The 144179-nt window shown below is 32.2% G+C and overlaps 5 protein-coding genes and 1 long non-coding RNA gene across 6 annotated transcripts in view; all 6 read left to right on the top strand.

Annotated features, from left to right (window-relative positions):
• LOC140046106 (uncharacterized) overlaps nucleotides 1-3054 on the top strand; it is a 4916-nt gene extending 1862 nt beyond the window's left edge. Inside the window, exons 5-9 of the mRNA XM_072090634.1 lie at nucleotides 554-694; nucleotides 891-1052; nucleotides 1223-1366; nucleotides 1619-1838; nucleotides 2095-3054. Of these exons, the coding sequence (XP_071946735.1) occupies nucleotides 554-694; nucleotides 891-1052; nucleotides 1223-1366; nucleotides 1619-1838; nucleotides 2095-2179 (752 nt within the window). The 3' untranslated portion in view covers nucleotides 2180-3054. The remainder of the gene's footprint in view (nucleotides 1-553; nucleotides 695-890; nucleotides 1053-1222; nucleotides 1367-1618; nucleotides 1839-2094) is intronic.
• A 23466-nt stretch (nucleotides 3055-26520) lies between these two features.
• LOC140046099 (uncharacterized) lies at nucleotides 26521-33969 on the top strand. The gene is made up of 14 exons (XM_072090626.1): nucleotides 26521-26640; nucleotides 26777-27053; nucleotides 27174-27341; nucleotides 27520-27894; nucleotides 27996-28253; nucleotides 28350-28464; nucleotides 28550-28897; nucleotides 29183-30355; nucleotides 30448-30509; nucleotides 30909-31012; nucleotides 31256-31464; nucleotides 32246-32453; nucleotides 32667-32773; nucleotides 33623-33969. Exons 1-14 carry the CDS (start codon nucleotides 26618-26620, stop codon nucleotides 33694-33696), a joined length of 3501 nt encoding a protein of 1166 aa, XP_071946727.1. The 5' UTR covers nucleotides 26521-26617; the 3' UTR covers nucleotides 33697-33969.
• A 4557-nt stretch (nucleotides 33970-38526) lies between these two features.
• On the top strand, nucleotides 38527-59930 carry LOC140054708 (uncharacterized). Its single transcript, XM_072099789.1, has 29 exons — nucleotides 38527-38615; nucleotides 39144-39389; nucleotides 40380-40542; nucleotides 40830-40957; nucleotides 41423-41671; nucleotides 42323-42373; nucleotides 42748-42987; nucleotides 43103-43279; nucleotides 43549-43608; nucleotides 43953-44221; nucleotides 44823-44909; nucleotides 45267-45623; nucleotides 46137-46210; nucleotides 46462-46525; nucleotides 46651-46905; nucleotides 49945-50195; nucleotides 50720-50996; nucleotides 51223-51387; nucleotides 51578-51952; nucleotides 52060-52320; nucleotides 52550-52664; nucleotides 52769-53110; nucleotides 53409-54920; nucleotides 55030-55088; nucleotides 55528-55634; nucleotides 55874-56082; nucleotides 56383-56593; nucleotides 57272-57390; nucleotides 59013-59930. The coding sequence occupies exons 1-29, from the start codon at nucleotides 38588-38590 to the stop codon at nucleotides 59093-59095; spliced, it is 6534 nt and encodes a 2177-aa protein (XP_071955890.1). The 5' UTR covers nucleotides 38527-38587; the 3' UTR covers nucleotides 59096-59930.
• A 9374-nt stretch (nucleotides 59931-69304) lies between these two features.
• LOC140054699 (von Willebrand factor D and EGF domain-containing protein-like) lies at nucleotides 69305-81385 on the top strand. The gene is made up of 18 exons (XM_072099776.1): nucleotides 69305-69571; nucleotides 71892-71978; nucleotides 72468-72818; nucleotides 73122-73195; nucleotides 73447-73510; nucleotides 73626-73880; nucleotides 74153-74412; nucleotides 74526-74802; nucleotides 75025-75189; nucleotides 75584-75958; nucleotides 76065-76322; nucleotides 76540-76654; nucleotides 76770-77111; nucleotides 77509-79299; nucleotides 79438-79478; nucleotides 79698-79801; nucleotides 80103-80311; nucleotides 80948-81385. Exons 1-18 carry the CDS (start codon nucleotides 69356-69358, stop codon nucleotides 81187-81189), a joined length of 5226 nt encoding a protein of 1741 aa, XP_071955877.1. The 5' UTR covers nucleotides 69305-69355; the 3' UTR covers nucleotides 81190-81385.
• A 36418-nt stretch (nucleotides 81386-117803) lies between these two features.
• On the top strand, nucleotides 117804-118524 carry LOC140054690 (uncharacterized). Its single transcript, XR_011846558.1, has 3 exons — nucleotides 117804-117856; nucleotides 118161-118211; nucleotides 118479-118524. It is a non-coding gene; the product is annotated as an uncharacterized lncRNA (long non-coding RNA).
• A 2870-nt stretch (nucleotides 118525-121394) lies between these two features.
• On the top strand, nucleotides 121395-130266 carry LOC140040550 (uncharacterized). The gene is made up of 14 exons (XM_072086580.1): nucleotides 121395-121449; nucleotides 121570-121620; nucleotides 121871-121941; nucleotides 123453-123834; nucleotides 124122-124247; nucleotides 124404-124763; nucleotides 125473-125523; nucleotides 125772-126929; nucleotides 127069-127115; nucleotides 127267-127370; nucleotides 127792-128018; nucleotides 128484-128694; nucleotides 129271-129377; nucleotides 129569-130266. Exons 1-14 carry the CDS (start codon nucleotides 121395-121397, stop codon nucleotides 129649-129651), a joined length of 3033 nt encoding a protein of 1010 aa, XP_071942681.1. The 3' UTR covers nucleotides 129652-130266.
• The last annotated feature ends 13913 nt before the right edge of the window (nucleotides 130267-144179 follow it).

Here is a 144179-nt window from a genome sequence, read left to right as displayed (position 1 = left end):
TTTAACAACCTAGATACGAGAAATGTCTGTTTGTGCGGATATGGCATCGGTAGCTAATACAATTGAATAAGTTAAAAATAAATTAAAAATGTATAATTAACTATCAATTCCAAATAAATGATTTTCCTTTTGACTTTTTATAATTTGAATGACAATTCTTGTAATGTAAATTCATTTTATAGCACGTTATATGTCATTTTATACATTCTTATATTATTTCATGTTATTTAATTATTGATTTTTTACTAAACAAAATAAATAACTAGATACTATGTTCAATAGAACATAAATCCTGTCATATGCGTGATGTGACCTTTGACCCTATTATTTCAACACTCCATGAACCATACTATTCATCAATAGATTCGGTTTTGATTTTTTTTTCCTTGACCTTTGACATTGCATGATTATGGGAGTGTCCTTCTTGTAATCATATTCAAACTCACCTTATCTTCAGGATTAGATTGTTTTTGCCAAGTTTCAGCTCGATCAGAGCAATTAGAAAAACAAGACTAGGCCTATCTTAGCTTAACTAAAGTATTTTATTTTCTAGTAACAACTGAAGTGAACCATTTGACATCCACCGGATTTACAGATCTGTCTGCAACAGATATTAAAACTAAAGACAATGCTGGGAGCACTTCATTCAAATCAGGTTCAACTAAAACATATAGTGACAGTACACAAGCCATAGGTAAGGATGTTTTCACTGTTAAGTTGTCAAAGATTGACTCAACTTCGTCTGTGTCTAAAAAAAGAAAGTACGACTGGAAAGACTAATGTAGGCCTACCAAATAACGAGCAAACATCTATGGAATATCAGAAAGTTAAGTGAAAGTGAACCGACGCCATCTGATTCGAATAGTGACATAAAGTATTTTATTTTCTAGTAACAACAACTGAAGAGAATCATTTGACATCCACCGAATTTACAGATCTGTTTGCATCAGATATTAAAACTAAAGACAATGCTGGGAGCACTTCATTCAAATCAGGTTCAACAGAAACATATAGTGAATCACCTTTAACCCCTGACAGTACACCAGCCATAGGTAAGATATTGTCGAGGTCAACGTAGGCCTACCGGTGGTAACATTAAATATTCGATAATAATCATAAATGTTAAAGGCAAAATAAAAAAGTGAATGAAAAGAATAACAAATTAAACAGAAACAAACAACAATAATAATAATAATAATAATAATAATATTTTATTTTCTAGTAACAACACCTGAAGTGAACCCTTTGACATCCACCGGAATTACAGATCTGTCTACAACAGATATTACAACTAAAGACAATGCTGGGAGCATTTCATTTATATCTGATTCAACAAAAACATATAGTGACAGTACACAAGCCATAGGTAAGGAGGTTTTCACAGTTAACGTAGGCCTAGCAGTGGTAACATTTAAGCAATCGATAATAAGCATAAATGTTAAAGGAAAAACAAAAAAAGTGAATAAAAAGAATAACAATTTAAACAGAAACAGACAACAATAATAATAATTAAATTCTGTGTAGTACAAAACTTAAAAAGTGGACGAAACAGGTAAACAAACAAAAAATTAAAACAATTATATTATTGTTATTTAGTATTAGTATATTTACATTGTAGAATACATTTCCTCTGAAGTTATGAAATCATCAATTGAACAAGAAAAAGAGATCGTTGGAACTTCTATTCAGATAGAAATCACAAGTATGTCTCTTCATTCAAAAGAAAACATTCCTATTGGGGACGATGATTCTCAATCCAACACTGTGTTCATGGTTATTGGAGTTTGCTTGTTGGCAGTACTGATCATTGCTTTATTTGTCTTAGGACTATATATATGGTATGTATTTAAACTTAATCACAATTGCAAAGAATATTATCTAAAGTTCTACACTATCTATTTATGTGACAAAAAATGTGATATGCCCATGGATATGATGATGTCATATCACTATATTTGGGAGTATCACTACCATATTTGTGCACATCACACTTTTTTCAAACTAGTTTGATAGTGTAGACAGAGCTTAATAGAGTGTATTTGACGAAAAGTTGGTGAAATATTGACAAGTTATTTTGCTTTTTATATTCATAAGGCGCTGTCGATCAGACAAAAATACGGAGGAAAATACCGTTCCTTTTCCGTTGTATTCTACTACTATCAATCCATATATCATCTGATGCTTATGAATCAAAAGACCTTTCATGGAGTAGGCAAGGATCTCAAGAAATGTGTTATTGGCTAATAAAAAAGAAAACATATATTTATTTATCAAACAATTAAAACAAAGGAACACGAAGATTGGCCCCGTAAAAATATAGAGCCTATGTCAAAATAATGTCTATAGGAAAGTCAACTTTATTAATTCATGGTAATATTTGACTTAATTGAACGTTGTGTAAATCATCCATAAAAATGTATTAAAAGATAACGTGCATTTATATATGGTACCAGGCAGTTATTCCAAGTAAAATCCAAATCATTGAATCTATTCAGATAATAGAATTGTTAAACAAATAACACCGGGTGTTGTGTATATTTATATACTCAATATATTTAATCTTGTTTGTACTTTTCTAGTTATTTATAATATACTGTATATAATTGATAAAATTTGTTATTTTAGTGATTCGTTAATGGAGCCAAGAATTAATTGAACATAAAAAAATACACATTTCATTTTTTTTTCTCTGGTGAATTTAAGTACCAGACAAACAAACATAATACTGTATATTTGTTCTAGGCTCGCCCAATATTTAATTATCTTTACTAGACTAAAATGAGTTATTACTACAAGTCTTTGTCAGATTGTTTTCATAAGGCTAGTATATTCTTTTTCGTAACCTTATTATTCATGGGTCTTATAAATACGAGTAATGCACTATTGATGCTGCATGTGTTCGATGAAGTCCTTAATCAAGACAAGGATAATGTAATAATTCTGTTTATAATAGAAACTGGATTATGACATTCTTCTGAGTAATTATTTAGTTTCACTGTTTGTAAATGTGTCGTGAGAAAAATAATAAATCATCTAATATATGTATTTATACTTTTGCCTATATATTTTTTTTCTTTGTGATAATGTTTGTTTTGTTCTAAAGGGTCTTACGATTACAATTACTTGTCTTTGTAAAATCCTTGTAATGTAAATATTTATATTGCTGAATAAATGTGAATGAATGAATAATTATGTTGTGTAAATATTACTTGTAAAAATCAATGATGAAACTCCGGTATACATGAATGTTTAGACGTCTGAGCTGAAAACTCCAGTGGCCGTATTCACCAATCACACTTAAGTGAGATATTTCCCTTAAATCCTAAGGATTTCCCTTAAATCAAGAAAATATTAAGGGTTTCACTTAAGTGGTATTCACAAAGGGTTTTAAGGTTAAGGGAAACCCTTAACTTGGTCTATTTTCCCCTTAACTTTTAAGGGACCTCAGAGGTCCCTTAAAAGTTCCCTTAACTATTCAGTACCTTGGTTGTGCTGACAATTCTGTATGTGCGAGTACTATGCCTACTTGTAGATGGCCCCAGTCTAGGCTAGGTAGAGATGCTAGGCCCCCTGTTGGTCTGCCCACTAACCAGCCTAGGATTCATGTTTGGTTTGAGTAGCATCTAGACCTTTTTTTGCTGATCCCCACCCATACAAATTAGTCTATGCCTATATATTGATTTATTTGTTTTGTTTTGACTGCCATTATCTTTGTGGAAGATGGCTTCCCATTTCGTTGTAATAGAAATTAGCCCCATTCTAGTAGGCTAGGTAGAGGTGCTAGGCCCCCTGTTGGTCTGCCCAGTAACCGGCCTAGGATGCATATGCCTCAATACAGACAGGCTTAGGCCTACACAGAATGTTGGTTTGTTAGTAGCATCTAGGCTAGACCTATTTTTCTTGATCCTCATACAAATTAGTCTAGGTTTAATATTCATTTGTTTTTGTTTTGACTGCCATCGTCTATACATTTTTCTCTTCATTCTCCCCGTCCCCCCAACCCCTTACTCTTTTTTTAAATATGCAAATTAGTTTTAGAGAGGAAAGTGATTGGACCATAGGGGAATTAAATCCTCTGTGATTGGACAATGGGACAACTCATGAATATTTATGATTATTTCTACCCTTACATTAAGTGTTTTCCTTAGGTAAGTAAATCCCTTAACTCATTTGTGAATACCCCTTAAGTGTTTCCCTTTGTTAAGGGAATTCTTAAATTTTAAGGGTAAGTATTTCCCTTAGCCTAAGTGAGATTGGTGAATACGGCCACTGGTTCATAACTCTGCTTTCGCTATTTATCTCATTGGTTAGCCTTTTAATTTGAGTGTAGCTTATGTTTGCTCTTTCGCCTATTCTTACTATGATTCGTGTATGCCTACATGGTGACCGGATAGAAACTATTAACCATGGCAAGAATGAAAACATAAAAACAAATTGAAGGAACATAATATAATGACGTAATTATTCAATGAAGAATACTTTCTCATCCGTAAAATATGTCAACTTTTGTTAGTGATTGCCCGGGTGAAGTTAACGGATTCAATTAAGAATAGCGCGAGTTTGTGAATACAAATTCATTATTAATATAGCAATTGCTCTCCGAGAGTATAAGAATTATACATGGTATTTATTAGCAAAAAGAAAGATCTAATTTCCAAATGCTATACAGGTACTGCTACCAAATTGCGCCATCAAGTTTCAGTTGGAGAAAAAAATGTAAGTAAAGAAATCATCTTAAAAAAAATTTTGCACAGTATTTTTTTCATCAAACGGTTTTTTACATTGCATAAATATGTATAATGTTTACAGCTACAGCATATATTAAACTATTACTAACAACTGGTAGACTGATCACTCTAAATCAAAACACTGAACCTTAAAGACAATTTTGTTTATAATTATATGCATTTAATAGTAAGTTTGAAAGTTCAATTTAAAATCACTTTAGAATAGCTTGTCACGATTTTGTATACAGTATATTGTACTTGTAAGTTTGCAGGTTTCCTACTTTCTAGGAGTTTTATCAGTTAATCTATATTTTTTTCACAACACTTGTAACATGACAAAAGTGATGATTTTGCCATTTTTCTCCTGACTGTTTGTATTGCATGTTAAATTTAACCTATCACAATTTAGAATGTTGTTTATATGGCAATAAATATTATCGTATAATTGACACAAAAAACTATTGAAAAATATTGAGAAATTTAACAAAATGTAATAATTGTTCTTTCAGTTCATTCAATCCACACTTTTGATTTGGCTTTTATATAACATTGTACGGAAAGTAAATTATTATACCAATGTTTGACTCTACAGCTCACTATGTCGGTCGGTTGGTTGGTAAACACTAACTTGAGCACGCGACTGCAGCCATGTATATGGCCTTGTTATAATATAATTTTATATAGGTGACACAGGTCATTCAACTTTGTAACCAGTTTAGAAAAAGTAAAACAAAATAATTATACAACACGACAAACCTTAAAGCAATACATTTTGTTATCTTAATTTTAATGTGGAAAAGACCGATGGGCTAAGCTTTGGTGTACTCTCTACGTGTTGTAGGTTGGAGATGTCAGACATGGATGATTGGGCCCATGATGGCGAACTGAACCTAAATACTTGACATAATCACTAAATAATACTAACCACACTAACTAAACCATATCGTTAACTCGCTAATAATAGGGAGGTTTCGCAACATTACGAATACGATAACGAAAACGGATACGTCATACATTTGTGAAACTTTTGAGCTGATCCCCATTTCATATTCGTAAAGCGTATTCGTGTTGACGAATATCACCAGTCATATTCGTAACTAAAAAACGAGTATAGTTTTTGATCTATTTTGCACATTTTGCATTTGAATCAGGAATTAATTATAATTAATTATAATATAATTATAGATTTATTGAAAGTAATTTACTAAAATGGCAAGTCAATTTTGATAAATAGCAGTTTTTAAAGTCCTCACTCGCTTTGATGTTACGCTAGGCCTAGGCAGCTGCCAAGCACCAAGCAACACGTACCTGCGCTTCGCTCAAATTTACCGCAGTCATATTTTGGACGCGCCTCAATATTTCGTTGCCATGCGAAACAGATTTTTTTTATGGCTTACGAAAACGAATACGTGTGCGTGACGTATCCGTTTTCGTTATCGTATTCGTAAGATTGCGAAACCCCTCTATTGTTGTTCAATCAACGAAAATCGTGTGGTTGAATTGAAGATATCGAGTTCATTTATTATTTCTATGAGAACCTCCTTCATATAATTGAAGACATTTTTCTTTTGGCAAATTACCATATTTTAGACCTTCTGCGTTACGTTATTAATTGTCAGATTTTTCATTATACAGTAAGGCAGTAGACACATACATTTTGTCATTTTCTGCGTAACTATACAGAAGCATAAGTTGTAAATTGTTATTTATCACAGCATCGCGTAATACAGGTAATTCTAATACTTTTATTGTGCATGTATCACCTTCACGATTAGGCCTATGTAATAAGTCATAAACCAAATGCTAATCTAAAAAGTATAATTTAACCATAATAAACATTTTGATAATGCTAAGAATGAATAACTGTTCTATTTTACACAGGTATACTGTATATTTTAATCTTGGCTATGGAAACAATATTTATACGAATATTCATAACTCTGACTCTAGCATCTGCATCCTGTGCGTTGCATCCTAATGTGTTTGTCTTCTTTTTAAGTGTATCAGTTACTATATCTTGTGATCATGAGTGTAAAGACGCCATAGTGTGCCTTATTCCTAAAAGAAAACCCGTTTGAACATGATAAACCCGTTTTTGATATTATCACAAATTGCCAAAGTAGGCCTAACTGAAGAAATTATTTATCATATTTTGTTTAAAAAACATGGGTGCATTAAAAGGATGCTCTAGACCTACATCTCAATATCTGATTGACATGCTCAATTCACTAAAAGAACTTATAAGCCGCATAAAACAAAGCGCCAAATTAGATATGTACCAGACAACTTTTTAAGCCTAAGAAATCATATCCTGTGGTGAACCAGTAAGCTTGTTTTCCAAGCTGCTATCGATGATGTTGTGAAAGATGCTAATTGTGAAAAGTGGAAGTTTGTTGATGATCTGTCACTGGTTGATACTGTACTCTAACTTTTCTTAGTAATTTATATGAATTACTCTTTTGAATGGCACATTAATTTGTACTGCATTTTTATATATTTTTGAATTAAATCGTTTTTATAATGTCTTGATTTGGTTTATGTTTGTGTATAGGGAAAATGTATGCGCATCTCAAACGAGTTCTTTGCAAAACTACCAAACTACAGAAACAGTTACTTGGATTCTACCTCATGTTGGTTCGCATGGAATCGATGCATACTTACGCGATATCGATATACTGTTTATTTTCTATTATTTAAAATAATAATAATGGTTTAAATTAATAATTAGGCCTATTTAAATTTAAAATACATCTATTTACGTCTTTAGTTATACATTGCAATTGAAATTATTTACAGGCATACATACATAAAAGATAATACAAACAAGAAATGAATTTTAATTTTTAATACCAAAAAAATGATTTTGAGTGATTAAATAAATATGTTTTTATTTTTTTTTGGAAATTATTTTTTCATTGAACATTTCATTCATTTAGTTTACCATAAAAAAAATGACTGAATGAGAGGATTTTTGTTTGGGAATGGTTTTTCAAATCATGCTTGTCGTGAAAACAAACTATTAATTTAATGAATTGAAATAGTAAGCAACGTGTCAACTACCTATTGATAATTATTTGTTTCGGCTGAGCCACATACTCAATATTAATTGAGCATTTTTGGGTTTTCTTTGTTTTCTCTCTCTTGTAATTAGTAGTATTACTTTTTGATTGTTCTATGTGATGTAGCACAAGTTATAGATATGTCTACAGACAACGGACGGTTTACAGCACGGAATACTTTTGCTGCGCCGGCTATGTGGTCTCGTCTGGAGGTGCTGTACCATAAACCCATACAAGTTTGAAATGTACTGATTACCATAAGTATCATAAATGGAGGCTTTATAAAAGTTAGACTACATTGTTTTACAATGTATTTTTAAATATTATTTTTTATTTTTATTTTTTAATAAATGCGTATTTTTTTTTTATGATGGTTGGTTTATGTGGCAGCTGCGTCTCTAGTCTTTGCATGTAATCTCAAATAGAAAGGTCATTTTTATCCTACATTAAACAAACTGATAAGGAATAATCAGATAAATCAATAATGTTCGAGACTATAATACTGATTGTAAACAACAAATAAAATAAAACCAATATTGTATTGATAATATTAATTGTTTCGCTTGATTTTTATTTTTAGTTAAAAGTATATATTTTAGATTTTTAAAAAATAGATGAAAATATTAATGCAATAATAAAATGACTTATTATTCTAAGATATTATACGGTATCCTTTAGAAATGTGCACACAGGACAAATAATTAACTAAATCCAAGCTACATTTTGTTCCGACCAGTAGTTCCCTATGATGTATATAACAATATCAATATTCAAATAAGAATAGGCTCTAATATCTCTCTAAACTGTCTGCCTAATACAGGAGACACAAAAATGTGTCCAGAAATATGGGTGTGACCTGAATATGGTTTGGCTGTATAGCATAATAATGTTCGATCTTTTCACGGGAAATTAATAGGGTTTTCCCAATAGATGTTTCTACTATATGTCTTATCACATTTGATATTATATATAATTTCTGTACTTGTTTTTACATTATCAATGTTTTTCGGCTGATTTAGCGTTCCTTTTTAAAATATAGTAAATTTTACAAATCATTGACGAATCACATACTATTTCAATTTCAATATATCTTGAATTTTACAAAACCTTTTAAAATAGATTGATATTGTTATTATTGCCCCAACAAAGGCACCGGGTATCAAAACAAGTTATAGACACCTGCAGTCTTGTACCAAGACAATGAGTCACAACTGCACCGCCACAATGTTTTCTTTCACATCGTCGTATTCTTTGTGCGCTACAAAATCTAACGAAATCTGTAAAGTGTGTGTATGAAATGAATGATAAAATAATGAAATGAAATAAAGGGTTTTAAATTAAAAATGTAAACAAATATAATATGTATGAAATGAATGATTAAAAGGAAGAAACTATTGTAATACTATTCTGACACACTGCCGTGTAAATACATGAAAAGGGGATATGTAGTGATTAGTCACACGTGCAAATATGTATGCTAATTAGAATGATAAATTGAAATGTCTGCATACATCTCAGACTGACTTCAGGTAACTTCCATCATCTGATATTGGTACCTAGTTCGTACCAATGTATCGGGAAGCCGGTCTAATATATGGTATAACGACCTCAGTATTTTAATGTATTGGGATGGGAATTGTGCTGGGAAGGCTTTAAAATATTTTATTCACTTCCGTAAATGTTCTCTAGGAGGTAGAGGAGAGCATAGAGATATATAATATCTTTATGAGGGGAGTAACGGAGTATCGAAATGTACGTGCAATGTTTAAACTTCATTTGTGAGTTTGTAGTGATGGGATATCAACATAACCGATATTTGTCATGGGACGGTTTTAAACTATGATTTCCAAAAATAAGAGAGTGTGGGGTCTGTTTGAGCAGAGAAATACTAAAATGATCGGAATCGTACCGGAAAGGTCTTAAACTACATTCGAAAACTTTTCTGAGACGTGTATACTTGCTTTTTGTGTTTCACAATATTATTGTACTTCAGCGTTATTTGTTAGCTATTTTTATTTTAATAATGACGAATAACATCATTATTATTTCAATGGATCTTGGATTTTACACTCAAGATTTAAATAGTTTATTAATACTCCCCACCAACAAAAACATCTAGATATTAAAAACAAAACAACAAAACACTTCTCTTGTTACCAAGACGATACATTCCACAGGAAATAACTAGACCACCATAATGTTTTCGCTAATATTATATTCATTGTACACTGGTACGTGTACGGGGATTCACCGTATTCTTCTTTAGAGTGTATTAAAGGTAGACAATTGATTATTTCTTATTATTTCACCAATTGCGCATTTACTATTTTGTTTACTAGTGTGCATGATACGAGGCACTTTAAAGTGTCATAATCTGTAAAGTGTTGTACGCATGCGTAGTTTATACATATACATACGCACACACAACTTTTCATCATTTGTATGAGTTGCTTATATTAGACAGTAGCATATGATGACGGAAGTAATAAAAACAAAATGAAACTGTTTATGTTTTCAAAATTTACTTGGATTTTATCACTTGCTATTTGTACAAACGGTACAGTATTTTCAATTTTCATTAATTAAAAAAAAAAAATGTTTAATTTGTCATTGGTGTCTGCCACTCATTTGCAATACTAGGCCTATTTTATATTTCTAAAGTATTTCAAGCTCACCTCACCTCATGATCGGGACTGAGGTGACAGAATTTTAGGATTAATGGACATCGAGGTGCCCGGAAATAGCAATCTTTAAATATCTTCTGATCGGGGGATATAATTGAAACAAATGCCTGGAAAAATGGTACTCTCATAGAACGTTTTATGGGAGTGTGGAATGTTATTAAATGATAATTTTAAGAATACAAACCTCTAGGTGCCCGAAAAAAATGTCTTTGTTAGTATAGAGTATCGATTTTTATTTTAAATCTTAATAAACATTTTGTTTGTTTGTTGTAGGCTAGGTAGGCCTAATCGATTAGTAGTAAGTAGGTCTAGTGTATTGTAATATATTAAACTATAGATTTTCAAGGAAATATACACATGATACGATTGCTTTCTTTTTTATTTGTAAAACTGTATTTAATAATACTAATTACACAGTGGCAATCTGTAAATACTATACGTTTGTTATTTACACGCAAAGTCAACGCAACACGTTGTGTGCTCATTATGATATTTTAAATTCATTTCCACGTCTGTTCAATAACTTGCCTCCAAATATTAAAGATAGTCTAGTTTTTTCCCTGTCATCATTTATAAATTCACTTAAGAAAAACTTGCTTCAAATACCTGTCTAAACTCAATGAAATTTTTATTTTAAACTGTTTTTCTGTATTTAAGTTTATTTCATTTTTACACTTTAGGGGTCGGAGAGTCACTCGATAGTGTTTTTTTTTCACTTTTTGATAATCCCGTCTACCCCCTAACGTGCTCTGTACATTGTGACCTGATGGTTTTTTATTACTTATAAAAAGACGAAATAAATGAAATAAAAGTGTGGTTGAATAAACGAATTCAACTGTTTCAACGCTGACGGACAGCGCATTTTCAATACGCGTTCAAAATCTGCAATAAGTCTGTCCGATGTTGTTGAATTGTTTAAAAAAAAAACCCCAGAAATTCATACCTCTATTGAAACGAGTACCAAGCGTTCTTATATAATTTAGGGGTGCAAATAAAAACTAATGTTAAGAAAAATTATAATTAGGTGCGCGAGAAATTATACTCGGGTAGGATGAGCCGCAATTCCCTACTCTACTTTATATTTCAGTATATATATTTTTGTCACTCGAGCTGCACCACTGCCGCTGGTCCTGGCCATTGTTGGGGTTTAGGCAAGACAATTTTTAGAATTTTAACATTTTATATCCAAGTTCCGGCTTTGAATTATATTGTAAACATAAAGAGATCTAATTTTCATTTAGCAAAAACTTCTAATCACTATAATACCACCAACCACCAAACACCCAGATCTCACTGAACTTCAGCATAATGCACTTAAACACATTAAAAAAAGAGCTTGTAGAATATTGTTAGGTGTTAAATATATCTCATATTTAGATGCTTTGGATGAATGTTATTTATTAACTCTCAAAACTCGGCGAGAAACATTTGTTTCCAATTTGCCAATAAACTCATAAATGAGCCTGTATTCCAGAATTTTGGCAACCTAAAGCCTGTTTTCCTGTCGACGTTAGTCGACGCTATCGTTAACAATATTCGGCGATCTTCTACGTAAACATTGAAATGTTAACGATTTACAGGAAAAGGTACTCGCTATCGTTATCATTTCAACTTGATCGTTTTCAAACGATCGTCGTTGAACTTTCAACGATCAACGTCGATAGCATCGAATAACGTCGACAGGAAAACAGGCTTAAATCAGAGGAAAGGAGTGTTGTAGAAAACATTGCGTAATGCCAACACACTTTCATTCTAAAACACGTACCAAAAGGTTTGCTAACAGTCCGATACCGTATTTGGTTAAGTTCTTAATGCTAATAATATTTAATCATTTCGATTAGTAGGTTGTTGAACACTAATAATACACAATCATTTTTGATAAAAATGTCTTGGTCATTGATAGTAGTAAATGGCAATATGGACCATGTTAAGCATGCTTACAATCCTACCATAAAGTTTATTTCATTTTTACACTTTAGGGGTCGGAGAGTCACTATAGTGTTTCACTTTTTGACTACCCCCTAAAGTGCTCTGTACATTATTACTCTGTATTATTTATAAAAAGACGAAATAAATTTAATTTTAATGTTTTTTCTTGATGTTACGTGTTTTTAAATATTTATTACTATATAATGTACATTGAGTTTGAAGTTTTCTGTAAAATTGTACTCATATTCAACCTTTGGTTGCCTGTATGAATTTATTGATACATATTATAGATAGTAGTATAATTAATTATTTCCTAAATTTGATATGTACTGTATGTTAGCGCCTCTACTCCATGGTTCTTGATATTTATTTTTTATAAACCTCACTTAAGGACAGACAATGTAGAGTATAGTGGAAATAAAAATCTTGCATTTCTAATAACGTTAATAATATATTTTATAGGGAATGAAGACTGCCTTGCAACTGAGGGTGACCCATGTGATACTGACCTTGTGCTTACAGACTGGCATCGTAGCATTCGATATGACACAGAGCCTGGGTTGATAATATCTGATGATTTTATTGTAGATGGCTGGTACAAGCTGAGAAATGAGGGTAATACGAAAGATATTAGAATGCCAACCTCAACACCAGGGTTATTTAAATGTGGAACTTTATTTCCAGTTTGGATTGATGGTTTGTTTAAATTATTTTACTAAGCATAATAATAATTAGGCTTTGATTGTAGGCCTATTTGTTAATACCAGTAAAGCCTGTTTTCCTGTCGACGTTAGTCGACGCTATCGTTAACAATAATCGGCGATCTTCTACGAAGACATTGAAATGTTAACGATTTACAGGAAAAGGTACTCGCTATCGTTATTATTTCAACTTGATCGTTTTCAAACGATCGTCGTTGAACTTTTAACGATTAACGATGATAGCGTCGACTAACGTCGACAGGAAAACAGGCTTAAAGAGCGAGATAATTAAAAATTAAATTATTCTAAATTATTCCATAAAAATACATACCGATTACCGCTGATATTAAATTATGCAATTAAGTTCATTCATGTTTAGTGTGTGCAGAGTAAATGCACACTCAAATACAAATGCTGGTGTAAATGACACAATTTAATTTTGTCGTAATTAGTTTACAAAAGGCTGCTAGTAAATAAAAAAAAAATTATGAACATGTACTATACGTTTCATTAGATAACTCTTGACACTGATGTTGACTAATTGTGAATGACATGCATACACTATGATAACGTACGCAAAAGGAATTGATCACCAAATAAGAAATTACCCACAGTGTTCTCAATTTATATTTTTAGTTAGGAACCCTGACCTGGTTGACCGCGCCATTACATTCATAATTTAGGGATTACAAATACTTCTATACTTTATTAATATTGTACTAATTAGAATTCCTTAACGTTTTTTTTTCTAAATTAAAACCTGAACTAAAAATATCTTCTTTACAAAACAAACTGGTTCCAGTTTTAAGTTTAAGGCCAGAAACACTTTTTTTTTGCCTTTCATCAAATTTATTCAATTTCTCTTATATACTCATACATACAGAAGTTACAGAGCTCGATATCATATTTTTCAATTTTCTGTTCTGTTTGGTTTCTTGGACCGTATCGCATATTGTAAGTTCCACCGATTCAACGGTGCATGGTCAACAAATGTATAAACATAAACCCCACTAAATAGGCATGCATGCAAGGTTAATTGTAAATATCTCAAACAATGAATATATCTTAGTTTTACCTACAGATATTTCGATAGACAAATAGAAGTATTCTATAACGTTTGATTACTTGATTTGATTTTAAAGGTACATATCCAGCACTTGGAGACGATGTAGAAACTGTAACTGGCTGTGTACATGCCTTCGCATCGACGTGTGAATATTCAGTAGATCTTTGCATCAAAGCGTGTTCTGTTGACGGAGAGTTGTATTTTGTTCATTACCTCACAGACACTCCAGGAACCCAAATGAGTTACTGTACAGGTAAACGCCTGCATCAAGTAGAGAAACAAGTTACAAAAAAATAATAATAAAAAGATAATATGTAATCAATGAAACTTAAAGATGTATTATCCCTTGAAACACAAAAAATGAAGGTCAAAATATTCTAAATTTAAATTGGCCATATCAAAGTAATATTAAAGTTATTCACTTTAAGTCGAAAATTTGAGCCAAAACAACAAGTTTACGTAATTAACAGGTAAATTAATTTGATTACATTTCGTCTGGAAAATCGTCGCCAGCGAAAGTAAACAAAGATTTCAAACCACGAGTGTGCATTATGCATGATGTTAATTAGGATTGTTTACAACTCGTCACGGTTGAGAAGGTGTTTTCACAAAGATCGCGAGGAAGTTTAATGATTATGCATACAGAGTAGCCAAACAAGCGCGTTGCATTATGAGATATGTTTTGAACGAAAACTTTGACTGGAAGTCAAAGTTATTTTTTTAACAAAAAAACGTCTATAGTATTTCAGTTCAATGATTTTTTTTTCGTCTAATTTTTGGTGAAAGTTAATAACTTTTATGATACTTCAAAATGACCCACAATACATCTTAAAAAAAGTATAATTGGCTAGGATGTGCCATATACAGCCATTGAGAAACCTGAGGTCAATGCAATTTGACAAGAGAATGACACTTGTATTTATACGTACTAAACAATATAATTATTTGTTAACTAATATACAAAAAAAAAAGTATTTCAATTTAAAAATCTCCTAGAGAAAATATAAGACTATAATTAGGAAGAAATTATATTAGTGAGAGATGGATTTTGATGAAACATTTTAAAGAAACGTAAGAAGAGGCATCTCGAATCTAAAAGAAACACCTACAGTATGTATAATTATTGGAATTAAACCCATTATTAAAAAAAATAATATTATTTCTTCGAAACCTTTAGAGCATGATCCATGTTCTTGCTAGGTTAAAATTATTACTGTTCTACTAAACAAATATATTGTTTTTTGATCAGATTCTCTTTTACCTTGTGAGGCTAACACGACTTCATCAACCGGTTTTCCACCATGTGATAGTAAGTAAATGCCGTCTTTGAATGCATCTGATAGTAAGATCCACTGTGTAATCCATTAGTCGTCGATTATAATTATTATAAAATATTTAAATAACCTTACAAAATGACCATAACTTTATTTTAAACTAAAAATCAGACACATTTCCTACACATAAAGAGGAGCCCATGATAACGTTTAACGCCAAGGCATTCGGCGTGTCAGCAGTCTGCAACATAAACCCAACTGAAGCACCTAATGACATAGAATTCTATGTCCGATGGTACATAGACGATGACATGGTTTATGGTCAACTAAACAAAAACGAAATCAGTGACGAATATGACGTAGACAATTGCGAAGACGGCGAACCTCATCAGTGTATTCTCAGCAGAAGACTTGGATCATATGTGAGTATTGGAGTGGCAGCACACTCGATACATTTTTGGTTATATTTTAATGTTCAAACTTTTGTCCTCTATTATTTACTGTTCTTTAAAGCAGTACCGGATTCTGATTCTTCTGATAATCTTATATAGGAATAGCAACACTGCTATCAATCATTATAACTAGAGGGTGAGCTCACTTCGCTCGCTGCCCCTCTAGGAAGTGTAGACGATGGTTCTCGGAATGATAATGACTCGGGTAAAAAGGTTTTAGGACATTCTGGCCTGGGCGTTTTCGGTCGGTTACCATTATTGAAATGCTTGATATTCGTAAAACTAAACCTATACTCACTAACCTGTTTCAACAGTGTTAAGATGATTAATAGCGTTTTACGTATAGTGTGTATTGTTATAGGGCCCTTATAGTGTGGATGTGGGGAGGCGGAGTTAATTTGAGGGAGGTGCTTATTTGAGGGATACGTTCATTTTTTTTAGTTTTAATAATTTGGTACATTTCAAAAATTAAATCCTATAGATATGAAAGTGGTAAAAAAGAATAACAAATGCTTGGTAAATTGTAGATAACAGTCCGATGAAATCTACTAAGAATAGTGTAATTGTGTTATAAATAAATATAATACAATATTGTGTGTATAAATAACAATGTGGATGAGCGTTTATTAGATGGTAGTTGTTGGGTGTGGTGGGGGGGGGGGGGGGGGGGGGGGTAGGTTTGTTTTGTTGTTGTAGGATGTTTTATTGGAGAGGTGTTACGGGCGTTTACTCAAATAAATACTTTCCTAATTAGTATAATTACTACATTATTCTGCGATACAGTGAGCCGTTTTGGCCTAAGAAGAAAGACGTTTTAGACGGCTTGCAACATGGGAGAAGTATCCCAGGGTCCTAAGGGGACACGGGACACAGATAGCGCACAGTATAAATAAAGTCCTGTCAGCTTCTTACTAAAAAACTCGGATATCGGGGTTTCATTTGATTTCAAAGAAAAGCTCTTATCATCATTTCTCTCGATGTAATTTTATATACTTATTCCCCACAATATACTACTATGTTTTATGAATAAATTTAATTTGATCTTTATCTACTACTATACCTTCACACGCGCGGTCCAAAAATAAACAAAAAACTAAAATGGCTATTGCCACAAACAGCCAACTTAGTTGAAACCAACCATGCAGGAAGTTGCAAGGTGATTGAGACACCTTACCGTGAACCCGGAAATTAATTCTACCGCGGGTAGAGTTAAAAATCTACCGATGAAATCATCAATTTTGTTATAAAAATCTTTATAATATCTTCCTAAGATAGAAATATGGAACAATATCGTAATAGTGGAAACTAATGTTCTCAAATCTACGTTTCGCGGTACATCTGAGATAGATGAGGTAGGTATCCAAGGCATGGATTTGTCCCGAAGTTTTTCCATTGTGCTCACCTATGGCAGAATTAACTATGATTTATAATATATAGATACAATTTACATACTACATAATAATAATTTTCTAAATTAGAGATAAAACTAATTAAAACATAATTATATCATGGAAAGAAAATAACAGTTATCTTTGTTTATGCTCTTTTCATAACAAACTGATTCATTCCAGTTTCATATCTCTTAAAACTGTATCTTTAACTGGTACATTGTTTGGACTCTAGCCTTGTGGTTATCATTCCTAATAATCGTTTTTTCCAACTTGTTTTTTTTTTGTCTTTGCGAAAAAAAGAGGATAGTTAATATTCCCTTAGTTTATAGCCCGGAGGACAATATTAGATTGTTCATACATTTTAAAACAATTCCCTAAATATCTGTTTTTTCTGCAAAACATCCTTTATATTATAAAATACGTTTGTTTGAATAATTTCTGAAACGCTTGATTCTCTATGTAGATTCAATGTGACGTGAGCCTTCGATTCAAGGATCAAGATGCGTTTTCACCCTCTGTAAGGAGTAACACATTCTATGCAGGTTTGACGGTGAGATAATTGTTATTATAGCTTATGATATAGGTCGATGTGATATGTCGAAATGGCATCAAGTGACTATTCCGAGGATCGAAACAATTGTAGTGTCAGGTCTGACGTCACAAAATGGAATATCACCACAACGTGAATTATATTTTTCTCTTTAAACGTTTGCAGTGTTATTACGTCATACGTCCACTTGTACTCAGTCAGAGCAGAAGAAACAAAATTAAAGTTCTCAAATTTGGCAGTGGACGTGTCAATTGAATTGCGCATGCGCCTTTCATAAATATTACGTCATAGGATATTGTTGACATAGTGAACGTATAAATCGAAAAGTGCCTAAAGTATTAAATTTAATACATACGTATTAATTGACAGAGTGTAGATGTAGTGTAGTGTAGATTCAATGTTATTATATTAATCTTACATAGGGCAAGTTTACCCGAGGCATTATTACAGTTTCTGCGAAATATACATGTGCACTTAAAAAAGGTACACGCGAACATATTCTTAGTTTTATGCAACAATCTTATTCAAGACAGTACGGTGTGTTTGTTTGTGCGGAGATACTTCAATAATTACAATACTAGGATTCCACATTATTTAGGAGAGACAGCGCATCCTTAAAATATAGGTAATTGAACATTGTTATATTCTGTTCAAAATTGTTGATAATAATAATTGTTGTATTTTTCAAGATTGAACCAAATAACACAATTGATTTTGTAATCGGTGTAAATGAAATTATTGAATTTCATGTGTCATCAACAATCCCAATTGTTTATGGAACATATTATCAAAACCTTTGCAAAACTACCATAGTACTTAGCTGTACGCCTAAAGAGGAAGTAAAGATAACTGCAGCAACTCAAGGTGATGGTGCGAATGTAGATTCATGTCAAAAATCAATAACCACTGATTCACCAGCAACGTTTATGATCTCAGGAACTAAGGACACTATGATCAATTTCTTGAATAAAGCAAATTACATTACATTTAAGGGTGATAGCACCACGTTTCGCTGGGCTAGTAATATATGGAAAGACAGATTAACGCATTTTCCAACTTTCAAAGTAAGTATATTTTTTTAATTATTAGCAGATAATAAGAATAGAAGAGTTGATCGAATTTCTTTCGCTCCTCATGGAAAGAAACTGTATATTTAACAGACAGCATCAAGGTGTCTTCATTACGTTATATCCAATCCTTTCCTCTAATCTTGAAATTATATTATTCAATCGACTTATCATTGATTCATTTAGGCCACTTTCTGTATCCAGAAATAAATTGTTATCTAGAGAACGATCTGTTGGTTCCTACAGCAAAATGATAAACGACAACGACGACGACGACGACGACGACAACGACAACGACAACGACAACAACAACAACAACAATAACAATAACAATAATAATAACACTATTAATAATAATAATAATAGCAATAATACATATGTTATAACATACTGATTTCATATACATAGGTAAATGCAAAAGCCCCGAAACCGACAGAGTGTTCTGGATGGGGTGATCCTCATTACACAACGTTTGATGGATGGTAGGTTGTTATGGTACATTTATCACATAACGTACCGTATGTATTCCTTATTCATCACCGTCGTTCATCATCATAATCAGGTTTAATACTTCAAAAAATTAGGATTCAAACTCAAGCGAAATCAGACATAAGTCGCATAAGTAGTTTTGTATAGACAGCAACAATAAAAGTACATTTTTTTATTTACGGAAAATGATAGTTGAAACAGTTAATTATATTACTTTGGTGTTTTCTTTTTTTAGGCAAATAAATGCAGGAATTTAAACATTTTGTGTCGTCTATTGGTTAAAAATGGTGTAAATTGTATCTGATTTTAATCAAACCATCATCATGTTTTATACTTAAATTAAAAATGTTCTCATGGGTTGTTTTTAATAAAAAGCACAATAATAAAACAATAGTTAATTAACAAAGGTGCGAAGTTTCATTGAAATACAAAAATTAGAATATCCTTTACTAAGGCGTAAACTTAAACGTCCTGTTTTTTTGTACTTGTCATCTCCTGTTAGTTGACTTTAAAAGCATTTTTCTCAAAACACTCATTGTAACAGCCAAAAATTTAGACTGTGATTATCCCTGGAAGTAAATATGGTATCAAGATATTTTTCAGTATGTTAAATCTTGGAAAATTCCAACTTATGTCTGATTTCGTTTGAGTGTGCCACTTATTTTGTTTTGATTTTTATTTTAAATTTGATTTTTCATTGAGGCTTTCTATTTTTCTTTTTTGTTTATAAAGTAAAAATGCATTCTGAAATGGCAGTTACGATAGGTAAAACCAATAATATATTAATATATAATAATAAAAAAAATTATAATTCATTTAAAATTTTATTTTATTGTCTTACAGGTATTATCACATTTACGCAATTGGTTCCTTTTTATTTTACGAGCATAATACTTTGCCCATTAAGGTAAATATTCCACATAATACTACCACACGTCAATTTCAATTTCTTATCCGAAAGATGACCTAAATATTAAAACAATTACAATATCAATACAACTTATAGATTATATAGTTCAATCAAAATCAAAACATAGAAGACTATTTTAGATAATATATTGCGGCATTTTGCGCCAATGTTAAGTATTTCCCTAAATTGTTCTAGCCCATTGAAAGTGAAAGCTTCTTTTAACTTTTGCATTTTTGTTTGTCTTATCATTGTATTCTGCACAATAAAAAAGGGTGTGGATATTATCTTCAATGACATTAAGGTGTGTGTGTTGGGTGGGGGGAGGGGAGGTGTGTGTTTTCACACCAGACAACAAGTACATCCTCCATAGGTGTCCTGTGGCGAAGCGAATTTGGGTAAATTTACGATAAATGGCACACCTAATTAGCCGGAAATGATGCTCTAATGTATTGCGCAGCAATCAGCAAATCAACGATCGTAATTTTCCGGTTGTAAAAACACAATTAACATAACATTTGTAATGTAGAAAACGCCAGCTAATGTCGAAACAACCGTTAATGTATTAAACCATCCAGCTAATGTAGAAACAGCTTATGTACCGTAATGTAGAACGGTCAACAGCTAATGTACGGAAATTGCTTCACAGCTATTCATGTTACTATCGCCAGCAAATTTGAAAGTGTTATTACTCTATTAGCTATAGACCAACTTTCATATGCACCAATTTGACTTCAGAAATTGGTTTAAGGTGGTCAAACATTCAATTTTGGCTTGGTTACACATTTTGAAAATGTTGCAAAAGGTCAAAAGGTCATGGTGAAAGGTTATAAGACCAAACACCAGTAGGTCGTTAAATCTTTACAAACCACAACGACCACCACAGCAAGGTAATTTTGGTCTCAAATTGATCAGAAGGTATACATTTATATTCAGTCTAATGGGACATTTTAGTCACAAATGACCGGAAATGCTATTTCTGACCTTTGACCCACAACTCAGGGCATATGTATCTTTGTAACTACTGGTCGTAGACACTTTTATTTGGTCTTAAATTGTTCAAAATGTACATTTTGTTATTTGTAACACATTTTTAAAAATGTTACAAAAGTTCAAGGGTCAGGGTCAAAGATTATATGAACAAATATAAATAGGTACTTGTATCTCGGCAACCACTGGTCGTCAATTTTGCTCTCAAAATGTACAGAAGGCATGCATTCATGTTCTGTCTAATGGGGCATTTTAGTAAAAAAATGATCAGAAATGCCATTTCTTACCGTTGACCCACATACCAGGACATCTTCATATCTCTGTAAGTAAGAGGTAAAGTTATTTATATTTGTCCTCAAAGAAATTCGGATTAGGCCCTCCACGGACCCACAGCAGCCAGTAGTGCAGCGCCTATATCAGCACACCGGGAGACGATCCCCTACTCTTTCGAATAATGTACCAAGTTCTTTAACGTGCACTGTTAAGTACACGGGACCAACGGCTTTACATCCCATCCGAAGGATGAGGCAATGAGAGTAAAGCATCTTGCCTAAGGATGCAATTAGTATGGTACAGATAACCTCAAACCCATGCCTATCACATGCTAGTCCGATATTACTATTACACCATCACTCTCCAGTATATACAGCACCCGCCGCGATTTCTAGACGGTCTCCCATCCAGAACGCAACCGGGCCCAACGTTGCTTAACTTCGGTGATCTGACGAGAAACTTAAATTTTGTATCAAAATGTTCTAATTTAATTCTAATATAAAATTTGCTTAAAAGATGACTAGAAATACTATAAATTACTAACGTGATTGTTTCAAACAAAAACATATCTCTACAAAACTTTACAGTAATGTTATGCAATAACTTATGCTTTAAATTGTTTTATTGTGGGATTTAAAACAAATCCTTTACTGTTTGTAATTGTATTTTTGCTTATAATAATGCTAGAAAGTATTGTTAACCCACGCGGACGATCAAACATTTTGATAGAAACGTCTAGTTCAACAGTTCTTTTCAGAATACTTACCGAATTCATAGTAATAAACGCCCGGGCATTTATTGTTCAGACGGGAGTTTAGTTGAATAAATACTCCAATTTAATAATTATATATAATTTATTATTTAATTATTTTAGTGTGAGTGTCGTAGAATAGTATTAAAACCTTATTTTAATGTTATCGACCGATAGACTTGACCCAATTCCAACACGGTTACTAAAAAACTGCATTGACGCTCTACTACCGCATATCACTAAAATCGTCAACATGTCGCTGTCATCAGGTACTGTACCATCTGCATTTAAATTGTCCCTCGTTATGCCACTGTTGAAAAAGCAAAATCTCGACTCCAACGTCCTACAAAATTATAGACCAATAGCAAATCTTCCCTTCCTTTCAAAGTCTTGGAAAGAATTGCAACTGCTCAGATAAAAGCATATATGGATGAACATTTCCTGTTTTCAAAAGTCCAATCAGCCTACCGCCGCTTCCACTCAACTGAAACCGCTTTATTACGTGTTACAAACGATCTACTACTTGCTTTAGACAAAGGTAATGAAGCGGTACTTATTCTACTCGACTACTCCGCAGCATTTGACACTATCAATCATGATTTATTATTTCAACGTCTTCATAAAAGATACGGCATAAGCGGAACCGCATTGAAATGGTTTATTTCATATTTTGAGAATCGTAGACAAGCAATCATTGTGGGTGATTCGATGTCTGATGAGTTCGCTCTACCCTGGGGTGTACCACAGGGATCCGTAAAAGGTCCACTCGATTTCATCTTATACACTGGACCACTCAGCAACATCATTGATTCCCACCCGGAAGTTCGTCATATGATCTATGCAGATGACACTCAACTATATTTAATCATGAAACCTACACATCACTCTGAATCTGTTAACAGCCTTGAATCATGCATTGCAGATGTTCGCTCATGGGCCATTCAAAATAAACTCATGCTCAACGACTCCAAGACTGAAATGATCCATTTTCATTCAAAGTTCCGTGAGGCATCATCATTTCCTTTGGTCCATATCGGAGATACTAGTGTCTCTACCCCCAGCTCAGCCAGAAATCTAGGCGTCCAACTAGACAACAGCCTCGGTTTAAAAGAACACATTCGTAATGTTTGCCGTGGTGCTTCCTTTGGAATTTACCAGATCGGCCAGATTCGTAAGTACCTTGACAAAACATCAACTGAACGTCTTGTTCATGCTTTTGTTTCATCTCGTCTGGACTGTAATAACTCGCTTCTGTACGGCCTACCAACTTCTTATCTGTCTCCTCTTCAACGAATCCAAAATTCCGCCGCAAGACTTATCACTGGCACTAAACGACATGAACATATTTCTCCCGTTTTACGTGACTTACACTGGTTGCCTGTTGATCAGCGCATTCGTTTTAAAATCCTGTTGCTGACATATAAGGCCATCAACGGATGTGCTCCAGCCTACATATGTGACATCATTACTCCGTCAACCAACTCTTCGCTTCGTTCATCCAGCAGACTTCTTCTAAAACCTGGACCCCGTTCCAGAACTCGGTTTTACGGTGATCGTGCTTTCGCTGTCGCAGCCCCAAAACTCTGGAACACTCTACCACTCGAAATACGCTCATCAAAATCTGTTATCACATTTAAAACTAAACTCAAAACTCATCTCTTCAGAGAAGCATAATCGCACGCTACTACTTGCACTGATCTTGGAAAACACAGCGCTTTGAAACCTTTGTCTCTTGCGCTTTATAAATGTTATTTATTATTATTTATTATATGTATAAATCTCTTCATTCTTATATATAATTTGTTTCTCACTGAAATACTTTAAAGATGTCCCCCAAAAACATGAAAAATTAAGATTATTTAAATCAGACTTTGAATATGTTATTTTGTAGTTTTAATGAAGGAAAAAAAATGACAAAATAAATGGTTAAATTCAACCAAAAATCCATTGGCTGGCAGCCAATTTGACCATTTTTGCTCTAAATTACATTTTTCAGCTAAATACATTTTTTTTTCAATCCAATTTTTGATCAAAGTTATGTTACATTAAAATGGAATATTCAACAAAAAATTGTTTAAGAATTATTTTTTCAGGGGGGCAATACAAATATATATATAATTCGGTTTCCTTTTTATGCTTTTGTATCAAAATGTTTTTGTTTTTAGAAAAGTGACACTGTTACAGACTCCGTTTAACGAATCCTCTCCAGGTGCCAGTATAATGATATAAAACAATGACACATCATTATTCTGAGACACTATATGAGACACGATTACTTCATTATTTATATGGCTTCATTCTATCATCTGTTGGTTTGTGACTACAATTTATCAACAATCAACACAGTCTTTTGCATATTTTTGAATGCCAATACATAGTTTCATTACTATACAATATGTCCAGCTTTCCCGAAAACACCATTGTGTACTGTAGTGTGGTGTAGTATGATTTTATCATGATCTATAATATGATTTAAAATACACTTCTTTTATTGTCAATGCATTTAGTACTTAAAAAGTTTCTAGTGGTATTGATAATAAATCTCCAGAAATATATATTGTTTTATTAAGTCTAGGAACAGACATTCCAAAACAATATGCAACAGTGTCATACGGAATGATGACAATGAACAATAAATGCCTGGGGCGTTTATTTGGAATAATAAATACGGTCAGTTACTTCTAGTTTCTAGGACAAGTACTTACATAGATATAAAGATTTCCTGGTATGTAGGTCAAAGGTCATTTTTGACTAAAATGTCCCATTAGACTGAACATAAATGTATACCTTCTGATCAATTGGAGAACAAATTTACCTTGCTGAGACCAGTGGTTGTCGAAATTTAACGACCTATTGGTGTTTGGTCTTATAACCTTTCACTCTGACCTTTGACCTTTCGCCACATTTTCTAAATGTGTAACCAAGCCAAAAATGATTGTTTGACCATCCAATTTATGAAGTCTCTGAACATCAAAGTGCATACGAAAGTTGATCTAGCTACTAGAATATATATACTTTACAAACCTATGTCGAATATCAGAAGCGGTCCCTTATGAGAGAAGGTGGTCACTTACGCGAGGTGGTCGGTTATAAGACGCGGTCCGATTTAAGAAGAGGTGATCACTTACGAGAGGGGTCGATTTTGAGAAATTTGATCGAGAGTGGATAGATCGACTGATGCATTTGCACATGATTTAGACATAGGTTTGTAATATATATCATATTTCACTAGCTGTGAGGAAATTTGCTACATCACTACACAAACTCTACATGTGTTACTACATTAGCAGTGGATTGTTGTACATTAACGGTTGTTTCAACATTAGCTGGCGTTTTCTACATTAGCGGTTGTAACACAGCGTTCACGTTGAGTAGTAACTTGTGTGTTAAAGTCTTTATCAAATGAGTTGCCATTATCTAATTTAATGCACTGTCCTTTGCTAGATGCAGTTTCCCGTAACTGTAACGGCAGATCGTATACTGTATCTAAATTTTCCTCATCAAGTCTGCGATGACTGAGCATGATAGTTTCAAGCATTCGATCATTGTAGTGTAGGCCCTAATATTTAACACCACGTTTTTTTTTCTTTACCAGTTCCAACGACTACTCGATTAAATATAGATTAATGGCCAAAATAAAAATAATAAACTGAAAGCAATGTGGCTACTTTCTTAGGTTCAGACTCGATTGCGTGAGTGTAATGGTGTATCGTGTGCATGTGGAGTTGCCGCTCAAGTTGGCCACACTCATTTGATAGTTGATCGTTGTAATAATGCAGGTAACACTTACACAATATTTAAAGCTACACACGACGGCATAGTAAAAGAGGTGCGGACTCCTGCTAATACGAAAGTGACAACAGCTGAAATATTTAAAGATGGTGAAAGAACTCCGGGGACAGAGCTCAGATATAGTAATAAAGAATTTAAAGTAAGTAAAATAATAGTGTTTATATAATCGTATTTTGCGAAGAATACTAAAACACAGGTTTGTATTATTTATTAATTTATTAAATTATGTAATCTTCATTTGCATCAGTACGGTATTGCTGATTTTTGACAAAATGGTATATCATTTTGTAACACAGATTCTTCTTCCAACGGGATCCGTCATAAAGATTACTGAACACGGACGCCATTATATAAACATATATCTGAACGGATCATGGGATGATTTTGAGAATGTCAAGGGTTTGTGTGGAAACTTTGATAAAAACAAAACAAATGATGGTCACTACGGTCCTGATCCTGATTATGAATGTGGAAACGCAGAATGCGAACCGACTACTCACAGTAGAAAGGTTTCAATGAAATTCCATGATAGTTGGAAGTAAGCTGCTTCATAAATGTCGTTAAGTCCTATATTGTAAAATGTAATACATTCCTAAAGAAAGACACTAGAAAAAATACCATCGTTATTAATTATCAATTAATTAATCATTGTAATTGGTATTTATATCATTTAGAGTTAGTGACACAGAAAACATATTTATGGGGAAGCTATACGATGGCGTGCCGTACCCAATAGAAAGTTACTGCACATGTGGAGCTACTGGTTTTGAATGTGGTTACTGCAATGGACTTAATGCCAAAAACAATAAGCTAGACTGTGATGGTAACCAAAATGGCGGAAACAATGGTGTAGGAAGAAGAAAGAGAGAAGTAGACGAAATAGATCTTGATGATCTGGCTGGAAATTATGAATTTACTGAATTCAACGAGGATCCTGATTTTGTGCCACAAGTATTAACACAAGCATTTTATTATTCATAATGTGTTATTATTTTTTCTTCTTTTGTATTTGTTATTAAATTGATTTAGGCCTACCATAATTAAATTACACTAATAATGTACTACTTTTAGGTTCCAGAATTTTCAACTGACGGCACTGGATTTACTGAAGAGTATACAAGAACACTTTGTACAGAAACATTGTTGAACTCAACAACGTATGAATTATGCTTAAACGCAATAAACAACGGGTCAATCACTATTGATGGCATCATTGATGGATGCATTATTGACGTTTTGGTGATGTTTTGTTATTCTATTTATTAATAGTTTGTTAAAGTTTAATTTTTATAATTTATAAAAATTTAAAACAAAAATAATATAAAAAACAAAGGGCAATGCAACAGTTTATGTAAATGTTTTTCTTTTGTTCACACAATATTTTTATTGACGGTATACAGTTTTGCATTATTTTCAGGTATCAGATGATGAGACTATTGCTAAACAAACAGTAACAGAACTACAACATAGATGTGAATTAGAACTAACAACAAATCCACAATACTGGGAAGTGTCTGAAAATGGAAGTATTGCGCTACCAACAGACATCTTAGGCAAACTCTGTGTGAACGAATGCAACAAAAATGGAGAATGTATAAATAGAACGTGTGAATGCATCGAAGGTTTTGGCGGAAGTGATTGCTCTATCTCACTTGCTGAACCACCAACAGTATTTGCTGTTCTTGGCGATGGTCTTTGTGATGTCCGTAGCAGACCTTGTAGATCGGCTAAAGTGTATGGAGAAAACTTTGATGAAAGAAGAAATATTACTTGTCACATCCAAAACATCAATGTAAGTTCACGCTGTAAACAATGTATAACTAATCAATGGATTAAATATATATAATTGCATAGTACAAGTATGTATTGTAATGGCATGTTTCGACAATTTAGGTGAGTGAAATTGGCGTGACATTGCTTCAAGAAACTTCCACAGTATCAGGAATCTTCAGAACTGATCAAGAAGTAAAATGTCCATTACCGGAACCTGCAGTTCAACCAGGTTCACCTGGAGAAGGTGTTGTAGCGAGTGGTTATCTGATATCAATTAGTAATGATGGTGAATTGAAAAGTGAAGAAATGGCAATATTGATTGTATACGATTCTGTCTGTCAAGCATGCAATGCATCAGAAGGGGAATGTTACTTAAAGGTAAATATGGTATTGTTTTAACATAAATTATTATAATTTCATTATTTAAAAGCAATTTAACTTTCTACTCTATTGGAAATGTGTCATTTTTTCTAGAATAATTCATGCAATATCGATGGTCACTGCTACGCTGCATTTGATGTAAACGAAGAGGATTGTTGTCTCCAATGTTTACCAGATTTGTCTGTAGACAGCTGGTTAACTCGCCAAGGTTAGAAATGTCCACTTTACACCTGCTTCTTGTTTTTAGGTAGTAGTTATCTTATAATGCATTATATTTTTCGAATTTTCCGTAGATGATACAGCGCCAATAATGTACACGTCTAATCCATACCCAGCTATCCATCAAGAGGCAATCACATTTACGTTTGATATACATGATCCAGAAGGCTGTGGGATAACATTTAGTAAACACAATGGAGATAATGATGCAACACTCTCTGAAACCGGAGAGTTTAACTGGACACCTGTAGCGTTAATGTCAAATCATGAATCAGTGTTTGAAATACATATGCAAGACAATTGTGGGTTTTTAGCCACGTTTAATTTCAGCGTTGTTGTTTGCAAATGTGAAAATGGCAAAATTTGTGCTTTTGTAAACGGATCCAGTTTATATAAGTGTGTTACTTCTGAAATGTCGGAAGGTATGTATACAGTAATTATATGTTTGCACTGCAACACACTATTGTTTGATTTAAAACTAATACAGAAAACCAGCAAGTACCAGTATGTCCAGCAGTGTTACTGTCCAATATTAAATTAAGTATTAATAAAGTATTAAAGAAACATTATACCTACAGTCTACTTTATAGCGTTTTTTATGTTATTACATCAACAGTACCTTATATGAATTACAACTTGCCAATGATGTGTACATATTGATTTTCAGCCATGTTGTTGTTGTTTAAATGTTGTACCTTGTTTTCCAGAAACATCTATAACTGAAGGAACGCCCTCGACTTCACTGAGAACCGAGAACACAATTAAGTCAACGGTCAATGTGAACGATCCTGTAGGTACGCCAACACATAAAGTTAGCGAATCATCTTCACCGGCCCCAGCATCAAGTATCACTGAGAGCACATTTGCTGCAACAAATGAAAGAAGTACTAGTTTGACAGATAATCTGCCAACTGATTCCACTGCGTCAAACTCAGCTGTTCATTCGTCAAAACATACAACGATAAATAGTGATGATGAAAACGGCGACGCAACTCAACAAACTACAATTCGAGAGACAAAAAGAACAACTCCGGCCACAACAGATGTGTTGGATGTCTCGATATCAAATACTGATGATAATAAAGGTAAAACAATTGAGCAGACGATACTTTCACAAACAGAAAGTACTAATACGGATACACCAGCTACGTTGAATGTCATGGATTTGAGTAGCAATGATGGAACTGAGAAACCTACAATTTCAGAAACAGAAACGCAAAACACAATAGCCACGTCGACTAGTGATGATGGAAACGGTAAACAAACCGGACAAACTACCATTCAAGAAATAGATACTTCTAAACAACTGTCTATATCCTCAAGATCGATTGGTGGTGACACATCCAAACAGACTACAGTTACAGAAGTAAACATACCAGAGCGTGAAACAACTGCATCGATGGTTATGACCTCTAAATCTAAAACTACGACCTCGAACGTAATGGCGTCACATGATTTCAAAACAGTTGGTAATACTAATACATCTACTGGAACAAAGGCAACAGAAACGTTAACAGCACAGGGAACACAATACTATACATCATCACCAAATCCCTCTAGTTCTAGCAGTCATGTTTTAACTACACAAACTAAGAGCACGTCTGACCATTCTACCAATTCTGTTCGCACTAACTCATACGATGAACCTACAGTCCTTCAAGACGATCGTACTGATTTGCATGGTTTGACGACATTAGGAAGCGATATAGATTTTGTGACTTACATAAGTCAAAGGTCAACTAATGATGACGTTACATCAGAAAAAAATTCATTGATATCCACATCACAGACGGACACTAGTTCTGAGGAGCCACACACCAACAAGCATATTTTTACCGAACCAGTGACTGAAAAAGAGATTAAATTAACAACATTTTCAGGTAAGCATACTATTTAATAAACAATATGTAAAAGTCTTTTTCAGAAATTAATACATGCTTTATTTAAAAACATGTAATTTCGTATCTTACAGACACGTCAGTCGATAATTATATTTACGCCGTATCATTGAAATTAAAAGGTCATGACGTACTGGTAAGCTTTTCTTGAATTTGCCATTTAATGTCACATAATAGTTATTTGTTTGACTAACAATTTTATATAAACAAATATTTACCTGAAAAACTGTAATTTAAATAAAACCTTGTCAAATTTTCGTTGTTGAAAACATTTCTTTTGTCTTTTTTATAGCTTAAATCATAAAATAAAATAAAAAGTTAATCTTAATTTGTTTTATGTTTTGGGGACAATGAATATAATATTTATTGGAATCTAAATACCAAATCAATTATTTATTCTGTAATTTCTGCAAGATTGAATCGTTTTTTTATTTCTTTAGTATAAATAATATTGAATATAAGCCGTTTACACTGTAGAAAATAGTATACTATTCTTATGTTTAAAAATAATTCGTCCTGCATTACAACTTTACAGTGGCTTACAGTGAAAGAAGTATTTCGTATAAGCGTTATGCACGCTATGAACACCTATTGCCTTGTAAATGCAGCTAGTTGCTGCGATTGGACTGAAACCAATACGTAAGTTTTGAAACGATTTAATCAATAAATAAATTAATCAATCAATAAATAAAGTAAAAAAGTACACTATTAAATAAATAAATATTTGGGTAATCTTTTTTCATTGATTTACATTTGTTTTGTCTGTGTGCCCGTTTTTGTTTTCTATATGGTAAAATTAAATAAATTATATTATTATGATGTGAAAGCCATTTAAACAATCCCACAATAAAAACGAATTAACATTTTATTTTCTGTCACCAGAAAAAATACGTTACATGGAGATATTACAACTATCGGACAAATAAAGCTGACTGATGAAAAGATTGCTAATAACCAGATTGACATCGTTATGTCTGTTGGATACAAAGATTATTCCAATACATGTTTCCAAAACAATGGTAAAAGACAAAAGAGGGATTCAACTAACAATAACAAACATTCAATTTCTCGTAGAAATACTGTGGCTAATGGTAAGATTTTAGAAGCAAAAATTAGTATAATATTGTTCATCTACACAATATAGTAATACTGTGTATCGCAATAATGCTCAATATATGAAATTGAATTAAAAGCAACTACAAAATTAAACACAATTGTTTGTTTCATCCATATTTGTCCTATGATAGTACAAGAGAAATCTAGTACCGAGAATTGGGTGCAATTTAATAATTTATTAGTACTTTGTTCAACAAGCGATACCACATCCTACTACTTTATTAGGCAATGTAAAAAGAGAAAATAAAATCACTGTACAATTATTCATTATAAATGGGATAGTTCCGGGGTTTTATTTAAACTTTCGTCAGCGATAAAGCAATAACATTGTTAATAACAATGTTTTTTTTTTTCATTCAACGTCTTTTATTTCAACTTAAACAATAGAAAGTTAACTAACTAACCCTAACCCTCTTATAATGCGCTAAGATTAATGAGACGTTACTACTGTACTATCAATGGCAAAATCTTCACCTGATTATAATAAACTATTGCTTTAGATATGTTATTAATATTCATTATACATACATATTACGTATTGACTATAATTGTTATATAATCTTGTTTGTATTGTTTAAAATAATAATGAAAGAAAAGAAACATTCTGAATTCCAGCGAGGAAGTTTAAATAATAAGTAAAGAGTATTATAAAACACATTTTTGAGAGTAAACAAGCGGAATTTGATTTTAGTCATTCAATGTGATGTGATGGATTCCATTGATTCAATATATAAGTCATTACACATTTTGTTTCAGAATACATTTCCGCTGAAGTTGTAAAATCTGCAATTGAACAAGAAAAAGAGAGCATTGAGGCTGCTATTCAGATGGAAATCATAGATGTTTCCCTGTATTCTGAGAAAGAGCCTGTTGTTGGTAAATCATATACTGTATTCATACTTATTGGAGTTTGTTGTTTCACGGTGATTATTGTTTTCGGATTTGCGTTTGGAGTTTACAAATGGTGTGTATTTACTATTTAAACAATTTTAGTATATAAAATGCAATGTGCTTATGCTTTAGATGTTAGGTTTCTCTGATTGTACTGATTGTTACGGATTCGTGTCAATGTGATCAACTTTGTTTTCCTTTAAGAAATTTAAAAACATATTATTTAATTAGCTATATTTAAAACTTAAGTTTGAAATAATATTATATTATTTTTGTTTGTTACAAGGCTTCATCGACCAAACCAAAACAGCTACATGAGTAGTAAAATCATTTCCATATCATCGTCTCCTTCTCCTACAATATCAACAAATGCATCAAATGCAATTTCATCTGGTAAGTAAAAAACTCCAAGTCAAGAATAAAGAAGTAATGCAATGTAATATTTAGGTACTGTAAAACGTAGAAGGATCGAGGTGGACAGTATTAACCTTAAACAAATGTTAAATCTTAATTTAGATAAAATAGATATATACTTATAAATTTCCTAATATAATCGTTAAATAATTATAATTTATAAAAGGCCTACTTTTACATTTTTTGAAACCCAAAAGTCTTATTTAATTGATTTTGTGTTTGCTGATAGGTACTTAGTTGATTCCAAACGTTTATTATGTAGTAGCTCCGTTCCCTTTTTGGTATGTCTTCCTTCCCTCCCATCAGCTCCTCATTGTGTTTATTGTGTAAATAATAGATAAATAATTAATTAATTGTTTGAGAATAAAAAAAAATTCATTTTGACACGTGCTATATTTAATGGGCTTTTGCAGTACGTTTTGAATGTAGGTTGGGCAAGGAGAGAGATCATTCATACATTGACTTTACATACAAACAAGGCCATATACATGGCTGCAGTCGCGTGCTCAAGTTAGTGTTTACCAATCAACCGGCCGACCGACCAACCGACCGACATAGTGAGCTGTAGAGTCGCGTACCACGCGACTAAAAACAACTCAATGACTATTTTCTTGTAGAGTATAGCATTATCAATGCGTTCAGTTAACTTCTTTTTAGTGTTTTTTCCTTTTTTCTGTATAAAGTTTTTTTGTAATTAAGTTGTTGGATGACCAACAACTTCATTACAAACTGTATACCCTGTTCTCACTCTTCTAATATAATCTGTATTTTATCGATATTCGACGGATGAATAAATTAAACTTATGATGAAATATCTTGTATTTACAGGCTCATTGAATGATATGATGTTCTTGAAAGGAAGTCGAGCGGGAACACCTACTTCTATAAATGCGTGGAACTGAATTAATTGCGATAACATTAAGCAGTTTTTATTATTAACTTTTTGATTTAACGAACATTGTACTCTGAACAGTATGTGTCGTTTACATATCTTTTATATTCCGTCCAAGATAAGTATTCCAAGTATTCAACCAGGGAGGTATAATTTATATTAGATTTATACCTCCATGATTCAACCGTATTATAAGTGTTATACTTTTTTGGAAACAGGTGAAGGTTTTTTTTTATACGTATAAATGTACTGTTTTTGAACAATAAATAGTCGTTCACTAATATTAAGGAAGGGAAGTATTATACTTAACGTGTTAAATAAAAAAAAGCGGGCGGAGGTATTTTTTGTTTGTATAGTTAAAGGATACGGTAGCTCTTGGTTTGAAATGAATATTGTTTATTATAAGACGCCGTATATGTACAATGCTACAGGACTTCTTCGAAATGCTATAAAATAAGAAATCAAACAAGCTTAACTTTAAGTTTCCTGAATTTAAAGATTAAAAAAAAACCAATAAATGTTTTAATTACAAATAGTTACCTGACAAAATTAAACTTATATAATTTTAAAAAATCACAATTTTTATATTGAGATAATTGCTATAAAATAATTACATAAAATATATATTTGTGCTCTGTGAACTGTGTGTGATCGTTTAAAGATCTGTTATAATTAAATGTGTATTCCGTCCAACAGAAAAGGTATTCAACCTTATATTAAGAGTTATATTTTAATGAAATTGGTGAAAGGTTTTTGTTAAATAAAAAAAAACAATTGGTAGAGGTCTTTTTTTTTTAAATTAAGTTAATTTATTTTTTAACATTTATTCTTTATTCGGTTAAGTCAGTAAGATTCTTTTACTTTTTTGTATAAAAACAAATAAAACTTACATAATATGGAAAAAAAACACAATTTATGATATGAATCTATTGTTTTTCAACTTCCAACTGCAAAAACCGAAGTCTTAATTTTGCAATAATTCGATTATTATATATGGTTCATTCCAGGTATTTAAAAATATTAAAAAAATATATGAAAAAATTTATGCTGATCGGTTGAGCGTAAAATAAAAAAGAAACATTTTTCATTACATTACATTCTTCTGTATTGGTTGAACGTAAACATTATGTTATTTGTTTTATACATATATACTTTTATTCAATGTATCCATCGTAAATCACTGACGAATGCTAGGCCGGAAAGCTAGGCCATTAAAAAAAGGCAGTGTTCCTAATTTTGACGCGAGGTAGGACAGTCCCGCACAAGAAGTTTCCGAACGCAATCAATCACATGTCAACAATTCTCAAACTGTTTACATAAAGCTGAACATGCATTAGAGCTCATTAATTATTATCAATAATTAATAACGGAGAATCGATGTACCTAGGAATTATAAAATACAATTTTGGCTGCTCTGTTTTGTAGCATTTGTAGTTTATTAGTATTTTATTTGATGTGCCCCACACAATATTACACTAGTTAAACTGTGGAGACTTTTTATGCATTAAGCAAGATACATGTTTTGGAACCAGATTTGAAGATTTAGTAGTGAAGTAGTACAAGCCTGGCAATACTTTACTTTTTTAACATTATTTATTTGTTTATCCCACAAAAGATTCATCAATAACAACCACTAGATGTTTTCATCGTTTTGCTCTCTTTCTTCACTGACCAGTCTTTGTATCTTTATTTTAAAAAGGCCTTTGATACGGTAAACCATAACATACTATTAAGCAAATTGAGACTTTATGGTTTAAGTAAATATGTTTTAAAGTGGTTCGAGAGCTATCTGTCTGAGCGAAAGCAATTCACAAATGTAAATAATACATTGTCTGACTATACACACATCCAATGTGGAGTGCTCAGGGGTCAATCGTGGGCCCACTTGCTTTCCTCTATGACCTATCAAAAGTTGCAAACAAATGTAAAATAAGTATGTATGCTGACGATACTATAATTTATTGTTCTTCAAAAAATGAAAATGAAATATACCAAAGTATAAATGAAGAAAAAAATAATAAATTGAGTCTAAATGTCTCTAAATCCGAGTTCATGTTGATCGGATCGACAAACCGATTGGCAACCACCAAAGAAAAAAATAGATCAGTTAATATAGATAACGATGTTGTACCACGCGTTCGATATTGCAAACATCTCGGTATCATAATAGACGAACATTTATCATGGAAAAATCAGATTGAATACATTCGAGGTAAAGCTCTAAATGGATTGGGTGTGCTCAGACGATGTAGCTATTATTTTCCACAAAACATATTAAAAAATATTGCAAACTCTATTGTAATACCTTACTTGAGCTATTGTAACATAATTTGGGGAAATATTGGTCAAACTCTAATGAAAAGAACTTCAAACTATCCAAAACAGAACAGCTCGAATCGTGTGTGGTCTAACATGGGACACACCTATAGTAGTGAGGCACTAAGACAAATTAATTGGTCTCCTTTATTTTATCAAGATAGATATGAATGTTGTATGGTTATATATAAGGTTTTGACAGATAATGCCCAACCTTACCTAAATAATGTATTTACATTCAATGATAAAAAATTATAATCTAAGGCACAGTGATACACATCTATTCATCCCGAAGCCAAAAACCGATTTTAAAAAACGAAGTCTGTCTTATCGTGGAGCAATTATATGGAATAGTCTCAATGTTGATACCCTTCCAAATTCAGTTAAGTTGTTTAAAACGTATCTGAAAAATGCATTGTAAAACATAATGGTATGGTAATCTACGATGGTGTACATCCAACTTTTAAAATGGCTAAATACTATGTAAAATGTGTGTTTTATCACTATTATTTTAAGGTAAATGAAATCAAAAAGATTTATTATGTATTACAGTAGAATCCCCATAAATTATACACTTCGATAAGGGTTTCCGTTTACACGGGAAGTACCGGTATGGTGTACTCTAAATAGAGGTGTCAGATGAAGGGGATTCTGCTGTAATTTTGTTTCTTTTCAATTTCAATTTTTTTTGTTTCTCTCGTATTTATATGGTGTTGATTTTTTTTTGTAATACAGTATCACGAACTTGTGTAAAAACTATCAATATTGACTGAACGAGTTGTACTGCACATCAGTCTCGTGTCTAAATAAAGTTTATATATATATATATATATATCATTGCTTTGAAAGACTAGTATTCATATATTAGCGTACTGATACATTAATAGAAATTTAGTTTGTTAAATCGTACAATATCCGGGGGTCGTGAAGCCCAGTCTCCTGGTTCTGTTATCTTTACTACGCATATAGTAACCAAACACTGAAACGATTTTTGGTCAATACATTTGTTCAATACGATTAATACTACATTCAATTTATAGGACGTTCACAACTGAGGATCAACTGAAATATAAAGAAGCTAAACAATGTTATCTCATAACTATTCCCAGTGCTGTATCTCCACATTACTATCTATTTCCGAAGTATCATAGGATTATTCGGTAATACAGCATCTCATTCGTATCACATGTTGTCCCTGTATCATGTAAGGTTAGTTTAAGTGTAAGGTTACTACTAGATACATGTGAATCACACGTGATGTTGTACTACCAAATATTCCTATAATACTTCGGAAAAAAATACATTTACCGAGAATCGGCTACCTTTTTCAAATAAAATATATCACAAATAGTAATACAATTATTGGGCCGATTTTATATAATCTATATCTATAACAGATGTGTTATATGGAGCAAGCAAGTAGGATGACAGCAGGCAGGAGGTGGTTTCAGAATACTTTTAGAGAAGCCATACTCTAATCAGAGTTTGCTTTGACGACGACAATGATACCTATTTATATAAATTGGTCATGACAATCAGGTTCGGGTAGACAGTTAAATGAAAAGAGTTGTCAAACAATATATATTATCTGATAAAAATCCCAGAAAGCAGGACAACTGTTTTCATTTTTCCTCTGACTGTAGGAATGTTTTCTTTATTTACTACTACCATGGTGAAAAGTAACCCAGTCACCGGTTGTTTGTGTTTGTCGCTAGTTCCCATTATCTATATTACAATACCTATTGTGTGTCAAAGTGTTTCGCGTCTCACCGATAACAAACAGGTTTTGCAGTATTTCAATAGTAAATTGTATCACTAGAAAGGGTTAATGCAGGTACTGTACTAGAAAATAACAAACATACTGGACTGAAAAGGGAAATCCCCGTAAAAAAACAGAGTATTAATAGTAAGAATACCTACTTTGATATATATTGATACGGACAAGCTAAAATCGTATTTGCACACTTACAACATTCTTATATTTTTGTTGACGGCTTGTTTATCATTCTACAAACCTATATTTGGCTGTTTTGTATATTTTATTCATTAACAATCTAAAAATGTTAAAGTAACACCAATGCTGATCTCTTATTGTCGTTTTACTTTTAAGATTTACAATGTTTATTTCTGAAAAACATACGTTAAGTTTGCCAAATTATTTAATTTTAGTAGTCATACAGTCTTAAATTAACAAGGCCATATACATGGCTGCAGTCGTGTGCTCAAATTTGAGTTAGCGTTTACCGACCGACCAACCGACCGACATAGTGAGCTGTAGAGTCGCGTTTGCACGCAACTAAATATGGCTAACTTCTGGTTATCGTACGGCACTATTCTATTCTATTTGTATACATATTGCTTCATAATATTTTTCCTTTTTCTATTTCCATCTATACAAATAACTAGACATGGTTTTAAGAGGAATTTCGTTGCCAGGCGACATAAATAAACAGTCAATAATCGTTCACAACTATGGTGCATAAAGTTGAATGAACGAAAACGGGTTCATCCGTCACATTATATTCCTTAATCAACAGGCGTTTGGTCGCAAAATGAATTCCATTCTGTTTTTAAAGATTACATGAATGTTATCAATTGCTGTATATGCAAACGGTACAGTATTTATTTTAGTTATTTAAAAAAATAATGTTAAGACGTAAGTAGAAGGAAATACATTCATGTTCATAACATGGATCTGTATAACTAGTATAACATATTTCCCATTATAATAATAATAACTTTATTTGAACAGACGCTTTTAGAACAGCGGCACACGTTTTATGACGGTGCGTTCATTATGCGATTTTATTTTGCACACATCAAACATTCATGGGATCAGATTTGATGCGTTTTTTTGCGTACCATAACAATCATACACGGAGATGAAGATACGCATAGACATTCACGAAAATAATTTCGCCTACCGAACAAAAAGTTAATGGTACTTCTGTTTGAATTAATATTATTAATATTTCTGTGTCATGCTGAATGTCATTTTATAAAACAATAAGGTAAACAATACTGACTTCAATGGCCACAGACAAAGGATATAATTGGTGGGTTAAACAATTTCATGTAAAACGACTTCATTTGACATATTATAATGTTTAATATTTGATTTAAATTATTATTATTTCACAGAAGATATTATATTTGTGACCAACCTTGGTCTTCCGGGCATATACATTTCAAATATAGATGTCAGCGGAAACACAGCTTTGAATTTTACAATTGCTGTCCAAAATGATCTACTAACTAGACCAGTGGCTTTGGATTTTGATGCCACAACCTCAACATTATATTGGTCTGACGTAGCCACGTCTTCAATTGAATCTTATTCAATTGCTACTAACCAACACACAGTTTTAGTTTCTTTTGAATCTGGAAGTAAGAACAACTTTTAAAATTCATGAATAATGATAGAATACAGTATAAATATAATTTATTTTGTGGCAATACATAATTTATTTTAAGCTAGATGAGCCATTAAAAAAAATATTTATGAGAAAAGAAATTAAAGTAAACATATTTCTTGGTACAACTCTTTCATTTTAAATTCAACGATAGCTTTTTAATAATAAGTTTAGAATATATTTGATCCATAATAGAAGATTCAATGGGTTTTAATAGATTAAAGTGTTGGTTCTATTATAGATGAATATTGTATGATTAGAGCTTTGGTTAAGAACATCCAAAGTATCCCCCTGATTACTTGCTTGATACTTAACAAGCCTACCAGTTTATATGGCCGTTCTTTTTTTCTTTGGAACAAGACTATAAATACTCTATAGACGTTTGGAGGAATCCGGGTACAAAAACGTTTGTTGAATTAAAACGATAACTGTAATAATAATATTTGACTGTGGGTGTTAGAAGTGAAAGATTAGGTGAGAGTCTTTCAATATTCATTAACCAGATTCTTTTACTACATTTACTACATAAATGGTATGTACAACTAAAGAAAACCTTTCTAGTCTTAGGCCAAACTTTTATTTTTCTACAACTTGTATTTATGACCTCTGGTCGTATGTTAACGTACGTGCATGTTTAAAAACAAGGACAACAGCCATAAGTCGCGTGCTAAAACGCATAGTGATACCGGACCGACAGGCAGACCGACAGAACGACAGACCGACCGACATAGTGAACTATAGAGTTTCAGTAAAATTATAAAAATGATCACCTACAATCAACAACTTGCTGCATTCTGTAAAGACCATTACTAATTTTGAAGATTCGAATCATATCCGCTCTTAATCGTCTGTACTATAATGTAAGTAAACCCAGAAACTTTGATGAGGTGCCCAAACACAGCAATTGAATTGCAAGATAGATTGAAAAAAAAAACAAATTTATACAACATTATCATTATTTCAGGTGTGGATGGTTTAGTTGTTGATGGAAATGGAAATAAACTTTATTGGACAAGCACTGCAGAAGACCGAATAGAAGTAATAAATCTGGATGGAACAGACAGAACCATTCTATTTGACTCAGCATTAGTGGAACCACGTGCAATTAAGATAGACACAGAGAATGGGTATGTAAAAAATATTACCTTAAAATAATATCTTTTCATTACTATTTCTTGAGTGAGGAAACGTTTTTTCGCCGTCTTTCATATCTTTATTTAAATCCAAAATTAAGAGTTGTTTGTAATTGGGTCTTGTAGATTTTCTTTTGTCTTGTTTTTTTGTATGTATTCCAATCTGTAAATGGCGGGGCTCCCCACTGTCGATGGCGAATTGAAATTAAAAAAATAAAAATAAGAAATGATGTACAGTTCCTTATCGACCTTAACGCGACTGCATATTTATATATTGTTAGATACTTGTACTGGACTGACTGGGGAACATATATGATAGAGCGAGCACAACTAAATGACTTGAGTACAAGAACCGCCCTTGTGACGACTGGACTTATATATCCTAACGGACTGGTTTTATCAGTTTCTGGTAAGTTGGATTGGTTTATTATTTCAGTTTGACAAAGTGCTAAACTATTTAAGTTATTGAGTACATCGTACACATGATAGCGGGTAGTAGTAGTAGTGTGGGTTTATTAATATCACAAACTAAGAGAAGAACGATTGTAGCTTAAGCTCTGTCTACACTATAAAACCTTTTGTAACAAAACAATGTGATGTACCAATATATAGACAGTTTTGTCAAACTAGTTTGATAATGTAGACAGAAATTTACAATGAGGAGTATCCACACTCATTACTCTTGTTTGCCTTTTTAAATGCATCACAGAAACATTAATTAAAGATGATGCCCAAGAAATACTCTCATCTACCCTCTCATCTAAATTGAGAATAATACATTTCACTTGACATTAAAATTTTGTATCAATGAAAAAAGAAAAAATATGGTCTCATTAAAACAACTTTCTTTTCTATCATCTCTTCTTTATTGAAGAGGGGAAGATGTATTGGTGTGATGCAGGAACTGGACAAATCGAGGAATCTAACCTTGATGGAACCAGCAGAAGGACGATCATTTATGTAGTCGGAAAGTATCCTTTTGGTATTGAGATTTACGGAAACTATCTGTACTGGTCAGATTGGACGTCGGGTATATATCGAGTTGATAAACAGACTGGAATATCATCCATGCAAAGTAGTGATAGTCGACTTAATAAACCAGGAGGCTTACTTATATTTACAGGTAAATATTAAGGTTAGACACATCTTGTCTTGAAGGGTTTTAAAGAATGCAAAACATCTTAGCAGTATAGATATTATGTTGATATATATTTTGCGGTACACCACGTGTATTAGTTCTGAAAAGAACTGTTGAGTCGGGGACATTCTAGTACTATTTTTAGTCGCGTGCAATGCGACTCTACAGCTTACTATGTCGGTCGGTTGGTCGATCGGTCTGTCGGTTGGTTGGTCCTGAGGACGATCAAAGCATATTGATCGAAACGTCGAGATACTCAACTGTTCTTATCAGAACTAATACACGTGGTGTACCGCAAACTTTATATCAACATTTGATTTCGCCATGCAAACCTTCAAACAAAGTATAGATATAGTAAAATGTCTCTAAAGCATTACATCTTTTACGATTATATAACTAAAAGTATTACAAGCCTATTTTATTGAACCAACATTTTTCATCTACACTTCATCTAATATTTTCCTCTAAATGGTTTTTATTGGTTTTGAGATATTTATAATAACACTCAATAATGTTAGGCAAAGTCAATAAACCTTTTCTTGAATAAAAAGACAGTTTTCGTAATAATAATAAAAGTGAAAGTATTTACATTCAAATAGGTATAGCCTAAGTCCTAAAATAAATCTGTTTTTTCAGATTCAACAACGGAAGTACAAACAGAGACTAGTCTCACAACGACAGAAAATGGTAAATTTTGTAAAAATTACAAACAAAATAAATTGTAAAATGGTGAAAGAGATTTTTTTTGAAAATGTATACATCAATTAATCAGTATTATGATAGTTAACGTTAACTTCACAATACTGAATTCAATAAGATGAACCGGCTGTGAAATAAATGTAATGTTTGTCTTTTACCACATTAGTATAATGTGATAAGGACTCACAATCATCATCTACATGAAAACAAATTAGAAAAGTATTTTCAAGTTATAAAATCTGTTACTATTCAGCATCTCAAACATAGAAAGGTTTTGTTTTTCCGAGTGATACCATTTATTGTTTGTCACAACACAAACTTAACACAACATTAATAATTGATATTGTTCATTCACTTTAAAGTGATAGCTTATGAAGACTGTTTTGCAACAGAGGGTGACCCATGCCATTCTGAGCTTGAACTTACAGATTGGTACCGTAGCATCCACCATGACACCCAACCGGGTTTCATTATATCTGACAACTACATAAGAGATGGCTGGTACAATCTGAGAAATGAGGGTGATAGGATCGATATTAGAATGCCAACATCACCACCAGGAAATTTTAAATGTGGAACTAAATATCCAGTTTGGATTAATGGTTTGTTAACTGATTTACACTTAACTTTATTGAATGTGACTGTAATATGTATAAGAGGTAGAAGAGTGTGATGTGCTGTGAATTATTTTCATAGTTTCATATTGTAATGTTATAGGAACATATCCAGAAAATGGAGACCCAATCCAAAATGTTACTGGGTGTGTAGATTTCAATGGAACTGTGTGTGCCTATTCAATGGCGATTTGTATTAAAGCTTGTCCAACTGAAGATGGTCAATATTTTGTTCATTACCTTACTGACACTCCGGAACCTTATATGGGGTACTGCACAGGTAAGTATTACAAACTGTGTATGTTCAATCAATTCGATTCAAAACAAGGCCATATACATGGCTACATTTGCGTGCTCAAGTTAGTGTTTACCGACCAACCGACCGACCGACATAGTGACATGTAGCGTCGCATTGCACGCGACTAAAAATAGTACTAAAATGTCACGTGAGAACCTTAATATAACCTAAAACAACCTTAAGAACAAACTGTTAGACTTTAGTATTATTACTTTTAGAAGATTTTTTGTTTAATCATTTTTTTTTTTCAGATTCTCTTTTACCATGTGATGGTAATTTGACCTCATCAACTGGTTTTCCACCATGTGATGGTAAGTTTCATTATAATTATCTTCGTTGTACAAGCATTCTGAAAAAAGGTGTATAGATCTATTATTTGCCTAATTGGCTAATATACGCAGAGTAGATTATGAATAAAAAAATAATTACATCACACGTTCATAAGATAATTTCACATACAGTAGTAGGCCTACATACTACTCTATTAATTTTTTTCAAAGGATTTACAAACAAAATCTTATGAATACATGACAAACAAATTGTAAACTATGTTATAATCAAATTGTTATAACTAACTCTATTAATAATAAAGCTTTGACATTAGTAAATTATGACAATTCAGGTACTTTAACAATCATACAATGTAATTTATTAGATAATTTTCCAACGTTCAACGAAGAGCCAGTTCTGATATTTGAAGCTGAGGAAATAGGAATATCGGCAGTTTGCAACATAAACACCACGGAAAGTTTCAATGATATAGATTACTATGTGCGATGGTTTATCAACGAAACAATGGCTTACGAACAAAAGAATCAACATAAAATTAGTGATGAATATGACGTAGATGCTTCAGACCCAAAAAAGTGCTCAGGAGGCGGCGAACCTCATCAGTGTATCCTCAACAGCAAACTCGGGTCATACGTAAGTATTATATTTACAATACTTCGCTCGCTTAGGACATACCCTCTAGTAAGTGAACACGTAAGCCTATGGTTATCTTGTAAACGTGATTCCTGGAAAATGTAAGTAAAGCTGCTTTCACTTCACGTCCGGATTCGGTCCGGCGGCCTGAGAAAAAAATCGTAGACAATTTAGTACGATTCGAATCCGTACCTGATACAGGCTTTAAATTCGGAGCGATGGATCAAGAAGCCATTTATTTCTTGAAATCATATGATTGTTTTTCTTTTGACTTTGACCACCAACAGTGAGTATGAATAACCTCGCTTGACACCGGATAACTAAATTCGTGCTCGACGTGAAAGCACGATCGCGATATTTTTCACAAGGCGCCGGACCAATTCCAGTTTATATATTATTATATTATACAGTTTATATATAAATATTATTTCTTTTTTTCCATATATGGTATTGTTTTTAATAATTAACATGTTTTTAAAATAAAATATTACATAATTTATTTAAAACAAGATTAAAAAAAATAATAGAAACATTAATATTGGTTTTTAATTATACCGTATTATTATTTTTTTAAATAATGATATTCATTGTTATTGGTTAGGTGCAATGTGAGGTGAGTCTTAAATTCACGGATCAACATGTCTTTTCACCTCGTGTAAGAAGTAACACATTCTATGCAGGCTTAACGGTGAGTAATTATAGACCATAGATTCAATAATTAATATATGGTGTTTGTTTTTATTTCTAAATTAAATGTTATATTATTTTATAATACGCAATATTAGTCTATATTTACGGGAACTATAACTTTAATCATTTTAAATGTACCGGTAGTTTTTAAAATCTTCACAATACAATTTCGGTAAGCCCACAACCTGTTTGGGGGGAGGGGGTGATTCAAAAAGCTTAACCCTCCCAATCCAATCATCGTCACTGGTTTTAATTTGTTACTTGTTTTTATATCTTCGTAAGTACTACTTAAATTGGAAGAATTTGTTTTAAATATTATTTTAAATATTTGTGTTTATTTTCAATCGTTTTTAAGGTCGAACCAAACAACACCATTGAATTTGATATTGGTGCAAATAATGGAATAGAATTTAATATTTCTTCAACCATACCCATCGTTCCTAATTCTCAACTTTTCCGTATGATTTTTGCAAACCAAGAACTAGAATTGAACATAGATGTCGATATTGATGGCAATTATGCGTACTCGGACAAGTCTTGTAAAAAACGTTTATCAAACGTTTCTCCAGCAACGTTTAATATAATAGCAGCTAAGACGTGGTTCAAATATGCAAACAAAGCAAACTATATAAGGTTTAAGGGAGATTTAACGTTTGATACGATCCTTAGTAGAATATGGAAGTCAAGACAAACTAGTTTGCCCACTTTCAAAGTGAGTATTACCTCTTTCTATACAAATACATTGGGTTATTAAACAATACAATTTAATTATTAAATCGAAAAATAAAAATGTTCAATTTACAAGAAACAAGAAAGCGTAGTCGTCATAATATAAATGTAATTGCACTGGTATGTCTTTTTATAATCTAAAACAAAACAAAACATTTTTGTAACTTTTGTAACTTATCACTGTTCATTATTATGCATGAATTTTTTAAATCATGGACCATTTGTAAGAACATTATTTTAATGAAAATGTCATCCATGTAAAATAAGTTTATAAATTAATAAAATAAATGTAATTAGTTTATATTGTATTTTTTGATTTGTTAGTATTTTTGCGTACTGTACATTTTTCTTTGATGGAAACTTCTAATTTCAAACTGCCTGCAACGAAACCTAATAATATTTTTAATAAGATAAAGTTCACTATAATGTCTACAAAAACTTAAATTGCGAGTAACTTACGACAGAATAAAAAAGTTTTATTTCATTTTTGATAAAGATAATTGCAAATGGTGTGAATGTTAAAAGTTGTTCTGGAAGTGGTGATCCACATTACCGTAGTTTTGATGGATGGTAAGTTATTGTTGTTTAAATGTTATATCGTCTATTTTTATTGTTTTGTATTTGTTTTAGCAGTATATCAATGAATATCGTATTGTTATATTGAGAAAAGCACGTCTACTGTATGTTTCACAACCACGTTTATATTTAAAGTGTAGACATTTTATTAAAACATCGGTGGTGAACAATTTGAAAATCCATCATCCATTATTAATCATTACAATCTCCGGAGTTTTTAATTAATTGTTTTACCTTATTACCAGGTATTACCACATTTACGGGACTGGAGATTTCATATTCTACGAGCACACTACTCTGCCTATTAAGGTAAATTCACAAATAACACATGACTGAGTCCTCGTCAAAACAATGATACTAAAGATTGTAAATCATAAATTAACAAAACATCAACAATGGTAGTCTAAGCTCGTAAACTAAATTATATCTCATAGGTTCAGACTCGATTGTCTACATGCAATGGCGTAACTTGCACATGTGGAGTTGCCGTTCAAGTTGGCCATACTCACTTAATTGTTGATCGATGCAATGATGCCGGTAACACTTACACAATATTTAAAGCAACACACGACGGAGTGGTGAAAGAGGTGCGGACTCCTACTAATACGAAAGTGACAACAGCTGAAATATTAAAAGACGGTGAAAGAACACCTGGGACATCTCTTGAGTACAAAAATAGACACTTTAAGGTAAGTTGGTAGATGGTACGCTCGCCTCGCTCGCGTACCATCTAGGTCGCGTGCCCACAGATGGTTCTCGAATACATAATAATTTCAGCGTTAAAAAACTGGCGATTTCAAATGTACGTACCGCAAAATAAATAGACACTGTGATTTATGTACTGAACTAAAATTAGCACCCTGTGAATTATTTCCGAAAGAGAAACTTGTCACAAAATGAGACCAATTGTTTAAGTCAAATTTAAACAAACTTAATTTGTGTTTTGTATGTAACATTATAGAGTTGAGGGGTGGGAAAGAGGATGGGTGCAAAGAGGAACAATTTTTAAATATATTCTTTATCCATGTAGTAACGAAATATTAATTGTTTTCATGTTTTACAAATAATATACCACTAAACACAGTAAAACATTGCGATGTAATACTTTGTTGAAACTATCACCGTCCTAGTCGATTGAAATAGTACAGTACATGTAACGATACATCACTACCACGTGTATATGTTTATATAATGTAGAACAATTTGTGAAAACCACTTCTATTAGGGGCAAATCATAAATTCGATTTAATCGTCAATTAATATTAAATTATCGAACTCAACTTAATTAGTAGGCCTAATGGTTTTCAATTGTTTCTTAGAGCCAATTCATACTTAAGTTGGTTCCTACCCTACCCACCAAAGTTGTTCTGCGTTTAGGGCATATGATGCACCGTAGGCCTATCCTCTACTGGCTTTACAACGCTACTCATGCCAGTGAGGTGATGATGTGGGTGGTTTAACTGCAATAATAAAGATGTGTACATAATATACGGCGACTGAAAACGCTAGCTCATTATCCGTTAAAAAAAAATACCAACCATGGAACTATAATATAAGATATATATATATATATATATATTATAGTTCCATGATCCAACCTCTGCAGCACATATTTAAAAAAAAAATGGATCGAATTTCTGTTATGAGTATACAGTACTTGCCTTTACGACGCCTGAGGGAATAGACACTTGTGGAACAGATATTGGAATGTTCCATTCATTTCAAATCAATACATTTGTATAAACGTATATTAAATCTATCAAAACAGTATTTTTTAAAGAAAATCGGCCTGTCTTCAACATTATGATGCTGTACTCGAGCTGTTCAACCGGTTTTCAGCCATCTATATATAAATTATGGTTAATTATGACATAGGCGAGCACAATGCAAAAACTTCGGTACAAATCTCCGCCTTATCTACCTTATCTATCCGAGATGTACCGCGAAACGTAGATTTGATAACATTAGTGTGCACGCCGACGCTATTGTTCCATATTTATATCTTAGGAAGATATTATAAAGAGTTTTTTAACAACATTTATGATTTCAACATTGGATTTTCCTCTCAATTTCAATTCTTCCCGGTCAAAGTAATTTCCGGGTTTAAGATAAGTTCACCTTAGTTTCAAATATTTTCTCTCTTTTATACACAAGGGAGCAGTTAAAATAATAGATTTGACCCTAAAGGTGAGTGGAAACAGGCACTTCCATCAATAAATACAGTGTCCCTTTGGAAGACGAAAAAAAAATTGGCCATTAATCATAGCCATTTCCGTTTTTTGTTTATTTTAAAACATACCACACGTGTGTGAAGGTACAGTAGTTAAATAATAGGAATTATACTGCAAATTAATAAAGATCAAATTAAATATACGCCATAAAGAATCAGAATATATTGTGGGGAATAGTATTATAAAATTACATAGGGAGATTTGATAAGACATTTTTCGAGTGAAATCCCGATAGCTGAGTTTTATTGAGTAAGCTTGCAGGAATAACTGTAGGCTATCTTCCTGTGTCCCGTTAGGACCGAGATGTCTGCCCATGTTGCAAGCCGTAATGTCTTCTTTCTGGGGCCCACTCTGTCACGGCAGTTAGTTTCAAAAGATGATTAAATTAAATAATGTATTAATAATTATTAGGATGGTATTCATTTGAATAAACGCCTCTCCAATAAAACATCACTTTGAATAATAACCCCCCCCCCCCCCACACAACCCAACTATCTAATAAACGTCCATCCACATATTTATAATAACACAATTATACTATTTGTAGTAGAATTCACCACACTGTTATCTGCAATTTACCAAGCATTTGTTATTCTTTTTTACCACTTTTCATATCTATGAGAGGATTTCATTTGATTATAAATGTTACCATATTATTAGAACTAAAAAATTTAACATATATCCCTCGAATAAGCACCTCCCTCAAATGACCTCCGCCTCCCCAAAGGGCCCTACCAAACAATAAAAACTATACTTTAAAATGTTATTAATCATCTAAAACACTGTGAAACAAAGTAGTTCAGTTTTACGAATGTCAAGCAATTTCAATAATGGTAACCGACAGAAAATGTATAAGCAGAACATTATCATTCCGAGAACCATCGTCTACACTTCCTAGAGGGGGAGCGAGCGAAGCGAGCTCACCCTCTAGTTAAAAACAATTATCGTAGGAGGAGATAGGAAAATGCGAAGCATCCTCGTATTATTGTCTGCGGGTATTTTTCAAGATGGACATACATTAGACAGTGTATACCACGATCGGAAAACACCCCTATTTGGGGCAAATCGTTGAACATAAATTCGTTTTAATCGTCAATAACTAATTATCTAACTTAATTTAATTAGTAAACACGGTTACATCAGGTGGTTAAAATCAGTACCGAAAGTACGAACCAACTTTATATACCATCGAGTAAACATTCTAGAAGTAAGGCGCGATTTACCGAATTTTGCCCTTACGTAAATTTATATATAGATAAGTTGTTAAAAGAGAACTAAACAATATAAATCCTTCATTTATTCTCGATAATTATCAATAAAAAAGTGTAGGGCTATACACAATTCGAAAAAAACTAATTATCATTGTATTCATCATTTTAATTTTGAAAAGAAATCACAGTCAAAATGGTTCCTAACCACTTAACGTTAAATACGTAGGATAATATCTATAGGGAATAGTAAATTAGTAATTGTTCACAAAATATTTGTTTTCACTAGATTAACCTACCGACAGGGTCCTACATAACAATAAAGTTATTTTGGAGTCGTTACGTGAGTGTATTTATGACGGGTTCATGGGATGATTTCGAGAATATTAAAGGGTTGTGCGGAAACTTTGATAACAAACTACACAATGATGGTCAGTATGGAAATTCTAGTGTACCTGATTACAAATGTGTAAAACCAGAAGACTGCAAACCAGCTTATTACAATACAGTTGATCCAAAAAACTTCTATAATAGTTGGAGGTAAGACTACATTATAGTATATTCAATTTCTAAATGAATACATATTTTGTTTCCAGTCTTTTGTTGACACAAACAGGTAACACGGCAGATAAAACTATCCTCTTTTAATGATAGTAGATAAAGAACACATCATCACTGAGTATCAAGTTCAAACATGTTTGCGATGCACCTTTTTCATTATCATGTTTGTTTGCCTAAAATAATTCTACTAAAAATAATTAATATTGCATTCTTTTCCTTCTTGCCAACATAGTGGCTGTAGCGTGATGGTTAACGTTAACCTCTAATCCCCAAGGCTCAGGTTTAAATCCTGACCTGTACTACAAGGGTTGGAACTCACGACTCTTTCAACTACTCTTCACGTCTATAAGCACGATCAATTGAAATATTAGTAGTTCATCTTTGCATACATTGAATGTATAACAAGATTGACTTTGTAAACTATAGTTTAAAAGTTAAACACAATTTGGTAATGTCATTGTTTAAAGGAAAATAATATATTATTTAAATGTTTTAAATAATAGGGTTAAAAACAACGAAAATATATTCCTGGGAGCTCTTAACGTGGACAACCCATATGTGATTCAAAGATATTGTTCATGTGAAGAAGGAAATATTAAATGTGACCACTGTAATGGACTTAACGCCAACAACAATAATCTAGGCTGTGGTAGTGATGATGACGAGGAGACTAACGGAGTAAGAAGGAGGAAGAGAGAAGTGGAGGTGAATGATCTTGATGACCAGGCTGGAAATTACGAATTTACTCCATTCGACGGCGATCCTGATTTTGAGCCCCAGGTAATACTAACAATTTATAATTGATCAAATAAATAAAGTTGTTAAGTTTCTCGTAACTATTAACTGCTTCAGAAGAGTTCTATCGGAAAGCAACTCTTTTAAATTTTTATGTATATAACTTAGACAAATATATTTACTCTCGTAATTGTATCTTCTTGTAACTTTTAGTGTCCAGACAATTACACACTAATTAAATTTATTTTCATCTAAAATGTTCACGTACCAGATTCCAGAATTCCCAACTCCAAATGGATTAACTGAAGAGTATACAACAAAAATTTGTACAGAAACATTGCTGAACTCGACTACTTATGAAGTTTGTTTAGATGCAATCAATAATGGATCGATCACTATTGATGACATCATTGAAGGTTGCATTGTTGACATTATGGTAATGATTATACGTATTTAGATAATGAAAAAAAAAGCTTTATGTACATAAATCTATTATATAGATACTGAATGTTTATGATTTAGATATGGTGAGAATATTTCATGCGTTCAAAAATTGACTGCTCTATTTTTAACTAGGCGAACACATAACATTCATTTTTGTTATAAAACATTTATTATTTATTTAGGTAGCAGATGATGAGTCTATTGCTAAACAAACGGTGACGGAACTTCAAGACAGATGCGAGTTAGAACTAACCACAAATCCACAATATTGGGAAGTATCCGAGAATGGAACTCTTGTACCACCAACTGAACTGTTAGGACAGCTATGTGTGAATGAGTGTAGCGATAAGGGTGAATGCATAAACGGGACGTGTGCCTGTATCGAAGGTTTTGGCGGAAGCGATTGCTCCATCTCACTCGCTGAACCACCTTTAGTATTTGCTGTTCTTGGCGATGGTCTCTGTGATATTCGTAGCAGACCTTGTAGATCAGCTAAAGTGTATGGAGAAAATTTTGATGAAAGAGGAAATATTACTTGTCACATCCAACACATCAATGTAAGTTTCACGCCGTAAACAATGTATAAATAATCTAAGAATTATATAATCTAAGTTTATAGTCGGCCTACAAATATGTATTGTGATTTTTGTTTCTAACAATGTAGGTGAGTGGCATTGGCGTAACACTGCTTCAAGAAACTTCCATAGTATCAGGAATATTCAGAACTGATCAAGAAGTAAAATGTCCCTTACCGGAACCTGCAGTTCAACCAGGTTCACCAGGAGGAGAAGGTGTTGTAGCGAGTGGTTATCTGATATCAATTAGTAATGATGGTGAATTGAAAAGTGAAGAAATGGCAGTATTGATTGTTTACGATTCTGTCTGCCAAGTATGCAATGCATCAGAAGGAGAATGTTATTTAAAGGTTGTTGACTTTTATTATAAAAATTTATGTAAAAAACAAAAATAAAGTTTAAGTCCAAAGTAGGTTCTTGATGAGGCAAGAACTAATTACGATGCCTTACGCTCTAAGTAAATTTGAAGAAATTGATTCCAGAAAAAAAGCTTTAAATAATAAAAATATTAAAAACTTGTTACAATATGGTAATTAAATTACTTTTAAAATAAACATGGCAGTTTGTGATGTCTTTCAGAATAACTCCTGCAATATCGATGGTCACTGCTACGCTGCATTTGATGTAAATACAGAAGATTGCTGTCAACAATGTTTACCAGAGGACTCTGTCGACAGCTGGTTACCTCGCAAAGGTTAGAACAACTCACTTATCGTCTAATCTCTTTCACTTATAACAACTATACAATTGTGATTATGATACTTATGATGTCTTGGTATATTTTAACAAATAATTTAGATGATGCTGCACCGATAATTTACACGTCCAACCCATACACAGCTATCCACCAAGAACCAATCACATTTACGTTTGATATACAGGATCCAGAAGGCTGTGGGATAACATTTAACAAAACTTATGGAAATGTTAATGCAACCATTTCTACATCCGGAAAATTTAATTGGGCACCTGCAATGTCAAATCCTGATTCGATATTTGAGATAAATATGCAAGACAAGTGTGGGTTTTCAGCCACGTTTAATTTCAGCGTTTATGTTTGCAAATGTGAAAATGGTGATGTTTGTGCTTTTGTAAACGGATCCAGTTTATATGAATGTGTTGCTTCTGAAACTTCGGAGGGTATGTATACAGTATTTATATGTTTTGCACAGTTTGATTTAAACAAGCATACTACACTATTGATTGATTTAAGCAGCAAGTACCAGTATTTCCAGCAGTGTTACTGTCCACTATTAACTTAAGTAATTAATAAAGTCTTAAAGACAAATTGTACCTACAGTATACTTTATAACGTTTGTTTGTGTTACATTACATCAACAATATCTTAAATGAATTACAACTTGTCAATGATGTGTACAAATTGATTTTCAGCCATGTTGTTGTTGTTTAAATGTTGTAGGTCTACCTTGTTTTCCAGAAACACCTATAACTGAAGGAACACACTTGACTTCATTGAAAACCGAGAACACCATTATGTCAACGGCCAATGTGAACGACCCTGTAAGTACACCAACACATATAGTTAGTGAATCTTCACCGCCCTCATCATCGAGTATCACCGAGAGCACTTATGCTGACGTAACGTTCTTGGAAAAAGGAACAATGCATAGTACTTACACAGCAACAAATGAAAGAAGTACTAGTTTGACAGATACTCTGCAAACTGATTTTACTGTGTCAAACTCAGCTGTTCATTTGTCAAAACATACAACGACGAATAGTGATGATGAAAACGGTGACGGAACTCAACAAACTACAATTCGAGAGACAAAAAGAACAACTCTGGCCACAACAGATGTGTTGGATGTCTCGATATCAAGTACTGATGATAATAAAGGTAAAACAATTGAGAAGACGATACTTTCACAAACAAGTACTAATACGGATACACCAGCTACGTTGAATATCATGGATTTGAGTAGCAATGATGGAACTGAGAAACCTACAATTTCAGAAACAGAAACTCAGGACACAATAGCCACGTCGACTAGTGATGAGGGAAATGGAAAACAAACCAGACAAACTACCATTCAAGAAATAGATACTTCTACACAACCGTCTATAACCTCAAGAAAGATTGATGGTGACACATCCAAACAGACTACAGTTACAGAAGTAAACGTACCAGACCGTGAAACAACTATATCGACGGTTATGACCTCTAAATCTAAAACTACAACCTCGAACGTAATGGCGTCACATGATTTCAAAACAGTTGGTAATACTGATGCATCTACTGGAACACAAACCCAGCACATAATAGCAACGTCGACTAGCGGTGAGGGAAAAGGTAAACAAACCAGACAAACTACCATTCAAGTAAAAGATACTTCAACACAACCGTCTATAACCTCAAGATCGATTGGTGGTGACACATCCAAACAGACTACAGTTACAGAAGTAAACGTACCAGAGCGTGAAACAACTGTATCGACGGTTATGACCTCTAAATCTAAAATTACGACCTCGAACGTAATGGCGTCACATGATTTCAAAACAGTTGGTAATACTGATGCATCTACTGGAACAAAGGCAACAGAAAGGTTAACATCACAGGGAACACAATACTATACATCATCACCAAATCCCTCTAGTTCTAGCAGTCCTGTTTTAACTACACATACTAAGAGCACGTCTGGCTATTCTACCAATTCTGTTCGCACTAACTCATACGATGAACCTACAGTCCTTCAAGACGATCGTACTGAATTGCATGGTTTGACGACATTAGGAAGCGATATAGATTTTGTGACTAAGATAAGTCAAAGTTCTACTATTAATGACGTTACATCAGTAAAAAATGGAAAATATATGACTTCATTTAAATCCACACCACAGACATACATTAGTTCTGAGGAGCCACGCACCAATGAGCATATCCTTACTGAACCAGTGACTGAAACAGAGATTAAATTAACAAAATTGTCAAGTAAGCATACTGTATTTATGTATCAACAAACAATATGTAAAAATCTTAAGTTATTCAGAAATTAATAAATGCTTTGTTTAAAATTAAATTGTAATTTCGTATCTTACAGACACAGTCGATAATTATAATGAAGCCGTATCATTGACATTAAAAGGTCATGAAGTACCGGTAAGCAAACAAACAAATACTGTTGGCTTTTCCTTGAGTATGCCATTTACATACATGTCACATAATAGTTATTATTCAGTTTGACCAACAATTTGATGTAAACAAATATTTACCTGAAAAACTGTAATTTAAATAAAAAAATTGTCAAGTTTGTTAAAAACAATATTTTGTCTTTTTAGTTAAGTTAAATCATAAAATAAAAATAAAATTCTGATTTCAATTTATCTTAATTTTTATGTTTTGGGGGACAATGCATATAATATTTGATGGAATTTGAATACCAAATCAATTATTTATTCTGTAATTTCTGCAAGATTGAATCTGCTTTTTTTATTTCTTTAGTATAAATAATATTGAATATAAGTCGTTTACACTGTAGAAAATAGTATACTATTCTTATGTTTTAAACAATAATTCGTCCCGCATTACAACTTTACAGTGGCTTCCTACAGTGAAAGAAGTATTTCGCATAAGCGTTATGCACGCTATGAACACATATTGCCTTATAAATGCTGCTAGTTGCTGCGATTGGACTGAAACCAATACGTAAGTTATATGAAATACGTTTAAAGTACACTATATTATTAATAAATATTTAGGTAATCCTGTTTCATTGATTTACATTTGTTCTGTCGGTGTGCGTTTTTTTTTGGGGGGGTTTTTCTATATATGATGAAATTAAATAAATTATATGATTATGATGTGATAGCCATTTTCTCTAATATGACAAACACATTTACAACAATTGCACAATAAAAAAAAAACATTTTATTTTCTGTCACCAGAAAAAATACGTTAAATGAAGATATTACAACTATCGGACAAATAAAGCTGACTGATGAAAAGATTGCTAATAACCAGATTGACATCGTTATGTCTGTTGGATACAAAAATTATTCCAATACATGTTTCCAAAACAATGGTGAAAGACAAAAGAGGGATTCAACTAACAATAAAAAACATTCAATTTCCCGAAGAAATAATGTGGCTAATGGTAAGATTTTAGAATAAAAAATTAGTATAATAATGTTCATCTAAAAAAAAGTAGTAATACTGTTTATCGCAATAATATTGAATATACGATATTGAATTAAATATTAAAAACATCCACCTTCTTATGATACTGGAGAGCAAATCTAGATATTTTATAATGGTAATTTTTCAATATGCGATACCACATCCAACTACTTTATTAGGCAATATATAAATCAGTTCAAATAGAGAAAATAAAATCATATTTATACATTTTAAACGGGATAACTAAAAATTAAAATGGTTCAACATTTTGTTTCAGAATACATTTCCGCTGAAGTTGTAAAATCTGCAATTGAACAAGAAAAAGAGAGCATTGAGGCTGCTATTCAAATGGAAATCATAGATGTTTCCCTGTATTCTGAAGAAAAAGAACCTGTTGATGATAAATCATACACTGTATTCATACTGATTGGAGTTTGTTGTTTTACAGTGATCATTTTGTTCGGATTTGCGTTTGGAGTTTACAAATGGTGTGTATTTTCTAATTAATCACTTTTAGTATATAAGCGACCGTTCTAAAAAAAAGGCAATGTTCTTCTTGTTTTCGAGATGCCTTAAAACAAGGCCATATACATGGCTGCAGTCGCGTGCTCAAATTAGTGTTTACCGACCAACCAACCGACCGACCGACCGACCGACATGTAAAGTCGCGTTGCAGGCGACTAAAAAGGAAAGCGTTATATGTTAGGTTTCTCTGATCGTACTGATTGTTACGGATTCGTGTCAACAGGCAACCTCTTTTCCTTTAAAGATGTATTGTCCCCCAAAAACATGAAAAATAAAGATTAATAAAATCTTTGAATAGATTATTTTGTCATTTTAATCAAGTTAATCACTTCTGTAGAAAAAAAAAGCGGAAAAAATAATGTTTTTACTTATAAAATGACAAAATTAATGATTAAATTCAACCAAAAATCCATTGGCTGGCAGCCAATTTGACTATTTTTTTGCTTTAAATTACTGTTTTTCAGGTAAATATAGTTTGGTCAGATCTAATTTTTGGTCAAAGTGGATAACTATTATGTGACATTAAAATGGCATATTCAACAGAAATTTTGTTAATAATTATTTTTTTTCTAATAATAATTTTTTTAAATTTAATTAGGTATATTTAAAATTGAATTTTGAAATAATATTTATGTTACTAGGCTTCATCGACCAAACAAAAGCAACTACACGAGTAGTAAAATCGTTTCCATACCATCATCGTCTCCTTCGCCTACAAGTTTATCAACAGATGTATCAGGACCAAGCGCAATTTCATCTAGTAAGTAAAACAGGATCGAGCTTGAGGTGGACATTAACCTAAAACAAATGTTAAATCTTAATTTAACAAGGCCAACAGCCATTAAGTCGCGTGCTACAATGCATAGTGATACCGGACCGACAGACAGACCGACAGACAGACCGACAGACAGACCGACAGACCGACAGACAGACAGACCGACCGACCGACATAGTGAACTATACTGACCGAAATTACTGAACATGTTTAAAAATGTTGAAATGTTTAAAAACATTTATATTTTTTTAATTTACACGTGCGTAGCCTGTCACTTTCGACGTGCTCGTATAACGTAATTTCGAGTTGAAAAGTAAGTCAAGAAAACAGAAATCGGGCAAAAAGAGTGCGCAATAACATTTAACGCGCAGTGCGCACGCAAAAATATGCGCACTCATGGCAATTTTGTAAACGCTTAAAATTGCCTGAAATGTACTCTTATTTCATCGAAAATAAATTTTGAAAATTTTAAGCGCGCATACGCATGCGTTACATGCGCTACGCACGTAATTGTATTGCCATATGATGATTTATGCCCTGAAATTTATGAGTACCAAATTTTATTTAATTTTGATTCATGGTTGTGAAGATATGATTACAAACGTGATTTCGTTAAATCGTGCGTAGACCGCGTAATTTTTTATTGCGCACCGTTAAAACATAACCACATTGATTCCTGGCCATAAGGAATATACTGTGAAAAATTGACCTAGCTAGATTAAACTGATATCAAGATAAGGTCAGAAAGCGATAAAACGCATAGTGATACCGGACCACCGACAGACAGACAGACAGACCGACCAACCGACCGACATAGTGAACTATAGAGTCGCTTCCACGCGACTAAAAATAGGTATATACTTATAAAGGTAAAGGTGAGTCCCGTGTTCTCTGAACGTAGGGGAATGAGCTGTTAGGAGCTGATTGTACTAAGCCTCGGCATTATGTGGTAGGGTGGCCAGTAGTTCCTTTCCACGCCGCCTTTTTTCTCCCTAGTATTTTCAACCAGGTACTCATTTACAGCTGAGTGGACTGGGAGTTCTCGGGAATTGAACCCGGGTCTAGCTGTATGTAAGTCCTAACCACTCAGCTATCCAACTCCTTATACAACTATACTTATACATATCCTAATATAACCTTTAAATAATTTTAATTTATAAACCCAAAATATCACAGTGAATTGTTCAATTGTTGGTTATTTGATTAATTTTGTGTTTGCTGATGGGTACTTTGTGGATTCCAAACATTTATTGTATAGGACCTCCGTGCCCTCCTTCCCTCCTATCAGCTCCTCACTAAAGCTTTTTTATATTTATATATTGTGTTTATATTTATTTATTTATTTTGCTGTATATATTGTATTTTCTGGAGGAAATAAATATAATAAGAAATTAACAATTAATGTTGACACGTGCTATATTTATTGGACATGTGCAGTACGTTTTGAATATAGGTTGTAATTAAGTTGTTGGATGACCAAAAAGTTCATTACAAACTGTAGACCCTGTACTTGATATTTTGTTTTTCTTCTTCTAATGTAATCTGTATTTTATCGATATTCGACGGATGAATAAATAAACTTGTGATGAAATATCTTGTATTCACAGGCTCATTGGATGGTATGTTCATTGCCTCAAGCTTGAAAGGAAGTCGAGCGGGAACACCTACTTCCATAAATGCGTGGAACTGAATTAATTGCGATAAAATAAAACTGTTTTTATTATTAACTTTTGAATTTAAATGTAACGATATTAAACGTTTAAATATTTTGTTTAATATCTATTCAGAAAAAGTATTCAAACTTATTGTTGGACATAGGTGAGGCAGAATGAACCCCTTCTTCGTAATTTTATAAGAAATCCACCAAACTTAACTTTAGGTTTCTAAAATTTAAAGATTTGTTTTGAAAAATCAATGTAACATAGGACAATACTTAAAGATGTATTGTCCCCCAAAAAGATAAAAAATGAAGATTAATTAAATCGGACTTTGAATAGGTTATTTTGTAGTGTTATTAAAGTTAATCACTTCCTTAGAAAAAAACCGAAAAAAAATAATGTTTTCCCTTGTAAAATGACAAAATAAATGGTTAAATTCAACCAAAAATCCAATTTGACTATGTTTTGCATTAAATTGCAGTTTTTCAGGTAAATACATTTTTTTTCGATCTAATTTTTGGTCAAAGTTGATTATGATATTAAAATGGCATATTCAACAAAAACAATTTAAATATTTAATTTTTCAGGGGAACAATACATCTTTAAACAATTAAATTCTAAAATGAATAGTTATCCGACGATTTAGTGTATATACAAAATTTAAAAAAAAATATTATATATATCTATTGCTTTAAGATTGTAAAGAAAAGGTTAAATAGAAGGTCGAGCGTGAATGAGTGAGTTAATTGCAATAAAAAAGTGTTATTATTAATATTACTGATTGTTAATTTTTGAACAGTGTATTCCGTCCAAGAAAAAAGTATTCAACTTTATAATAAGTGCTATGTTTTAATAAAACTGTTTGTAAAATAAATGGTAAAGGTTTTTTTTGTTTTTTGTTAAACATTTATGTTGTTTATCAAACAATATAAACTTATTTTTGGACAGCGTTGAAGTAAAAAGATTCCTTTAATAAATGTACAGTTTAAGGAGAGGTATTCCACTATTCAGGTGACACTACCACACAACCGAAATTGTTCTCTTAATACCCAAAATAAACACTAATTAATCTGGGCTCAAGAAAGTATCATACGGTACTAATTTTTTTAATATAGCAATTTTAATGAATATTATTATGTTGGTCTTTTGTTGTTGTTATTTTCACCTTAATAGAGTTGAATCAACCATTTGCTAAATCAATTTTTCACAGAATATTCCTTATGGCCAGGAATCGATGTGGTTATGATTTCACGGTGCGCAATAAAAAAATACGCACGATTTAACGAAATCACGTTTGTAATCATATCTTAACAACCATGAATCACAATTAAATAAAATTTGGTACTCATAAATTTCAGGGCATAAATCATCATATGGCAATACAATTACGTGCGTAGCGCATGTAACGCATGCGTACGCGCGCCTAAAATTTTCAAAATTTATTTTCGATGAAATAAGAGTACGTTTCAGGCAATTTTAAGCGTTTACAAAATTGCCATGAGTGCGCAGATTTTTGCGCGCGCACTGCGCGTTAAATGTTATTGCGCACTCTTTTTGCCCGATTTCTGTTTTCTTGACTTACTTTTCAACTCGAAATTACGTTATACGAGCACGTCAAAAGTGACAAGCTACGCACGTGTAAATTAAAAAAATATAAATGTTTTTAAACATTTCAACATTTTTAAACATGTTCAGTAATTTCGGTCAGTATAGTTCACTATGTCGGTCGGTCAATCTGTCTGTCGGTCTGTCTGTCTGTCTGTCGGTCTGTTTGTCTGTCGGTCCGGTATCACTATGCATTGTAGCACGCGACTTAATGGCTGTTGGCCTTGTTTCAACAATCAATATTACATAGAAAAATCCTGTTTTTTTAAATTTACTAATCATTACCTGACGTTTAAGTATAATATACAAAATAAATCTTCATATTCAGAATTACTTTATTTTCAATAATGTTGATGCAATCCAAAAATAAATTCAATACCAAACCATATACGGCAATATTTGTTTTTATTTAAAATAGTCGCTACCACAAATGAATTGGCTACTGTATTATCTGGAGTGTGTTACAACTCTGATATTGCCAATAACAAAGTGTCACATTTTACATTTTCTCTTGAATCGTTTTGCCAAAAATAAATCATGTACCTAGAAATTACAATATACACTGTGGAATTGTTGTTTTATTACCATTGCGATACACTGTGTCAGTTCTTTTTAAATAAGCCTATACTTACATTATAGCATCTGCTGATTTAGTTCAACCATGGAGGAATTCCACCATGGTTTAACCATTTTCTTGCACTTCATTCTCTCTCCTAGTTTGTGCACCGACTGGGAGCAGAAAAAATTTAATTCATACGTGATAAAAACAACGCAAATCAACCATGTTGATACTTGTCTGGCGATACAAATTGGATGAAAACAAGGCCAACAGCCATAAGTCGCGTGCTAAAACGCATAGTGATACCAGACCGACCGACCGACCTACCGACCGACCGACCTACCGACCGACCGACCGACATAGTGAACAATAGAGTCGCGTACACGCGACTAAAAAATCCAAGATCTATGGAAACTCTAGTCTATAATACCTATAGCTAAGCAACCTAGGATGACGTATCTTAGACTCGTTTCCCTTACGTCTGTTGTGATGAATTTATTAAAATTAAATAAAACAATACGCGGAAATATTGCTAGACCCATTGCGTACTCAACCCTCACGTATAGCACATACTCTTTAAATTGCATAAATTATATTTTCACATTGACTGTGTAAACTCTGGCCACTCTGCACAAATCATGGATTCAGCCTCGTATCCTAACAGGCAAATTGTTAAAATGGTTAGTTTCCGGCTACCGACTGTACGTCGAAACTTAAATTACCACCGATACTAAAGTAACATAGGTCTTTAGATAATGATTTACAGTATCGCAATGAAAACAGCAGGTTCGTTGAATTTCCCCAACGTAGCTATATTTACAAATTAATGCTTCAAAAACAAAAGAGATGGTAACTGATTTTAGAACAAAAATAATTTTAATTTTCAACCAATTATTATTAACAGTAAGGAAAATTATACTAATAATAATAATTTATTTGGTAACTACACTTCTTGCGTAACTCAATTAAAAGTAAAAGAAAAAAAAGTGATGCAATAATAAAAGAAACTGAAATTACATATAATATGAAAGTAAAAATAGTATACAGGATTTAATACTAATAATAAAATGTAATAATTGTAGTGTTGTAATGTTGATCTATTTTAATAAAATTAAAAAAAATACTATGTTGTGTGTTGGTAACACTGCTGGAGGGAACAATGGACGGATTGAGACTTTCATCCGGTGAGGGGCTAAAATGATCGGAACCAATTTCCCCTTTGTGGAGGAGGTTACTTACGTTTGCAAGACAGTTTGTCTAGCTGTCAGCTTGACTTCAGTTGCTATGCGTTATGACGCCGATTGGTCTCCTTTACAGCCACTGGACGAAACTGTCTTGCAAACGTAAGTTTACATTACTGGTTTACTATCAAGGAACTACATATCAATATACTATTGAAACCAGAAGAAATGTTTTCACTAATAATAGTCGCATTGTTTTGGATGTCTCCCACCCTCTTTAGCGTAATAAATTATCAATTAAATCCTAGCGGTAGGATGTGACTCATTAAAACAAAAGCGACATTCGCCTTTGTTCTCTTCAGTTTAATCCATCACACAACCGCAACGGGTATAGGTAGATACTTTAATGTTTAACTTGATTAACTAGATGGTACGCTCGCTTCGCTCGCGTACCATCTAGGTCGTGCCCACAGATGGTTCTCGAATAGGCCCTACATAGTAATTTCAGCGTAAAAAAATTGGCGATTTCAAATGTATGTACCGCAGGACTACAATATCGTCGTTTACAGAAACGAATAAATAGACACAATGATTTATGTCGTCAACCAAAATTAGCACCCTGGGAATTACTTCTGGAAAAGAAACTTGTCACAAAATGAGCCCAAATTTGTTATTTTGACTCATTTAAACAAACACAATTTGTGTTTTGTATCTAACATTAGGGTTGGGGATGAGGATAGGTACAAAGAGGAGCAATTTTTTAATATATTCTTTATCCATTCAGTAACATTTTTTCATGTTTTATAGGCCTATAAATAATATACCACTAAATAGAGTAAAACATTTCCGATTTAATACTTTGTTAAAACTGTCACTGTCATAGTCGATTGAAATAGTAAAGTACACCACTACGACGTTTATCTTTTTTATAATTACTAATTAATACAATAAACAGTAACCACATTCACAGCAAGAAAATTTCGATTCAAATGGCGACCAAAATGGTTGTTACGTACAGTATTTAAAATATTGTCAAAGTATTGCGATGCTTAAATCTCAGTTTTAAGTTTATTCTCAAAGAGCCCATAAATTTACCTACTTGTGTTAAACCATGGAGGGCTCATAAAAAGCGCGACTAAAAAGGCATAATTTTGACGAATTTTTAAACTTTTTCATCAAAAACGTGCGCAAATTATCCAATTCGACGTGCACGTATGACGTAATTTTAGGTAGAAATTGTTTAAAAGATGGTAAAATTATTAGAAAAGGCTGCAAAAACATAAATCACGCGAAAAAAGTATGTATTTAACGCTACGTGCGCACCACGCGCGTAAAAATTTGCGCGCGTATGGGAATTTTTGACATGCTCAAAATGACAAGAAACGCGTAGAAAAATGATTAAAAATCAATTTGGCGCATTTTAAAATTTTTAATGCGCGTGCGCGCGTAACTTTGTGGCTTTGTGACTCATGGCAATGTTGTAAACGCTTGAAATTGCCTGAAACGTACTCTTATTTCATCGAAAATAAATTTTGAAAATTTTAAGCGCGCGTACGCATGCGTTACATACGCTACGCACGTAATTGTATTGCCATATGATGATTTATGCCCTGAAATTTATGAGTACCAAATTTTATTTAATTGTGATTCATGGTTATGAAGATATGATTACAAACGTGATTTCGTTAAATCGTGCGTAGACCGCGTAATTTTTTATTGCGCACCGTGAAAACATAACCACATCGATTCCTGGCCATAAGGAATATACTGTAAAAAATTGACTTAGCTAGATTAAACTGATATCAAGATAAGGTCAGAAAGCGATAAAACGCATAGTGATACCGGACCGACAGACAGACCGACAGACCGACAGACCGACAGAACGACAGACCGACAGACCGACAGACCGACCGACCGACATAGTGAACTATAGAGTCGCTTCCACGCGACTAAAAAGTTAGCCCACTTCACTGAGGTTCACCGGCCACACGAATGCCGTAGGCCTAATTCCTATTTTGTTAATAATAAGTCATCGAATTTAAAACATAGCGACACGTTGTTTCATTTGATTAATTCACAATGTGCCCGTATAATATTTTTTATTGCATTTAAGACAACATTCTGAAGTATTTTCTAGGTTTCATACGGTAGGCCTAATCTAATAATACTGCATGCTAGATTGGTACTCAAAAGCGTAGGGTGCGTTTTTTTAAAACATTAATCGCTAGACTCTGGGCCTTGTTAGCTAGGCTAAATAACAATATCTGGTGTATTTTCAATCATTGTTCCCCTTGATTCATTGATAACAATGTTGTTTGTAACACATAACAATAGACGCGTGGCAGAACAATGCCTCTCCTAGGATCGCGAGCCACGAAGTAGCCACGAATCTAGAACGTGGGTTACGTTGCAGAATTTGTAGCTGTACTGTACGTCTATACTGACTTGTTTCTATTAGCAATTCAGAAATAAACGAAAGAAAAAATAGACAGGAAAAGAAAGACGAAAATATGCAATATTAAACGGTATCTGATCATCTCAGGATATCCATCATTGTCTAATAAAGCCTAAATTTAAATTGTGATACCATAATAATTTCATTTTTGCTAGCACATTCTCTGTAATGAAATGAAAAGACAGATTTTTTAGATACTCCCCAGAAGACGGAACATCATTGCTAACAAATAATATGTCACCAACAGTGCATGCAATCTTCAGGCAATCTTAACAACAATCGAAAAGCATGGTTGTAACATGCAAGTACCCGTATGCCAATAAGTGCACTTTGGGTGTGATTAGAAGAAGAAGTAAATAATCATGCAATAAGAGCTGAACAGCAAGCAGGCACCAGAAGATAATTTGCTAAATGTACGTGCTACAATTTAGTGTATTTGCTCAAATACATAAAGATTGGCGTCTGCTGTTTTTTTTTAAATTACTACACATTATCTGGCCAATATATGTTAGGCCTACAGATGTAGAGTACTCTAATTCAATATCATTTAAAACATTTTTAGCATTACCCGTAGCTTCTGTAACTTCGGACAAAACAACATACACATATATTTTTTCGTATTATAAAGAATAATATTGTTTGTATGCGCATAAGATTGTCCCATGAGAGTCTGTAAATAAGAAGCTGTGGGTGCCAACATCACCATGTCGTCGTCAATTGTTTAAGTGTTACTATTAATAGATTGAAATATACTGACGTTAATCCTTTTTTCTAATCGGAGATTTAAAGGTGAGCTACTAAAACAGTGTTTTCAATTCTTGGGCAGAAATTTGGCCTTTAGGATGTATCCCTCCTCTTATATATAGGATGTTCACAACTTAAAGGGTCTTTCACACCTGTTCCGGCACGGTTCCGGTCCGGCGCCGGAAAATCCAATCGAACGCCAATGTTTCGTTTTCACGCGGCTACGCACATATCGATTGGCGCATAGCCGCGTGAAAACGAAACATTGATGTTCGATTCGCCGGACCGGAACCGTGCCGGAACAGGTGTGAAAGACCCTTTATACCAGGTGCCGGGTAACTAGGTGAACGCTCTATTTATTACTACCATGAAGACATGATACTCATCCATCTGGAAATAGTTGTTTGTCGCAACACGCTATTATGTATACCTATTGTGTATCAAAGTATTTCGCGTGTCACCGATAATAAACAGGTTTTACAGTATTTCAATAGCATCTTATTACAACTAGAAAGGTTTAATGGAGGTACCAGGAAATAACAAATATACGGGGCTGAAAAGGGAATTTCCCCCTTTAAAAGCAAAATAATAATAGTAGGCATGTCTGCTGTGATTGTTGAGTTTGACACGGACGGTCTCTGTATCATAACACAAACCTATCTTTACTTGTTTTTTTTACCATATCAATCTTAAACATTAACAACCATGTCCACCTGTATTACTATCATTATTGCTTCTCCTGAAGTCTTTCTTTAATAACATGTTTTGTTATAAAATTATACTCAAACTATTCAAGCGGTATCCGAATATTCCATGCTAATTATTTTGATAAACTATATTCAGATAAATAGACGGTCTTTACTTGTATTAGGTAGGCCTACTATTTTGCTTTCAACTACATAAAATATACATTTTGTTTCTTAGGCCTATACACTTATGTTAGAAGTCCTATTGCGTATTCTATAATTATCATTATTATATAGGCCTATAACTTTACAGTTGGAAATATATACCTTTCCCTTATCTGATTATCGACTATAAAAATAGATATGATTTTAAGAGGAAGTTCGTTGCCAGGAAACGTAAACAAATATACTTTCACATTCGTATTGTTTATGGTACAGTACAGTAACGGGTCTCAATAAACGACACCAATTATCCGTTACATTATATTTTTTAATCAACAGGCGTTGGTTGCAAAATAAATTCCATTCGATTGTTACAGTTTACTTTTTTTTTTTACGATTCTAATTAATCTTTATTTTTACATGCATAACAAAAACAAACATGCAATGCAATACACACAGGACCAGTTTAATACCATGGAAGTACAGAAACCAATTATTCATTTATTTAATTGTTTTCCTTTTTTTGTTGTTTTTAAAAAATAATTGAAGGGGCAATTACTACTACTGTATAAAATATTTACAGCACTATACAGTATATTAATACATTTACCAGTAAACGACAATGTCATTTCATAAGCATTATTCTTTCATTTGTCGCTAGTTCACCCACATACACACACCTGTGTGACCACAGGTATGTCCACACTAAACAGGGTATATCAAAAAGGATATTGTTATCAATACCACGGTTTAATTACAAGGATGGGAATTTCCAAATATAAGCAAACAATAACAATATTATTATGACTACGTTACTTAGCTACAGTTATATGCAGATCAACACGAGATATACTTGTGTACACTTACAAACTGCGTTACTCATGTTTTAGAACGTTTATTTGATTCCTACTTTGGTATACAATTATACAGTTCTACCGATACCTAAAACAGTGTATCCGAATAAGTTTATTGGTAATATTGATTTTCCTCTTTTGTTTTGAAAATTTGTACTTGAAAAAGTTTTTGATTGGATTTGGATACATCATCATCTATATATAAATTATGGTTAATTCTGACATAGGCGAGCACAATGCAAAAACTTCGGTACTAATCTCCGCATTGGATACCTACCTTATCTATCTGAGATGTACCGCGAAACGTAGATTTGATAACATTAGTGTTCACATCGACGCCATTGTTCCATATTTCTATCTTAGGAAGATATTATAAAGAGTTTTTTAACAAAATTTATGATTTCAACATCAGATTTTCATCTCAATTTCAATTCTTCCCGGTCAAAGTAATTTCCGGGTTTAAGATAAGTTCACCTTGCAACAACCTGGTTTCAAATATTTTCTCTCTTTTATACACAAGGGAGCAGTTAAAATAATAGATTTGACCCTAAAGGTGACTGGAAACAGGCACTTTCCATCAATCAATACAGTGTTCCTTTGGAAGACGAAAAAAATTCAAATAGTAGGACTGGAGCTTAAGTTGGCCATTAGTCATAGCCATTTCAGTTTTTTGTTTATTTTAAAACATACCGCGCGTGTGTGAAGGTACAGTAGTTAAATAATAGAAATTATACTGCAGGAATAACTGTAAGGCTATCTTCCTGTGTCTCGTTAGGACCGAGATGTCTGTCCATGTTGCAAGCCGTAATGTCTTCTTTCTTGGGCCCACTCTGTCACGGCAGTTAGTTTCAAAAGATGATTAAATTAAATAATGTATTAATAATTATTAGGATGGTATTCATTTGAATAAACGCCTCTCCAATAAAACATCACTTAGAATAATAACCACCCCACCCCACCCCCAAACCCAACTATCTAATAAACGTCCATCCACATATTTATAATAACACAATTATACTATTTGTAGTAGAATTCACCGCACTGTTATCTACAATTTACCAAGCATTTGTTATTCTTTTTTACCACTTTTCATATCTATTAGAGGATTTCATTTGATTATAAATGTTACCATATTATTAAAACTGAAAAATTAAACATATATCCTAATAATAAGCATCTCCCTCAAATGACCTCCACCTCCCCAAAGGGCCCTACCAAACAATAAAAACTATACTTTAAAATGTTATTAATCATCTAAAACACTGTGAAACAAAGTAGTTTAGTTTTACGAATGTCAAGCATTTTCAATAATGGTAACCGATAGAAAACGTATAAGGAGAACATTATCATTCCGAGAACCATCGTCTACACTTCCTAGAGGGGGAGCGAGCGAAGCGAGCTCACCCTCTAGTTATCAAAATGTTAATTATGGCTAAATTATACTTTTTAGATTAGCATTGGTTTATGACCTATTACATAATCGTGAAGGTGACATATGCAAATTAAAAGTATTTGAATTACCTGTATTCCGCGATGCTTTGATAAATAACAATTTACAACATGTGCTTCTGTATAGTCACGCAGAAAATGACCAAATGTATGTGTCTACTGCCTTACTGTATAATAAAACCATGCGATGGTAAATTTCACTTTTAATTATCTCCGTTGTATAAACATTCTTTAAAAAGTGTATAGACCTAAGTGTGCCATTTTGAATGTTAAGATTTGTATAATCTAATTTGCCTTATTTATTATACGCAGAGTAGATTATAAATCATAATTGCAGGCAAACAAAAATGACACGTTAATAAGCTAATTTTGCCTCGTACATACAAATTTACGTATTGAAATGATTTACAAACAAAATCTTAGGAATACATGAAAACAAATTGTAAACTATGTTATTATCAAATTATTATAACTAACTCTAGCAATAATAAAGCTTTGATATTCAGTTATTTTAACAATCAAACAATGCCATTTATTAGATAATTTTCCAACGTTTAACGAAGAGCCAGTTCTGATATTTGAAGCTGAGGAAATATAATGGGAATATCGGCAGTCTGCAACATAAACACCACGGAAAGTTTCAATGATACAGATTTCAATGTGCGATGGTTTATCAACGAAACAATGGTTTACGAACAAAAGAATCAACATAAAATTAGTGATGAATATGACGTAGATGCTTTAGACCCGAAAAAGTGCGCAGGTGGCGGCGAACCTCATCAGTGTATCCTCAACAGCAAACTCGGGTCATACGTAAGTATATATTAAGTTGCTTCACTCGCTTAAGCTCCACGCTGTATTATGTGTACATTTATGGTTTTCTTGTAAACTTGAGCCATAGGAAATGTAACTAATTATTAGAGACTAGGTCGTGCCCACAGATGGTTATCGAATACATTGTCGTTTACAGAAACGAAATAGACACAATGATTTATGTAGTCAACCAAAATTAGCACGCTGGGAATTACTTCCGAAAGGGAAACTTGTCACAAAATGAGTCCAAATTTTTGATTGATAAGAAAAAAAAAATTGATTGAAAAGTACAATATAATACAATGGTACGATATACCACTACAACGTTTATATATTTTGTAATTATTAATTAATACAAACGTTGAGAAGCAACTGTCAGTAATAAAGTTTATTTGTATATTATATGTTTATAATCTTAACAGTAGGGGCTACCCACACTCACAGTAATAAAGTTTATTTGTATATTTGTTTATATTATATTTAACAGTACCAACATTCACAATAAGAAATTTGCGATTTGCGACCTATTTACAGTATTGTATAGCATTGCAATACTATTTATGTTTATTCTCCAAGGGCCCATAAATTTACCTACTTGTGTTAAACATTGAGGTATACCTCCGAGGTTAAACCAAATAATTTGGAATGTACATTTGTATAAATGTATATTAAATCTATCAAAATAGTATTTTTTTAAGAACATCGGTCTGTTTTCAACATTGATGCTGTACTCGAGCTGTTCAACCGGTTTTCAGTAGCAAGTTTATAGTAGCGTTTTATGCTAGAAATTGAAATTTCAGTAAACAAATCTATTATCAAGTTAATAGAAGATAATGAATTGATTAAATAAATATAAGACTTGGAAGACAATTTGCGTCCTCTTTGAAATTAATGTATAACTTTGATGAAAGAGATTAAAAAACTACTTTTCAACTTCAACTGGCCATATGATAACGTCACAACGTCCGATAGGCTTAATTTTGTAGGCCTATATGAATTCATAACTACATTTCATCAGCTTTCATAATAAACTATAAACATCAAGGTCACTTTTAATTCTGAAGAGCTGTAAGATATTCATATATGTTGAAGGTGAAATTACACGCCACGGTTTTTAGGCGTAATGATGAAAATAGTGGAAATCATGAGAAAGATAATTAATTGAGCAAGCACATATCAAAATTTTATGGAAAATCGGGCAAGATGCGTTCCATTGAATGTGATAATAATTATATGAAGAATGATAAAAAAAACAAAATTTTAAATTGAAGTGGCCATGTGATGACGTCACAACATTGTGTACGTCAAATGTGTACATGAATCTACAACTCAATGGCTTCCAGAATAAATTAAAAAAAATGGGGGTCATCGTGCATTCTGAAGAAATATTTTCATTTTAAAACAATTATTTTTTACAATTTTCAGCACTTTTGTGCAATCATTGTGCGCATTTTGTCAATTTTATAATTCATGCTCTAAATTGATCAAAACATAATGTTCAGCTTTTTAAATTTTTAACGCGCAATTGTACGCGCATGATCCTATATATGCGTGCGTTTTTACTGCTAATATTTTTACCCTTCACCTGAAGCTTACGTGTAGTGAATTTTATTGATATTATTTTTATGACGAGTTATAGAGATATGATTGATAATGTGATTTTACAAAATGGCGTATAAATGACGTCAAGGATGAGTGATCAAGCTGAAAAGCTTTTTAGTTAAATTGTTTGAAAGATATTGTGGAATTGTTGTGATCATTGACTTTTTGAGATAATTGTGTACAGAAAAAAAAAGAAGAAGAAGAAGAATAATAATACAGATTTCATACAATAACAATTAAATAGGTGATAATTTTATTCTAAATGATCATCTAATAAATCAATGTTGAAAACAATGTTATTTAATAGCATGAATATAGTTGTAACAACATACGACTGCTATTTTGTAATTATGTAAATTATCAGAATAACAATGTGATATATAAATTACAGAAACACGAGGCTTTTATATAGTTTATATATATAAATATAATTTCATTCATTCATATATGGTATTGTTATTTAGTCTAATCTATGATTAGGAAATATGTCTGATTGAAATGTTTATATAAACAAATAAAAATATCCTTTTAAACAAATCAAAGTTTGTACAACTTATCAAGATAATCAAACCCGTAGGTCCGAAAATAATACATACTTTGTTATGTGAAATGGGTCGGAGTCCAAATAAAAATAAACTTTTAGGGAAGAATAGAAACATTGACATTTATTTGTAGTACCTATTTTTTAATTTCCTAATTAATGACTGTTGTTAATTAGGTGCAATGTGAAGTTAGTCTTAAGTTCAAGGAACAAGATGTGTTTTCACCTCGTGTAAGAAGTAACACATTCTATGCAGGCTTGACAGTGAGTAAATCATAGACATTTTATAATTATTGTTGTTTATTTTTTTACGTGTGTTTTTATATTGTTTCATATTTCTGAAATCAATTTAACATTTAATAGTAAACTTAGACCTCGGATATAGCTGAATAAGATCTTGGACACACACATATCTGAGGTTATTTAATTTTTTTTCAAGTTACTTAAAGAAATCCGCCCCAGTCCCAGATGACCAGTAGTTTAAAACCATCTTAGTTCAAATTCCAGTTATGATGGTATCCCATTACACCCAACACACAATCACCCTCACCTTCTCAGTACAATTCCAATAGTGTTTCTACTTCATTACTCCATCGAACCCCAACCTCTTTCCCGGGTGATTCAAATAGTTTTAAAACTTTTTAAGTACAATTCTGAACAAGAATATTTCTTCATAGTTACAAAAACTTCTTAAATTGGAAGAATTGTAACAATTATTATTTTAAATATTTGTGTTTTTTTGTAATTGATAAGGTCGAACCAAACAACACCATTGAATTTGATATCGGAGCAAATAGTGGGATCGAATTTAATATTACATCAACCATACCGCTTGTTTGTCATTCTCAATCACTCTGTTCGTATATCAAAGAAATAGCATTTAACATAGATGTCGATATTGATGGCAATTATGCGTACTCGGATAATTCTTGTAAAAAACGTTTTACAAACGTTTCTCCAGCAACGTTTAATATAATAGCAGCTAAGACGTGGTTCAAATATGCAAACAAAGCAAATTATATAAGGTTTAAGGGAGATGCGACGTTTGATACGACCCTTAGTAGAATATGGAAGTCAAGACAAACTAGTTTGCCCACTTTCAAAGTGAGTATCACCTCTTTCTATACAAATATATTGGGTTATTAAACAACAAAGTTAATTTTAATCAATCGAAAACATTGTAGTCGTCATAATATACTAATAGTTTATATTGCATTATTTAAATTTTAATATTTATGCGTACTGTACATTTTTCTTTGATGGAAACTTCTAATTATAAACTGCATGGAACGAAACTTAATAATATTTTAAAATAAGATAAAGTTCACTATAATGTCTACAAAAACTTAAATTGCGAGTAACTTACGACAGAATAAAACAATAAGTTTTATTTCATTTTTGATAAAGATAATTGCAAATGGTGTGAATGTTAAAAGTTGTTCTGGAAGTGGTGATCCGCATTACCGTACTTTTGATGGGTGGTAAGTTATTGTTTTTTTAATTTTATATGGTATATTTTTATTGTTTTAACATTTGTTTTAGCAGTATCTCAATGAATAGCGTATTTTTATATTGAGAAAAATACGTCTACTGTATGTTTCACAACCATGTTTATATTTAAAGTGTGGATATTTTATTAAAACATCGGTAGTGAACAATTTAAAATCCATCCATCATCATTAATCATTACAATCTCCGGAGTTGTTAATTAATTGTTTTACCTTATTACCAGGTATTATCACATTTACGGGACTGGAGATTTCATATTCTACGAGCACACTACTCTGCCTATTAAGGTAAATTCACACCAAAAAAAAACACATTACTGAGTCCTCGACGAGATTGTAAATCAGAAATTAACAAAACAGCAATAATGGTAGTCTAAGCTCGTAAACTAATTATATCTCATAGATTCAGACTCGATTAGCCAAGTGTTACAGCGTAACGTGCACATGTGGAGTTGCCGTTCAAGTTGGCCACACCCACTTAATCGTTGATCGATGCAATGGTGCCGGTAACACTTACACAACATTTAAAGCTACACACGACGGAGTGGTAAAAGAGGTGCGGACTCCTACTAATGCGAAAGTGACAACAGCTGAAATATTAAAAGATGGTGAAAGAACTCCCGGCACATCTCTTGAATACAAAAATAGACAATTTAAGGTAAATTGGATATCAAGTAATTTATAAGAGAACTAAATAATATAGATCCTTCATTTATTCTCGATATTTATCAATTAAAAGTGTAGGGCTATATAAAATTATTATCGAAAAAACTAATTATCAGTTTATTCATCATTTTAATTTTGAAAAGAAATCACAGTCAAAATGGTTTCTAACCCTTTAACATTAAAATACGTAAAGAGCAAAATAGGACAATATCTATAGGGAATACTAAATTAAAAAAAACCAAAACAAAATATTTTGTTCACTAGATTAACCTACCGACAGGGTCCTACATAACAATAACACTATTTTGGAGTCATTATGTGAGTGTATTTATGACGGGTTCATGGGATGATTTCGAGAATATTAAAGGGTTGTGCGGAAACTTTGATAACAAACTACACAATGATGGTCAGTATGGTTCGTATGGAAATGCTGGTGATCCTGATTACAAATGTGTAAAACCAGAAGACTGCGAGCCAGCTTATTACAATACAGTTAATCCAAGAAAATTCTATAATAGTTGGAGGTAAGACTAAACTCTTATTATTTCGATTTCTAAATTAATACATATTTTGTTTCCAGTCTTTTTTTTACAGGAAAATAATATATTATTTTAAATGTGTATGTTTTAAATAATAGGGTAAAAAACAATGAAAATATATTCCTGGGAGCTCTTAACGTGGACAACCCATATGAGATTAAAAGATATTGTTCATGTGAAGAAGGAAATATTAAATGTGACCACTGCAATGGACTTAACGCCAACAACAATAATCTAGGCTGTGGTAGTGATGATGACGAGGAGACTAACGGAGTAAGAAGGAGGAAGAGAGAAGTAGAGGTGAATGATCTTGATGACCAAGCAGGAAATTACGAATTTACTCCCTTCAACGGCGATCCTGATTTTGAGCCACAGGTAATACTAACTGTTATTTATAATTTAACAAATAAATACAAGTTTTTAAGTTTCTCGTAACTATTAAACTGCTTCCGAAGAAGCAACTCTTTTAAATCTTCATGTATAGAACTTATATATAGAACAAATATCTTTACTCTCGTAATTGTATCTTCTTGTAACTTTTAGTGTCCGCACAATTAAACACTGATTAAATTTATTTTCGTCTAAAATGTTCACCAGGTTCCAGAATTCCCAACTCCAAATGGATTAACTGAAGAGTATACAACAAAAATTTGTACAGAAACACTGCTGAACTCGACTACTTATGAAGTTTGTTTAGATGCAATCAATAATGGATCGATCACTATTGATGACATCATTGAAGGTTGCATTGTTGACATTATGGTAATGATATTTCTCGTGTCTATAGATAATGATTATACTTATTTAGATAATTTCTAAAAATGTTTTATGTACATAAATCTATTATAGAGATACAGAATATTTATAATTTGGATATGGTGAGAATATTTCATGAGTTGAAAAATTGACTGCTCTATTTTTAACGAGGCGAACACAAAACATTCATTTTTTTTTATAACAAACCTACTTTTATTCAATTAATCCATCGTACATACATCTGATCTGCATAATAGTGCGTTAAATCATCACTTTTCACTAATTCAAAATGACACGTGATGTGTAAGTAACCAATCAAATAGCAAGAATACATTCAGGTGTGACGTATTTTGTGTGTTCCATTGTGGTTGCTGACCTACAATGCGTATTATTTATTTAGGTAGCAGATGATGAGTCTATTGCTAAACAAACGGTGACAGAACTTCAAGATAGATGCCAGTTAGAACTAACCACAAATCCACAATACTGGGAAGTATCAGAGAATGGAACTCTTGTACCACCAACTGAACTGTTAGGACAGCTATGTGTGAATGAGTGTAGCGATAAGGGTGAATGTATAAACGGGACGTGTGTCTGTATCGAAGGTTTTGGCGGAAGCGATTGCTCCATCTCACTCGCTGAACCACCCTTAGTATTTGCTGTTCTTGGCGATGGTCTCTGTGATATTCGTAGCAGACCTTGTAGATCAGCTAAAGTGTATGGAGAAAATTTTGATGAAAGAGGAAATATTACTTGTCACATCCAACACATCAATGTAAGTTTCACGCCGTAAACAATGTATAAATAATCTAAGAATTATATAATCTAAGTTTATCGTAGGCCTACAAATATGTATTGTGATTTTGTTTCTAACCATGTAGGTGAGTGACATTGGCGTAACACTGCTTCAAGAAACTTCCATTGTATCAGGAATATTCAGAACTGATCAAGAAGTAAAATGTGCCTTACCGGAACCTGCAGTTCAACCAGGTTCACCAGGAGAAGGTGTTGTAGCGAGTGGTTATCTGATATCAATTAGTAATGATGGTGAATTGAAAAGTGAAGAAATGGCAATATTGATTATATACGATTCTGTCTGCCAAGTATGCAATGCATCAGAAGGAGAATGTTATTTAAAGGTTGTTGACTTTTATTATAAAAATTTATGTAAAAGTCTAAAGTAGTTTTTTGATGAGGCAAGACCTAATTACGATGCCTTATGCTCTAAGTGAATTTGAAGAAATTGATTCCAGAAAATAAAAAAAAACTTTAAATAATAAAAATATTAAAAACTTGTTATAATATGGTAATAAAATTACTTTAAAAATAAACATGGCAGTTTGTGATTTCTTTCAGAATAACTCATGCAATATCGACGGTCACTGCTATGCTGCATTTGATGTAAATACAGAAGATTGCTGTCAACAATGTTTACCAGAGGACTCTGTCGACAGCTGGTTACCTCGCAAAGGTTAGAAAAACTCACTTTATATCTTCTAATCTCTCACGTTTACGTATTAACAACTAGTATACAATTGTGATTATGATACTAATGATTTCTTGTTATATTTTAACAAATAATTTAGATGATGCTGCACCGATCATTTACACGTCTAATCCATACCCAGCTATCCATCAAGAACCAATCACATTTACGTTTGATATACAGGATCCAGAAGGTTGTGGGATAACATTTAACAAAACATATGGAAATGTTAATGTAACCATTTCTACATCCGGAGAATTTAATTGGGCACCTGCAATGTCAAATCCTGATTCGATATTTGAGATACATATGCAAGACAAGTGTGGGTTTTCAGTCACGTTTAATTTCAGCGTTGATGTTTGCAAATGTGAAAATGGCGAAATTTGTGCTTTTGTAAATGAATCCAGTTTATATGAATGTGTTTCTCCAGAACCCTTAAATGGTATGTATGCTTAGATAATTTGTTTTTAAAACTAATACAAAGTACAATTATACTTTTAACTTTTACTTTTACAAATTCTCCACAAACTTACAAAACTTCATCAAATTATGGCGGTATTTCTATTCGAACTACAATTCCACTACTAAACATAGGCCTACCACATAGTAAAGCAACTATGTCAGTTTCCAAGTGCTTCGCATCAATCGTTAGTGAATATGAAATCACGTCTTTGGATGTGATCACTCAGAAAATCATGCCTAGAACAGTATTTGAAATGTAAATGTTATCCAGCACAACAACACAGCGTATTGTGCATTGTTTTCATTAAACATTGTTTAATGCTATTTTCACATTGACAAGCTCTACCAAATTTCATTAACCATTATTTATATTCCAGAAACAACAATAACTGAAGTGTCAGAAAGAATAACTGAACGGACAGAATTGTCGAACAAATTGATGTCCACAGCAAATTTCAACGAAGCTGTAAGTACTTCTACACCAATGCCAACGAATGAAGAGAGCAAATCCTCAGCACAACCAGCTTTAAGTATCACTGAGATGACAGATACTAACGTTACACCTATGTTTACGGGTAATAATAAAAAGCCTGGTAGTCATCCAACATCTTCTGTATCTCAAACCAAACAGTTTTCCACAGTCTATGAAAGCAGCATCCCCGTGTCTTATAAACCTAGTTTTCCTGCTGATAATGTCCAAACGTCTGGGGAGACTACGTCTGCGTTTTCCGTCGATACATCCAAATATCCCAATATTGCAACAGAATCAATATCTTCTCATACGGATGAAGAAAACTGGAAAACAACAACGGCAGGTACAGTTCCAGAAACAACAACGGCAGGTACAGTTCCAGAAACAACAACGGCAGGTACAGTTCCAGAAACAACAAAGGCAGGTACAGTTCCAGAAACAACAACAACAGTTAACGTTACTGCAACTGCTATTTTAGATGACATAGATTCAATGTCAAGTATCTATAATGAAAAAGGTATTGCAATTCAACAATTTACAACTACAGAATCAGAAATAACAACTCCGGCTACAACTGCTGATGAAATGTCATCAAGCTCGAATAGTGATGCAAGTAAAGGTGAACAAACTGAGCAAACTACAATTGCAGAAACAAGAGGAACAGATCAAGCTACACTAAATAAGTTAGTTAGCATAGCCTCGAGGTCAAGTAGTTTTGAACAAACTTCAATTTCAGAAACAGATGGAACAAATATGCCTACTATAGTTATGCCGGATGACTCTACGCCCAGGAGTGATGAAGGAAACCGTGAAACAACTAGGCGAACTACAATTTCAGACCCGGTTCGAACGGATCAGATTACAATATATATGTTAAATGAAATGTCCTCTATATCGAGTAGTTATCATGGAAATATGGAAACAACTGAGAAAACTACAATTACAAAAACTGAAAGAACAACAACTCCGGCTCCAACATACATGTTGGACGACATAGCCTTAAGGTCGACTATTGATGATGGAAGTGACAAAACTACCAATCCGGAAAAGGAAGGAACCTCTACACAAACTTACAAAACTTCAACGAATTATGACGACATGTCTATTCAAACTACAATTCCAGAGGTAAATGTACCACGTAGTGAAGCAACCAAGTCAGTTTCCATGCGCTCCACATCAACCGTTAGTGAATATGAAAGCACGTCTTCGAACTTAATCAAAGACACTTCGCACCACTCGCAGACAACAGATGACACAGATACATCTACTGGCATAGAAACAACAGATAGACCGACAGAATGGTTTACAAAACAAGGTACACAAGACTATGCATCATCACCACTAAATGGCCAAGTTTTCTCTAGCTCTAGCATTCCTATTTTGAACACACATACTAAAAACACTGAAAGCTATTTCACCGATTCTTTGAATACCAAGGAAACAGATGATCAAACTGTTTACCAAAACGACGGTACGAATGGTCTTACAACACTAGAAAGAATATCGGATTTACAGTCCACAGTAAATGAAGGTTCAAATAATGAGTTTACGACAGAAGAAAGGGAAGAAAAGGTTGTAACTACATATAATGTAACATCCCCAACAGGAAGTACATATGTAAACCAAAATACCAATCGGTTCAACAAAGATACAGACACTGTGACTAAAACAAACATTCAATCAACGACTTCTTCTAGTAAGTATAATATTAATGTATACAACATATACATATCTGTATAATGTATACAACAAATTTACAAAAATCAGTAGGTCTAATATAATTATAAATATAAATAACTCGCTCTTAAACCAAATCTATCTTTGTATCTTACAGGTGACACTCACAAAGTTTCAATTGTTTTGATTGGTCAACAGGTGAATAAATGAATAAAAACCAAATAATATTAAGTTTTAAACTACATTTTAACCTAACGGAATACCTTGATCGTATGTGATAAACAAAATATAAAACGTAATTTAAAAAAAAACCTGATACTTACTGATAATTTTAGGCAAATTGTTTACAATAAATAATACACTATAACATAGTAATATATTTTATGTTTACAATTCCTGTCTTAATTTTTTAAACAGTGGACTACCAAAAAGGAAATATTCCGTTCCAGTGTTTCGAAAGCAGTGAATACATACTGCTATACACATATTGATCTCTGCTGTGCGTGGACAGAAACAAATTCGTGAGTAATGATTTATTTTTGTTATTGAATTTAGTATCTTGCAAAAACAAAATCATTGCGATCTATACACTTAAAGACAACTATGCATAGTTATTATTATAAGCCTTATTATCTCTTTCATTCAATACTGTTCTATGGTTTCAAAAAGCTTCATATTTAGGCCAACATAGAAAACTCCCTATTTACGATTGTAACCGGACAATGTTGTTTTATTATTGTATATACTTTACATGTTCATTTTAAGATGCTATGATTAAAATATTTCATTATTTCTACTAATAATCCTTTAATATTAAATTAGAAAAAATGTGTTAATCACAAATATTACAAAACTTGAGAATGTAAAGCTCATCAAAGATACTGAGGACACTGATAACAACATTGATATCGTTCTGTTGGTTGAATACAAAGATTATTCCGAAACATGTTCTCTAAACAATGATGAAAGGCGCAGGAGGGATGCTAATCAACATAAAACACATATTGCCCGAAGAAATACTCATGCCAACGGTAAGAAGATGATTAAATATTTGGAGCACACCGTCGCTAATAGTAATATGATTAAAATGATAAAAATATTTATTTGGAAAACACAAACCAAAATTGTGTACCAAAAATGATGTTACAGTTCAATATTAAAGGTTAAGGCCTACCTTAAGAATCTCTTTTGTGTTGTGTAGCACATCAATAGGTTCAAGCAGCAGCTAACTCTTGTATTGCAACAAATGCAGAGAAACCCATGTTTAAATACAAAACATAAAAATCTGAAAAAAAGTAATTGAAAATAAGATCAATACAGAAACAAATGAATTATTGTTATCTATTAACTACAAGAAAATAAACTTAATGAGCGTATTTACATTATGTTAGATTACCGGTATATCCAGACCAGGAAATAGTTAAATTGTGTAATTGTGTAATTAAACTCTTCACTGCCCAGACGAGATGTACACGATGTTGTTACGACATAAAATGAAACAACAAAGCACATGTATATGTACATTAGCTAGCACCCTATCTGAGAGTAAAATGAAGTCTGACTTGAATTATTATTGGTTTAGATTATTCGATTTGAAATTTCCGAATAAGAATATACATAAGTGAATCGGTCGATAAGATTGGTAATTTGTATTATCTATGTTTTAGAAAACATTCCATCTCAAGCTGTAAAATCTTCAATTGAACAAGGAAAAGAGAGCATTGAGGCTGCTATTCAGATGAAAATCTCATATGTTTCTCTTTACTCTGAAAAAGAGACTTCTCCTAGTGAGGATGAACCATCCTATACTGTATTCATAGTTATTGGAGTATGTTCCGTTGCAGTGTTTGTTTTCTTTGTATTTGTGCTGATAATATACAAATGGTATGTACTTCAAATAATTTTGTAATAACTTCACCCATGTTAAAACAAATGTGCGGCAGGTCATTTCACTTAATTAAAAAAAAATACAACAATAGGTGAATTAAAATATGTATTATAGAAGATATGATTGGATTAAGAAGGGATTGGATGCAGACCAAAAACCGAGTCATGTTTAATTTCACAAGGAATTGTTTCAGGTACGTGTAGTGCACATTTGAATAACAACAACACATTTTCATGATTGTTTTTGTTGTGTTAAAAGGCATCATCAACCGAGGCAAGTCAATAACTACACACGAAACGTTGTTTCCATCACTCCATCTCCTTGTCCTACCATTGTATCAGATGATATTAATGAATCAGCATCACAAGCCATTTCTTCTGGTAGGCAAACAATATTTTATGATAATAAAAATATGCAGTTTGGGCAACCTCCGTATCCATATTACGTATGGGTAAAATGTGTGTACTACGTCACACGTTTTTTTGGGATACGGGTTGTTTAAGATGTTAAACGTGGTTTTAGTATAAAAATGTTTCAAGAAAAGACAAAGAAGTAAAACATGCTGGCACAAGGCCCCGGTCTAGGCTAGATGAGTCGATGAATCTAGGTTATGCCTATCTCATTTAGCCCTCTAATGATTTTGCTTAAATAAAAAAAAGTATAAATTGAAGCGTATCCCGTACGTGTTGTGGCACGGATGCGTATGCGTATAGGACAGTTTGCCCTCACTCTTTAGTGTTCTTTGGTATAGTATACCAACACATACGTCGTATAATGAGTGCAAAATGCAAATGGAGCTGATGTATCGCGAGATTAAATCTTTATATTTGCTTTTATGTTTACAGGCTCATTGAATGGTTTATTTATTGCGTCAAGCTTAAAGGGAAGTAGAACGGGAACTCCAGTTTCAACGAATGCATGGGACTGAATTTGCCTTTAAATCTTCAATTTCTGAAAGTTTTGCTTTTTAAAACTTCTATTGTAAGTGTAGTATAGAAAAATATAAGAAAATTTATGAAAAAAAGAGGTATTATGGAATATAAAAGAAATATGAATGGATTAGGGTTAACCTTAACATTAACATTTCAATTTTTATAGCGCCTTTACAAGCATCAAAGCCCTTTACAATGACCGATCATCTGGTGAACATAATTATTTCGGGAAAAGATGGGGTTTTTTCAAGAGTTTTTTGAAAATTATAATTAAAGATGAGTCACGAATTGTGCTTGAAAGGTTATTCCAAACGTCTGGGCCTAGCTTTAAAAATGAATGTTCACCAGATGATCGGTGAACACGAGGAACATTGAGTTTAGTCGGATCGGGTTCTGACCTTAGACTTGCTCTTTGACAATTGTACCTACTAATTAAGTCACACATGTAAACCGGTGCTTGACCATTTACGCAATTATAAACTTGAACTAAAATTTTAAACTTAACCTTTTGTTCAACTGGCAACCAATGCAATTCTTTCAGAATTTAGGGGTTAGGGTGATATTAATGTATATAAAAGGGGTGTTTACTCAAAAAAAAAAGGAGGATAAAACATCTGAAAGTTGGTAGAACAGACACTGCATTGATAAAAATAATGTACCAATTGAATGTACCATTACAATGTTTATTTACTATTTTACCAATAACGGACATTTATTTTGAGTTAATACTAGGCAGTTTCATATAGGGGCGTTTATGCCAAATTTGTAACAAAAAAATAACATATTGTTTAGGAGTTAGGTCTGTCATACATTTTATATAAAAAAATGACTACAAACATTTTATACAGGAGTAGGTAATTAGTCAGTAATTAAGTAATGTTGATTATGGTTTTAATTCTACCATTTTAATTGGCCATGGCAGTACGGAGCCATTAGGTCTAGTGTGATAAACGTTTGATAAACTTTATTATTAGTGTGTATAGTGTGGTTTTAAACACAAACAAATATGTCTAATATTGTTGCAAAAATGATTTGCTTGTTTAATAAAAAAAAAACCTTGAGGATGTCAGTGGTGTCGTGGATGTAAGCCTAAGTGTAATTGTAATATCCATTGCTATCTACAACAAAGTAGACGAAATTCAACAACGTGTACATGACAAAAGTACAATATGGAAAGCAGATGATAACCATTTTAAGCTCCAAAGCTTGTTTAGAGGTCCTCAACATAAACAAGAACATAATGAAAATGATAATCTACACAGAGATATATTCATTTATACAGAAAATAGGCTGAATACATAATTAGCATTTAAGAAATTTACAAAATAAGAAATTATATACATATTATATTATTATTAATATTATTAGTGTTATTATTCTTATTATTATTATTATTTTGCTTATTATTAGGCTATTTTGAGGTTTTGAATATATTACAAAATGTCTGGGCCCATTAAATGTTATACAAAAATAAATATTGCCAATGTTAATTCTGTTTTTTTGTTTTCAACGTTCTATGTCTTGTAAAGTTGTTGCCATTATTGAATCAAAATTATGCAAACGATATTTTTAGTCTAAATTACTACGTATCTCATTCCGAAAATGTTCTGATCGAGTGTCATATTGAATGTTGTTTTTTGTGACGGCGAAGCACAACATCGGCGGGGCGATTCGATCCATGACATTATAGTAGTACTCCATTCTACATGCCGTCAAGCGTGCTACAGTGCAGTTATTTTAATATCATGTGACTCACAATTGTTAAAGAATGACAAGAATCCACTTATGTTTGTTATAACAAAACTGAATCACTTATTTGTTACACTTTTGTTAGCTCAACGCCTGTTTTCTTTTTCAATAAAACATATATCATCAAAGGCTGCAGTCGCGTGCTCAAATTTGAGTTAGTATTTATCGATCAACCAACCAACCGACCGACTGACCGACCGACATAGTGAGCTGTAGAGTCGCGTTACACGTGTGATAACACGACGTTTGCTTCAATCAATCAATCTAATTTTGTTGGAATGTAATTTTGTAGGCCTATGATCATAATCATAAACAAAACATCTAGGTAGGCCTATCAGGAAATTACTTACAAACATTGGATTGTTTATGTTTACGTCATGCACAACCTTTTTACAATAACGATCAATAATGTTGCTCTTGTAGCGCGTCAATGATCACATCTTATAGAGATGATTACAAAAACCAAGATACCAAAGCAACAGGAAATAAAACGCACGTGTGGACTTTTGAAAAAGCAGAACAAAGAATATTACTGTAATTGATTTTGTTACTAAGATTTTAATACATTTTATGAACTGTCCTCCTATTAAATTAATAATATTATTATCCTATTATTTTAAAGCATCTTATCTCTTGTATTCATGTGATTACTTAATCCTAATTATAATAAAATAACTATTAACATAACACAAAAAAAAGCTTACATTTATTTTGATTAGATGACCTTTTAGAAAATGATAATCGTGTATAATAATTTTTATAAAAGAAAATAAAAAAACTTGCAGTAACTAGTTCTAAGTATCTATTTGTTTGTGTATTTGATTGCAGTACATTTTAAATCCGAATTGGTAAAAATAACAGTAGTCTCATAGTCTTTAATATTCTACATACTAGAATGTGGAAATTGTTTGATTCAGTATAACAAACGTATGCAAACAGTAGACTACTTCTGAGATGCATTTGAATATACACAGGAATTGATCATGCATTACCACTATATTATAACAACTATCGATAGTACTCTATGATGTTGCCAAGTTTTGTTTTTAAATCAATCATTTTAATTTTTGAAATGTAGTTGTGTATTGATCGCAATCATGAACAACACATTTTGTAGACCTATCAGGAAATTACATACAAACATTGGATTGTTTATGTTAACGAATGTAACGATACATGCGCAGCCCTTTTACAATAACAATCAATAATGTTACTCTGATAGTGTGTCAGTCAGTGTGAATATCAAATCATGCACAAAGTAATTCTTAAAGAAATGGTAACCACCAAAGGAGATACCCAGGCAACAGGAAATGAAAGACACGTCTGAACTGTTTAGTGTCTACCACCATAGCACTTATAGTTTCCACACCTAAACACACTCTAAAAGAATCCATCGTATCTAGATACGATGGATTCTAGATATCTAAACAGAATTCATTTTTTAAAACAGAGAAAAACACTAATACTGTAATTGACTTTGTGACAGATTACAATAGAATTATGTAGCCTACCTTTCCTCCTTTGTAATTATATAAACTTATAGTTTATTTAGATTATCTTATCTTATTTTTATTCATGACATGATATTACATCCTAGTTTAAATCTATCTTGTATGAATTATAATATTAACAACATAAAAACGTGAAAGCGTCATGCATATGATTTATACCAGGGAAGAGTTAAATTACTTACTACTAATTACACTCTTCCCTGTTCATACTCATTTGTCTTTTTATAACATTCATTTTTGTACGAATGTACACGATTTCTTTAAGATTTATAATTAATCTATGGTTTAGAAGAAAAGCGAAAAATAATCACAATTTTGTTCTATACATGTTCACACCTAATGAATGTATGATACCGTTCAATGTCGAACACAACGCTTGAAAATGTTGACTTGTAAATAGTTACTTCTATAATACGTTTTCATAATAGTCTACCAATACAGTACATCTAAATTAGGGTTGGTTTTAAGAAAGTATTGTTGCTAGGAGACAAAGGTATACACATGAACCGCCAATCATGAGCCGTACATGATACATTGTCTCTGTATCAACTGCTAGTTTTAGTTTAGTAAACGACACATCTCTGTATACGTTGCGTTGTTGTAATTATAACTATCAAGTAGCAGAAATGGTTTAAAAATGAGTGTAGTTACATTTTTTACGTTAACTTGGATTTTATCAATTCCTGTATATGCATACGGTAGAGTAATTATTGTAGTGGTTATTTTTGTTTGTGTATTTGTGTGTTTTTGTTTTGTACCTTAATTCAGATATTGTCAGTCAGTCAGTCGTATTTGTGCAATATGAGTTTAAAATAATTGTATTACATTTCAGAAAACATGTAGGCCTATACTAATTTATTAAAATCATAGCAAAATAAAAGATATCTTAGCCAAGGATTTTTCTTTAACATTTAATTTTACATTTTTAAGTGAAATTTTTATTTTTGGTTCCGATCTTCTTTCGAATTGTGAAAATGCTTTATTATTTTATTATGTACAACAATTTCTTGTTAATTCTGGAAGATTTAATTGATGTTTCTGTTAGTTGTTTTAAAATGTTGTATTTGTTAATCTGAGGCGCCTTGAAGCTAAGATGGTTCCATCTTGTAAGGCGCCTCTGTGTAATATACTGAATAAAAAAAAAATAAATAAATAAAAAATAAAAGCATGTTTAGGCCTTCCTATTTGCATTTTAATTTGTATTTTAATTTGTTATTATTAAAAAAAAAAATTTCGATGTTCTAGTCAACTAAAAACATGAACATGGAACCCTAATATTAATAGGTCATTTTCAGTTTTAATAAAATTAATAATTTCCGTAGAAAAAAAGCAAATAAATATAAAATCACTTCAAAATTGACAAAATAAATAAAAACAGAAGACAGCTAATCTCTTTTAAAACTATTTTTTTCTTTAAAGTAATTTTTTTTTTCGATCGAATTTTTTATCAAAGTGAATAACTATTATGTGAAAATAAAATGGTATATTATTATTTTTTTTTAATAGTAAAAATTATTATTTCCGGTGGCCAATACATCTTTAAAAATCATATTATATTAAATTATCACATTTAAAAATAAATTAATATTAATTTATTTGTCAGATGCAACAACGGAATTACAAGCACAACATATCCCAACAACGGTAGACGGTAAGTCAACATACCTGTGTACTATAAAAACAATAATCTAAAATCGGAATATTGGGGTTCTGTGGATAAACGAATTTTCAGTTGCTAATTAACAACTTCAAGTGACTGATATCGAATGGCCAATTTCTTACGTTGAACCATTATAGAAACATAGAACAATTATATAAATAAACGTATAACATTATTGACAAGGATGGCAAAACCATAGATTGCAATCTCTTAACATGTTACTCAGTCACTTAAAATTGAATTATTGCCAAATTAAGAAAAAAACAACCTATAGGATTATTTTGAAGTAATAAAAACATATTTCCTAAATACAATGTTTATATTTTAACTGTAATAATGAATACATTGTAATATTTTTCAATATTAAAGTAATGTTGAAGTAATAAAGTTTATCTGTTTTTTTAAAAGGTATAGGCCTAGATTATTTTGAAAATATTTTTCTGAATGTGAGCGATGTTATCAACATAACTTCTCCAAATTACCCCGACAACCACGATAACTACCACAACTGTGAATGGATCGTGGAAAGTCCACAGAATACAGGAATTCTTCTCATGATTTATGACTTGGAGCTGGAGACCTGTTGCGACTTTCTGATAATCACTTATTTCAACGGCAGTGGTAACAATGAAGTGACTGAATCTTTCACTGGACAAAGTATAGACAAGCATATTCTTGCTACAGCTTACGTAAATATTACATTTAAAACGGATTATTCAGTTGTTAACAGAGGATTTGCTCTAGGAGTTAGTGTCATTAACATAGGTATGTTTGCATTTACATTTATATTTGAATTTCTCAAGAGTACATTGAATTTGTTTAAAAACCATGATGCATAATATGTAGTTTTTGGATTTTAGTACATTTTTTTCCAATCAATATAAAATTGTTAATTGAATTCAACATCGTTTTAGTAAGAATTGTATTGAAATTTGTGCTTGATTTATATATTTTAATGTTGAATATTGAAGAGAATATTATCAAAATGAATAAACTGGATATATAAAAGAATAATAATTATGTGAATGTTAATTCTAAAAGGCTTTTGGAGTAAAAAATCGGAAAATATTACTTTGTAGATTCGATGATACAAAAAGTATACTAATAAAATAATATATTGATATAATGATACAAATGTATTACATTTAAGTAAATGTGTATTAGATGAATAGTATTGTTTAACCTGCAGGTTCGGAAATAGAAACATAAGTTACTCCGATTACTGTAGATAGTAAGTTAAACTATTCAGTACACCGAATGTGAAATTCAATACTAATAAATAACTCTAATTCCGTAATTGCCCTACACAAGTTACACTTAAAAATTGCCCGACAACGTATACGATTCAATTATTTTTGATTATGCAGGCATAATAGAAACACGAATACAAATGCAAAATAGAAATTAAAAGAAATGTTGTTAAAGTTCAGATATATAACTCTGCAAGGTAAATCAATGTATCTTATCAATTGGTTAAATTCGGGATTCCGAACAATAAACGATATCATTATTAATAATGAACTGATAAGATACCAAGAGTTGCTTCCCAAGTTGTGTATTAAAGAAAATAGTTTCATAGAATATTTCTAAATTATCAATGCAAGACCAATTCAATGGAAACAAGGCCATATACATGGTTACAGTCGCGTGCTCAAGTTAGTGTTTACGGACCGACCTTTAGAAGAAAAACAAATCTTCGATATTTTAGGCCTATAGACAAATTGTTAATAACTAGATGGTACGCTCGCTGCGTTCGCGTACCATCTAGGTCGTGCCCACAGATGGTTCTCGACTCGAATACATAGTAATTTCAGCGTTAAAAAAAATGGCGACTTCAAATGTAAATGCAGGACAATAATACATGTCGTTTACAGGAACGAATAAATAAACACGGTGATTTATGTACTCAACTAAAATTAGCACCCCGGGAATTACTTCCGAAAAAGAAACTTGTCACAAAATAAGAAACAAACTGAATTTGTGTTTTGTATGTAACATTAGGGTTGAGGGATGGGGAAGAGGATGGGTGCAAAGACGAACAATTTTTTAAATTTATTCTTTATCGATTTAGTAACAAAATATGAATTTCATGTTTACCACTAAACACAGTAAAACATTGCGATGTAATACTTTGTTGAAACTATCACCGTCCTAGTCGATTGAAATAGTACAGTACATGTAACGATACATCACTAATACGATGTTTATATTTTTTTGTAGTTACATTATTAATTAATACAAACGTTCAGAAGGAACTGTCAGTAATAAAGTAAACACCTCTAGTCGGGGCAAATCGTAAATTCGCTTTAATCGTCAATAAATAATTATCTAACTCAACTTAATTAGTAGGCCTAATGGTCAATTGTTTCATTGAGCCAATTCATACTTAAGTTGTTTCCTAACCACCAAAGTTGTTCTGCGTTTAGGGCATGTACTGATCCTTCGTACTGTAGGTCTGTCCTCTACTGGCTTTACAACGCTACTCATGCTAGTGAGGGGAGGGTGGTGATGTTGGTGGTGGTTTAGCTGCAATAATAAAGTTGATTGTACATAGTAGACGGCGACTGGAAAGGCTAGCTGATTATGCGTTAAAAAAAAAGATTCCACAGATTGGAAAAAAATGTATCGAATTTCTGTTATGATTGTACTTGTCTTTACGACGCCTGAGGGAATAGACACTTGTGGAACAGAGATTGGAATGTTCCATTTATCGCAGATCAAAACATTTGTATAAACGTATATTAAATCTATCAAAATAGTATTTTTTTAAGAAAATCGACCTGTCTTCAACATTATGATGCTGTACTCGAGCTGTTCAACCGGTTTTCAGCGATTAAAAACAATTATCGTAGGAGGAGATAGGAAAATGCGAAGCATCCTCGCATTATTGTCTGCGGGTATTTTTCAAGTTGGACATCCATTAGACAGTGCATACCACGACCACGAAACACCCCTATTTGGGGCAAATCGTTGAACCTAAATTCTTTTAATTGTCAATAACTAATTATCTAACTCAATTCAATTAGTAAACAGGGTTACATCAGGTGGTTAAAATCAGTACCGAAAGTAAGAACCAACTTTATATACCATCGAGTAAAAATTCTAGAAGTAAGGCGCGATTTACCGAATTTTGCCCTTACGTAAATTTATATAAGACTAGATGGCACGCTCGCTTCGCTCGCGTACCATCTAGGGGTGCTCACAGATGGTTCTCGAATACAGTAGAATCCACGGACGGGGACTTTTTTGGGACACTAAACAAAAACGGAAGTGTCCCCCTAATTGGGGTATTCAGAAATAGAGACAACAAAACCAATACTGGATTCCATAAAGGACAATTAATTTATGTGGATTAAAGAAATTAGGGAGAAATGGAAATGTATGTACGGGAATTGGGCGACACGTGGTGGTGGTGATGGAACCGCAGTAATAAAGTTGATTGTATTTATATATTATAAGAACCAAACTAAATAAATAGACCTAGACATTCTGCGAAATGGAAATCGGAAATGCAAGCTCCTATTCAGTGAAAAATTAAACTGTAGTCTACCTAAATATTTAGGGCAAATCATCGGTTGTGGTGTTGAAATTCCTGTAAACATTTGTGTGAACCAAACTGGGTCGAATTTCTGTCATGAGTACTGATTTGTTGGCCTGTGATTTATGACGCCTAAGGGATCTATCTAGACTTATTTTTTAGAATAATGTACGTACCTGTCAGATACAATTGTCTTGTGTCGTATAATAAATAAGTACTGTAATAGTTACTGAAGTTACTATTACAATCTCGTCAATGAAAACACGAAAATGTATATGCACTTACTTATGAAAACGTATACAGTATTATACTCAGTTATTGAAACAGTAGGTTTAAAAAAGTTTCGTTTGTCTGTAAAATGATGTAATCAAGCTGTTTACATGAGTCTTAATTTATAAGCACATCAATAATAAAATAGTTTATCTATCCTGTAATTGGCGAGATTATGGTCGCTGTTGAATGAAATAAAGCCAATCGGTATCATATTTGTACAGAAACGTTTTCGCGGCCGAAGGGTGTAACCTAAATTCGTTGTATTATCGTCAAGAACTAATTGTAACTAAACTTACATAGAAAGTAGGGTATCATAAATTTGGCCTTAGCACTCGGGGGAGTGGCTAAGATGAAGTCCGTGGGACTACTAAATATAAATTGTAATGAACCTCGAGGGACATAAATAGGAATATTTCATGTTTCATTATCAATGTATAATAAATGGAAACTGTTTACCGATTCAAATAATAGAAATTGGTTTTTAACATTTTCCGAACCTATTGCAAGTTTATTCTCAAAGGGCCCATATATTTACCTACCGTATGTGTTAAACCAAGGGCTCATAAATTTACCTACAGTACTTGTGTTAAACCAAACTCTGGCAGACTGAGAGATTGGGATGTTCCATTCATCGCAAATCAATACATTTGTATAATCGTATATTAAATCTATCAAAATAGTATTTTTTAAAGAAAATCGGCCTGTCTTCAACATTATGATGGTGTACTCTAGCTGTTCAACCGGTTTTCAGCTATTAAAAACAATTATCGTAGGAGGAGATAGAAAAATGCGAAGCCTCCTCGCATTTTTTTGGCGGGTATTTTTCAAGATGGACATCCATTAGACAGTGTATACCACGATCGGAAAACACCCCTATTTGGGGCAAATCGTTGAACCTAAATTCGTTTTAATCGTCAATAACTAATTATTTAACTCAATTTAATTAGTAAACAGGGTTACATCAGGCGGTTAAAATCAGTACCGAAAGTACGAACCAACTTTACATACCATCGAGTGAAAATTCTAGAAGTAAGGCGCGATTTACCGAATTTTGCCCTTACGTAAATTTATATATAGATAAAGCCTCCAATATCTCAAGAGAAGTGAGAATTTGAATTAGGCATTGAGTTAAATTGGCATAAAATATGGTTTAATAAAGTTGTTAGCTCTAAACATAAAGTTACAGTTTGCCAATTTAATTTCAAGTTGTTGAACAAAATTTTAGCATGTAGTGTAAAGCTGAAATTATGGAAGTTTGTCGAACTATGCAAATAAAATGTAACTTTATCAAAGATGAAAATAATGGACTAACGTAAAAGAAAATATTTTTGAGTACGTTTTGATAGTTATGGATATATATCTATGTTCCACCCTTCCACGAGGAAGATGTAAAAGATTCCCTATACAATCGAATTTGAACAATAGCATAAAAACCCCATATTAGTAATAATAATTAGACTCTAGGCCTACTATATATTTTAAAAAGCATTGATTTTCTTTATAATAAGATGTGTTTTGTCAAAATAGATACAATAACCTGTAACTTTGATGTTGACATGTGTGGATGGGATCCGTACCCGAACAGTGGTACTTATTATGCACGATGGCAACGTTCGAACGAGACAACGAATGATAGTATGAACCCTGGTCCAGGTAGATTCTTTCAAACTATTGTACAGTAGATGATATAGATAACCTAATTATAAATATATATATATATATATATATATATATATATATATATATATATATATATATATATATATATATATATATATATATATATATATATATATATATATATATATATATATATATATATATATATATATATATATATATATATATATATATATATATATAAATCCAAAGGCAAATTACTGAAAAAATGACATATATATATACTGTATATATATAAATCCCAAGGCAAATTACTGAAAAAATGACAATGCTGTGGGTATTAGTGGCTGGATCTCAATGGAGATACAAAATAAAAGCGAAAAGCTATATCAAAACGAGAAGTAAAACAGCCAGAAAAGTTAGCAGAGCTTTCGAGCAACACTAGCCCTTCATCAGTGCAAGTGAAGGAATTTGGATAACGTCATAGTATAATTATATATATATATATATATATATATATATATATATATATATATATATATATATATATATATATATATATATAAATCAATGATGTTGCGTAGCACTGTGTAAATTATATATAAATCATACTGTAAATTATAGAAACAGTGCTCATATTCGGAACATGATCTCATAATCGCGTCGAGCATAGCTCATTGGCGAAAGTTCCATATTTTTTAGTTGTATGAAAAAATGTCTCTGGCTGGATTCGAACCTGCAACCTCTCGCTTACAGGGCGAGTATCATACCACTAGACCACAGAGCCATGTATGGTATTATCACAGATTTTCACCCACCAGATACATTCTCTCATACAACAAACGCCCTCACAATCAGTGGAGGCTTAACAAGTCAGAATAAATTCCAACTTTAATTCGCAACGGTTTTTTAAATAATATTGTGTATATGTAAATCAATGATGTTGCGCAGCACTGTGTAAATTATATATAAATCATACTGTAAATTATAGAAACAGTGCTCATATTCGGAACATGATCTCATAATCGCGTCGAGCATAGCTCATTGGCGAAAGTTCCATATTTTTTAGTTGTATGAAAAAATGTCTCTGGCTGGATTCGAACCTGCAACCTCTCGCCCTGTAAGCGAGAGGTTGCAGGTTCGAATCCAGCCAGAGACATTTTTTCATACAACTAAAAAATATGGAACTTTCGCCAATGAGCTATGCTCGACGCGATTATGAGATCATGTTCCGAATATGAGCACTGTTTCTATAATTTACAGCATGATTATATATATATATATATATATATATATATATATATATATATATATATATATATATATATATATATATATATATATATATAATGTAAGCACATATCTTGGAATCTCGGTCTAAATAAAAATAATACTTGTCAATATTAATTATAACATGACTGGACTACTTTTTTTTATTGAATTTATATGCAAGTTTACCTATAATATTTTAATTTATTATATATAAATATAAAATAAATATAGAAACAAGGCCAACAGCCATAAGTCGCGTGCTCTCAGAAAAAAGTGAACTTTCAAAAAGTAATGTACTTTAAAACTTTTTTGTACATCAAAAAAGTACAGAAAAGCGATAAAACGCATAGTGATACCGGACCGACAGACAGACCGACAGACCGACAGACCGACCGACCAACCGACATAGTGAACTATTGAGTCGCGTCCACGCGACTAAAAACAGAAAACACATTTTAGTACGTTGAAATAATACCAAAGTATTCAATTTAACTATACTCTTTGATCCAATATTTTAATAAAATAGAATTACATCAGCTTGCTTCTTTTACAACGTACTAATTTGCTTTATTTACAGGCGATTACTATGCTTTCATTAACAAATCTGGATCTCTGTCGCAAATGTATGGATACATGTGGACAACTGAGGTACCGTCGACTTGGGGTGATTCTTGCGTAAGGTTTAACTACTACTTGAGTGATACAAGGGATTATATATATGTGTACCACTATCGTTCACTCAATACGTGGGTTAGAAGCAAGTCATTGTACTACACAAGTACAGAATGGCAGAAAGGTCACATGACTTTTACCACTAGTTCTCCTATCAACCGTTTGCGTTTCTTTGGGCTGACCCGTATACACATTGTTGCCATTAACAATGTTATTATCAGTAGGGGCACATGCGAAGGTAAAACATTTGGTCGGGTTGGTGTATTTTAATATCTTTTTACAATAATTTAAATTGATAAAACAAACTTGTTTTATTTCTTGTCTAAACATTCAACTTTTAACTACTGTATATCACAACCACCAGGATATGTCATTATTATATGTTATTTAATTATAAAATCCGCCTCGTTTATAATTTATTCAAAGGCTACCCCGCAAACCGTAAGCAATACACTATATCAACACACCCTTTCTGATTTTCTTCTTATTCTTTGTGGCGTATCTCAAGGTTCTCTGCTTTGGCCTATTTTATTTTTATTATAAATCAATTATACTAGATGGTACGCGAGCGAAGCGAGCGTACCATCTAGGTCGTGACCACAGATGGTTCTCGAATACACAGTAATTTCAGCGTAAAAAAACTGGCGATTTCAAATGTACGTACCGCAGGACTATAAATACATTTGTCGTTTTCAGAAACGAATAAATAGACACGATGATTAATGTAGTCAACTAAAATTGGCACACTGGGAATTAGGCCTACTTCCGAAAGAGAAACTTGAGTGAGTTCAATTTTGTTATTTGAACTCATTTAAACAAACCCAATTTGTGTTTTGTAGGCCTATATAACATTAGAGTTGAGGGATGGGGAAGAGGATGGGAATAACAATTTTTAAATATATTCTTTATCCACTCAGTAACGAAATATTGTTTTAAATGTTTTACAGGCCTATCAATACTATACCAATAAACACAGTAAAACATTTACGATTTAATTTTCTTTTTTAAACTGTCCTGTTAGTCGATAGAAATAGTAAAGTAAAATGGTTAATATGTATTTACAATATTGTCAAAGTATTGCAATACTATATCTCAGTTTTAAGTTTATTCTCCAAGGGCCAATACATTTACCTACTTGTGTTAAACCAAGGGCTCATAAATTTACCTACAAACTGGGAGTCTGAGAGATTGGAATGTTCCATTCATGGCAAATCAATACATTTGTATAAACGTATATTAAATTTATTAAAATAGTATTTTTTTAAGAAAATCAGTCTTCAACATTATGACACTGTACTCGAGCTGTTCAATCGGTTTTCAGCTATTAAAAACAATTATCGCAGGAGGAGAAAGGAAAATGCGAAGCATCCTCGTATTATTGTGCAGGTATTTTTTAAGAGGACATCCATTAGACGGTCGGAAAACACCCCTTATTGGGGCAAATCGTTCAACTTAAATTCGTTTTAATTGTCTATAACTAATTATCTAACTCAATTTAATTTAGTAGGCCTGTTAAGTGACCCAATCCTTCAAATTGTGATAACATTCTGAAACTTTGCACAGTTATTCATTAGGGTGTCAAAAATATGAAATGGAAGGGTTGCACAAAATTTTGTCAGGTGAAAGCCGCCATTTTGGATTTCAAAATGGCGGACCCAAATTGTTCACTTTTCAGGTATATCTCTGCTAAATAGGCACCTAGAGTTCTGAATTTAGGTGCAAATTATATGGTAATGGGGTCACCAAAGATATTGGTATAACTAACATTTTAATTGCATGGCGGCCATTTTGGATTTCAAAATGGCGGACTTCAAATTTTCACTTTTTAGGTATATCTCTGCTAAAGAGGCACCTAGAGTTCTGATTTTAGGTGCAAATTATATGGTAGTGGGGTCACCAAACATACTGGTATAACTAACATTTTGATTCCGTGGCGGCCATGTTGGATTTCAAAATGGCGGATTTCAAATTTTCATTTTTCAGGCATATCTCTGCTAAAAAGGCACCTAGAGTTCTGATTTTAGGTGCAAGTTATATGTTAATGGGGTCACCAAACATATTGGTATAACTAACATTTTGATTGCATGGCGGCCATTTTGGATTTCAAAATGGCGGACTTCAAATTTTCACTTTTCAGGTATCTCTGCTAAAAAGGTACACAGAGTTCTGATTTTAGGTGCCAATTATATGGTAATGGGTAACCAAACATATTGGTATTTAACTGACATTTTTATTGCATGGCGGCCATTTTGAATTACAAAATGGCGAACTCAAAATGTTTCAGTACGGTACCTACAGTTATAATTTTAGGTACAAAGTATAATATAGTATTGAGGTCAACAAACATATTGGTATAACGTCTTTGATTGCATGGCGGCCATTTTGAATGTAGCTCAACCCGTACTGGCTTTACACTATTTGTTTATGTTCATAATTACATGCATTTAACACGGACACTTATTGTAGGTCACATTTTCCCTGGCAACCACACAGCTCTGTGCATCGTAAATCACTCTTTCTGCATTTACAGCATCCAAGATCACAGTCGGTGTGTCCACAGCGAATTAAAACCTTTGTGACATCTGAAAGTTCCGGCAATGAACTCCAAGCTAGACTAAATTTGTTGCCGTCCTTCCTCTATCCCCAGTTCGCTGGGTCCTGTTCAACCCTGAATGCATCTAGACAGTCGTACCACTTCCTGGCTTCCGTTTTACATGTTCTCTTAATGCCGCAGATGTTGGGGGATATTTTCAATAGTCTTTCTCTTGTTGTAAAAAGATATCGTCTTGCATCATTAAATGTTCTGCAGTAGACATAGTTACAACAAACTGTTCTAGATAATCTGTGTCTGTTTTACTAACATGCCCTACAGACAATGACATCCTCTCAAAAACTGGAGTCATACATGGCATCTTTTTCAAAGTCTCGTTAAATGTAGCTTTACCTTTTCCTTAAACAGATGAAGTTCTATCACAACCGCTAATGGTATGAACGAACAAGTAAGTGGCTGATGCTTGTGATCCAAGAGAAGAAGCAATCTCGTGTATTGGGATGTACTTCAAGTGCTTCCCAACTCCAAACTCGATCCGAAGCTCGTGGATTACCATAATTATAATTTGCACCTAAAATCAGAATTCTAGGTGCCTTTTTAGCAGAGATATACCTGAAAAGTGAAAATTTAAAGTCCGCCATTTTGAAATCCAACATGGCCGCCATGCAATCAAATGTTAATTATACCAATATGTTTGGTGACCCCACTACCATATATTTTGCAGGTAAAATCAGAACTCTAGGTGCCTCTTTAGCAGAGATATACCTGACAAGTGAAAATTTGAGGTCCGCCATTTTGAAATCCAAAATGGCGGCTTTCCCCTGACCAAATTTTGTGCAACCCTTCCATTTCATATTTTTGACACCCTAATGAATAACTGTGCAAAGTTTCAAAATGTTATCACAATTTGAAGGATTTGCCTAAAATATGCTCCTTAACATGCCTACTAATTACTAAACAGGGTTACATCAGGTGGTTAAAATCAGTACCGAGACTCTAACCAACTTTATATACCATCGAGTAAACATTCTAGAAATAACGCGCGATTTACCGAATTTTGCCCTTACGTAAATTTATATATAGATTTATTAATTCTTCTATGTTTTCGTTTCTGATATATGCTAATGGCACAACCCTAATTTATACTGATACAAATGTACATTCCCTTTTTAAAATATCAACTGAAAATCTAATAATTTAAAGAAGTGTTTTTGTATGGTGTTCAAACATTCACAAAATTCACTAAATACCAGTATTTTTAAATTACAAATTAAAGATCAATTACTAACTACATTTTGACAAAACTAAACTTGAAACATTAGATCACTGAAGTCGAAAAACAAAATATCCAAAAGTTCTGGTATCATTATAATAGATTATTATCTTCCACCCCCAAAACATATTCCGCATCCTTTACTGTTTATTACTCCTCTCTTATCTCTCCTCCCTTCTTTCCTCTCCTCCCTATCCCATTCTAATTCTTTTATCTTCTTCCTAGACTGCTAAATAATTAGGATATTAACCATCTTCAACAATGTCTTTGTCTTTTGTCATAGTTGAACTCGCTTCTTCCATCTCAATTTGATGATTTAGTTAGTTTCAATCATAATTTTCATAATCACGAAACCCGGAGCGCAGCTAACAAAATACATATTACTTTAAAAAAAACTACTTATTTTAAACATAGTATTCAGTTCACTGGTGCAAAACTCTAGAATAACGTACCAGTTCCTATCAAAGGAGCCTTTTTTTAATTGAAACAACACTCTTTATATCAAGTTAGGTGTTATCTTTTCACTTATAAGAGTTTTTTATATTTTACACTTTTCGGTACTCTGAAACTAAAAGTCTTCAATACAGTGTTTTGTCCTATTTCAGGTTCCCCTCTTTTCTTGTTTTTATTTTTCAGTTTTATGGGCTGCTTCTCACAAGCTTTGCTTTTTTGGGGGATGTTGCCTCATTATAATCATCATCATCATTAGGCCTAATAGTATTACTATATTGTCGGGGTTGTCTCGAACCGTACCCACGACTTTCAGATTACTAGCCTGGTGTTCATACATCTGTGTTCTTAACATTAATGAAATGCAAATATCTCACTTATTACTTCCTGACACAAACATTGTTCATTTTTTGTTGAGCTATGTTTCTACACAAGCAAGCAAAGTGTGCTACAAACCGAGAAATGAGACGTTTATAATCCCTAACTGGTTCATTCGGTTTAAATTACAGCATGATACATTTTCTGTAGGCTACATATCCTATACATACATACATATAAGTTAAATTACGATGATTTCTATTTCTATTAACAAAATCGTTCAACTACATATTATTAAAGTAATGTTAAATGAATAAAATTCAAAACAAGCATTCTGATATCCTTCAATCATTACAATAATTTAAATTAATAACAAACTTGTTTTGATTCAATAGATTGTGTTAAAAATATTTTTCTAAACACAAGTGATGTTATCAACATAACTTCTCCAAATTACCCTGACAACTACGATAACTACCTCAACTGCGAATGGATCGTAGAAAGTCCGCAGAATACAGGAATTCTACTCACTATATATGACCTGGATCTAACCTATTCCGACTTTTTGAATATTACTTATGTTGACGTCTTCGGCAATACAGTGACTGAATGGAATAATAACCAGATTCTAGCTAGAACAAACTTGAATGTAACATTTCAAAGTGATTCTTACTTTGTTGACAGAGGATTTGCTCTAGGACTGAAGGTTATTGACATAGGTAGGTCTATAGTTACTTCATAATTATTTGTTATATTGTGAAAGTCAATAAAGTAATTATTCTGTAAGCATTAAACATTTTTCAAACATTGTTGATTATGTATTTGATTGTCCTCTTTAAATACAATTAGTATTATTTTATGTAAAACAAGTATTTAATTTACAGAGGTAACAACGGAATTCCAAACAGAAACTACTATTCCAACAACAATAGATGGTAAGTAAAATGAAATAAAAATTAACAGATTCAACAATTCTTTTTATAAGTTAACCGATCACATTGTAAAGAGAGGAAAAAAAGAAAAAACAAACATGTAAATGGGAATTGACACAGTTAAATAATTTAAATAATTAGATTGTTCATAAGTTATATTAATTATTGTAGTGCTTGGTAATTGTTTAGTGATAAAGACATCTATTTCATAGCCAACCTTTTTTTGGAATGTAGTTGTGTAGACCTATGATCATAATCGTAAACAAAACATCAGGAAACTACTTACAAACATTGGATTGTTTATGTTAACGTTACATTTCGTCATGCACAACCTTTTTACAATAACGATCAATAATATGTTGCTCTTGTAGCGCGTCAATGATCACAACATGCACAGAGTAATTCTTATAATTTATAGAGATGATAACAAAAATACCAAGATACTAAAGCAACAGGAATTAAATGGCACGTGTGGACTGTTTTGTGTGTCTAACACCATAACAATAATTTACGCACCAGGTCGAGCATTAAACTACTCCAAAAAATCAATTGTATTCCCCTTTTTTAAAACAGACTGATATAGAGAGAAAGCAGAACAAAGAATATTACAAATTGATTTCGTTACTAAGATTCTAATACATTTTATGAGCTGTCCTCCTATTAAATTAATATTATTATTATCCTATTATTTTAAAGCATATTATCTCTTGTATTCATGTGATTACTTAATCCTGATTCTTATAATATAACTATTAACATGAAACATAATGACAAAAAAGGCTTACATTTATTTTGATTAGATGGTATGTAAAGAAATATGTAACATTTAGAAAATGATAATCGTGTATAAATATTATTTTTATTATGGAAGAAAATGCAGAAACTTGCAGCAGCTAGTTCTATAAGTATCTATTTGTTTGTGTATTTGATTGCAGTACATTTTAAATCCGAATTGGTAAAAATAACAGTAGTCTCATAGTCTTTAATATTCTACATACTAGAATGTGGGAAATTGTTTGATTCAGTATAACAAACTTATACAAACAGTAGAACTACTGCTTGATTACTATTTGATTGCAGTAAATTTTAAATCCGAATTGGTAAAAATAACTGTAGTCTCATAGTCTTTAATATTCTACATACTAGAATGTGGGAAATTGTTTGATTCAGTATAACAAACTTATACAAACAGTAGAACTACTGCTGAGATGCATTAAAATATACACAAGAATTGATCATGCATCACCATTATATAAAAACTATCGATAGTACTCTATGATGGTGTCAGCGATGACAACGAGTTTTGTTTTCAATCAATCAGTTTAACTTTTGGAATGTAGTATTGATCGTAATCATGCACAAAACATCTTGTAGACCTATCAAGAAATTACATACAAACATTGGATTGTTTATGTTAACAGACATAACGATACATTGCGTCATTCGCAGCCCTTTTACAATAACAATCAATAATGTTACTCTGATTAGTGTTTCGGATATCAAATCATGCACACAGTAATTATTAAAGAAATAGTAACCACCAAGAGATACCCAGGCAACAGGAAATGAAAGACACGTCTGAACTGTTTAGTGTCTACCACCATAACACTTGTTTCCGCACCTAAAACACATTCTAAAGAATCCATCGTATCTAAAAAGAATTCGTTTTTTAAAACAGAGAAACACTAATACTGTAATTGACTTTGTGACAGATTCCAATAGAATTATGTATAGCCTACTGTCATTTGTATTTCTCATCTCATCTCATCTCATAGCCTATTCCTCCCACTGCTATGTGAAGGCCTCCTCCAGCTGTTTCCATTTAGTTCTGTTCCTTGCAGATCTTTCCCATGTTGCCGTTTCCATGTACGTTGTTATGTCGTCACGCCATCTTCTTTTTTTCCTGTCCTCGACTGCCATTCATTCAATCTCTTCGTCCAACTGTTGTCGTCTCTTCTGGCTATGTGTCCTGCCCATCTCCATTTCAGTTCTTTGATCTTTACCATGATGTCTTTGACTTTTGTTCTTTTCCGTATCTCACTATGCTTTACTCTCCTCTCGTATTGATAGATTTACCATTTTTCTTTCCATCTCTTTCGTTGTTGCCCATGTCTATGCCCCATAAACTATAGTTGTTAGAACACATTGATTGTACACCCTGCTTCTTAGTGACATGAGAATGTCTTGGTCGGCCAGGATATGCTTGTGCATCCCGAAGCTTCTCCAACCTGCTTTTACACGTGTTAATATCTCCTCCTCTGTGGTGTTGACCATTTTCAAGGTCTGCCCCAGGTATTTGTATTTGTTCACTTTCTCAATCTGGTGATTGTCTATTGTTATTGTGTCTTGAGTCGAGAAGTTGGTCATAAATTTAGTCTTTCCTTTGTGCATTTGTAGGCCAACCTCCTTTGTATTTATATAAACTTATAGTTTATTTAGATTATCTTATCGTATCTATATCTTGTATGAATTATAATATTAACAACATAAAAACGTGAAATCGTCATGCATATTATTCATACCAGGGAAGAGTTAAATTACTTACTACTAATTACACTCTTTCCTGTTCATACTCATTTGTACTTTTATAACATTAATTTTTGTTTATGTAAAGGATTTCTTTAAAATTTATAATCAATCTATAGCTTAGAAGAAAAGCGAAAAATAATGACAATTTTGTTCTATACATGTTCACATAATACATGTATGATACCGTTCAATGTCAAACACAACGCTTGAAAATGTTGACTTGTAAATAGTTACTTCTATAATACGTTTTCATAATAGTCTACCAATACAGTACATCTAAATTAGGGTTGGTTTTTAAGAAAGTATTGTTGCTAGGCCCGGAGACAAAGGTATACACATAAAGCGCCAATCATGAGCCGTACATGATACACTGTCTCTGTATCAACTGCTAGTTTTCGTTTAATAACTGATACACTGTATACGTTGCGTTGTTGTAATTATAACAATCAAGTAGCAGAAATGGTTTAAAAATGAGTGTAATTACATTTTTACGTTAACTTGGATATATGCATACGGTACAGTAATTATTGTAGTTGTTGTTTTTGTGTGTTTTTAGTCGCGTGGACGTGACTCAATAGTCGGTCGGTCGGTCTGTCGGTCTGCCGGTCTGTCGGTCGGTCCGGTATCGATTTTCTGTACTTTTTGAACTGTTTTGATGTACAGACAAGTTTTAAAGTACATTACTTTTTGAAAGTTCATTTTTCTGAGAGCACGCGACTTATGGCTGTTGGCCTTGTTTTCTTTGTATCTTAAATTCAGATATTGTCAGTCGTATTTGTGCAATAATATGAGTTAAAAATAATTGTATTACATTTCAGAAAACATTTAGGCCTATACAAAAATCATTGCAAAATAAAAGCATGTTTAGGCCTGCCATGATTTGTATTTTAATTTGTATTTAATTTTTTATTAATAACAAAAATAATATGTAATATAGATGTTCTAGTCAACTAAAAACATGAAAATGGAACCCTAATATTAATAGGCAATTTTCAGTTTTAATAAATTAATAATTTCCTTAGAAACAAAAGCAAATAAATATAATATCACTTCAAAAAAGACAAAATAAATGAGTAAAAAACAGAAGACAGCTAATCTCTTTTAAAACTTTTTTTTTTTAAAGTAATTTTTTTTTCAAGATCGAATTTTTTATCAAAGTGAATAACTATTATGTGAAAATAAAATGGTATATTATTATTTTTTTTAATAGTAAAAATTATTATTTCCGGTGGACAATACATCTTTAACAATCATATTATATTAAATTATCACATTTAAAAAATACATTAATATTAATTTATTTGTCAGATGCAACAACGGAATTACAAGCACAACATATCCCAACAACGGTAGATGGTAAGTCAACATACCTGTATAGCCTACTATAAAAACAATAATCTAAAATCGAAATATTGGGGTTCTGTGGATAAATGAATTTACTGTTGCTAATTAACAACATCAAGTTATTGATACAGGTGGCCAATTTCTTACGTTGAACCATTATAGAAACATAGAATAATAATTATATAAATCAACGTATAACATTAATGACAATGATGGCAAGGAAGATAATACCATAGATTGCAATCTCTTAACATGTTACTCAGTCACTTTAAATGGCATTATTGCCAAATTAAGAAAAAGATTATTTTGAAGTAATAAAAACATATTTCTTAAATACAATGTTTATATATTTACTGAAATAATGAATGCATTGTAATATTTTTCAATATTAAAGTAATGTCTAACTTTTTAAACTTTTTTTCTTTAAACTTTTAAGTTTATCTGTTTTTTAAAAGGTATAGATTATTTTGAAAATATTTTTCTGAATGTGAGCGATGTTATCAACATAACTTCTCCAAATTACCCTGACAACTACGATAACTACCACAACTGTGAATGGATCGTAGAAAGTCCGCCAAATACAGGAATTCTTCTCACGATTTATGACTTTGAACTAGAAAGTGGTTACGACTTTCTGATAATCACTTATTTCAACGGCAGTGGTAACAATGAAGTGACTGAATTTTTCACCGGACAAAGTATAGACAAGCATATTCTTGCTACAACATACGTAAATATTACATTTAAAACGGATTTTATAGTTGTTAACAGAGGATTTGCTCTAGGAGTGAGTGTCATTAACATAGGTATGTTTGCATTTACATTTATATTTGAATTTCTCAAGAGTACATTGAATTTGTTTTAAAGCCATGATGCATAATATGTATTTTTGGATTTTAGTACATTTTTTCCAATAAATATTTTAAAATTGTTAATTGAATTCAACATCGTTTTGATAAGAATTGTATTTAAATTTGTGCTTGATTTATATATTTTAATGGTGAATATTGAAGAGAATATTATCAAAATAAATACACTGAATGAATATACATGTTAATGTGAATTCTATAAGGTTTTTGGAGTAAAAAATCGAAAGATATTACTATGTAGATTCGATGATACAAAAAGTATACTTATAAAATAATATATTGATATAATGATACAAATGTATTACATTTAAGTAAATGTGTATTAGATGAATAGTATTGTTTAACTTGCAGGTTCGGAAATAGAAACATAAGTTACTCCGATTACTGTAGATAGTAAGTTAAACTATTCAGTACACCGAATGTGAATGTTAATACTAATAAATAACCCTACACAAATTACACTTAAAAATTGCCAGACATGTATACGATTCAATTATTTTCTTATTATGCAAGCATAATAGAAACACGAATATAAATGCAAAAATAGAAATTAATAGAAATGTTGCTAATGTTCAGATATATAACTCTGCAAGGTAAATCAATGTATCTTAGCAATTGGTTAAATTCAAAATTTCGAACAATAAACGATATCATTATTAATAATGAACTGATAAGATACCAAGAGTTGCTTCTCACGTTGTGTATTAAAGAAAGTAGTTTCATAGACTATTTCTAAATTATCAATTACCAAATCAATGGAAACAAGGCCATATACATGGCTGCAGTCGCGTGCTCAAGTTAGTGTTTACGGATCGACTTTTAGAAGAAAAACAAATCTTCGATATTTTATAGACAAATTGTTAAAAATAAGGCCTCCATTCCAATATCTCAGAAAAAGTGAGAATTTGAATTAGGCGTTGAGTTAAATTGGCATAAAATATGGTTGAATAAAGTTGTTCGCTCTAAACATATAGTTAAAGTTTGCCAGATTAATTTCAAGTTGTTGCACAACATTTTAGCATGTAGTGTAAAGCTGAAATTATGGAAGTTGGTCGAAACTGACCTCTGCAAAAAATGTAAAACTGAAATAGAAAATGAAAAACATACGATATTTCTTTGTAAAACAATCCAACCAGTCTGGAAAACGGTTGGTTTAATGATTGCAACGTGTTTCCCTGCAAACGAAAAACGCAATTTTCCAGTTGGATAAACATTGTTACAGTGAATACTAACAGCAAACTCATAAATGAATTAATTTCTATTTTCTGTTTTTTAGTACGTTTTGATAGTTATGAAAATATATCTATGCTCCGCCGTTCCACGACGAGGTGTACAAGATAGCATAAAAAACCCATATTAGTAATAATAATTAGACTTTATTTTAAAGTAGGCCTATATTTTAAATATCATTGATTGTATTATAATAAGATGTGTTTTGTCAAATTAGATGCAATAACCTGTAACTTTGACGTTGACATGTGTGGATGGGATCCGTACCCGTACAGTGGTACTTATTATACACGATGGCAACGTTCGAACGAGACAACAAATAATACTATTATAACCACTGATCCAGGTAGATTTGTTCAATCCATTGTAGAGCAGATGATATAGATAAACTTAATTATAAATATAATTCACTTTGACATTGAGGTTTGACACAATTTTAGCACTTATATAATATCTTGGAATATCAGTCTAAATAAAAATAATACTAGTCAATTTTACTTATAACATTACTTTTTTATTTTTCTATAATATTTTACCATAGGCCTAATGTTAATATATTGTGGAAATAAATCAAAATAAATATAGAAAAAACGGAAAATACATTTTAGTACGTTGAAATAATACTAAAGTGTTCAATTTAATTATACTTTAATAAAACAGAATTACGTCCGTGCTTCTTTAACAACATACTAATTTACTTTATTTACAGGCGATTACTATGCTTTCATTAAAAAATATGGATCTCTGTCGGAAATGTATGGATACATGTGGACAACTGAGATACCATCAACTTGGGGTGATTCTTGCGTACGGTTTAACTACTACTTGAGTGGTACGAGTGATTATATATCAGTTGTCCACTATCTTTCTCTTCCTACGTACTGGGCTAATACGTGGGTTAGAAGAAAAAGTTTGTACTACACAAGTACAGGATGGCAGACAGGTCACATGACCTTTACCACCAGTACTCCTACCAACCGTTTGCGATTCTTTGGAAGGACACGTATAAACATTGTAGCTATTAACAATGTTACTATCATTAGGGGAACATGTGAAGGTAAAACGTTAATAATTAGTAAAATGATCATTCATTATGTATACTTTTCTATGTGAAGTATATTAACTAAAATGCTGGTTGTCTTGTCTTCTCATCTTTCTACAACAATACGTTTATGCTGGTGAAGACTCTTTTGGAATATTTCAATTATCGTTGAATTTCTAAAAAATCAACCGTAACCCCATCACAAAATTAATAATAAACTTTAACGTTGATTTGATTTCATTCAGCATGTTTATGTGATAGTAATTTGGTTTGTAAAGAAAATAATGTGTTTATACGTTAGCTGGGACAAGTAGTTGAATTAATGTTGAGGGAAATTGCGTTTTAATACATTTATTCGTGTGTTTTGGTTGTTTTTTCATAAGATAGGGTTTCTACATACAAGCAGAAGTGTGCAGGAAAAATAGTTGATTCTACTTGTATTCCAATTAACAGAATCGTTTTGAAATGAATAACCACATGCACACATGGAACATAGCTGCATGCACGTTATTCTGATATCCTTTAACTATTACTAGAAATTTATATAGAGATAATTTAAATTTAATAAACTTGTCTTTATTCAATAGATTGTGTGAAAAGTATTTATCTAAACACACGTGATGTTATCAACATAACATCTCCGTACTACCCTGACAACTACGATAACTACCACAACTGCGAATGGATCGTAGAAAGTCCGCAGAATACAGGAATTCTACTCACTATATATGACCTGGATTTAGACTCTTCCGACTTTTTGAATATTACTTATGTTGACGTCTTTGGAAATACAATGACTGAATGGAATAGTAGCAACCAGCTTCTAGCCAAAAAAAACTTGAATGTAACATTTCAAAGTGATTATTACGGTGTTAACAGAGGATTTGCTCTAGGGCTAAAGGTTATTGACATAGGTAGGCCTCTAGTTACTTAATTATAATTTTTTTTTAATATTATCTTTATTTTGTTATTATTATTTATTATATGTTTTTCTTTCTCTTTCTTTTTTTTCTCAATATTTTACAGAATTACCTAATTTCTAAGTGAATTAATCTTCTTTGTAGAGTGTTCTGGTTATTTATGCGTGACTGGTAATCGTATTGGTGTATGTCTAGATATGTCTTTTGTTTGTGACGGATTCGATGATTGTGGTGATTGGTCTGATGAACTACCAGGTTGCACAGAGCGTGAGTTTAAGGAATTAATTAAAACAAAGGATCAAAAGAAATATATTTGATATAATACTCCATAAATTGGCTCCCTTGAGGTTTAGGGGAACAAGAAGATGTTAATAATTATTTTAAATTATAGCAATTACATTCTGATGATCTTAGCTTTTTCAATAAATGCGTTCCTACAAATGCTAGGTACGATATTATCAAAAGTGAGAAGCAGTGACATCAAATTCAAGCTGTAAACTGAACCAATGAAAACTGTGATTAATATTTTCCAAATGATATATTTCTGAAAGCTTATCTACATTCAGGCAACTTCTTTAATTTGCAGATGCAACAACAGAATTACAAACAGAACCTAATATCATTACAACTATGTATGGTAAATACAATACTTCAATAAAAATGATGGACTAATATAATATAAAACAGATTTATTTTTCATAGAATGTACAATTGAATGTGAATTGCAACACAAATACAATCAAAACATTGTCCCAACTAGCTCTACGACCCAAATTTCACCTATAATTTGCCAATTCTCTAAATGAATAGTTATTTGGCCGCCAACGGTATGAACAATAGTTTGTTTAAATAAGCATTATTTTATGTAAAACACCAACGTCAATAGATGGTAAGTAAAGCACATGTAAATATTTATTAACGGATTCAACAATTCTTTTTATAACTTAACCGCTCACATTGTGTAAGAATAAGTATAAAGAAAAGAAGAAAACACACGTTATATGTAAATATAAATCGTAATTGACACAACATTTAAATTATTAGATTGTTCATAATTTATATTAATTATTGTGCTTGGTAATTGGTTAGTGGTAAAGACATCTACGTCATAGCCAATCAATGATTAATCGTTCTTAAAATTGCGCATTTTATTTCCGACCGATGAAATTCCTTCAAAAGCATTCTTCCATATTAGTAATAATAATTACACTTTATTTTTAAGTACTATATATTTTTAATATCATTGATTGTATTATAATAAGATGTGTTTTGTCAAATTAGATGCAATAACCTGTAACTTTGATGTTGACATGTGTGGATGGGATCCGTACCCGTACACTGGTACTATTACTACGCGATGGCAACGTTCGAACGAGACAACAAATGAAAATATAAACCCTGGTCAAGGTAGATTTTTAGATTAGATTAGACAAAATTTAAGCACTATGATATCTACGAGTATCAGTCTAAATAAACATATCTCGTCAATTCAGCTTATAATTGAAAATATTATATATTTTAGTCCGTTGAAAAAACACCAAAGTTTTTAAATTAATTATACTCTTTGATTCATTAATTTAATGAAATAGAGTTACATCAGCTTGCTTCTTTAACAACATACTAATTTGATTATTTACAGGCGATTACTATGCTTTCATTAAAAAATCTGGATCTTTTTCGTACTTGTATGGATACATGTGGACCACAGAGATACCATCAACTTGGGGTGATTCCTGCATAAGGTTTAACTACTACTTGAGTGGTACGAATGATTATATATATGTTACCCAATATCGTTCTCTCACTACGTGGGTTACAAACAAATATTTCTACTACACAAGTACAGAATGGCAGAAAGGTTACATGACCTTTACCACTAGTACTCCTATCAACCGTTTGCGTTTTTTTGGGCTGACACGTATAAACATGGTTGCCATTAACAATGTTACAATTAGTAGAGGAACATGCGAAGGTAAAACTTTATACTTACTGTAAAACAATTATTCATTAGGCATATTTTGTTCAATGTCATATTATATTATTTTGTTATATAAAGTAGTGCTAATTTGTTGGTTGTCATGTCTGCTCATCTTTTCACAACAATGAATTTATGTTGGTGTAGAATTTTTTTTTTAATAGTTTCACTTATCATTGAATTTCTAAAAAAATCAACCGTAACTCCATGGACCTAAAAGCCTAAATTGGACCCTATCACGACAATTAAACCGTACACTTTCATTTTCCATCATTTACCATGATTAGGTGATAATAAATTGTGTGATTCATTTTATTGATACGTTAGCTGGAACAAGTAGTTCCATTATTGTTGAGGCAATTGCGTTCATCTACATTAATTAAGTGCTTTGGTTGTTTCTACATGCGATAGGACTTCTACATTAGCGGAAGTGTGCTGAAAATATAGTTGCTTTTTCTTCTCCGTGTATTTCAATGAACAAAATCGTATCAAAATATTAATGAATTGAGAAATATTCAAATATAGAACATATAAATGTTTGCTGCATGTCCTACATCTATTCTGATATCCTTCAATCATTACTAACATTCAAATTAATTATTTAAATTTGTCTTGATTCAATAGATTGTGTGAAAAGTATTTATCTAAACACAAGTGATGTTATCAACATAACTTCTCCAAATTACCCCGACAACTACGATAACTCCCACAACTGTGAATGGATCGTAGAAAGTCCGCAGAATACAGGAATTATACTCACGATTTATGACCTGGATCTAGCCTATTTCGACTTGTTGAATATTACTTATGTTGACGTCTTTGGCAATACAGTGACTGAATGGAACAGTAACAACCAGATTCTAGCAAAAACAAACTTGAATATAACATTTAAAAGTGATTCTTACTTTGTTAACAGAGGATTTGCTCTAGGACTGAATGTTATTGACATAGGTAAGTCTAGTTACTTAATTATTATTTTTTATATTTTTTGGAAATTATTTTTTTTTTATTATGATTAAAAAAATTAATGTGTTTTTCTATACAAAATATATTTTTTGTTTCAATTTTTTTACAATGTTTTCTAATTGTGATTTAAATTTAACATCTTCTTTGTAGAATGTTCTGGGTTTCTGTGCTTGACTGGAACTCGCACTGGTGTATGTTTAGATAGTTCTTTAGTTTGTGACGGATCCAATGATTGTGGTGATTGGTCTGATGAACTATCAGGTTGCACAGAGCGTGAGTTTAAGGAATTAATTAAAACAAAGGATCAAAAGAAATATATTTGATATAATATATATAAATTGGATTCCGCAAGGTTTTGGGGAGCAAGAAGATGTTAATAATTATTTTAAATTATATCAATTACATTCTGATGATCTTAGCCTTTTCTATAAATGCGTGCCTACAAATGCTAGGTACGATATTATCAAAAGTAAGAAGCAGTGACGTCACATTCAAGCTGTAAACTGAACCAATGAAACTTTGATTAATATGTTATAATGATATATTTCTGAAAGTTTATCTAAATTCAGGTAATTTCTTTAATTTGCAGATGCAACAACAGAATTACAAACAGAACCTAATATCATTACAACTATGTATGGTAAATACAATACTTCAATAAATTGTAAATGATGGACTAATATATTATAAAACAGATTTATTTTTCATAAATAAATGTAAAATGGATGTGAATTGCAACAAAAACACTGTACCAACTAGCTCTACTACTCAAACTGCCCCTTATAATTTGCCAGTTTTCTAAATTAATAGTTACTTGGCCGGAAACGGTATGAAAAAGAGTTTGTTTTAATAAGTAGGCCTATTGTAAAAAAAGTAATTAATTTACAGATGCAACAACAGAATTCCAAACAGAGACTAATATTCCAACCTCAAAAGATGGTAAGTAAAGTACATGCAAATATTAATTAACGGATTCAACAATTCTTTTATAACTAACCGCTCACATTGTGTAAGAATAAGTATAAAGAAAAGAAGAAAAAACACGTTATAGTAAAGGTTGGTAAATGTAAATCGTAATTGACACAGTTAAATAATTTAAGTAATCAGATTGTTCATAAGTTATATTATTTATTGTAGTGTTTGGTAATTTGGTTAGACATCTGCGTCATAGCCAATCAATGCTTAAACGTACTTAAACATTGGACATTTTATTTCCGACCGATGCAATTCCTTCAAAATCATTTTTCCATATTTTAGTAATATACAATTACACTTTAATTTTAAGTACTATATATCTTAAATATCATTGATTGTATTATAATAAGATGTGTTTTGTCAAATTAGATACAATAACCTGTAACTTTGATGTTGACATGTGTGCATGGGATCCGTACCCGTACAGTGGTACTTATTATACACGATGGCAACGTTCGAACGAGACAACGAATGATAGTATAACCCCTGGTCCAGGTAGATGTGTTCAATATATTGTACAGTAGATGATATAGATAACCTAATTTCTTTCTGTTTTTTCTCTCAGCGCTCTGGGACAATCTTTTGATTGTATAAGCGCTTTATAAATCGAACAACATTAAATCGAACAATATTAATTATAAATATAATTCACTTGGACACTGAGGTTTGACACAATGTAAGCACTTTGTTTTAATATCTTGGAATCTCAGTCTAAATAAAAATAATACAAGTCAATTTTACTTATATCATGACTTGAATACTTTTTTTCTTTGAATTTATATGCAAGTTTTTCTATAATATTTTACCATAATGTTATTACATTGTGGAAATAAATCAAAATAAATGTAGAAAAAACAGAAAATACATTTTACTACGTTGAAATAATACGAAAGTGTTCAATTTAATTATACTCTTTGATCCATTTAATAAAATAGAATTACGTACATCAGCTTGCTTCTTTTACAACATACAAATTTGCTTTATTTACAGGCGATTACTATGCATTCATTAAAAATTCTGGATCTCGGTCGTTCGTATATGGAAGTATGTGGACAACTGAGATACCATCATTTTGGGGTGATTCCTGCTTAAGGTTTGACTACTACTTGAGTGATACAAATGATTATATATATGTGTACCAGTACCGTTCTCTCACTACGTGGGTTAGAAGCAACTATTTCTACTACACAAGCACAGAATGGCAGAAAGGTCACATGACCTTTACCACTAGTTCTCCTATTAACCGTTTGGAGTTCTTTGGGATGATACGTATAAACATTGTTGCCATTGACAATATTACTATCAGTAGGGGCACATGCGAAGGTAAAACGTTAATAAACTTATAATGTAACATATATGATATTGGGCATAATTTTGTTTAATAGCGTATTATATTTGTTATGTGAAGTAGTTAAAGATGTATTGTCCCCCAAAAACATGAAAAATGAAGATTAATTAAATCAGACTTTAAATATGTTATTTTAATATAGTTAATCACTTCCGTAGAAAAAGAAAATGAAAAAAATAACGTTTTCACTTATAAAATGACAAAATAAATGGTTAAATTTCACCAAAAGCCGTTGGCTGGCAGCCAATTTGACCATTTTTTGCTTTAAATTACAGTTTTTCAGGTAAAAACATTTTTTTTCGATCCAATTTTTGGTCAAAGTGGATAATTATTATGTAACATTAAAATGGCATATTAAAAAAAAAAATAAAAAAAAATTTTTTTTTTTAGGGGGACAGTACATCTTTAATGGAAAACATTCTAATCTGCTTGTCATCTTTCCACGATAATGAGTATAAACTGGTGTACATTTGGAATATTTCACTTATCGTTGAATTTCTAAAATTTAAACCGCAACTCTATCTGAACAATTAAATATACACTTTAATTTTGATTTTCTATCATTCAACATGTTTAGGTTAGTACTTTTTGCGATTCAATTTATTTATACGTTAGCTGGTACAAGTAGTTGCATTATTGTTAAGGCAATTGCGTTTTTCTACATTAATTAGTATTTTGGTTGTTTCTACATGCGATAGGGTTTCTACATTAGCAGAAGTTTGCTGAAAATATCGTTGATTTTTACCATGTATTTCAATGAACAGAATCGTTTCAAAATATTAATGAATTGACAAAAATGCAAATATAGAACATGCCCTACATTTATTCTCATATCATTCAATCATTACTAACACTTAAATTAATAGCATTATTTAAACTTGTCTTGATCCTATAGATTGTGTCAAAAGTATCTATTTAAACACAAGTGATGTTATCAACATAACTTCTCCAAATTACCCTGACAACTACGATAACTACCACAACTGTGAATGGATCGTAGAAAGTCCACAGAATACAGGAATTCTACTCACTATATATGAACTGGATCTAGACTATTCTGACTTTTTGAATATTACTTATGTTGACGTCTTTGACAATACAGTGACTGAATGGAACAGTAACTACCATATTCTAGCAAAAACAAACTTGAATATAACATTTCAAAGTGATTCTTACTTTGTTGACAGAGGATTTGCTCTAGGACTGACGGTTATCGACATAGGTAGGCCTAGTTACTTAATTATTATTTTTGTTAAATATTATCTTCATTTTGTTATTATTATTATTTATTATTTTTTCATAATGATTTAAAAAGTAATGTGTTTTTCTTTAGAAAATATTTTTTTTACTATTTTAGAATATTATCTAATTTATAAGTGAATTAAATTTAATCTTCTTTGTAGAATGTTCTGGATATCTATGCTTGACTGGTAATCGTACTGGTGTATGTCTAGATAGTTTTTTAGTTTGTGACGGATCCAACGATTGTGGTGATTGGTCTGATGAATTACCCGGTTGCACAGAGCGTGAGTTTAAGTAATTAATTAAAACAAAGGATCAAAAAGAAATATATTTGATATAATACTCCATAAATTGGCTCCCGTGAGGTTTTGGGGAACAAGAAGATGTTAATAATTATTTTAAATTATAGCAATTACATTCTGATGATCTTAGCTTTTTCTATAAATGCGTTCCTACAAATGATAGGTACGATATTATCAAAAGTAAGAAGTAGTGACGTCACATTCAAGCTGTAAACTAAACAAATGAAACTGTGATTATTATTTTCCAATGATATATTTCTGAAAGCTTATCTAAATTCAGGCAATTTCTTTAATTTGCAGATGCAACAACAGAATTACAAACAGAACCTAATATCATTACATCTGTGGATGGTAAATACAATACTTCAATAAGTGTAAATGATGGACTAAATAATTATAAAACAGATTTATTTTTCATAGACAAATGGATGTGAATTGCAACACAAATACAATCACAACACTGTCCCAACTAGCTCTACTTGCCAAACTGCCACCTATAATTTGCCAATTCTCTAAATTAATAGTAACTTGGCCGACAACGGTATGAAAAATAGTTTGTTTAAATAAGTACAGGTATTATTTTATGTAAAACAAGTAATTAATTTACAGATGCAACAACAGAGACTAATATTCCAACGTCAATAGATGGTAAGTAAAGTACATGTAAATATTAATTAACGGATTCAACAATTCCTTTTATAACTTAACCGCTCACATTGTGAGAAGGAAAAAACACGTTATAGTAAAGGTTGGTAAATGTAAATCGTAATTGATACAACATTTAAATAATTAGATTGTTCATAATCTATATTAATTATTGTGCTTGGTAATTGGTTAGTGGTAAAGACATCTACGTCATAGCAAATCATTGCCTAATCGTACCTAAACATTGCACATTTTATTTTCGACCGATGCAATTCATTCAAAATCATTTTCCATATTAGTAATAATAGTTACACTTTATTTGTAAGTACTATATATTTTAAATATCATTGATTGTATTATAATAAGATATTTGTTGTCAAATTAGATGCAATGACCTGTAACTTCAATGTTGACATGTGTGGATGGGATCCGTACCCGTACAGTGGTACTTATCATTCACGATGGCAACGTTCGAACGAGACAACGAATGATATTGTGAACCCTGGTCCAGGTAGATTTGTTCAATCTTTTGTATAGTTGATGATATAGATAACCTAATTATAAACATAATTCATATTGACACTGAGGTTTGATACAATGTAAGCACTTTATTATGATATCTTGGAATCTCAGTCTAAATAAAAATAATACTTGTCAGTTTTACTTATAACATGACCGGACTACTTTTTTTCATTGTATTTATATGCAAGTTTATCTATTATTTAAATATTTTATCATGATAATATTAATGTTGTTCGATTTATAAAGCGCTTATACAATCACAAGACTGTCCCAAAGCAATGAGAGAAAAAACAGAAATAAATTACAAAGAAAAAAGATGGGTTTTAAAGAGTGTTTTGAAAACTATGATAGACGATACATTTTTAATAGGATCAGGAAGATTGTTCGATCACCATAGGTCATAATGTTAATATTGTGGAAATATATAAATAGAAATAAATAAATACATAAATAACCGGAAAAATTTTAATACGTTGAAATAATACCAAAGTGTTCAAAATAATTACACTCTTTGATCCACTATTTTTGATAAAATAGAATTACATCAGCTTGCTTCTTTAACAACATATTAATTTGCTTTATTTACAGGCGATTACTATGCTTTCATAAAAAAATCTGGATCTAGGTCGTACTCGTATGGATACATGTTGACAACTGAGATACCATCAACTTGGGGTGACTCCTGCGTAAGGTTTGACTACTACTTGAGTGGTACGAATGATTATATATATGTTACCCAATATCGTTCTCTCACTACGTGGGTTACAAACAAATATTTCTACTACACAAGTACAGAATGGCAGAAAGGTCACATGACCTTTACCACCAGTACTCCTATCAACCGTTTCCGTTTCTTTGGGATAACACGTACAAACATTGTAGCTATTAGCAATGTTACTATCAGTAGAGGCACATGCGAAGGTAAAACGTTAAAAAAACTATAAATTATTATGTATTTTCATGTATTTATAGTATATTTTCTATGTAGTTAGTCATTTTCTGTGTTGGAGAGACACCTTACCGGTGACAGCGTTCTTAATGCTTTTGTCTCTCCTCGGCTCCGTCTTCTACTTTTATATTTCATATTTCTATGTTTTGTAAAGTTTATCATGTCCATGTTTTGGTTGTTTCTACATGCGATAGGGTTTCTAAATTAGGAGAAGTGTGCTGAAAATTTAGTTGATTATCAATTGTATTTAGGTTTAAGGTTAATATGTTTCATGGTTTTCACAAGCGCCTTGAGCACTTTAGTGGATATGTGCGCTGTATGAATATATATATTATTATTATACTTCTTAGTAGAAGTTAGGCTTAAAGAATTTATAAAAATTCAAACATAGAACATATAAATGTAAGATGCATGTCTTTCATTTATTCTAATATCCTTCAATCATTACTAAAATTTAAATGAATAGCATTATTTAAACTTGTCTTGATTTAATAGATTGTGTCAAAAGTATTTATCTAAACACAAGTGATGTTATAAACATAACTTCTCCAAATTACCCCGACAACTACGATAACTACCAGAACTGTGAATGGATTGTAGAAAGTCCGCAGAATACAGGAATTCTACTCACTATATATGACCTGGATCTAGACTATTCCGACTTTTTGAATATTACTTATGTTGACGTCTTCGGCAATATAGTGACTGAATGGAATAGTAACTACCAAATTCTAGCAAAAACAAACTTGAATGTAACATTTCAAAGTGATTCTTACGGTGTTAACAGAGGATTTGCTCTAGGACTGACGGTTATTGAAATAGGTAAAGCTCTGTAATTATTATTATTACATACTTTTCAAAAGGAGGCTTACAATGTGTTATTCACAAAACACTGTGGGTTTTACGTGCTTTCAAAATATTATCTAATTGTGAATTCAATTTAACATCTTATGTAGAATGTTCTGGGTTTCTGTGCTTGACTGGTAATCGTACTGGTGTATGTTTAGATAGTTCTTTAGTTTGTGACGGATCCAATGATTGTGGTGATTGGTCTGATGAATTACCCGGTTGCACAGAGCGTGAGTTTAAGTAATGAATTAAAACAAAGATCTAAAGAAATATATTTGATATAATACTTCATAAATTGGCTCCCGTGAAGTTTTGGGGAGCAAGAAGATGTTAATAATTATTTTAAATTATAGCGATAACATTCTGATGATCTAAGCCTTTTCTATAAATGCCTGGCTAACAAATGCTATTATCAAAAGTAAGAAGCAGTGACGTCACATTCAAGCTGTAAACCAATGAAGCTGTGATTATTATGTTATAATAATATTATTTCTGAAAGCTTATCTAAATTCAGGCAATTTCTTTAATTTGCAGATGCAACAGCAGAATTACAAACAGAACCTAATATCTTTACAACTATGGCTGGTAAATACAATACTTCAATAAGTGTGTAAATGATGGACTAAATTATTATAAAACAGATTTATTTTTCATAGACAAATGTACAATGTAATGGTGATGTAAATTGCAATCCAAATAACCAATTATAACACTGTCCCAACTAGGGACTACTACCCAAACTGCCTCCTATAATTTGCCAATTCTCTAAATTAATAGTTACTTGGCCGACAACGGTATGAAAAGTAGTTTAAATAAGTATTATTTTATGTAAAACAAGTAATTAATTTACAGATGCAACAACAGAATTCCAAACAGAGACTAATATTCCAACGTCAATAGATGGTAAGTAAAGTACATGCAAATATTGAACCCTCAAATATCCCAAGAAAAATGAGAATTTGTATTAGGCATTGAGTTAATATGCCATAAAATATGGTTTAATAAAGTTTGCCAATTTAATTTCAAGTTGTTGAACACAATTTTAGCATGTAATGTAAAGCTGAAATTATGGAAGTTTGTCGAAACTGATCTATGCAAAAAATGTAACTTTATCAAAGCTGAAAATAATGGGCTAACGTAAAAGAAAACCTTTTTTTTAGTACGTTTTTGATAGTTATGAATATATATCTATCTTCCTTCGTCCCACGAGAAAGAAAAGATTCCCTATACAATCGAATTTGAACAATAGCATAAAAACCCCATATTAGTAATAATAATTAGACTTTAGGCCTATATATTTTAAATATCATTGATTTTATTATAATAAGATGTGTTTTTTCAAATTAGATGCAATAACCTGTAACTTTGATGTTGACCTGTGTGGATGGGATCCGTACCCATACAGTGGTACTTATTATACACGATGGCAACGTTCGAACGAGACAACGAATGATATTGTGAACCCTGGTCCAGGTAGATTTGTTCAATCCTTTTGTATGTTGATGATATAGATAACCTAATTATAAACATAATTCATATTGACACTGAAGTTTGATACAATGTACGCACTTTATTATGATATCTTGGAATCTCAGTCTAAATAAAGATAATCCTTGTCAGTTTTACTTTTAACATGACTGGACTACTTTTTTTCATTGTATTTATATGCAAGTTTATATATTAACTAAATATTTTGTCATGTTAATATTAATGTTGTTCGATTTATAAAGAGCTTATACAATCACAAGACTGTCCCAAAGCACTGAGAGAAGAAACAGAAATAAATTACAAAGAAAAAAGATGGGTTTTAAAGAGTGTTTTGAAAACTATGATAGACAATACATTTTTAATAGGATCAGGAAGATTGTTCGATCACCAATGTTAATATTGTGGAAATATATAAATTGAAATAAATAAATACATAAATAACCGGAAATATATGTTAATACGTTGAAATATTACAAGAGTGTTCAATTTAATTACACTCTTTGATCCACTATTTTTGATAAAATAGAATTACATCAGCTTGCTTGTTTAACAACATACTAATTTGCTTTATTTACAGGCGATTACTATGCTTTCATAAAAAAATCTGGATCTAGGTCGTACTCGTATGGATACATGTTGACAACTGAGATACTATCAACTTGGGGTGACTCCTGCGTAAGGTTTGACTACTACTTAAGTGGTACCAATGATTATATATATGTTACCCAATATCGTTCTCTCACTACGTGGGTTACAAACAAATATTTCTACTACACAAGTACAGAATGGCAGAAAGGTCACATGACCTTTACCACCAGTACTCCTATCAACCGTTTCCGTTTCTTTGGGATAACACGTGCAAACATTGTAGCTATTAACAATGTTACTATCAGTAGAGGCACATGCGAAGGTAAAACGTTAAAAAAACTATAAATTATTATGTATTTTCATGTATTTATAGTATATTTTCTATGTAGTTAGTCATTTTCTGTGTTGGAGAGACACACCTTACCGATGACAGCGTTCTAGTAATGCTTTTTTCCCTCCTCGCCTCCGTCTTCTACTTTTATATTTCATATTTCTATGTTTTGTAAAGTTTATCATGTCCATGTTTTGATTGTTTCTACATGCGATAGGGTTTCTAAATTAGGAGAAGTGTGCTGAAAATATAGTTGATTATCAATTGTATTTAGGTTTAAGGTTAATATGTTTCATGGTTTTCACAAGCGCCTTGAGCACTTTAGTGGATATGTGCGCTGTATGAATATATATATATATATATATATATATATATATATATATATATATATATATATATATATATATATATATATATATATATATATATATATATATATTATTATTATTATTATTATACTTCTCCATGTATTTTAATGAAACAATTATGCTTAAAGAATTTATAAAAATTCAAACATAGAACATATAAATGTAAGCTACATGTCCTACATTTATTCTGATATCCTTCAATCATTACTAACATTTAAATGAATTATTTAAACTTGTCTTGATTCAATAGATTGTGTCAAAAGTATTTATCTAAACAAAAGTGATGTTATCAACATAACTTCTCCAAATTACCCGGACAACTACGATAACTACCAGAACTGTGAATGGATTGTAGAAAGTCCGCAGAATACAGGAATTCTACTCACTATATATGACCTGGATCTAGACTATTCCGACTTTTTGAATATTACTTATGTTGACGTCTTCGGCAATATAGTGACTGAATGGAATAGTAACTACCAGTTTCTAGTAAAAACAAACTTGAATGTAACATTTCAAAGTGATTCTTACGGTGTTAACAGAGGATTTTCTCTAGGGCTGAAGGTTATTGACATAGGTAGGACTAGTTACTTAATTGTTATTACTCTTTCAATATTATCTTTATTTTGTTATTATTTATTATGTGTTTTATTTAATATATACACTTTTTTCTCAATATTTTAAAATATTATCTAATTTCTAAGTTAATTAAATTTAATCTTCTTTGCAGAATGTTCTGGTTATCTATGCTTGACTGGTAATCGTACTGGTGTATGTCTAGATATGTCTTTAGTTTGTGACGGATCCAATGATTGTGGTGATTGGTCTGATGAATGGCATGGGTGCACAGAGCGTGAGTTTAAGTAATTAATTAAAACAAATATAAAAAAATATATTTGATATAATACTCCATAAATTGGCTACCTTGAGGTTTTAGGGAGCAAGAAGATGTTAATAATTATTTTCAATTATAGCAATTACATTTTGATGATCATGGCTTTTTCTATACATGCGTGCCTAACAAATGCTAGGTACGATATTATAAAAAGTAAGAAGCAGTGACGTCACATTCAAGCAGCAAGCCGAACCAATGAAATTGTAATTAATATTTTCTAATAATATATTTCTGAAAGCTTATCTAAATTCAGGCAACTTCTTTAATTTGCAGATGCAACAACAGAATTACAAACAGAACCTAATATCATTACAACTGTGGATGGTAAATACAATACTTCAATAAATTGCAAATGATGGAATACATTAATATAAAACAGATTTATTTATTGATAATGATAATATTTTTCATACCGTTGTCGGCCAAGTGACTTAATTTAGAGAATTGGCAAATTATAGGAGAAATTTGGGTCGTTGAGCTTGTCGGGACAGTTTTATGATTTTATTTGTGTTGCAATTCACATCCATTGTACATTTGTGTCTATGAAAAAATAATCGTATTGGTGTATGTCTAGATATGTCTTTAGTTTGTGACGGATCCAATGATTGTGGTGATTGGTCTGATGAATTTTCGGTTGCACAGAACGTAAGTTTAAGTAATGGATTAAAACAAAAGATCAAAAGAAATATATTTGATATAATTCTCAAGAATGTTGCTCTCGCGTAAAGTGAAAAGGTGTTAATACTTATTTTAAATTAGTTTCTATTACCAGCAGTAGAGTTGCCTACAAATAAAGCCTGGATCTAGCTCGTCTAAATGATTAACCACAACGTGAACTATTATAGTACGTTGTTTTTCATAATTACCATAGAACGTACACTTAAGACAAGGAATGACCTGGTTTAATGTTTTTAAAGTAATACTAATATAATGGTTTGTTTTTACAACACGTCAAAAATTCCAAGACAAAAGTACAGTGGATGTGAATTGCAATAAAAATTACCATTTATAATACAATGAACTCCAAATTGCACTAGGCGTACTTTGTCCAATTCTATAAATTGATTGGTACTTGACCGACAACGTATAATTAACTACTGCAAATTGAAATATCATAAGTCTCCAGCCATAGTTGTGCAACCATAACCATTCCTTTTTAAACATTGTACTCATTAGTTAAATTCTCATTTGTGAAATTAATAAGTCATTATTCTGTAATCGTTAATGATGAAACATTTTTTTTAATAAATACCGATAATTATGTACCATGGAGGCGGGTGAGCTCGCTTCGCTCGCTCCCCTTCTAGGAAGTGTAGACGATGGTTCTCGGGTAAAAAGGGTTTAGAAGGACGTTCTCCTTGTACGTTTTCTGTCGGTTACCATTATTGAAAATGCTTGACATTCGTAAAACTAAACCTAATATGTTTCACAGTGTCTTAGATTATACATAACATTTTAAAGTATAGTGTTTACTGTTTGGTCGGGTCCTTATAGGGCGGAGGTGGGGTGGCGGAGTTCATTTGAGGGAGGTGCTTATTCGAGGGATATGTTTAATTTTTTAGTTTTAATAATATGGTAACATTTATAATCAAATAAAATCCTCTAATAGATATGAAAAGTGGTAAAAAAGAATAAAAATGGGTTCATCTTGAACACGGAAATTACTTTGACCGCGTACAATTGAAATTGAGTTGAAAATCTACCGATGAAATCAGAAATTTTGTTTTAAAACTCTATAAACTATAATATCTTCCTAAGATAGAAATATGGAACAATATCGTAATAGTGAAAACTAATGTTATCAAATTTACATTTCGCGGTACATCTGAGATAGATCAGGTAGGTATCCAAGGCAGAGATTTGTCCCGAAGTTTTCCATTGTGCTCGCCTATGTCAGAATTAACAATAATTTATATATAGATAAAAACCAACAAGCACCAATGCGTACCAATTTTCCAGGTGTTAATCCCACAAAGTCAAAGTATAATATTATGTTTAGCTGAATTATTCGGTAAATGTATAATAGAAGTTCAAAACCAATTGACAGCAGCGTAGATATTTCCTTGACCTTCAAGGCTTTTAACGTAAACCTTGTCAGGCGTATCTGTCCCTGATAAGTTACAAAGACTACCATTCATTAATCATTATCATTTTAGGTACATAATGTCCAGATTATTATTATTCTTTTGTCAGATAATAATGTGACTGAAACATTTCTCTGTGGTAATGAAACCCAAATCATAACGTCGCCTGGATATCCAAATCACTATGGAAACAACCAGTACATTGAATGGACATTTACTACTCACACTGGAAGCTTCCTCTCAGTAGATTTCTACGACTTTCATCTTGAGAACAACTATGATAATGTGACTATTTACAGTGACGGAGAAATGGTTGCTAGATTCAGTGATTCCAAAAATACGCCACAAAAAACCATATATACCAATAGCACAATAACGGTTGTGTTCAATACAGATAGTAGTGTGGTGTATAAAGGATTTCAAGCTAAAGTTTCTGTGTACCCGGAAGCCCAAGGTAGGCACATACATTCATATTATAGAGTTGGACCTAGCACATGTTTCCCTTACAATGTGAGTCATTACCGGTAAGTTATTGCAGATTGCGTATGTATAATTTTTTGTTATATTGTATTTTTATGAGACAAAAATAAATGAAATGAAATGAAATGTAAAGCACTGTAGCTTATAATAGTAACTTAATAATAATAATAATGAAGTATGTCGTAAGTAAGTATTTGTGATACGAGTGTTAGCCTACTAAAGACTTTTAATATCTACCTATAATATCTTTTCAAATCACAGATGGTTTATGTTTTGATTTTAACGATGGATATTCTGGCTGGACTCAATATTATAGTAACAATCTTTGGATGAGGTCGTCTGAAAGGTATAATGTTTACGATTTAGGAAACCGTTACTCAGGATCAGGTAAAACTATTAATCCGATAAAAAAAAACATTAACTAATGTCATAAATTATCACAAGATTTATACTAATTAAAAATAATAAACAAAAACAGAAACAAAAATATCACTAAAATACTTATATGACATAATTATTCAATTGATTTATGCTTTCTTTTAGATGATTACTACATTTATATTGCAAACAACTATGGCTACAAATATGGCTACCTTAAGAGTCCATATCTACCAGACAAGTGGAATGAAGCATGTCTTGTGTTTTATTACTACATGAGTGGAAGTTCATACCAATACCTTTATGTAAACCAATACTCATATTTCGGATCATCTAATTTTTTCATCGAAAATGATAGTGATGATAACGATAGTCGACGGTGGAAGTTTGCAAATGTAACTATCGATATGAACAATAACAATAGTTCTTACTTGGTAATAGGCGGTAGAGCAGGCTATTATGATACAGAAATAGTTGCTGTCGACAATATTTATATTAGCGAGGGCGGATGCTCTGATTATCTAGGTATGATTTATATTTAAATAATTCATGGAATAAGATGTGTGAAACGTTAAAATGAGAATTAAAACACAATATTATAGGCTACATCCGAAAAAGGAAGTATTATGTACCACGCTTTCATAGTCATGTCCATTTGCCGTCCTTTCGGTGCCTTTTAAAATTATTTTTGTATTATAGGTGGGGTATATTTTAGGGTATTCTCATATATTGAGTATATGTACAGTATACATTTATTTTAAAAAGACGTTTAAGAAGTTAACTTGTGAGCGAAGTGGGTCATTGACTCTTACATAGCAATAGCAAGATAGGGTTAATACGTTAATTATGTTAAACAATATTCGACTTACAATTGCTTTCTTTTCTACAATTGAATTCAATCAAATTGGCCTGCCAGCTAATGCATTTTTGATTAAATTTAACCGTTTATTTTGTCTTTTTATAGGCCTAAGTTAAAACATTATTTGTTTAGTGTTTAAGCCTACCTTAATTAAAACTACAAAATAACTTATTCAAAGTGTGATTTTATTAGTATTTATTTTATTTTGGGAAAGAATGACGATGCTTGGGATTAACTGAACTATTAATTAATTTATATTTTCGATATAGATAAATATAGAAACAGACTAACTGTGGTTTATATACATCGTCTATTTTAAAAAAAAGTACCGGTAACTATTGTAATATTAATAAATATTATTATTTCAAATTACAGATAGATCATCGGAATTACCAACAGAGGCTAGTATTCAGTCGACGGTAGGCAGTAAGTACAAACACAATGATTGTAAATATATTTATTAATATTTTCAATGTTTTTTAACGTTGTCATTTTCCCACCATATTTATTTTATAGATTTGCTATACATATAATTATAAAAGACAAAATATGAATATTTACTTAAAACCCAATAAACACCAACATAGTAATAATAATTGGGTTCTGTACATGCAAATGAAAAAAAATATTCTTTTGCTCATTTTGTAATTCATTGACAACTTTCCTTTTTCCAGAAACATCATCGATAACTGAAGCGACAGAATCAACATCCAAAGATATTACATATTCATTGAAAAGCGAGAGAACCACATACCCAAGCAACGTTTTTTCAACCACCGTCAGTGATGCTTCACCAATGTCAACATCGAGTATTACTAAAATGACACATACTGACGTAACACCACCGTTATCGGATAAGAATACCGACTCAACATCGTTTTTACCTTCAGCGATAGACTCCACAACACACAAAAGCAACACCGGACATTTAGTGAATATATTTACCGATACTTCTGAGAAGGCAACCTCCAACTCATTCGTTGATTCTTCAAAATATTTCGAGATCACAACGGAACCAAAAATACCGAGTAGCGATGTTGGAAATGGTGATATAACTGTTTTGCAAACTACAATTCCAGAAACAAACAACAAATCTGAGGCTACAACAACTATGTCGAATGACAGATACTCGCCGAATAGTTATGACGGAACAACTGAGCAAACTTTATTTCCAGAAACAGAAAGAACACCTCTGGGAACAAGAGCCAAGCCAGATGACATAGTCTCGTGGTCGAGTAGCTATGATGGAAATGTTGAAACAATTGAGCAAACTTTAATTCCAGAAACAGAAAGAACAACTCTGGAAACAAGAGCTAAGCCGGATGACATAGTCTCGTGGTCGAGTAGCTATGATGGAAATGTTGAAACAACTGAGCAAACTACATTTCCAGAAAAAGAAAGAACAAAACAAGCGGCAACAGCTACTTTAGGTAACATGGCCTCAATAACAAGTTTTGATGATAGAAACGATGAAACAACTGAGCAAACTTCAATTCCGGAAAGAGAAAGAACATCTCAGAACACAACATCTAATAACTTAGGCTCGAGTAGTTTTAATGTAGAGAGTGAAGTAACTCAACAAACTACTATTCCAGAAACAGACAGAACAAAACAAGCCGTAACAGCTACATTAGCTAATATGGCCTTTAATTTTGATAATATAAACGATGCACCAAGTAAAACATTTACTGGTCAAACTTCAGTTATTCCAGAAACATTTACATCAACACAACATATAGACATTGTTTCTGAAGATTCAAATATTGTTGACCTTATAGTAACCACAGAGACAGCTACTAAAACAGAGAATGATTCCAAAACACATTTTTCCAGTAAGCACGTGCTATTGAAATTTAAATAATATGTTTAAAAAATTAGTCATGTCAAGGAAGAGTGTAGGTCTACCATAAAACCACAAAAGTAAATTATCATTGTTTTAACAGAAAACGTCAAAACGTTCATATCTTACAGGTGATAATTACGAAGAAGCCGTTTTATTGATATTAAAGGGCCGACAGGTATGATTACACAAAACAAAACAGATTTTTAAACCATTATTAGTCAACGCCCATAATTTATATTCATTTTTTAAAATAAACTAAAAAAAATGACGATACAAATCTAATTTTTTTTATAATATAACGGTTAACAATTTACATATCGTTACAGTGGATTACCGTCAAAGAAGTATTTCGCTTCAGTGCTTCGAAAGCCATGAACACATACTGCTATTCAAGGCCTGCTCTCTGTTGTGCATGGACAGAATGCAATGAGTGAGTTTTGCTATTTTATAAAGGGTTATAAAGCGGACATAATGATTCTTCGTTGTCAATAATGTTCCATGAACTGCATAATAATTTTATTAAAAATAAATTACCTTCGCATTGATCTAAAAACTAAGTATTTAGTACACAACGTTGTATTAATGTTTGACATACTGTAGGCCGTAAATTTATAAAAAGTATCCGTCCTTATCACACAATATGAAACTGGAAATGTATAGCGCAGAATTATTGTTTGCAGTGAACAATGAATCAAATTAGGATACAGTGCACATTTGATCATTATTGTTGCGCAATAAATATTTATTTTAAATATGCATGACTCACGCAACATCATTTTTGTTGTTGCATCATACATTCACAATATTCTATGTCTAATAATTTAACTAGACTTTTTGTTTATTATAAACAGAAAGGATACCTTAAATGGAAATATTACAACATCCAAGAATATAAGATTGATCGAAGAAATTGAGAATATTGGAAATACTCAAATAAACATAATTCTGTCTGTTAAATACAACGACTATTTTAAGACATGTTATAGGCCTACACAACATTCTGAAAGACACAAGAGGAATTCTAAAAAAAGTAAAGATCATTCGCAGCTCAGACATATGATTCGCAGAAATACTAACGGTAAAATAATGATTACACATTATTCTGAAGATATTCAATTATTATTATTACTATTCTATTAAATAGTCGACAGTGTTAAAAATTATACTGTTAATATAAAAAAATATGAAATAATAGAAACATCAATCTACTGAGATTCGAACTACTGTATGACATTACCATTGATTATTGATATAAATTTTGCGGTACACTATAATGTGTATTACTTCTGAAAAGAACTATTGAGTTTTTTGACGTTTCGATCAATATGGAGTGAGAATGCAGAAAGTCCAGAAAACTTGGAATATACGTGGAAAGGGGTGGGACTGGTGTGAAAGCCAAAAACAATAGCAACTTCACACAGTGGGAGGGATTGAAACTAGCTAAAGAAGAGCATTGTTTCTCATGAAAAATAGTAAATGGAAACTAGCTGTAGAAGAGTATGGTTTTTTGACAATATATTACCATTAATTACTTTTGTTTCAGAATACATTCCCTCTAAAGTTGTGAAATCTTCATTTGAAGAACAAAAAGAAAATATCGAAACTGCTATTCAGATGGAAATCATAGAGGTTTCTCTTTATTCTAAGAGAGATGACTCTAGTGATGATAACAAATCATACACTATATTCATCATTATTGGTGTTAGTTGCTTGGCGGTTTTATTTGTTCTTTGTGTTTTTCAATTATACAAACGGTACGTATAATGTTAATGTTAAATTGCCAATTGTAATGTTTATTTGTAAACAAAATGTTGTTTACTTTACTACCTGTGCTGGGTATCTCTTCCCTTCTATTACAAAGTACAAGAGTATTCGTTTTCGTAAGCCAGTAAAAATCTGTTTCGCCTGGCAATGACATTTTGAGGGCGTCGTCCAAATATGCGGTAAATTTGAACGAAGTGTAGGCCTAGATACGTGTTAATTAGTTGTCTAGGATTTTAAAACTGCTATTTAAATTACTTTCATTAAAATATCTATGATATCAAACACTATTCGTTTTTTATCCTACTAATTTGACTGATCAGCTCAAAGGTTTAACACATGTGTGACGTATCCGTTTTCGTTATCGTATTCGTAGCGTTGGGAAACCTCCCTTATATATATATTTACAATAAAAATGAGTGAGTGGTTGGAATATTGGTCAATGTGGCATGTATGTCAAAATATACTAGGATTTATAATTTAAAAAAAAAGTTTTTAGAATTTATTAGAATCTATGTTATTGTGAAGAAATAACTAACATGCTCATGTGTTTTTTTAAATTAAACCAGGCATCATCAAACAGGCAAATCAAAACATCACAAGAAAAATGTCGTTTCTATAACCAGTGTATCAGCTGGTGTAAGTAGAGTAAAATCTCACGACGAACTTTCATCAGGTAGGAATCTATTGTAACAGTAATTAGTTCTCATTGGTGTATCAAAATGTAATGCAAATAAATAACACTATAACACCATTGGAAATAATGACATCAACATGCAGTAAGAACTAGATGGAGCTGTTGTTAGATATCTGATTACTGCTTTATCACATTTCTAATATTTGTTTTTTCTTTTACACTCTACACAGGCTCATTGAATCGTTTGTTCATCGCCCCCAGCTTGAAAGAAACTCGACCAGAAACACCAGCTTCGATGAATGCATGGGAATAAGTTTCTGTTAATATTAATAACACAACTTCTAAATTTGGTGGAGGGATTATGCATAGTTATTATATACTGTACTTTACCATTACGACATATTAATTAGACATTTTATTTATATTTGTATTAGTTTAACAACTTAACTACAGTTTCAATTTGAAGTTTTTGGAGAGTTTATACAACGTGTAATGATATACTGTTATTCATTAATACAGGGCCTAATAAGTTAAAACACGTCAAACTTTGACATGTAATAGTATAATTATTAATAATCAACTTAAACTGTTTCGGCAATAGTATTTTTACCGAATATTCCAATGTTTCGTTGCCTGCATTTTTATTTAAAAGTTTACAGTAAAACAATACTCAGAAGGGTGAGTTTACGCTTGTAACTAAAACTAGTTTCTTGGTGTACATTATTGTATTTTTGATTTTTTGTTTGGTGGAGGCTTTAGGCCTAAATATTTAAAAGTAACTATAATTGCATGTGAGCAACAATATTGTTGTTTTCAAACTTGAAAGTTTAAACTGATAGAGGGTTGTTAAGTATCATATTGTTACTTTAATGTATAGTATTAATAAATATAAAACTTTTCAGAAAATTGTCACGTCACTATTTGAGGGTCGATACAACATGCTACATATACTGGAGAGTGATGGTGTAATGATAATATCGGACTAGCATGTGATAGGATGCATGGGTTCGAGGTTATCTGTACCATACTGATTGCATCATTAGGCAAGATGCTTTACTCTCATTGTCTTACCTGAGGGTCCCAAATGATCAGCAAGTGCTGGATGGGTCACCCTCATTAAATAGGGTAAAAAAAACGCTTGTTAACACAATATTAAATCAATTCAACTTCTAAATAATCTAAATTTAACGCTCCAAATCCTCTAAAAATCGGCCATAAATATTGAGGTAAAAAAGGCCCGATCGTCGTTCGTACGTGTGGTCTCGAAATGTTAATATTCCACTCCAAAAAAAAAAAGAAGCTGATTTGGCCCAGTTAAAAATCGAATAAGCAAGACTATCTAGAGTAGTAGGCCCGAATTGATACTTACCAGTTAGTTATAAAGCCTAAATAAATCATCCTATAAATGTATATTATATTACAAATGGAAGTGAATTGAAGTACACTAATCAACGATCGACCACGTGGCTGTTCTTTTACTTGAAAATTGGGCCTAACCTTTTGACTCGCCTTTCTAAACGGTAATGGTGCCGTTTGCACGGTTTCAGCCTTTATATTTTTGAATGACGACCTTTGGAAATTCCACATTTGATAGCCTATTGACCCAGAGGTATTTTTTTAAAATATTTAATAATTCATAATTCCGTAGGCCTAAATATGTAGTTTACGAACTTTTCATATAGATTATGACCATCTCCGTAGCAAAATGGATGTTGGATGTAAAATTCAGACGGATCGAAAGTTACACGACGGCGTGTATTAGAGGACAGACTTTTTGTGTTTTCCTTTTATATATATATATAGATATATATGTTATATGTCACTTATGTTTTACATTTCACCTGAAGAGTGCGGCCAGCTACATGCTGGTCGTACGAAACAAATTTGTAGTGATTAAAACAATGAAGTAACCAAGTTTTCTGCTGTTACTTTATTTATATAGAAAGATATATTTGAATAGTCATTTTAAACTCGGAATCCCCCTTTGAAAGAATGTGACCGTTGCTAGGAGACGCCAACGCACAATATACTTTCATATTATTATTGGAAACAATGGTACAGAACTGAAACACGTTTAGTCGTAGAGGCGGCTACTACAAGTTACAATTTGTAACGTATAATATTGAGCATTTTACCTACCCTCTGATTAATAATGGAAGTTTTATAGTTCTATTCTGGAACTAGAAAACCTAGATGTTGATATCTGAGTGTTATAGATATAGAAACCTGAGATATATCTCGTATCTGAGTTTTCAAGATCTGAATTTTCAGACACTATCAAGGCTAAATTTTAGTACAAACTGTATTATGAATAAATAAATTATGTAGGCTTACAAACATTATCAAGTTCATTTTCGCATTAATAGAGGTCTATCAAATATGAAAGGCGAACAAACACACGATACGAAATTGTTGAATGGATTGATCACACAATACATTCACAATAATAGCTTCTTCAATCTATAAATTTAGTATCGTTTTGAAATTAAAAATAGCTATTTTTTGTGATTTTTTCTTTTTTTTTGGTAAATCAAATCTACAATAAACATCGGTGGCATTTAAGTGACTGTCATGTCAATGTTAAATCATTGGACATAGGGCCTACTGTATTAATCCATGGAGTAAGTAATAATTTATTTGTATTTTTTCTGTATTTTGTATTAATATTTGTCCTCAGTGAGGAAATTCGGATTAGGCCCTCCACGGACCCACGGCAGCCAGCAGTGCAGCGCCCACCAGATTAGGCAATGAGAGTAAAGCATCTTGCCTAAGGATGCAATTAGTATGGTACAGATAACCTCGAACCCATGCCTATCACATGCTAGTCCGATATTACCACTAGACATGTAACTCGTCACTTTGACGAGTTTGGTTATCCGCCGCGCAAGTGGTGCAACATTAACATTAAGAGGATAGGTTGAGGACAAAAGGAAGTGTTCACGTTGGCATTATGACCTGAACTGAAGAATATGATATGTTGTTATTGCTGAATTTTATCTATATATAAATTTACGTAAGGGCAAAATTCGGTAAATCGCGCCTTACTTCTAGAATTTTTACTCGATGGTATGTAAAGTTGGTTCGTACTTTCGGTACTGATTTTAACCACCTGATGTAACCCTGTTTACTAATTAAATTAAGTTAGATAATTAGTTATTGACGATTAAAACGAATTTAGGTTCAACGATTTGCCCCAAATAGGGGTGTTTTCCGATCGTGGTATACACTGTCTAATGGATGTCCATCTTGAAAAATACCCGCCAAAAAAATGCGAGGAGGCTTCGCATTTTCCTATCTCCTCCTACGATAATTGTTTTTAATAGCTGAAAACCGATTGAACAGTTCGAGTACAGCATCATAATGTTGAAGACAGGCCGATTTTCTTTAAAAAATACTATTTTGATACATTTAATATACGTTTTTACAAATGTATTGATTTGTGATGAATGGAACATTCCAAATTATTTGGTTTAACCATACAGGTATAGATTTAGATTTATGGGCCCCCTTGGAGAATAAACATAAATAGTATTGCAATGCTGTACAATACTGTTAAGGTATTAACCACTTTTGATCGCAATTTGAATCGCAAATTTCTTACTGTGAGTGTTGGTACTGTTAGATGTAATATAAAAATATATACAAATAAACTTTATTACTGTGAGTGTGGGTAGGCCCTACTGTTAGATTATAAACATATAATATACAAATAAACATTCCAAATTATTTGGTTTAACCATAGAGGTATAGATTTAGATTTATGGGCCCCCTTGGAGAATAAACATAAATAGTATTGCAATGCTGTACAATACTGTTATGGTATTAACCACTTTTGATCGCAATTTGAATCGCAAATTTCTTACTGTGAGTGTTGGTACTGTTAGATGTAATATAAAAATATATACAAATAAACTTTATTACTGTGAGTGTGGGTAGGCCCTACTGTTAGATTATAAACATATAATATACAAATAAATAAACGTTAATACTGACAGTTGCTTCTCAACGTTTGTATTAATTAATAATTTAAAAATATATAAACGTCGTAGTGGTGTATCGTTACATGTACTTTACTATTTCAATCGACTATGACAGTGAGAGTTTTAACAAAGTACCGTATTAAATCGTAAATGTTTTACTGTATTTAGTGGTATATTATTTATAGGCCTATAAAACATTAAAAACAATATTTCGTTACTGAGTGGATAAGAATATATTTTAAAATGTTTCCTCTTTGTACCTATCTTCTTCCCCCATCCCTCAACCCTTAATGTTACATACAAAACACAAATTGGGTTTGTTTAAATGAGTCCAAATAAAAAAATTTGACTCATTTTGTTTCTCTCTCGGAAGTAATTCCCAGGGTGCTAATTTTGGTTGACTACATAAATCATTGTGTATATTTATTCGTTTCTGTAAACGACAATGTATTATAGTCCTGCGGTATACGTACATTTGAAATCTCCATTTTTTTCTCGCTGGAAATACTGTGTATTCGAGAACCATCTGTGGGCACGACCTAGATGGTACGCGAGCGAAGCGAGCGTGCCATCTAGTTATTTAAATTCATATATAGTATACACAGTATCTGTATCCATATCACATACAGTGTAGAATAGGTGAAATTACGGGACCCGCTATTTATTGCAATTTTTAACATGTTGACGGTTTTAAAATGAAACGCGAAGGTAGCAATTCCGAAAGGAAATTATCTCAGCAACAACGTATTAGCGTGTAGAAGAAATTTGAATACGTGAAATATTGATGCGCGCTCTTTTAAATGTAATGAATTATGACGCAAAAGATGAAAATACGACCTTTTTTATTTAACTGGCCATATGATGACGTCACAACATCCGATTGGCAACATTTTTACATAATTTCGTATCTACAATCCAATAGCTTCCAGAAAAAGTTTTAATCGTGATTATCACATTTTATTCTTACGAGCTATAACAGATTAAAATTTACTGTAAAGATGAAATTAATGCCACACGTGATTTAAAGTTTTAGGCATGATGACGTAAAAAAATTAAAATATTTTAACTCATGCGAAAGATACTTGATTGACCTAGACAATATCAAAATCGGGGTGAAAATGGAAAACGGATAAGTGGAGATGCGCTCTATTCAATGTGATGAGCTATGACGAAAGATACAAAAATCCTAAATTTTATATTCGTGTGGCCATACGATGACGTCACAATGTCCGGTTAGCCATATTACTACCTGATCCGATATCTACAACTCATCTACTTCCAGAATATGCCATCCACAAAAAGTTGACCGTCTAGTTTAGAAATTACGACTGTTTAAAAAAAAGCATATTTTAAACGAATTTTTTAACCTTTTCATAAAAAACGCGCGCCAATTGTCCAATTCGACGTGCTCGTATGACGTATCTTTAAGTCGAAATTGTTTAAAATTTGGTAAAATTACTTGAAAAAGCTGGAACAACATAAATCACGCGAAAAAAATACGTTTTCAATGCTACGTGCGCACCGCACACGTAAAAATGTGCGCACGCGTGGGAATTTTTGACATGCTTAAAACGACATGAAACGCGTAGAAAGTTGATTATAAATTAATTTTGCGCATTTTGAAATTTTATATGCGCGTGCGCGCGTAACTTTGTGTAAAACACGCAATTTTTTTTCAACAGAAAGTTAGCGCATGATATAAATTAAACTTTTGCAAAGTTTCAAGTTGAAATGTTATTTGGTTGTCGAGCTATGTTAAATACGACAAAATTGTTAAATCGCGCGTAAGTCACGTTGCGCAATTGTAAACATCATGAAAAGCTTCGCTGCACATCTTCATGTGCATGACGATATTTTGAGAAAGTTACAAAATGTTATGTTTGCAAGTTTTCGAGAAAAGCGTTCCACAAAAATCATACAGAAAGAAAGAAGAGAAACTAGACATGTAACTCGTCACTTTGACGAGTTTGGTTATCCGCCGCGCAAGTGGTGCAACATTAACATTAAGGGGATAGGTTGAGGACAAAAGGAAGTGTTCACGTTGGCATTATGATCTGAACTGAAGAATATGATATGTTGTTATTGCTGAATTTTATTATTTAAATTCATATATAGTATACACAGTATATTCTGTATCCATATCACATACAGTGACATACAGTGTAGAATAGGTGAAACTAGACATGTAACTCGTCACTTTGACGAGTTTGGTTATCCGCCGCGCAAGTGGTGCAACATTAACATTAAGAGGATAGGTTGAGGACAAAAGGAAGTGTTCACGTTGGCATTATGACCTGAACTGAAGAATATGATATGTTGTTATTGCTGAATTTTATTATTTAAATTCATATATAGTATACACAGTATCTGTATCCATATCACATACAGTGTAGAATAGGTGAAATTACGGGATCCGCTGTTTATTGCAATTTTTAACATGTTGACGGTTTTAAAATGAAACGCGAAGGTAGCAATTCCGAAAGGAAATTTTCTCAGCAACAACGTATTAGCGTGTAGAAGAAATTTGAATACGTGAAATATTGATGCGCACTCTTTTAAATGTAATGAATTATGACGCAAAAGATGAAAATACGACCTTTTTTGTTTAACTAGCCATATGATGACGTCACAACATCCGATTGGCAACATTTTTACATAATTTCGTATCTACAATCCAATAGCTTCCAGAAAAAGTTTTAATCGTGATTATCACATTTTATTCTTACGAGCTATAACAGATTAAAATTTAATGTAAAGATGAAATTAATGCCACACGTGATTTAAATTTTTAGGCATGATGACGTCAAAAAAATTAAAATATTTTTAACTCATGCGAAAGATACTTGATTGACCTAGACAATATCAAAATCGGGGTGAAAATGGAAAACGGATAAGTGGAGATGCGCTCTATTCAATGTGATGAGCTATGACGAAAGATACAAAAATCCTAAATTTTATATTCGTGTGGCCATACGATGACGTCACAATGTTCAGTTAGCCATATTACTACCTGATTCGATATCTACAACTCATCTACTTCCAGAATATGCCATCCACAAAAAGTTGACCGTCTAGTTTAGAAATTACGACTGTTTAAAAAAAGGCATATTTTAAACGAATTTTTTAACCTTTTCATAAAAAACGCGCGCCAATTGTCCAATTCGACGTGCTCGTATGACGTATCTTTAAGTCGAAATTGTTTAAAATTTGGTAAAATTACTTGAAAAAGCTGAAACAACATAAATCACGCGAAAAAAATACGTTTTCAATGCTACGTGCGCACCGCACACGTAAAAATGTGCGCACGCGTGGGAATTTGTGACATGCTTAAAACGACATGAAACGCGTAGAAAGTTGATTATAAATTAATTTTGCGCATTTTGAAATTTTATATGCGCGTGCGCGCGTAACTTTATGTAAAACACGCAATTTTTTTTCAACAGAAAGTTAGCGCATGATATAAATTAAACTTTTGCAAAGTTTCAAGTTGAAATGTTATTTGGTTGTCGAGCTATGTTAAATACGACAAAATCGTTAAATCGCGCGTAGGTCACGTTGCGCAATTGTAAACATCATGAAAAGCTTCGCTGCACATCTTCATGTGCATGACGATATGTTGAGAAAGTTACAAAATTTTATGTTTGCAAGTTTTCGAGAAAAGCGTTCCACAAAAATCATACAGAAAGAAAGAAGAGAAATAACTAGACATGTAACTCGTCACTTTGACGAGTTTGGTTATCCGCCGCGCAAGTGGTGCAACATTAACATTAAGGGGATAGGTTGAGGACAAAAGGAAGTGTTCACGTTGGCATTATGACCTGAACTGAAGAATATGATATGTTGTTATTGCTGAATTTTATTATTTAAATTCATATATAGTATACACAGTATAATCTGTATCCATATCACATACAGTGTAGAATAGGTGAAATTACGGGACCCGCTATTTATTGCAATTTTTAACATGTTGACGGTTTTAAAATGAAACGCGAAGGTAGCAATTCCGAAAGGAAATTATCTCAGCAACAACGTATTAGCGTGTAGAAAAAATTTGAATACGTGAAATATTGATGCGCGCTCTTTTAAATGTAATGAATTATGACGCAAAAGATGAAAATACGACCTTTTTTATATAACTGGCCATATGATGACGTCACAACATCCGATTGGCAACATTTTTACATAATTTCGTATCTACAATCCAATAGCTTCCAGAAAAAGTTTTAATCGTGATTATCACATTTTATTCTTATGAGCTATAACAGATTAAAATTTACTGTAAAGATGAAATTAATGCCACACGTGATTTAAATTTTTAGGCATGATGACGTCAAAAAAATTAAAATATTTTTAACTCCTGCGAAAGATACTTGATTGACCTAGACAATATCAAAATCGGGGTGAAAATGGAAAACGGATAAGTGGAGATGCGCTCTATTCAATGTGATGAGCTATGACGAAAGGTACAAAAATCCTAAATTTTATATTCGCGTGGCCATACGATGACGTCACAATGTCCGGTTAGCCATATTAATACCTGATCCGATATCTACAACTCATTTACTTCCAGAATATGCCATCCACAAAAAGTTGACCGTCTAGTTTAGAAATTACGACTGTTTAAAAAAAGGCATATTTTAAACAAATTTTTTAACCTTTTCATAAAAAACGCGCGCAAATTGTCCAATTCGACGTGCTCGTATGACGTATCTTTAAGTCGAAATTGTTTAAAATTTGGTAAAATTACTAGAAAAGGCTGGAAAAATATAAATCACGCGAAAAAAATACGTTTTCAATGCTACGTGCGCACCGCACACGTAAAAATGTGCGCACGCGTGGGAATTTTTGACATGCTTAAAACGACATGAATCGCGTAGAAAGTTGATTATAAATTAATTTTGCGCATTTTGAAATTTTAAATGCGCGTGCGCGCGTAACTTTGTGTAAAACACGCAATTTTTTTTCAACAGAAAGTTAGCGCATGATATAAATTAAACTTTTGCAAAGTTTCAAGTTGAAATGTTATTTGGTTGTCGAGCTATGTTAAATACGACAAAATCGTTAAATCGCGCGTAAGTCACGTTGCGCAATTGTAAACATCATGAAAAGCTTCGCTGCACATCTTCATGTGCATGACGATATGTTGAGAAAGTTACAAAATGTTATGTTTGCAAGTTTTAGAGAAAAGCGATCCACAAAAATCATACAGAAAGAAAGAAGACAAACTAGAACTTAAACTCGTCACTTGAGGACGAGTTTGGTTATCCGCCAGCAACAAAGCGTATCTTGCGTATTCAAGTACTTCCAAGTTATGACTTTTCCAAAAAAAGTAGGCTATTCAAAATTAAAACTGCCCTCTCAGTGTAATAACCAACTAAACCCTTTTAATTAATTGTTTTCCCGTGACGGGACTCGAACCCGGTACCTCTGATACCAAAGTCGGTTGCATTACACATCGAGCCATATGACCACCTGCTGACGAAAATCCGAAGAAAGAGTCCTCGTTCATTCGGTATGTCGTGAACCCCCTCGATGCAAGTTGATTATTACATATCAAACTTAAATCATAAATTTTACTATGATGAAATCTTCAAAAATTTTAAACGCTGATATTTTATGAAAGTACCTACTTTCAAGTTTTATATATTAACATGTAAAGAAAAAAGATAAATGTTATGTTTATTGTTTTGCTCTTTGAATAAGTTTATGTTTGTTTGATGATAAATATTTCAAAAATTATATTTAATATGCAAATAATGTAGCCATCAAACACGTTTTAGCATTCAACACTATAATAAATCAGACCTATGATTCATACACTGCAAGAAATTAAAATAAAAAATGGGGGTAACCTTGCATTCTGATGAACTGTGTCATTTTTAAAAGTAGACATATTTTGGAACATTTTCACAATTTGTTGACGTTTTCGTGCGCAACCTGTCATGTTTAACGTGCTCGTAGAACGCCATTTCAAGTTGAAAAGTGAATAAAATAACGTAAAATTGTTAACAGAAGATTTAAAAACACAAATCGTGTAAAAGAAATGCTCATACCTGTTCCCTGCGCCGTGCGCGCGTAAAAATGTGCGCACCAGTGGCAATTTTTTAAACGCTTAAAATGACCTGAATCGTGCTCTAATTTAATCAGAAATTGATTTGAAGCATTTTAAAATTCCAAACGCCATTTACGCGCGCACTTTCTAATGTTACAAATTGCGATAGCGTTAAAAAAGTTAACTATTGATGTGAAGCAAACGTGGCTGAAAATGACGTTAAAAAATATTCATTTGTTTCGAAGTTATAACCAATTTAAGATTTTCAGAAAATCACGCGTAACTTACGCTACGCGGCTCTGACATCGTCAAAAAGCTTGGCTGGACAACTTCAGTAAAATGTCTATATGTTGAACAAGTTACAAAATGTTATGTTAACGCGTTACAGAGAAACAGCGTGCACAAATTAGGAGCATTTTAAAATTTCAAACGCAGTTTACGCGCAGACTTTCTAGTGTTCAAAAATTTGCTGAAGAGCGAAAAAGTTAGCCATTGATGTGAAGAAAACGTGGCTGAAAATTTCGTTAAAAAATATTTATCGGTTTCGAAGTTATGACCGATTTAAGATTTTCAGAAAATCGCGCGTAACTTACGCTACGCGGATCTGACATTGTCAAAAAGCTTCGCAGTACATCTTCAGTTAATTGTCTATATGTTGACCAAGTTACAAAATGTTATGTTAACACGTTCAAGAGAAAACGCGTACACAAAATCGGAGAAAGAAAGAAGAATAATAAAAAAAAAAAGTAACACTACAATAACAAAGGTTATCCGCTTGAGGCGGATAACCAACTAGACATGTAACTCGTCACTTTGACGAGTTTGGTTATCCGCAGCGCAAGTGGTGCAACATTAACATTAAGGGGATAGGTTGAGGACAAAAGGAAGTGTTCACGTTGGCATTATGACCTGAACTGAAGAATATGATATGTTGTTATTGCTGAATTTTATTATTTAAATTCATATATAGTATACACAGTATAATCTGTATCCATATCACATACAGTGTAGAATAGGTGAAATTACGGGACCTGCTATTTATTGCAATTTTTAACATGTTGACGGTTTTAAAATGAAACGCGAAGGTAGCAATTCCGAAAGGAAATTATCTCAGCAACAACGTATTAGCGTGTAGAAGAAATTTGAATACGTGAAATATTGATGTGCGCTCTTTTAAATGTAATGAATTATGACGCAAAAGATGAAAATACGACCTTTTTTATTTAACTGGCCATATGATGACGTCACAACATCCGATTGGCAACATTTTAACATAATTTCGTATCTACAATCCAATAGCTTCCAGAAAAAGTTTTAATCGTGATTATCACATTTTATTCTTACGAGCTATAACAGATTAAAATTTACTGTAAAGATGAAATTGATGCCACACGTGATTTCAATTTTTAGGCATGATGACGTCATAAAAATTAAAATATTTTTCACTCATGCGAAAGATAGTTGATTGACCTAGACAATATCAAAATCGGGGTGAAAATGGAAAACGGATAAGTGGAGATGCGCTCTATTCAATGTGATGAGCTATGACGAAAGATACAAAAATCCTAAATTTTATATTCGCGTGGCCATACGATGACGTCACAATGTCCGGTTAGCCATATTAATACCTGATCCGATATCTACAACTCATCTACTTCCAGAATATGCCATCCACAAAAAGTTGACCTTCTAGTTTAGAAATTACGACTGTTTAAAAAAAGGCATATTTTAAACAAATTTTTTAACCTTTTCATAAAAAACGCGCGCAAATTGTCCAATTCGACGTGCTCGTATGACGTATCCTTAAGTCGAAATTGTTAAAAATTTGGTAAAATTACATGAAAAGGCTGGAAAAACATAAATCACGCGAAAAAAATACGTTTTCAATGCTACGTGCGCACCGCACACGTAAAAATGTGCGCACGCGTGGGAATTTTTGACATGCTTAAAACGACATGAAACACGTAGAAAGTTGATTATAAATTAATTTCGCGCATTTTGAAATTTTAAATGCGCGTGCGCGCGTAACTTTGTGTAAAACACGCAATTTTTTTTCAACAGAAAGTTAGCGCATGATATAAATTAAACTTTTGCAAAGTTTCACTTTAAAATGTTATTTGGTTTTCGACATATGTTAAATACGAGAAAATCGTTAAATCGCGCGTACGTCACGTTGCGCAATTGTAAACATCATGAAAAGCTTCGCTTGACGACGTTACATAAATGTCAAAATGTTAACATAGTTAACAAAATGTTATGTTTGCAAGTTTCAGAGAAAAGCGTTACACAAAAATCATACAGAAAGAAAGAAGAAAAATAAAAAGTTGATGTTGATGATTTCGTACAATCACAAGAGGTTATCCTGCAACTTCGTTGCGGATAACCAACTAGACATGTAACTCGTCACTTTGACGAGTTTGGTTATCCGCCGCGCAAGTGGTGCAACATTAACATTAAGGGGATAGGTTAAGGACAAAAGGAAGTGTTCACGTTGGCATTATGACCTGAACTGAAGAATATGATATGTTGTTATTGCTGAATTTTATTATTTAAATTCATATATAGTATACACAGTATAATCTGTATCCATATCACATACAGTGTAGAATAGGTGAAATTACGGGACCCGCTATTTATTGCAATTTTTAACATGTTGACGGTTTTAAAATGAAACGCGAAGGTAGCAATTCCGAAAGGAAATTATCTCAGCAACAACGTATTAGCGTGTAGAAGAAATTTGAATACGTGAAATATTGATGCGCGCTCTTTTAAATGTAATGAATTATGACGCAAAAGATGAAAATGCGACCTTTTTTATATAACTGGCCATATGATGACGTCACAACATCCGATTGGCAACATTTTTACATAATTTCGTATCTACAATCCAATAGCTTCCAGAAAAAGTTTTAATCGTGATTATCACATTTTATTCTTATGAGCTATAACAGATTAAAATTTACTGTAAAGATGAAATTAATGCCACACGTGATTTAAAATTTTAGGCATGATGACGTCAAAAAAATTAAAATATTTTTAACTCCTGCGAAAGATACTTGATTGACCTAGACAATATCAAAATCGGGGTGAAAATGGAAAACGGATAAGTGGAGATGCGCTCTATTCAATGTGATGAGCTATGACGAAAGGTACAAAAATCCTAAATTTTATATTCGCGTGGCCATACGATGACGTCACAATGTCCGGTTAGCCATATTAATACCTGATCCGATATCTACAACTCATCTACTTCCAGAATATGCCATCCACAAAAAGTTGACCGTCTAGTTTAGAAATTACGACTGTTTAAAAAAAGGCATATTTTAAACAAATTTTTTAACCTTTTCATAAAAAACGCGCGCAAATTGTCCAATTCGACGTGCTCGTATGACGTATCTTTAAGTCGAAATTGTTTAAAATTTGGTAAAATTACTAGAAAAGGCTGGAAAAATATAAATCACGCGAAAAAAATACGTTTTCAATGCTACGTGCGCACCGCACACGTAAAAATGTGCGCACGCGTGGGAATTTTTGACATGCTTAAAACGACATGAATCGCGTAGAAAGTTGATTATAAATTAATATTGCGCATTTTGAAATTTTAAATGCGCGTGCGCGCGTAACTTTGTTTAAAACACGCAATTTTTTTTCAACAGAAAGTTATCGCATGATATAAATTAAACTTTTGCAAAGTTTCAAGTTGAAATGTTATTTGGTTGTCGAGCTATGTTAAATACGACAAAATCGTTAAATCGCGCGTAAGTCACGTTGCGCAATTGTAAACATCATGAAAAGCTTCGCTGCACATCTTCATGTGCATGACGATATGTTGAGAAAGTTACAAAATGTTATGTTTGCAAGTTTTAGAGAAAAGCGATCCACAAAAATCATACAGAAAGAAAGAAGACAAATAAAAAGTTGATGTTGATGATTTCGTACAATCACAAGAGGTTATCCTGCAACTTCGTTGCGGATAACCAATAAAAAGTTGATGTTGATGATTTCGTACAATCACAAGAGGTTATCCTGCAACTTCGTTGCGGATAACCAAAAAGTTGATGTTGATGATGATTTCGTACAATCACAAGAGGTTATCCTGCAACTTCGTTGCGGATAACCAATTACGGGACCTGCTATTTATTGCAATTTTTAACATGTTGACGGTTTTAAAATAAAACGCGAAGGTAGCAATTCCGAAAGGAAATTATATCAGCAACAACGTATTAGCGTGTAGAAGAAATTTGAATACGTGAAATATTGATGCGCGCTCTTTTAAATGTAATGAATTATGACGCAAAAGATGAAAATACGACCTTTTTTATTTAACTGGCCATATGATGACGTCACAACATCCGATTGGCAACATTTTTACATAATTTCGTATCTACAATCCAATAGCTTCCAGAAAAAGTTTTAATCGTGATTATCACATTTTATTCTTACGAGCTATAACAGATTAAAATTTACTGTAAAGATGAAATTGATGCCACACGTGATTTAAATTTTTAGGCATGATGACGTCAAAAAAATTAAAATATTTTTAACTCATGCGAAAGATAGTTGATTGACCTAGACAATATCAAAATCAGGGTGAAAATGGAAAACGAATAAGTGGAGATGCGCTCTATTCAATGTGATGAGTTATGACGAAAGATACAAAAATCCTAAATTTTATATTCGCGTGGCCATACGATGACGTCACAATGTCCGGTTAGCCATATTACTACCTGATCCGATATCTACAACTCATCTACTTCCAGAATATGTCATCCACAAAAAGTTGACCGTCTAGTTTAGAAATTACGACTG

The sequence above is a fragment of the Antedon mediterranea genome, chromosome 1 (genome assembly GCF_964355755.1).
Source record: "Antedon mediterranea chromosome 1, ecAntMedi1.1, whole genome shotgun sequence".
NCBI lineage: Eukaryota > Metazoa > Echinodermata > Crinoidea > Comatulida > Antedonidae > Antedon > Antedon mediterranea.
The sequence above is the reverse complement of the archived record's forward strand: the minus strand, read 5'-3'. Positions and strand labels throughout refer to the sequence as shown.

Coding starts and splice junctions, on each gene's coding strand:
- LOC140054708 (XM_072099789.1), top strand. CDS start 38,588: ATGTTATCAATTGCTGTATATGCAAACG. Junction 38,616..39,143: donor AATTGCTGTATATGCAAACG/GTACAGTATTTA, acceptor ATTATTTCACAG/AAGATATTATATTTGTGACC. Junction 44,222..44,822: donor ACAGCAAACTCGGGTCATAC/GTAAGTATTATA, acceptor GTTATTGGTTAG/GTGCAATGTGAGGTGAGTCT.
- LOC140040550 (XM_072086580.1), top strand. CDS start 121,395: ATGGCTTTTTCTATACATGCGTGCCTAACAAATGCTAGGTACGATATT. Junction 121,942..123,452: donor AATTTTCGGTTGCACAGAAC/GTAAGTTTAAGT, acceptor TTATCATTTTAG/GTACATAATGTCCAGATTAT. Junction 123,835..124,121: donor TGTGTACCCGGAAGCCCAAG/GTAGGCACATAC, acceptor TTCAAATCACAG/ATGGTTTATGTTTTGATTTT.
- LOC140054699 (XM_072099776.1), top strand. CDS start 69,356: ATGGGAATATCGGCAGTCTGCAACATAAACACCACGGAAAGTTTCAAT. Junction 73,511..73,625: donor ACACTACTCTGCCTATTAAG/GTAAATTCACAC, acceptor TATATCTCATAG/ATTCAGACTCGATTAGCCAA. Junction 79,479..79,697: donor TTGTTTTGATTGGTCAACAG/GTGAATAAATGA, acceptor TTTTTTAAACAG/TGGACTACCAAAAAGGAAAT.
- LOC140046099 (XM_072090626.1), top strand. CDS start 26,618: ATGAAATTCCATGATAGTTGGAA. Junction 28,898..29,182: donor TACTTCTGAAATGTCGGAAG/GTATGTATACAG, acceptor CTTGTTTTCCAG/AAACATCTATAACTGAAGGA. Junction 32,774..33,622: donor ATCAAATGCAATTTCATCTG/GTAAGTAAAAAA, acceptor TTGTATTTACAG/GCTCATTGAATGATATGATG.